Raw genomic sequence first — 113677 nt, forward strand, 5'->3', positions numbered from 1 at the left:
TTTGGTTTTCATAACAAAAAATACAAACAATAACATCTGAAAAAGGCGATAGAAAGAAAATGTTAAAAATTAACATAATGGAAACATTGATATACAAAGCTTTTCGGAATCAAACGAATGCTTTTCAATTTTTTATAAAAACCAAATTTTAAACGGATACGTTTGAAAAATATTTTTTTTTACAAAAACTGGCTTTTTAAGTCGAAAAAATAGTAATTAAATGCTCTGTTCCAGAACCTGCAAGAAGCTACTATTTTTTACTACTATAACATTTTTTCCTTTATGTTATCGGAGAAAATAGTAAAAAATAGTAGATTCTTGCAGTTCGGGAACAGACCAAAACATTTCTAAGCAATACCATTAACATGAATATTACTATGCAGATTTTACACGATAATACCTGAAACAATCTGCACTTCATTCTATGCTATTTCTTTTGATTAATTGATAGGTAACAATAAACAAGCGAATATTAGGTCTGTACGATAACCCAAAAGTTTGTACAATTTTTTACAAACTTTTACAAAACGCTGTTCGATAACAAACTTGTAAAGTAAGAGAGAGCGAATTTGGAGAGCATTTCGGAGAGTTTTGGAGACTTTTGTTACTGAGAACATACAAGTTTTTGTAAAAATTTGCAAGTTTGATCAGCTGATTTAAATTCGAATGCTTTGTGGCGGACTTTGCAATTCTTGGCAAAAACATAAACAATATTTGTTTATTAAAATAATTACAAGATAAAAAAGAGAAAAGATAACTAAATAAATTATGGAAAATGACTTATTTTGTAAAATATAGCATTTCCAAATTAAATGAAACCTTTTCCAAATTGAATGAAACTTTTTCCAAATTGAATGAAACCTTTTCCAAATTAAATGAAACCTTTTCCAAATTAAATGAACCCTTTTCCAAATCAAATGAAACCTTTTCCAAATCAAATGAAACCTTTTCCAAATCAAATGAAACCTTTTCCAAATTGAATGAAACCTTTATTTTTATTAAAGGAAAAAAGTCAGAATATGTTGAAAAGAGAAGGAAATAAAAAATTATATGGGTTTTCAACGATTTTTTACTTAAATTCTAATCTTAAGTAATGACATAAAAGTGTACCTCACTGCATGCTTTGCTTCCTTGAACTTAAACATTTCATAAGTGTTGGGCATCACTTAAGGTTATAGCGAAATAATGCTAAAGAGAGAATTAAGGGTTAAAAAGTTGCTAATAATAACAGGGGCTAATTGTATTACATTATGAAGTGGTTCACGATTTTCTGCTTGTGGAATTTTCAATGGACATACATACTCATTACATAATTGGAGCAGTCCTGTTTATTGACCTGTTGGTTACTATGCTCAATCACGTCAACGATATTACGATCTATTGTCTGATCGCGTATTTTTGAAAATACCTTTACTTTTGGGTTCAACATTGCTGAATATGGCACTCAAAATTTCAAATTACACCGGTTTAATTCTATCATTATGTGTATTCGTTTACTTATTAAGCTATTGCATACAAATTATCCTAAAAAAACTTTCAAGAATAAAATTGTGTGCCAAAGTGGTACTACGCGATCGGACAATAGATCGTAATACCGTTGACGTGATTGGGCACAGTATCGAACAGCTCAATCAACACGACTGCTCCAATTATGTAAGGACCATGTCCATTGAGAATTCCCCAAGCAGCAAATCGTGAACCACTTCATTAGGTACTACAATTAGCCCCTGTTATTACAATGTGAACCGAAATCTTGATGCAGAGATAATTCTTATTGGGGATGAAAGCCCTTGGTGAGTATATTAAGAATCCTAAAGGACAGATCCGCCGTGAGTCAAACTTCCGAGTTATGGCGTGATTAATTTTTTGGTGAAAACCCTAAAACATCAATTAACAAAGATATAACGTTAATTTCAGATGCCTTACATGGTCTTCAGCAGAAACTTAATCAGGCCATAACTCGGAACTTCGACTCACGGCTGATCTGTCCTTCGGGATTCTTAATATACTCAAAAAGGCCTTTCATTCCCTAAAGGAATTATCTCTGCCCCAGATTTTCGCCTTCATTTTGTTCACAGTGTTATTAGGAATTTTTTAAAACTAAATTTTCTCTTTAGGATTATTTCGCTATAACTTTAAAAATTATGAAATGTTTAAGTTCAAGGAAGCAAAACATGCAGGGAGGTACACTTTTATGTAATTACTTTTAAGTAAAAAATCGGTGAAAACCCATATAATTTCTTTTCTTTCTCTTTTCAAAATATTCTGGCTTTTTTTCTTTTAATAAAAATAAAGGTTTCATTCAATTTGGAAAAGGTTTCATTTGATTTGGAAAAGGTTTCATTTGATTTGGAAAAGGTTTCATTTGATTTGGAAAAGGTTTCATTTAATTTGGAAAAGGTTTCATTTAATTTGGAAAAGGTTTCTTTCAATTTGGAAAAAGTTTCATTCAATTTGGAAAAGGTTTCATTTAATTTGGAAATGCTATACATAATTTATTTTGTAGTTTGTAATGATTGTTTTATTTCCAAGGTATCAAATCCCAGCAAAAAGCTGTGCATCCATGGAATAGGAGGAACACTATGTAGACGGCCATCCGTTAATTTATGATATGGAAAGGGAATTATTTTTGTAGTAATGGATAATCAAATAATTTTCGTAAACAATCTTCGATTGTTAAATTAAATCATATCCGCCAAACTTCTTGTTTGTCAAATCAGCTGACTTCTTGCAAGTTTTTGCAAATTGTTGTTCGATAACATTTTGCAAATTTTTAGCTTCGAGAGAGTAAAATTAGTGGAGAGAAGTTACTGAGAACTTGCTGAGTACTTGCAAGTACTTTTTACTTGTGAAATTATCGTACAGACCTATTATGTCTCCATTGCTAGATGCAGCCAGTTTACACATGTTTATGAGTATAGCCGCATTTACATTTAACATGTTTCGAAATAATTTCATTTAAGTTGTCAATTTCATTTAATATCTGTCGAATAAATGAGGTATTTCCTCCAAAATACTTGTTTTAGGTGGAAGTGTGAATTAGATTTAAGAAGAGAACTAATCGATGTGAATGTAATTTGTCTCAGTTCTTCTCCATTTACCGTTCTTTATCTTTAGACAAAATATGCGCTGAAGGGCGAATAGGTTTGGCAAGGTTTGATTTATTAGAGTACAGATGGGAATTCTTTGTTACTGTGTTCCATGTAATATATGTGCATCACAGCCGACCAAGAAGAGGGCACACAAAATTCTCAATATTTACAACTTTTGACAGTGTGTTAGTAACGTTGTATGCACGCATGCTGCAAAACAAAAACAAATCAAAACATTTGTGTGCTCTTTCGTTGCGTTCGGGTCGTATGTGTGTGAATTGCCGAAAAACTTCGTAACTTTAACAATATCAAAGCACGACATTGATGTACATATGTACAATATTTTATCTTTGTGTCATGAGTATTGATTGTCAAAAACCCAAAACTTGCCTATGTGACGTAGGCGTCCAGACAACTGCAAAACAGTTGTAAATTTATGAATGAAAATCATTGATTTCTTTTTATTTTTCGTTCATGTGCTTTTGTTTTCAACACATTTCAATTATCTTCTCACTTATTTTTACGAAAATGTCAAAAATTTTTAACCCGACTGTCTGTGAAAAAATGATGGACAGCTGGGAGACAGCCGACAAATGTATGTATGTGTTAGTAAATCCGAGTTGTATTTGAAGACAAATTGTCTGGTGTACAAAATTGTCTGGTGACAAATTGTCCTAGTGAGTCTGGCCAGTTAGGTATACGGACAATTTCAAAAATAATTAAAATATTATGTGTGTCCGTGTATTCAATAATTTGTAATAATTATTATTCCATATTTTTATTAGAAAATTTTACTTGCGGCAATTGTCAGTTTGTCGATGAGAGAGGGTGTTGAGAGGCAAAGAGTTACCATATGCCTCACCTCTCTCTTCTTCAAACTGACAATTGCCGCAAGGAAAATTTCTTAATATAAATATGGACTTATTAAATGTATTACCCTGCGTTTACAAATGCCAGTATTGGCAAGACAATAGCAAATTTGCTATTGTCTTTTCAATACTGTCTGTGTGTAAACGGCTAGTAAATGAAAAGTTGCTAAACATAAGTCCCGATATACATTAGGCAATTTTCCCTGCGGCAACTTTTCTTGTTCTCTTTTAAAATTGCCTCCTGTACCTATACAAGCAATTATGTTCGGACAAGTCTTGTATTGAAAACATTGACAACAATACCAATTGCAAAACATATAAAAGGAAGTGCCTGAAAATTTTCAGTACGACAATTTATTCCACTTCCACTCCCTTTACGTGTCTCTCCACAAGTAAACTTGCCTAATGTAGATTGGGACAAAGTCCATATTTATATTAAGCAATTTTCCATGCGCCAATTGTCGGTTTGTTGAAGAGAGAGGGTGTTGAGATGCAAAGGGTTACCATATGCCTCACCTCCTTCTCCTTCAAACTGACAATTGACGCAAGGAAAATTGCCTAATATAAATATGGACTTACCAAGGAAATTTGTTCAGTAATATTAGGTCTGTCTGGTTACTTTCCCAGCAAGAATTGTCCAGCAAGAACTTTCTCAGAGAGTAAGGAGTTTTTTCTCTTTTGCTAGAAAATTGTGAAAAGTAAACAGACCCCTTCCCAGCAAAAACCAGCAAACAATCAGCTGACTTGCCAAAACAGAATAAAGGAACCAAAGGAAGCAAAAATGTTGTATTTTATTAAAAATAGAAAAGAAAATGGCCAAAAGAAGTATTTTTTCAGTTTGCAAGTGCTTGATAGAAGCAATTTGTCCAGCAAGAATTTGCAAACTCTCAGTAAAAGAACTGTCAAAATGTCTCTCTCTCTTTTGCTGACTGATTGTGTTAAAAGGCGACTTCCAGCAACAATTGGTACAAATTGTTACAAGTTTTAGGGTAACCAGACATACTTATTTATGGCTATATTACACCGTATGTTTTTAACATGTATGACAAAGGTTGCTCTGTATATTAGTATACCCAAAGTGACAACATACATGTGAAAAAGCATATGGTGTAATATAGCCGTTAGGAAGTACGAGGACAAATCTAGTATTTTTTTCATTTCTGTTCATTTTCCAATATTTGAAGTAGTTGGTTTTTATTATTAGTAAATTTTGTGATTGAAAACTTTGTAATTTCCGTCATAGATTCAGTGACATACTTTTCCGAAATATATAGACATATGTATGTGTAATTTTTCCTACATAACACATTTCGTAAAAAACAAAAATAAATGAAACAAATAACTGGAAATTTTGTAAAATAAAAATAATTTTATTTTTAAATAATATAAAGTACGTTTGATTTTTTTTATTACACAATTAAAAATATATAAACATTTTTTTTTATTATTTGTTAAATATAATATAAATGAAAAATAATAATAAAAACAATAAAAAATACATAACCAAAAACATATCAAATCACAAAAAATATAAACAAAAAACGTTTAAATTTTGATAAAAGAAATTACTTTTTATTTTCACTTTTTTGAGATGTAGAAAATAGACACATATAACTTAAAACGAAGAGAAAGAAAAAAATAATCTAAAACAAAACTTCTTAATTCTTAACAGATTGCACTTTACATTGTTTATAGGTTTGTTGTTGTATTGAATCGAGTGTAAACTATAGGCAGTGTAGGGCAGTTGTTTCTTTTTCCCTAGTGGCTCCAAAAAATACGGGTCGCTTTAATGGCAGCCATCAAGGGGCAAATGTACAAAAACATGAAATTATATATTATGTTATATTAAATAAAAAACAATTTACTATTTTATAAATTTACAAAATATTATTGAATAACATACACGCAAAATGAAAATAGGAATTTATGGAAAAATATTCGAAAAATTGGGATCCAAAAAAGACTTTGTGGTTTCAGTTTTCCGTTAAAGATATTCTATGGGCAGTGTTAGAGTAGTTGGTAAGCGAATATTCAAAAGAAAAATTACCAACACAAGTCTATTGATTTTTATTAAAATAGGTTTTAGTATGTAGTCGCTGTCTACAGATAGCAAATTTTAGTTGTTTAACGCATAAAAATTAACTCTTAAAAATCTCAACAATGTCCAAGAAGAAATTGTTGTTGAAATTTTAAGGGTTATATTTTATATTTGGCCGAACACTTTAAAAGCCATACAACTTCAATTTCATATTTGTTAACATCGACTCAATATCGATTTTATTTTCAACACAAAACTGGTGGATATATTTTTTTTGTCTTGAACTGTTGTGATTTCAATGTTTGCAGATGTTTGTATTGCTAAATTGCTGTTTTTAGTTGTTTAGGTAAAAGTTGCATGTTTCCTTACTTGGTTATTTAACAAATTAAGAATTTATTCGGTTTTTACAGCTGTGAGAGGGAGGCGTAAAAGGATAAATATTAGGTTAGATAGAGAGTATTACTCCCAAAGGACTTTAAATTCATCTTTATTTTGACTTCTTTGACCTCGTTATTTACAATTTTGCATGAAAAAAAGACATTAAACCGAACACATTTCTATCGAAAGGAGTTCAATATTTTTTAAAAAGTTAAGTAAATATAAACCTTAATAAAACAGCGATGAATTAATTTTATTCCTGCTGTTGGGACAAACAGGATCTGTGCTGGATAAAAATCAAACCCAGATTTGACAATTAGTTCTATAAATAGCAACGACGGAAATTGTATAAATTTTAATATCAAATGTATGAACATGACCTATAAAACCGCAGGTTTTAATAAAACACGTCAATTAAGTTATGAATTGTCCACTGAATATCAGAGGTTTATACTAGGGTTTATTAGCATGATAATCTGCCATAAATTGATTCAAATTGTCCAAAATTGTAATTGAAATATGATGGTAATAAACGTTAATATAAAGACGCTATTATTTGTAATGTTAAATATAGTAACTCTTATATGTTCTGTTCCTTTATAAATTTGTCAAAAAAATCGAAAATTGTAGAGTCTTGCAGATTCTGGGGCATAGCATAGTTTCCATTACCATGGATTCATGCCATAAAGTCTAGCGAGATTTTATTCAATGTCTTATAGTTCATCTACATTTACAGAATCGAGTGGATTTCAAATATAAATTCCTTTGCAATACGTCAAAAAAATCCATCGGATTTCAGTTGACGTTTAAGCAATGGAATTGACAGTTGAAATCGAGTGGATTTTATAAATGGAAACGTACTATTATCCCTGTACTGGATTTCGGTTCCTACATTATTTACTCAGTATTCACATGCTAAATATTTGATTTCATCTTAAACGAGTAAAATATGTCGAATTTTGTATGCAAATATGTATATAAATAGTAATTTGACATTCACTCCTGGGAAGCGTGTCTAAAAAGGTGTAAATCATTTAATGGTTATTTAAACATATTAATGAACAACCGAAATTCTTATTGTTTCATTGTCAATATAACCATTACTCAATAACGGTAACACTGTTTATGGTTACTGCTTTATCTATAGGTCTGCGTTTACAATAACGTTCATTATGATGATTTCTTTTTCATATACTTTTAAATTAAGTACAACAGTTACTATTCGGGAGTGAAAATTGTCTGCTTCTCCTGTTGTTTATGTATTTTTTTAAACTAAATATTCAAAAAGGGATGAAATAAAAAATATTGAACGTTTTGAAATGAATGGAGAAATGTTGGTTTGTTTAGATATTTATTTCACGTTCCTAAAACACATGATTTAAACGTGATATTATTTTCCCTCCCCAGCTGTATTTTGTTTTAACTTTGACCAGTTTTTGTTTTATTATGTATGTAAATGTTTTCATTAATATTTGGACTTTTTCTATCACATTATTGTGTGTACGCTATATATGTGGAGATCATTAAAGAAAGACTTTAAAAGCCATGCAAATTAAAACCAACGAAACGAAATTTAAAGGAAATTGCTTGTCTATGGAAGTGTAGGTATGTAAGGTTGTTTAAATTGGAAGACATGTTTTTTTTTTTGAAAATTAATAAACTAAATTCTTAATTTGTTAAATAAGACAAATGTAAAAAAATTCTCCCTTCTCAGACTATGGACTAAAAGTGTAAATTAATATTGCAAATTTGAATTGGAGTTTCATTTTTTCTTTTGTTTTTAATAAATGAAATAAATTCAATTATTTAGCGATTTACATACATACAAAAAATGTAACATTTTGACAATTGGTTTTTAAAATAAAAATAAGCAACAAAAACAAAAATTATGATACAATTTGATTTCTTTTCATTTTTAATGATTTGTTTTTATGTTTTTAACGTACATTAAACGTTTCTTTTTTTACACTCAATGAAACAAAAAAATACAATTAAAATTAAAAATAATGCAAAAAGAAAACATAAAATAGAAAATACATATTTTTAAAATTATGCTAAACAACTATAATTAGAATAGAATATTTATGCTATTAATAATAATATTAATAAATCTTAAACATTATTAACAATTATATCAATTAATTCATAGTAATAATAATAATAAAAAACTGTACTGTAATTACAACACTATATCCAACATATCCCTTACATAACTATTTATAGCTTAGCTTAGGTGTATTGTTTGTTTTTTTGTTTGTTTGTTTGTTTGTATATATAAATCATTTAATTTACATTTGTATCATTTCTGATAATTAATATTACAAATGATGTTCCAATAGAAGGACAATAGACTCCTCTTAACATTTTTTGCTTCTTTCATATTGGTTAAGCATAGCACAGTTTAAAACAAAGAAAAAGGTACAAACTTTTAATAATTTACTTTTTAAAAGTTATAACGTGAGTGATATTTGCATTTTGCTACATTGTTTGTTTTTGATTGTTAGCGAGACCAGTAAAGGACATTGAAGATAGTTTCAGTTGTGTAGTATGCAAAATCTTAAGCTAGGCTTCAATTGGATTTTGAAAGCTTTTGAAAACTACTGTCCATTAGAGTGATCTGCAAGATATTACTCCTTTTCTGTTGGTGGATCTGCAAGGTGTGTGCTGCTTGCTTGTTTTTGGTCCATTCAATTTTTGAGTTCTCCGGGTTAGGCCAAAATTCAAAACACTTTTTACTACCTGTTTTGTTGTACTTGTTGTGATCCTTGAACGATCTTTATACGTTTCCATCAGCATCAGTGGGCATGGTGCACAGAGTGGGTGAATCTCTGCATATTGGAAAATAATTTCACTCCATATCCAAATGGCTTATGACAGCGCAAATATTTCCCAAATGAAAATGCATCATCTTCCAGGGCTTGAAAGTGCGAACCCAAATCGAGAAAAATCTAAAAATAAAACGAAAAACAAAACATTGAAATATAAGTAAAAACGTAACAATTGTTATTACTAAAATCAAGAGGAGCCTAACCTCTCTCTCTCCCCAACATACTGAGAATTGAAGCAAGTAAATCTCCTAATGTAATAGTATGTACTTTTACATATGTCCAGATTTAATAAATCCCGTGAATTTAAAATATCAAATCCATGGCGTATACTTCAAATAAATATCCATAAAGGTGATTAACCCGAAAATTGTCGGTAAGTTTGTGATCATAAGGCTAAGGCTATCCGATAGCCACTGTGTTGTCAATTGCTATTTAAATTGTTAAATCATTTCGTAGGAAGGAATGTAGTATTTATAGACAGCCCATAATTTCAAAAGAAAATTTCGACCAAAATGTTGTAGTCACTAAGACTATGTTTACAACAAACGGATTTTATGAAAGCAAGTCTTTAATTGGTTTTTATTCAATGAAATTATAGTACGTTCACCGGATTTAATAAACCCAATGGGTTTCAAATGTCAATTCCATTGTGTATATCTCTAATAAATCCTCATAAAGAAGGCTAATATGCCATTTAAATATGCCATCATTAGCCGGATTTAGCGCATTATCAGGTTTTATTTTCTAATACCCCGGTTACACTTAACCGGATTAACACAGTGGGTTTGGATTTCAAATGTCAATTCCATAGCGCAAACGTCAAATAAATCCTCTCGAAATGGGTTAACCCGGCAAAAAACTCTAGTGTAATCGTACTATAAATCCGGCAAAATCTACCAGTTTCCCTATACAATAATAAATCGTCGTATTGAGTGGATTTGTTTTAAATCCGACATAAATCCTCGTATACAACTCAGTTTTTTGCAGCATGTTGCTAGAAAATACATAAAAGTTGCATGCTGGCACAAGAAACAAGGTAGATGCATCGGTTAATTGCGACAATAAAAAAAAATTAAAAATTTCAAAATTTGTAAACCAGGCGGAAAATTAAATTTGCTTTGATAAACAAAGTTCTTTATTTGCTCTTTAGTTAGCATTAGTAGCATAATGTGTTTTTAATATTAAACAATAAATTTGTAATTTGCCGCATGGTTTTGAGACGAATTCAATTTACAAAAACTAATTGACGTTTCAAATTCGATCAGATGGACAGATGCATCTACCTTGGTAATTGTGCTATTAACAAAAATCAGCTGACTGCCATATAAATCCTCCAAAGGTATATCTAAATGCAATGAGATTTGTACTAGATTTATTAAATCCAGTTGAGGATTTATGGCTAGTCTAAATTAAATATAACCCTGCAAAAAGCTATAATATAAATAAACGGGCTAATAATATAGGAAATGACGAGTTTTCTTAAAACATGTTTAATGTACACATAGACAAAAGCTATCGGTGTAGCAACAGTTTGGATAAAGCAAATTGAAAATTTTAGACTTTTCAAATTAAAAATTCCGACACACTCCTACTCGTAGATATAAGGGAAGTCTCTCTCTTTTTGTACCCTTAATTACATTCTTGAAAATTAAACTTATTTTAGAAATTGTTAATTTTGCGATACTTTCAAAAATAACTCAGGCAATACAAACACAAATTTATATCGTACTGGTAGGTACTCACCAATTTGGGGGATCGTTATGTGAGGCAGCCAATATCCAAATTCTTCTTCATTATTGTTTGTCTCTTCAAAAAATGGTTCATTTGGTGGGGGGAAGAACCAATTTTGTAAAAAAAAAACAATTGAAAATTGTTCTTGCTGGTTTTGTTGTTGTTATTGTTGCTGCTAATTTTTATTTTGGCTTGATTTCTCTCCTTCGGATTAATGTGGGAAAATGGTTTTGCTAGTTCTTCCTCTCTTTTAAACACCATTACAATCAATTTCCACAATATCCTTGGGAACATCCACAAATTGATAGACCAAACGTTGACCATCCACCTTGGCCAATATCCCTCTTTGATAATAGTAACGCAGGGCACGTCCCATTGTCTCATAATTCATATCAGGTTTATTCTTATGCATACCCCACAGACGTGACACGGCCTTGGAGTCGACCAGTTTGAATACACCCTTTTCCCGATTTGTCCACTTGATAAAACGCGGACAATATTCACGATCTTGCAATAGTTTGAGTAAAAATTCCCACAAATATGTGGTGGAACCTTCACGACTACGTCGCTTGACACCCATCTCAATTTTGGGTTTGCGTGGTTTTTTCACTTTGCGTTGTTGGAAACCACCCAGTTCCAGCATATAGGAGAGATCATAATTAACACTCGATGTGGCCGGTTGTATGACGCTTTGTTGGTGCGAGAGAACGCCATTGGAGGTAAGGACGCCATTGCTGGTCGAACCAACTGTGGGATTAGAGACGGAGGAATGCTGTTGATGTGCGTGCAAAGCATGCTGCTGATGTGGATGTAGGGAATGATGTGAAGCCAAACCGACGGCGGCACGAGGCGGAGAGGGAGTTGTAAAATAGGACGGCGCGCCATATGAGCCATTGGGCGCTGTTGAGCTGCAGGTTACGCTGTTATTAACCACTGGACCGTTGTTGGAGACATTGACGCCGCCGACAACTCCACCTCCGCCACCACCACCAGCCCCATTGCCGGCCAATGGTAGGTAGTAGTTTTCAGCCACTAGAAAGAGGGAGAGAGAGATGGAAACAAAATCGTTTGTTTTAATATAAAATTTCGTTGCAAAGGAGATAAGTCTTAAGATAATAAAATATATATTTTAAAGATAAAATATTTTTTTATTCAATTTTCCCTAAAACAAGAAGATTGACTCGCAATTATATAAACCAGGGCAAGCAAAGTAGGCAATTGTATGACCTACTTACAGGAATGTACAAAACAACACATGTAAACAACGCATATTACACCGAACATTACGAACAACCACCATTGGATCAATCGCGAAAGAGTCTGCCAAAGTGGGTCTGGCAGTAAATCCTGATAAATAAGTTCTCAGAAATATAATTTTGATGTAGGTAATGACGTCATATACCCCGTTACTAAAGTAATGAAGCAAATAAAATCAGTTTTGAGATAAGAAAAATAATATTTACAAAATAGAGGCGGCAATATAAGCCACATACTTGACATAACATTTATGGAAAATGCTAAAATTCAGCAAATAGTTTCATCCACAAGTAGATCCACTGACAACTGGTATTTTCACTCAAAGAAATTTCAATCATGCCAAAGATCTTCGAAAAAAATGTGAAAGTGAATTTTCACTTTTATATTATCAATAAGACTTTGGTACAGTTGTGACAATCTAGGCTAGGGATACGTAAAATCGATTTCGATTAATCGATTATTAGGCGTAAAATTTCTAAAGGTCGTAGTCGAATATTACGTGTGTTCGTTTACTCAAAATTTGTACAAATTGTTACTGGATGTTGCTCGTTTACTATACAGTACAATGCAAAAGACCTTAGTCGATTACAAGAAGTTACTGGACATGTACAAATTTGTACAAATTGTTGAGTAAAGGAACACACCTATTGACTGTGCCAAAACCGGATAATCGATTATTCTTAATCGACTTTCGAAAGACGGAGTCAACTATTATTCGTAGTCGAGCATTAGTCATATTCCATTATTATTCGTTGTCAACTATTAGTCGTGGACGACTATTAGTCGTAGTTGACTATTGGGTGTGCTAAAACCGCGTAATGGACCGTACTTTTTATACATATATACATCATGGCCGTTTATATTCGATTATAATCGGTTTTCGGCGGTTAACGAATAATCGAAAGTCTACTTTTAGTACACTCTCAAATAATCGACTAATCGAAGATCGAGTTTTAAGTTTTTCACGAAAACCGTATAATCGAAAAACCGATTATTGCATTTCACTGCGTATTCCTAATCTAGGCAGTTCCAATTGATCGCGTTGTTTGTATGAAAAAATACGTATGAGTGATTTCAAACCTTTGTTTTTATGAAATCACTCATACGCCTAGGAGCTAAGACCGTGAATTAGGGACTAGATTGACTAGATTCCCAACCCTAGACTTTAGGGCACATTCTCGTATCTTTCTCGATGTTTACTCAAAGTTTAATAAGTGTGCGGCTCAATTGCGTATGATTAATAAATAGTTGTGAAATGTTACTTATACGACATATAAATATTTACATATTAACAGGAAAATGGTTTATTGGGTTCACATATAACAGGAACCATTTAAAATAATAAAAACTACTTCAATAATTCGAATAAATTTACTTATATCATTAAAACCCAGTTTTCAAAGACCTGCAAAAATATGCCAAAAATGGCATTTGACACAAACAAGTTGTTCTTTGTTTGTCATATAAAAACATCTCTTTTTGTTTGTCACAAGACAAACATATGCATGTAAAAGCAGTACTTGAGCTACCTCTTCTTTTGTTTCCTTGCAGAAAAAGAATAAGAATATCAATCAACGACTAAAGAAATAAGCATGTCAAACATGGCGAATAATAAGTATAACAATTGGCGCTGACTGTTGCTGTTTCTAGTTACAACAACTAATGTGGCGGCGGCGACATCCAATGCATTAAACGACTGACTGACTGACTTGCTGGATGGCTTAAACATTCAATTGCTGTTTATTTTGCCTCATACACATCTCTATTTGTGTAGGTTCCATGTACACACAAACACACAGATATGCATATGTTTGTGTGTAAGTTGATTTCTTGTTTTGTTGGTTTACATCCGGCGTCAAAATTAACGAGGAATGTTACAAAATATACTGCAATAAAAATAAAAGTGTTTTTGCAATTCTCATGCACAACAACAACAACATCAACAGCGATAATGAGGACGTAAGCACCGCACAAACATGTTTGTGGAATACCCTACTGCTCTTAAACCAGAATGCACAACCATTTCCATTATTGCATGTGTGTTTTGTTGTTGTTGTTGTTGGTGGTGGTGAGATGTGCTATAACTTTTGCAAGTGAAAGGGGAATAGAGGGACTCCAAGGGAATTTATAAGCAGAGAGTAAGACATTATCAGTATTGAGGTTGTGTATATTTCTTTTTTTTAATTAACAAACTCTACAATAATCTGGAATAAAAACTTAAGCTCCCATATACACATGCAAACAGGCAGTCTCCATACTCCATACATTGTGTGGATGAATGTACTATCTTTAGTGATATGGGAGTCACTAACTAGTCACTAACTAACCAGTCCATTGCTAAAACCTTACTCAACATGAATTGTTGAGTGTGAGAGATATGGGAGAATAAGATAAACCCCCATTATTCTCCCCCTTTAAACTATTAACAGTATAACAGCAACAACAAATTGCATGGCAATGCAATCTCACAATTTCTACAATACTCTATAAAAATGTCGTTTATGTACTCTCTATGATGCTCTTTCTCTCTGCTATACTTTTACTCTATCTTTGTGTGGTTATATTCATAACAGTATTGATATGCTGTCGTTGCTGCTTAAGCCAACAGCAGCAGCAACAACAACACTATACTATGTGAATAGTATACACTGAGAGACCATTGTCGTTATTGCGCTCGTTCGTTTGAAATGAAGAGAGTTGCATGTGGTTGTGACCTTCAGAATTTGTGCAAAGGCAATGTGTCGATGACCACAGATTCATACATTTATACATATAAATATCCGACGTACATACAACAACAATTTAATGTACATATGTTTATTTGAGAAAAAAAGAAGAAAAACAAAACAAAAAAAGCGCACACAAACAACAACAGTAGCAGCAAACTTTGAGTGTTGATGCAGCAGCAATAGAGACGTCGTTTAAATTGCACACATTCAACGGCACACCGTCATGCAAACGAACATATGAAATGAATATCTACAGAATTTCTATACAAATGCGCTAAGCAAAAGAAAATCGGGGTGGGGGCCTGAGGGAGGAAATTTTGGAAAAAAAATTTGCTAAATAGATAGATTTTAGTTTGCCTCTAAATCTTGTTTTATGGTTATGTTTATTGGTGATCTTCTTGTTGTCTATGACGTTCAGATATTTCACAAAGCATGCTCCCACTGAAATTTATTGGCAATTATAAATTTCTTAATTTCACATGATAATTATAGTGACAAACTTTTGTTTATTTCTTTACTGTTTGAGCTGAGTCAGAGTTGAAGTTATTTTTATTATTTGAAATTATGTTTAAATTTGTTTCTATGTACCCCCACAGCCATATTTTAGAAATATTTTTAATATTTTCTTTTTTATTATTATGAGACACAATAAAAATTTAAAACATATGGTGCAACGAGTCGAAATGTCTAAGGAAAGTAATTGCTTGATTTAGAAAACATCTGAAAGAAAGACTAAGGGGTAGAGTAGGACATGCCGTTTCTAAAATTCGTCTCTCTTTGGTAAAATTCTTATTAAAATGGTCACAATAGCCGAAGGGCTTCATAATCGGATTATTGCGACCAGACCGCCGTTTTCTGGTCGTTACCGTACGATACATACTAAGATTTTTTACATACACCTAATTGCTTTGTTCCAAAACTGCAAGAATCTAGTATTTTTCAATCTATTACAATTTATTCCGTTTTGAATGTTAGTCCATATTTACATTAGGCATTTTTCCTTGCGTCAATTGTCAGTTAGACGGCGAGAGAGGGTCTTGAGAGGCAAAGGGTTACCATATGCCTCATCTCTCTCTCCATCAAACTAACAAATGCCGCAAGGAAAATTGTCTAATACAAATATGGACTGAAAAGCTTTACATGGTTTTGGGTGCGGAAACACCCATTTTCAATTAGAAAGGATCTTCATTTAATTTCCATTTGAATACAAATTTAGAACAACTTAGAATATTCGCTTAAAAACATGACGCTCTTAAATTGGAATTATAGCTTCATACACTTTCCTTCTAATCAAAATAAATGTAATAAATAATAAATGTAAATTTTCTTTCTTGTACTTACTTCCACGATTCCATATATTTCTGATTTGAGAATTCTGATACAAATTCGGATGCAGAAATGTACCATTAGCCAAATGAGAAGGATGCGTCGCACAGTGGGGTGGTAAACCCAAACGGGCCTTAAGTTCATCACTGCAAGGCTGGCCGCCTGAGCTAGAACTATCCACATCCGATACCCCACTATCAGCCGGACTGGGAGGAAATGAGCCTGAAAATTATTTAAAAGAGAAACGAACAAAAAAACAACACAATTAATTTCCAATATCCAATTGCAACAATAAAGGAAGTCACGGAGTAAATTTTTTAAATCATTTTTTAATTCGCATTACCTGTTGTCCCTGCACCATAACTCCTGTGATGTGAGCTGTGCAGTGAACCGCCACTTAACAAATTGTGCAACAATGGCCGGTGTGGTATATTCAATGACTGTAGACTATTGTTGCTTGAGGGTCCTGTTAGGCTGTTATGTTGTTGTTGCTGTAGATTAATGCCTCCTCCATGTGTCTGTTGCTGTTGTTGTTGTTGCTGCTGATGTTGATTAGGGGAGGTTAAAACATTTTGCTCGGTCTTTATATTGAGTATAGGACCAGATCCTTGAAACGCTGTTGGATTACCATTTGGATGTTGTGGCGTTAATGGCGTCTGCTGTTGTTGTGTTGGATGTTGATGTGGATGCGGGTGTGAGTGTTGTTGTTGTTGCTGCTGTTGCTGATGCGCCGCTTGTTGCGCATGATGTGATGGTGGCAGGTTGTGTAAATGAGGTCCCGGACTTGTTGATTGTTTGATAATAGGAATTTCGGTATCTGCAATTAAAAAACAGAGAGAGAAAGATTTGTTAAAAATGTTTTTTTTTTTAATATATTACGGATTATGAATACGAGTATTAATTTAAATTTTGACATGTATGTATGTTTAAAAATTATTATTTTTTACTTAAATGTTATGAAAAATAATTTGCAGGCCATTCAATATAAATCACCATGGTGCAATAGTTAGCATGTCGGTTATGTTCGAGGAGAGGATAGGAGAGGAGAGAGAGAGAGTTTAAGTCTAAAGATTTTTTAAATGGTGTTTAAACGCTTCATGGCAATATTTCTTACGAATTGCGTCACACTATGCTCATGGATCTGCCCTCTTTGGTATCAAAAGAAGTCTCTTCTTGTATTCTCTGAGTTATTACTGAGAAAATTTTTTCAGAATAAATTATTTTCTTCGAAAATCATCTTTGAAAAATGAAGCCATGTTTATATTAAATGCGGATAACGGTGCTTTATTAAACAGAGGGCTTCAGTAATAAGGTTTATTTTAATTAAACTCTTTATTTGAGTTCTCATTTATATTGAATATATGTCAAATGAAAAATCTTTATTAAAAGCCTTTGGGTGTAAACATAGTCTAATATTCCTGACTATGATTTTTGAAATTTTTTTAATCACATTTATATAAAGAAGCTATATCAAGTGCTGAATTAAAGGATATTTCTATAAAATGAGTAGTTAAACCAACATTGAGGAGCTCCCAATTTGGGATTTTAGAAATTTTTTATACAAATGGAAACTGTAATTGTTTTTTGAAAATTTTTCATTTTTAGGCGAACATCATTTTTAGTGTTAATTTTTAATTAATTTCTCTTTGGAATCAAGCTTAATGATCAATAATGCAAGTGAAACTGTAATTTTTAAATCCGTAAAATCGTAGTAGTTTGGGATGTTTCAATGAAACAATGAGTTGTATTAAAAAGAAATTTGGTGCAAACTTAACCTAAGACAAACCTAACCCTTGGCAAAGTAAAAGAAGTATAAAAACTGTGAAAATTGTTAAATCCTTAAAATTTTAACCCGAATTATTTAGGAGTATACCAACTTTTGGGTGCCACCGTGGTGCAATGGTATGCACACCCGCCTTGCACACTGAAGGTCGTGGGTTCGATTTCCCGGCCAGTCAACACCAACAATTTCAACGGTGGCAAAATACCCCTCAGTAATGTTGGCGACATTTTCTGAGTATTTCAGCCTTGTACAACTTCTCTACAAGTGGTGTCTTAGACACGCCGTTCGGACTCGGCGATAAACAGTAGGTCCCATATCATTGAGCTAATATGAATCGGGGTGCACTGATTGATATGAGAGAAGTCTCCCATGTCCCGCCTGGGATGTTTGTGGAACAATTATATATTATACCAACTTAATTGGGATTTTTATTAAAAACTCCTTGGTGTGAACACATCATAAACTTCTTGATTGGGATTTCTAGCCGTCTTCACGACCAAACTGAGGAAAAGAAACAGTATCAACAGTAAAAGTTGGATTATTTATTTTATATCATCGTTCAATACCCACAGACCAAAAACTTCATTGCCATTCAAAAAAGTCTTCAAAGGAAACTCCAAACAAAACATGACTAATTTCGATTTCATTTCACTTTGAGAATTTCTTTTATGGTTTTATGTTAAAACTTTGTGATTTTGTTGCATTTGCCTGCCATTTGTTGCAAAAAAAAATATTAGAAAAAACAACAACAACATAAAATTTACTTTTGCTTTTCACTGGCGCATGCATGCAACCAGCCAGCTTTGCATGCAGCGTGACAGGCAAGATACAGTGCAAAGGGAAAAATTTTGCAGAGCTTGGGTAAAAGTAAAAGTGCATTTTCACTGATTTCTTTCTGGCCGATGAATAGGCAGCCAAGCTGTTTGGCCCAAGCAAGCAGCTAGCTAACCAACAAACAACCAGCCAAACAACTCATCAACAAACTTTAAGCTGATATTTTTGCCAAACAGTCAACAGAGATTGCACAGAGTTTGTTATCTTTAGGGTAGAAAAGTGTTAAGTCTAAATTTTCAAAAAGTTAAAAAATTAAATATAAAAAATTAAGCTGTACAAAACACTTATAAAAGTTGTATTGTTGTAAGGGTCCGAGTCAGAGGTATTTTATTCAAAAATTTTATGCATAAATTTGCGTTGAGAGTGAACACCGCGTGAGTATGAATCGCGAGTTGTAATATTATGTCTATACTTAAACGTATCGAATTGCAACAATTGCATTGGTTAGGTCATGTCATGGGAATGAACTATGGTGCTCTCCAACTTATATGTCTTAGAAGAAACAAAGAAAAAAATCCCCATGATTTTCATGAATACAATATCCCAAAACATGATATTCAAAATTGCAGAAGAAAAATAACAATAAGTTAAGATCCTCTGAAGTCCCTGAATCTACATCATAAAATATAAATTGTATTTTTGTATATAAATATGTAAAAATATCACCTTATTTCATACTCATATACTTAAGTCATTTTACATGTTAGCCGATAGCTTTTATTGCTAGTGCTTTTGTAATTTTTCTTTATAATAATTTATAATTATAATAAATATCTTTAAATAAATAAATAAAAAATAAGTTAAGATCCTGTTAACAACTTGGTAAAAAACCTAGTTGGAAAAATTCGTCCTGTATCTATTCAAGAAATCAAAAGTGCAGTCAAACGTCTTTATTACGGATCGTTTTATAAAATTAAATATGTATTCCCCCACTAATTATCTCTTTATAACTCATTTTCTCTATAACGTAGTAATTGTTCGTCCCCAGTGGGTATAAGTTCAACTGTATCAACCCAAAAAATTAGTGCAACTATTGTCCCAATAATTTATTTATTCACCAATTTTTACATTTATTTATTTACATTTTTTATAATTACAGCATTATGGACTTAGTATATTTGAACTTTCAACCAGACGATATGCTGCATTTCATTGCTCGCTCCTACTACTTAATACCAAATATACACAACAAAAGCCCCATAGCTTTTTTCAAACTAAAAAAATTACCAATACCAGTTACTCTGCAGCAGGCAATTGACTTACAGGTCTATGTAGTGAACTACAGCAAATTAACATTCACTCTCCTGAAATCCCTTTTTTCTCTTGCTCTCCCCACAATAAGCCCTCACACTTTGTGAACATTAAAGGAAATCTTAAAGGTTGTGTTCTGTTGCATTCGTTGCAGCGGATGACAAGTATGATTGCAGCAAGATAGTGCATATTGAGGTTTCATTAAGTATGTGTGTGTGTGGGGTTGAGTACTCAAATTGGCTGGCTCTATAAAACGAGCCTCCCTGACACGGCGACCACTAACAACAACGATCCCCCTTATGAAGTACAATTGCTTACAAACCTAAACTCCTCCCACCCGCTCCCCTCAACAACTAGTATCCAACTGCACATGAATGTATGTTTGTATGTGCATACATTTAAAACAACAAACAATTGGCCGCGAGAGAGGAAGAGAAATCAGGTCAAGGCTCGTTGTTGTCGTCGACGGCGTGCTACTACTGTGTGTGCACAGTGTAAAAATCGTATACAATTTATGCTTGCATTATTGCATGATGGTGTTGGTGTTGTTGTCGTTGCCTTTGCCTGCTAAAAATGTTACCCATTTGAATTGTTTTGATGTTGTTGTGGATGATGACGATGTTGGGGGTGGTGGGCGACCATGTCTGTGCCACTTAATTCAATGCAGGCATATTTCATGTTGTTGAGCTGGCTGTGGTGGTGCCTGTTGGTTCATTGCATTCATTTGAGTGGCTGGCTGTTTGTTTGTTTGATTCTCTTATTTTGGTCAATTGCAACAAACGGCATATAAACACACTATCTGTGCAAAAATTCAAATGAAGTTTCGCACACACACACACTCACACATTTGCTGTGAGTTACATTTCTTTCCGGTGATTTCCCAAAACATCCAACCATTCGAGAGCCTAAAGAAATAAATATTTGTTGTGTTGTATTGTAATGTGTATTTGTAACCAGTTTCAAATGGAAATTGCCCAATTTCCAAACACCAACACCTTTTACTTTGGCCACTTGACACTTTTTCGTTATGGACAATTGATCGATTTGTCTTGGAGCAAAACAAAATTTGTTAATCATCAACGTGTTTTTTCTGTCACTTCTCTTTTTCACACAATAACTGGCATGGTCTTTTAATATGTATGCCATACACGTTTTAATTTGTTGTTGTAATAACAATGTAGTGTGTAATTTTGTTTTTTTTTGTTAATTGCAATTACATTTCTCAATACAGTATTTATTGACTACAGGCTACAAAATAAATTGTAATATTGTTTTGTGTCACATAAAAAGGCATGTGGTTTATATGAAAAAAAAGAAATTCCCACAAAAGTTGCAGAAGGGACATGGGGAGACTTCTCGACTTCTCTCATAGTGACATGGACATCTTTCTAAACAACAAGACCAAATAGCCTGATGATTGTTTCTTGTTATGGACACTAATATTTCTTGGGGAACTGATAAAAACAGCCCACAGTAATTAAAAATTTTGGGCGTTTGAATCGACAAAAGTTTTGCGGAGGATATACTGAAAGGAATGGATCGACATTGACCATTATGGAAGTGGATCTCCAGCCACTACATATGGTGCATATGGGATTTTTACACCCTTCGGACTACTTTCTCAAGAAGTATGGACTTGCCCCTGAAAAAACTTGTACCATCGTAATTGAGGCAGCGAATACAAGTTGCTTCAACAAAAATCAAAGTGATTCGATTGCAGGTCTTAAAGTAAACTTATCCGAAATTTTGTGTGGGAGGTACCGGATGGGGTAGACAAATATAGTCCATATTTGAACCTGATCTATATCAGGAAGATATATTAGGATGTGTAAAGTATGGACCAATTCGGCCACTCCCTTCAAGAGTTATCGTACGAACAATTTTTCCGAATATTTTTGAACTTTTGTGGGGGAGGTACCTGAAGGAGTGGACCGATATGGCTTATCTTCGAACTTAAACTAAGTTTGGACCAAGTATTACTAAGGCTAAATGTTGGACCGAATCGGCAGATCCGTTCTAGAGTTATCTTGCGCTCCAACCACCTCACACGGTGTCATAGGGTTTTTTTGCAACTTTCATGCTATTTTTCTATATTTTCTCAGGAAGTATGGACTTGCCCCTAATGAAACTTATACCGTAGTATTGAAGTCAGTGAATAAAAGTTGCTAAAACAAAAATCAAATCGATTCGAGATATGGCCCTAAACTGAACTTTTCCGAAATTTTGTGTGGGAGGTACTCGAAGGAGTGGATCGATTGAGTCCATATTGAACCCTTATCTAAGTCTGGTACACATTTCAGGATGTGCAAAGTATGGACCAAATCGGTTACTCCCTATAAGAGTTATCGTGCGCACAATTTCTCCGAACATTTTCGAACTTTTGTGTGGGAGGTACCGGAAGGAGTGGACCCATATAGCCCAACTTCGAACTTGAACTAAGTTTGGGCAAAATATTACGAAAGCCAAAATTTGAACCGAATCGGTTCATCCGTTCGAGAGTTATCGTGCGCTCCAGCCAGCCAGACAGACAGACGGACGGACATTGCTCAATCACATCCAAATTGTCTGAAACACATTTCGTCCAAACATACTTGGGGTCTAAAACCATTATTTCGATGAGGCACATTTTGTCCGTATGAATGTGTGTGTATATACCCTCGTTATCATACATGCTGAGGGTATAAAAATATATATTTTTCTTAAAAAATGCTTAGAAAGTCTCAAAAAATCATTTTCAAATAAAATTTTAAGTTTCCTCGCAAAAAAAAAAGATCTCGGCCTAAGTGGATTAAAAAAAGGTGAGGTACAAACCACTTTGAAATGATTTTTTTTATTTAATGTAATTTTAAGATTAGATAAACCATAAAAAACATCACACACAAACCACTTTGCAATAATTTTTTATTTTTTATCGAATCGCCTTATATATAAGATTTTATCTAATATTAAATATAAACTTGTCAAAACAATATACAGGGAAACCAGCGCGTTCTGGAGTGATGGCTTTTATACAATCTCGTTTCTCTGTAACATATTTTGATGATTTTTTAAGATTAGATAAATTACTACATATAAGGTGATTCGATAAAAAACCCCTCACGAATGATTTAAAAAAATATATTTCAAATTGGTTTAGGCGTGAGATTTTATTTATCAAATCGAATTATAGAGAAGATTTTATCTAATCTTAAATAAATAGTCATCAAAATATTATAAGAAGTCAATACCCTAATGTATTTAAAAGCGCTTAAACGACCCATAATATTTGTAAGCGTGGCAACCGCAACACCTACTCAGAACTGAAAATGTTTCAAATATTTACATTTGCGAAGATATAATTAAGAAGCGAAATAAAGAGGAACAATAGAACCTTTTTTCTTTACGAAGCGTGTCCTAAATTGATGGCTTATTGTGGCAGTTTCCATTGTTTGTAATCTTTTATTTATAAGTCAATTACATTTAACCGTTAACTACTGTTATTATATTGAGTTGTGTTGTAAGTTTTTTTTAATATCAATGAATAACCAAACACATTTTGATTTGGTTTTTTTTGTAAATTTGTTTTTGCACACACATTTGGTATTGCAACAAAATTTGCAAGTACATAATGTCACGTGTTAGTCATAATTACTAAGAAATGATTGTTTAGTTTTATTAGTTTACCAAAAAGTAATAATAACAATAGTTTTTTTATGTAGCCTTGAAATATTTTGTAAACAAATAACCTTAAAAAGACATCGAACACCAAACACAAAACAAACAAACAAAAAATGTGCCACTTTTTTTCTTTGCAAAATTTACAATTATTAATGCGTAATTAATAACAAAATACAATGAGAATAATAAAACTAATTGAAAATAAATAATTTGAAAAGGAAATTGTGTTTGGAAATTGTATATAAGAAATATATTTTTGCAATATAAGGCAATGGCAAGATTTGTTACCACCTACACCTACATTGCAGTATGTATTTGCATTATAAGAGAACTTTCTAATACTTCTGCCTGAGATTGATAGATACAACTGAGGAGATGAACTAAGCTCTTTATTTTATAGTGAAAACAACTAATAAAATATTTTTTGGATCACTTTTTCAGAAAAGTAATGAGGATTTGGCGAAATCAGAAACAATAGCCTCCATTCTCTGCCTTTCCTGGAAGCAAATCAATGTAACTATAACTCACTTTTTTATTTTAATAAAACTTTTTATAAAATATTATAAAAATATTACAAGTTTAAAAATTGCAAAATTTCCCATTGAGTTTTCAAGACCGCGAACCTTATAAAAGCTTGTCATTCAGGTGCAACTTCAAGGTGCAGTTTTTACATTTCATAACATCACGAAAGGAATAATTTTTAATTTCTTATAATTTTACATTATTTTTATTTTATACACTATTTTTATATTGTATTATTTATTATAATATTATATTACACTATGAATATAATAGTACTAAATATTTGGGTCATTTCCTCAAATATATTTGTTTTGTTTGTTCCAAAAATGTCAAAAAGTTTTGATTTATAATTCCTGCACATACCCCCATTTTATTTTGTGCAACACATATAAAATATTTAAAATATATATTTCCCAATCCCTTAAAAAAAAACATTTATAAACTTACAAAACACCAACATTTTCATGACCTTAGAATTTTATGTTGCATTTATGTAAATTTTGTGTGTGTGTTTCAATTGAAACGGAAGTTTTAACATCATCATTAACGGTATTTTAAATTTTGAGTAGGTATGCCATGGTGCAGTAAGCAATACCCTTCAAAATTAAAAAAAACAACGGTTTATTTATTGCATATAACTATCCATACACCTCCGCCACACAACAACAACAGCAACAAAAATTCGCATTCATTCAAAACAAAACAACAACAGTGCAGCAAAAGAAACAAATCAAATAAAAAATAAATAAATAATAAAAACGAACGGAATAAAATGAATTTTTGCTTGGACTTGAAATTTGTTGCTTTTTTCTTCTGTAAAAACCAACAACAACAACAAATCAAGCAACCAACAAAAAACTGTTATGTATACATTTTGCGGTTAAGCCGGTTACATCATATTCACACAAACGCAGCAGCAGACAACAACACAGCACACTTATAGGTAAATATAAAGTTTTTGGATAGTAGGTCAATGAATAAACTGCCGTGTGCCGTGTCTTTTTCCTGTGCTTTTGCTGTTGTTGTTGCTGCAGTGTTTTGTTTTTTGGCTATTTAGGGCCAAACCGACTGAGCATGCGCAAATGTTAACTTCCAGTTTTTTTGGCGGTGGCGCAATGTGAATAAACGGACGGTTGGTGGATGGATGAATGGAGGCAAAAAATCAAATAAACAAACAAAAAAACTATAAGAGAAAGAGCATGAGCATAAACGTCAAGTGGTTGAGTCTTTATGTGGCGCGATGACGTCTGCTTAACAATATTAAAAACAATAAATTAAAAACAAATTTATGAAAGCCGAATAAAAACAAAAAAATCTCATAGCGCCCGAAGCCAAAATAATAACAATTTTACCTGTCAAAAAACACACACACAGACACAAAATGTGCAGCAAAAAATATTGTTCAGAGATAAAAAATTTTATGGATGTTGTAAAAAGGCCTGTCGTTTTATTTATACAGTCAAACGTGAGTATAATGAACTTGTAGGAACCCGGATGTTATGTTAACATGACGCACGGGATATGTATATTGCAATGAAATAACCCAAAACTGAGACGCAATTGAAAATATCCCATGAAAGTGTGCACATATGAGAGAACGTGACAGGTTAATTGGGTTCTTTTTAAATATTGAAGTACATATTATATATATATATATATATATATATATATATATATATATATATATATATGGGTCATTATATGTTACCTTTACTATAGGATAGATTTTGAAATGCAAACTAAATAAATTTGTAGGTTTTAAAATTATAAATTTCACATTAAAAATAATATGAAGACAGTATGCTTTTAAATTTGATGATAATTTGTAACTTTAAAATAACCAGAAGGCTATAATTTACGCAATGATTCGAATTCTGTTTTAAATGAAACTATGTAATTTTGGTCTAATCAAAATTTTTCCATTTTAATTTTTAAAAATATATGTCTGTTCCAAAATCATAACATTGTTTCCTTTATGTTATCGAAAAAATAGTTAAAATTAGTAGATTCTTGCAGTTGTGGAACAGACCATATATTTCTGGTCAATAGAAATTTTCAAAATTTTTCGTGGTGGTTGAAAAATCAGAAATATATACCACTCAAAACTGATAGAGTATACTCATGACGGAATAAAAAGGTGTAATGCCAAAAACAGCTGATCATCATACTTTGTAGTTCTCAAAATGCATTATTGTGAATAAAATCTCATACAAAATGTAAACAAGCAATTCACACCAATGCATTATTGTGACCAAATTTGACGTTTGGTATGATTTGATCGTGGTGGAATAAGAAGGTGTTACATCAAATCATTTCAAACGTCAAATTTGGTCACAATAATGCATTGGTGCGAATTGCTTGTTTACATTTTGTATGTGATTTTATTCACAATAACGCATATTGACAACTGGCATGAAGATCAGCTGTTTTTGGCGTTACACCTTATTATTAACCATGGGTTTGATATAACATTTCTTATTCCACCATGATTATATTCCACATAATCAGCTGATAATATCAGGGCTTTGAAGATGTATTTATCGATAACAATCGATTACACCATATGATGATGAAATAAGGTAATATTCCGATTATTTTTCAAAATATTGGTAAGGGCAAAATCTATTGGATTGAACATTAACTCGACAAAAAAATCAGAAGTGAACTATAGATTAACACGCTGAAATATAGAATATACAAATGGTTTGAATAAGAATTTCCTGATGTTCTTATAGAAGTGGAAATATACACATCAAAACATGGTGCTAAAGGTCAGAGTAGCGGAAAAGACTACACCGTTTTAGAATTCAAAGTAAGTGCATCAATTTATTCTTTAGGGGCTGGATTCTTGTTCTATGAAAATTTGAATTGAAAAATATTTTCTTTGTAATATTTTTCATTTGGCATTTATTTCTTTTATAAAAGGTTTCATTACACATTTTCATAGAGAGAGAATTGAGATCCAGCTCTATTTAGTTAAATCGGCTTAGTTATGGAGGTATATATTATATGTAGATTTTTTTGATGATATAGCGAGAATCATGGGAGAGAGATACAAAGCAACACTTGTAGAGTTTGATAAGCGACTAACAAGTTGCCCCCACTAAAAAAATGCTTGAATATAATCCTTGGCGCTAGAAATTGAAGTGGCTTAGAAAGTAAGTAGAATGCCTAAATGGACTTAATAATTTTTTATTTTTATTTAAAATAAATAAAATTTTGACATATTTAAAAATATACATAAATAATGGGTGATTATTTGGAGGACGTGATGATGATCCATTAGGGCATAAAGATTCAAATTTGTATATATCTTAAATATCAAAGGAGAGACTTTAAAATGTTATTACTGCCGACACTGAAATAACTTATTTGAATTAAAATGTTAACTATGCTTAACCAAAACATAACCTATATTTAAGCTAATCAGAGAAGAGTTAAAAAGTGTTAAGTTAGGCGCAGTTGAACATTCAATACCTCCACAATAAAGATACAATATTTAAAATAAAAATTAACCACTATATGAAGGTCACGGTGCTCTTGAATCAAATTTAAATGGAAGGTGCTTACACCTGGAAAGTTTTCGCGGATTCTGAAACTACAATGTTCATAGATGAGAAAAATCAAAAAAAAAAAAAATCGCAGGAGCGCTTTTTAAAAAAATCCCGATTCAAGTTGACATTTTTAGGGGTTGTTTAGGTTTTCACGATTTTTGTTAGAAACCGCAAGTCCTATCAAATTGAGACTGAACACAATGTTGTAGCTACGAAAATTTTCTACAAGATTGACCTTTACGGTATTTTCGTAGGTTTAACCATTTTTGAGATATTGAAGTTCTAATTGGGACAATGCACTGACTGTATCGCCCCCTTATAAAACAATGTCATGAAGGGTGCGCCTTAACTAACTTTTAGTGAAAACCGCTTACACAGAGGAAGTTTTTGTGAATTCTGAAACAGCAATGTTCATAGATGAAAAAAAATCCAAAACAAGAAAAAATCGCTGTTTAAATAAATCGCGGTAAAAATTCACATTTTTAGTGATTTTTAGGTTTTCACGATTTTGTTTGGAAACCGCAAGTCCAATCGAAACGGAACTATAGAAAATGTTGTAGCTGTGAAAATTCTCTACAGGATTGACGTTTATGATTTGTTCTCAGGCTGTACCATTTTTGAGATAAAGAAGCTCAGTTTACATTTTCGCGATTTTGCTTGAATACGGCAAGTCTTATTGGCATGGTGACTGAGAAAATCTTATAGCTGTGAAAATTCTCTACAAGACTGGCTTATGTAATTTTTCCTAGGTTGTATCATTTTTTAGATATATCAGTTTAAGTTGGGAAATTGTAGTCATGGCATTGTTTTATAAGAGGCGATACAGAATTGAATTGAATTTGAATTGTCCCAATTTCAACTTCTATATACGAAAATATCATTTGGGTCAATCTTATAGAGAATTTTAATAGCTACATTTTTTTTATTCCGATTTTGATAGGACTTGCGGTTTCCAAGCAAAATCGCAAAAACCTAAACAACCCCTAAAATGTCAACTTGAATCGCGATTTATTTAAAAAGCGCTCCGCTTGATTTTTCTCATCTATGAACATTGTAGTTTCAGAATCCGCAAAACTTCCCAGATGTAAGCACCTTCCATTTAAATTTGATTCAAGAGCACCGTGAGGTGTGATGTAATGAGCATTTTCTACCTTTGAGAGTCCAAAATATTTATGTTCCGTTTTTCAAAAAGTGTTTTAGTCAGCGGCAAATTACAGCCGCCAATACGTAATCGAAAGCAAAAGTTGACTTTTAGACTTTTCGATTTTTGGCTTTAACTAAAAATTCGACTTTTTGATATTTTCAGTTCTGACGAATTAGTTAAAATCGACTTGTTTACATACATATTATTAATTTAATCTCGTTCATCTAATCCAAGCTTGTCTGTATCTAGCCAAGCATAGTTTAGCAAGCATATACATATATTCGAGCTTGGAACAATGTGTGTATATGTGAGTATAGTTCAAGATTTGTTTGATTAAATTAATGTTGAGAGAGAGATATGGTATGTGTGAATCAACACCTCTTGCCCATAACGCATGCGACAGTTACTCTGTTTCCCATTGAAGCATAAAAAGGGAGTTGATAATTTGTATGATTTTTGTCAAATTAATGTTGCTGTTAATCTTCGCTGTTTGTTTTCTCAGCTTGGCTCTTCACAAGCACCATGGCTGTGAAGTGAGTGGCTGGGATTTATAATAAATTAGCCACGCTATGGCTAAAATTATGCAATTTTATGGCAACATAAGTTTCGTAGGGTACCTATCATACATAAAAACCTCAACCAAACAATGCTAACCCTAGGCCAATGGCTAACAAATGAAACAAGACATCAATAATAATGATTGGGAGTTTTATGCGAAATTGAACACAATGCGGCCAGCAGCACCTCCATCAACAGTTACCATTTAGCTTTTTCTTTATTTCTTTTTTATGGTTGTTTGGTATATTGACCTGTGTCATTAGTCCTGAAATATTTCACATGAAATACCGTTAACCACTAACGTGTTATTTTTTTGTTTTTGCTTATTGCCTGGAACCTGATATGTTTCACAAAAAAAGATGTTGGAGTTGTAGTTTGTAATCGCTTACTTGTATTGTGAATGTTTCTATTATTTTTCGTGTATGGCAAATATTTAAACAACTTTGATTTTATTTTATTTTTGATTTGTGGGTACTCGTGTCGTTCGTTATAAAGCCACAATCAAATAACAAAGTCATGACTGCTTAACGCCACGCAAAAAGAAAACAAATAAAAGATACAAAAAAAAAAGAAAAGAAAAAGTTCAATGATATTGATCTATATACAGTTTTTTTTGCTTTGTGGTGTGTGATCATAATTCAAGTGTATTATTCGCACATGACTCTTTATTATTTATTGCTATGAAAAAAAGTACTATTACTTTTGCAATTTTGAGGTAAAGTGCCATTCATTTTTTTTGGTGGAGGATTGGTTAATACAAAAAAAAATTTTGGTGTTTCAGTCATCATTAAGTGGCCCAATCCATGCATATGAGATTTTATGCAACACCATTTTTTATTGAAGGAAACAAAGAGCCACAGTATTTACAACAATTATTAGACCTTGAAGTTTCAAATGTGTTACTATTTGCAATTTCCTATTTAAAAGTTGTTATCTTTTTGGTCAAATTCGATCGGTTTTTTAACGATTGAAACACTTAAGAAATAAATTGCACCCACATGAACTACATTATACATTACAACGTAATGACATCGGACTAACTTTTGTATTATCTGTAAGACGAAAAATAACGGGTTACTAGTTTAACAACAACAAGACGAAGCAGCAGTAATGTTTAGATCAGTGTGCTGAAATGGAGAATGGTAATGTTTTTTTTTTTTGAAAAATAATCTATTGATGGGTCCCAAAAAAGTGGAGATCTAAAATAATCTATTAATTGAGTATTTTAGATCTTAGGACACCTCGAAACATAGAAGATAGAGTAGGTGAGTTGGGTTGGGTAGTTGGGTTATAGTGCCCTGATATGGCATTAAACGCAAGTGTTTGAATTTATTCCCAAACTTTATAAGGGGTAAATCGGCGTAGGTATGTATGTGTGTGGTTTTATAATATATTTATATATACGTCACGATTATTACGAAAACATGGCGAGAATAATGGATGAGAGCTGACAAGGCAGTAATTTGGTGCTATAGGAAGTAAAAGGCCTAAATGGCGTTAAAATTTAGGTTTATAAAAATATATATACTTTGTGATTATTTTGAGGCCCTAATGAGGACTCATTACTTTTGCCAGATATGTTGGAGGGCAAAAGCCTTCAGAGTCTGGTAATAATTCGAACGAATTTAAATTCGATCCATCTTAGAGAAACACGCCACAAGAATAGCATCCCAGCAAAAATTCTCATTACAAACCTCCTTTCCCATCCATTATTTTAACAAGGGCATGTCGCGCGAATTTTCTGGTTATTTAGTAACCACTAAAATAAGTAGTCAGAATCTACTCAGTATCTACTTATTTCAGGGGTTACAAAATAACAAGATATTTCGCGCGACATGTCCTTGTTAAAATAATGGGTGGGAAAGGAGGTTTGTAATGAGAATATTTGCTGGGATATTAAAAAATATATACACTTTGTGATTATTTCGAGGACTCTTAAACTAAACAACTAATTTTTCAAAATGTATTCGCCTCTTTAGAAATACGCATTTCATTTAGAATGTACATGTTAGGGGCCAGTGATCTTTTTTGTGAGTAACTGTTTTAAATTTTTTTTTATTAAAAAAAAACATAATATTAAAATAATTTTCTTATAGGCTTGAATTACTAATCACCAATCAGTGGCCCCACCTTAGCTAAGGTTATCAAGTCGTTGATTACCTTTACACAAACATATGCATCTATTAATATTTTCTTTTGATTTATTGTTTTCATTTCAATATTCATTATCAATGTAGAAAAATACTGACCTAAAAATAAAACCAAAAAATTGCATTTGACATTGTCAAAAGAAAAAAGACTTGCCCAACAACTATAACCAGAAATCCAACAAATGTTTATTTGGGACTCTTCCTCCATTAGTTGCTGGCCCAACCACTAGCTGGGCTGCCAGCTTAGCTTGTATGCTAATTGCATCTATTCAAATAATAAAAATATAACTTTTCATGTTATTTTTGGGGAGGAAATAATTCAATTTTGAAATACAACATTTCAATTCAGGTTTAATGAAAACTTGTTTTCATATTCTTCCCCATTTTCCATGTTATCATTTTTTTGTTTGTTTTGGTTTTGACATTATAATTTGAATTTGATTAAGTTTTTTGTTTTAATGGGGGATGCAATCAATGACTGTGATTCATTTTCATTAAAAATAGAATGTTCGAGAAATACATTGCTTGTTTTAGGGGGAATTCAATATATTTTATAAAGCCATATGTAATGAAAAATTAAATTTTGTGACATACAAATGTAATGTTATTTGTTATTTCATTGAAAATACATAGTGCAATATTTTGTAAAATAGATTAAGATTATTTTTATTAATGCGGTCTGAATATAGGGAGATTTTTTGCGGCCATGCAATACCCATCAAGAACAGCTGATCAGTTGACTAATTGGAAAAATTGATTACAATGAAAAGGTAAACCAAATGTAAACAAATTTTGACATTTGTTGTGATTTTTGGGCATCCTGTGATATATCTTCCTATTACATCATGTCCCTTTATATATTTCTTACAAATTCATCTATAAACAAGTATATTTAAATATATTATAATTTTTCTTATAAACAAAAAATAAAATAAATACATTTGCTAATTTTTAAGGAAGTGAAAATAATTTTGCAAAAGAAATATATATTTTATTTGGTTTTCTATTTTTATAATTGTTTATGTTAAAAATATGCATTTAAAATAAACAAATGCAAACATATACACATTCACTACAATCAAATATATGTATATACATATATATTATGTATGTGGACATTCATATTAAGGGAATGAGTAAACAAATAAAAAAATCATAAACAAATATATATTCTATAATATTTAATAAAAATGTATTTGAAGAAACAAACAAAAAAAGATATCATCTGTTGATGTGCCTTTTTTGTTTGGGGTGCACGTAATCAATTAGTCAGCTTATGGATTCTAAAAGCAGACACTGAAAAAAAAATAATATTTTAGAGAATGATAAAAGAAACAAAAATACTTCCACAGCTAATCCCAATTGGACACCCATAATTCCCTAATATCATTGAGTGCAGACTGTTTTTATTCAATTCGTATTGAAACTATAGCGATTTTCACTATCTGACATTCTAAATTTTAAAAGTGGGCGGAAATAACTGTTCTTCAATTATTCCACATATACTTGAGAACATTTGAGTACTTTAGATTTCCCACTTTTACGTAAACACGGTGTACCTTAAACAAATTTAAATGAAAGGTGCTTACACCTGGGAAGTTTTTGCAGATTCTGAAACTACAATGCTCATAGATGAGAAATATTAAGAAACAAAAAAAAAAATCACCGGAGGGATTTTTAAATAAATCGCGATTTAAGTTCACATTTTTAGGGGTTCTTTAGGTTTTCACGTTTTTGCAAGTCCTAAAGGGCCTAAAGAAAATGTTGTAGCTGTGAAAATTCTGCACAAGATTGACCTTCCTGATATTTTCGTAGGTCTTACCGTTTTTGAGATATAGAAGTTCAAATTGAGACAATGCACTGACTGTATCGCCCCTTTATAAAACAATAGCATGAATGGTGCGCCTTAACTAACTTTAAATAAAAAACGCTTACCCAGGGGACGTTTTTGTGAATTCTGAAACAGCAATGTTTATAGATGAGAAAAATCCCAAAACTAGAAAAAATGCTGTAGTGATTTTTAAATAAATCGCGGTAAAAATTCACATTTTTATGTGTTTTTTAGGTTTTCACGATTTTGCTTGGAAACCGCAAGTCCAATCGAAATGGAGCTAAAGAAAATGTTGTAGCTGGGAAAATTCTCTACAGGATTGACGTTTATGATTTGTTCTCAGGCTGTACCATTTTTGAGATAAAAAAGCTTAGTTTGCATTTTTAGTTTTTTTTTGTTAGGGTTTCGCGATTTTGCTTGAATACGGCAAGTCTTATCGGACCTGAGAAAATCTTATAGCTGTGAAAATTCTCTACAAGACTGGCGTATGTAATTTTTCCCAGGTTGTACCATTTTTTAGATATATAAGTTTAAGTTGGGAAATTGCAGTCATGACATTGTTTTATAAGGAGACGATACAGAATTGAATTGTCCCAATTTCAACTTCTATATCTCAAAAGTTGTAAAACCTACGAAAATATCATTAAGGTCTATCTTGTAGAGAATTTTGATAACGACAACATTTTCTAAATTCCCATTTTGATAGGACTTGCGGTTTCCAAGCAAAATTGCAAAAACTTAAACAACCCCTAAAAATATCAACTTGAATCGCGATTTATTTAAAAAGCGCTCCGGCGATTTTTTTTCGTTTTTTGATTTTTCTCATCTATGGACATTGTAGTTGCAGAATCCGCAAAAACTTTCCAGGTGTAAGCACCTTCCATTTAAAATTGATTCAAGAGCACCGTGTCCTCTAAATAATAACGAAGTGCATATAGATTTTTCATAAGCCTAAATTTAGGCTTAATTTTTAAGTTCAGTGAGACATTTAACATACTTTGAAGCCTATTACAGAAATTAGGATAGATTTTAAACCACCTAAATATGTATATCATCTAAGCTATTCGAATTTCAAGCTCCAAGTTTTTAAGTGTCCTTCTATACTTGGGAACCTTAGATCTTTCAGGTTCCCTGGAGCAGCTTATCGGTTGCAATTCAAACTCTACACACACATTGCTTTTACTGCTCTTCCCCATAATAATCGATAAATTGTCGTCGAAAAAAAAATTCTCTACAAGTGGTGTCCTTAGAACAAGCTGTTCGGACTCGACAATAAACAGTAGGTCCCATATCATTGAGCTAATATGAATCGGGGTGCACTCATTGATATGAGAGAAGTCTCCTCTGTCCCATCTGGAATGTTTGTGGAACAATTATTATTATATTATGTCCTCGAAATAACATTTATGTATATGGTGATAATTTCGAGGACTTCCAAATCGAAAAAGTTCACCATCCATTCTATTACAGAAATTACAAAAAAAAAAAATAAAAAATAATCATATAAAGAAGGTATTGGTATGGCTGTTTTAAACTTTATATACCATGCCTTATAAAAATAACGGAATTCGTTGAAAATATTTAGGAGCTGGCAAACAATTGATAGTGCTACTATCGTTTGATTTTTTTCGTAAAACAACGTTTACATGAGCCACCAATAAATGTGTTGTAGGTTATCCCCTTAAAACAATTCCTTTGGAGTCCGATATAAGTAAAGCTTTACGACAGCAACAAAATTATATTCGGATAGTTTGCCAGCTTCTATACTGCTGCAACTACAAAATTGCTGAAAATTAAAAACAAAAACAAAAAAACAAAAAACAAATTTGTGTTTTTTCCTGAGAGTTATAACGCATTTCCTCGAATTATCACAGAATCAAGATTAAGCCAGGTGAAATTTGGTTTGGTTATGAACTTTTATAAAATTCAATCATTATGATACTCAAGCATGTATAGCGCGAATAGTTTGGGGACACCACTAAATCTTTTTAATAATCATCGTAGATGACCCAGGTTGGGTTCATCACAACGATATATATGTTATTAATGGGGCCACCAAGATATGGGTCATCAAAGCTTAGAAAACCGAGTTAAAATGATACCGGAAAAGATTTTCTAAATACAAAACCAAATGTAGAAATTACAATTTGATACGAAGTTTACCCAAATTCAAAACCAAAAATGCATCCCCTTTCCATTTAAAAATACATTTTAATTAATTATTCAATTAAATAAAAAAAGGTGGGAAAATTGTCACAAAAACCGGATTTCAAAATTTATTTTTGCGTCACTTTTCTTCATTTTCCATGTGTCCGTGTGCTTTATAATTTCAGTTGATTGCAATAAATTTCATTGCATATGTCAAGTTCATCATTTTTATTTTTTTGTTCATTATAATTTTTTACAAGTTTTCTTTTGTACTTTAGCAGGCTTTTTACATGCTATTAATGTGGAAACAACAACAAAATACTCTGCTGTTTTTTTGGTTGATTTCATGCGATTCTTCCTTCCTTTCCTCATACGGCATGTTTTACGTGCAGCAGTAGACAGTGTGAGCATTTTTTGCCAATACAGAGAAAACAGGCAGTAAATGCTGACTGTTGAAATGTTGCAGACGACAGACAGACAGGCAGTCAGGCAGTTCGGGTGCCTGTTTGTCAGTTTGTTTTTGTTTTTGTTTTCGTTTATTTTTGTTTTCTTTTTCTGAAATTCTTCAGTATTCAGATTAGTCAATTGTATCGGCATGTATTTATGTATGTACGTGTAGAACTCTCTGACTGACTGACTGTCCGACTTGATGTCAGTCGTTTTGTTGTCAATTCGGTTCTTACGGTGAGTTGATGTGTCAGTATGTTTGTGCCTACAACAACAAATCAGGCATTTAAAATATAACCAGTCAACCAGTAATACAGTTTTTTTTATTGCGAATTTTTATTTTTCCGTATATAAGACAAACAAACGACGACGACAACAACGAACATACACACGAAATGTACCAGATATGTGTGTAAGCATTTTGGAAATTTAGTCTCAAGTTCAAGGCCTTGCGGATAACAAATACATGCACAAACACACAGAAACATGCCGACTGAAAATAAAAGAAATAAAAACAATCTGCCTGATGTGAGTGGGGAGCACGACAATATCAACAGCGATAGCAACAGCAACAACAACAATGCTTCTGCTGTGACAATACAGACGAAAACAACGAGCAACAACGTAGGCCGAATTGTAGCCGTTTAGGGTCCAACAGGGAAGAATGGGGAATATTGGGGATGAAATGAAAAATAAAAAAAAACCGGCAACGATAGCGACAGAGTTACTGTCGACGCCAACGTCAACCATCCCAAGTTGTTTGTTTTTATTTTGATTGCGATAAATTGGGAGTGAATTTCATCAAAAAAGAGGAACTACCAAGAAGAGAATTTCCGGACAGCAATAAGCCCCAAACACAGGGAGAAGGAAATGAGGCGAGAAAGGAGAAAGCGATTCTTAATAAAACTCGCTTTTTTTAAATGGGGGAGAGTAAATATGGATGAGAGAGATGAGTGTGAATATTCCCATTTCCCATTTTAGTGGCAGCACCAATTTGTTATTTGTGTATCTGTGTGTTTAATCTGAGTACTAAGAGCGAGTACCAGAACCGAACCTAGAATATTGAATAAGAATCCCTACTCTTTGCTTCTTCTTTTGGTTTGTTAATTTTGGCTACAAATACAATAAGGAGGCTTCTGCCGCAATTTTGTGTTGTGTGAGTTCTTCCCACATGTATATGTATGTGTGTGTGGGGTATTAACATCTACAAATAAATGCAAGTAGTCTGGGTGTAATTTATAATACTTCCTGATAAACAGTAAAAAATAAAAAAATAAATAAATAAAACACATTCCCATATTGATGAACATACATACACACACACCAACAGCAACTCAGATATTTGCATATTATTAATGCTAATTTTTTGTATAATTTAATTTCATTTTTTCGGGATGCAATTTAAACGTGTTTGTGGATTTTATTTCCATACAAAGAAGAATACATGTCGCTGATGTCACAGTGATGTATAATGAAAAAAAAAACAGAAATAAAAAACAAATTGTTTTATTTATTTTGTCATTGTTTTTATCGCCAAAAATATGCATAAAAAAAAAACAAAATCAAATATGTACTTGATTTTATTAAATGAAATGTAATCTTTTGTTTCCCAGCTTTTTTTGTAAAATGTTCGATATAATTTTGTTGCTGTTGTTCAAGATTTAATCGGTCTTTGTGTTAATCGGTGAAATACAAATTATATTGAGATGACAAAAGGAACAATAATTGGATATAATAAATAACAAATGCTGTAATAAACAATTAACAATAATATATGTACAATACATGCATTTTATACAGGGTGGACTTAATGTATGCAACACAAACATTTGAAAGAGATTTAATTTTTGTTTAAATTGTTATTACAATTAAAAATATGTTGGCCTTGAATTTTTAAGATCAATTTAAAAGAACTTAATGTAAATTTTACTACTACAGTGTCAATTTATTACTGCACTGTTTCGGTTGTTGTATATGGCAAGTTTTTGTTTCCACAAACAAGCTCATACTGTATTGCCGCTTCAAAAGTAAATAAAATTAAAATTTTACAATTGCAACCAGTTTGTTCTTTGTTGATTGTTTAACAACAATACGAAAAAATGCATTAATTAAGAAATCAATTTAAATTTAGTTCTCTTGGAAATTTGTGTCAGATATTATTGGCTGACATTGTTTCACTGCATTTGGTGTCAGTAGGCTATGTTGTTTTATCAAAATTTTCAAGAAATTTCTTATACAACATTCAGAAGAATGTGATAAATAATATCAAAATTCAGGCGGAAATAAAAACATTTTTTTCTGACGTTTGCCAAATTATACAATATAAAACCGGTTTGTTTTGTTTAAATTATATTAATTATTTTTTTTGAAAACAAAATGCAATTTATTTTTAAATAAATATTTTGAAATACTTTCACTGAGATTGTATTTTTTCATGTTACTGGACCATATTGAAATGAATGAAGTGAGTGTAGATGTTAATCCCAAAACAGGTAATCTAAACAGGATATCTTATAGTACGCAAATTCAAATAAATCCTCTTTATAATTCCACTGGATTTTATTTAACGTATTCGCTGTGGAATTGACATATGGAATAGAGTGGTTTTATAAATCTAAACGTACTATAAGTCATAATTTATATTCATCAATTTTTTTATTCCGATAGAAATTCGATTTTAGGGCCTGTTGCACTATGTCGAAAGAAAATTATTGCGAACGAACGAAAAACAAAAGCATAAACATTCCGGCAATTTTTATTTCCGAAATTAAAGCTGGGTACACATTATCAGTTTTTAAAGGCAGCTTTGCGGTTGTGTGGTAGTGTGGACGATTATTTTTGTCATTTATCATGCAACCACAAAATATTTTTGCTGGACGGTTGCAGATATCGATAATTGCGAAAAATCGACAACTGACAATAGGTCTGTACGATAACCCAAAAATTTGTACAAATTCGTACACATTTTTACTGAATGCTGTTCGATAACAAAATTATCCAGCAAAAGAGAGCGAGTTGGAGAGATTTTTGGAGAGTTTTGTGACTGAGAACTTGCAAATTGTTGCTGGGAAAATTTGTCCCGCAAAAATTTGCAAGTCCGAACAGCTGACTTTTAATCACCTGTTCAATGTAAACAACTCGAAATGTTAAAATTTTTGACCAAGAACATTTCTCAATTGCACATTTTTTTAGATTCTAAAGCGTTGTGTGCTTTAGGATTAAAGCATTAAATAAGTAAAATATCAAAAGAAACAAAAACAAATTTCATACATTTTCGGAAACAGCGGACTTTCTTGCAAGTTTTTGCATAATGTTGTGCGATAACTTTCTGCAATTTTTCTTGCTTGAGAGAGTAAAATTCACTGAGAGAGGTTGCTGGAACTGACTGAGTAATGATTGCTGGGAAAGTTATCGTATACACCTAAAGCTGGGTACACATTGTCAGTTTTGAATGACAGCTTTGTTGTTGCTTGCTACTGTGGCCGTTTATTTTTGTCATTCATCATACAACCACAAAATATTTTGTAGTTGCTTGACGGTTGGACAGTTATCGATAATTGCGAAATATCGACATTCAAAACTGACAATAGCGGTATTCACTCATGTTGGTAAAGTGGCATTGTAGATCTTGTACATCTTGTTAATATTGTAGATCTACAAGTGTTTACAATACCACAACAACAAAATACATGAAAGTTTAATTTACCACAGGGTTGTTAATTTACTCGACCTAAAAGTATTGTAAACATTCCATTGTACTTTTACAAGGGTTAGAACAGCTGATTGTTGTGCCGTCACTTTGTTGTGAGTTTTATTTCATGTCGGAGTTTTGTTTTTTGGTGGAAAAATGGGAAAAATAAAAAAAATAAAGGATAATAAAATAATGGAGGCCAAGAAAAAAACAATTTCTTATGAAAAAAGTGTAATAAAATTGAACTAAAAGATAGACTTACGACGACGTTAAGATGCTTTGATTTGTTTACGATATTCACAAAAAAGACATTCACACTTCGTTGTAAAAAACCCTGGTACATATAGTATATTAACAAGAGTTGTAAATCTACCACAATGAGTGAATACCGCTAATGTGTACCCAGCTTAATGTGTACTGCACATAATGATAATATCGATAGGTATCGATTTTTTGACATGAAATATCGAAAATATCTAATGTTGTTAATATCGATATTTTGCAAAATGTTCGACGCCATGTGCACTTATATGTTCAACTGATTTGGAATAACATGTCTTTAGGCAAATAATCCTAGCGTGACACATACTTTATATAATTGTTGGAGTTCATTCCAAAGCTTCAGTGAAAACACCACTTCACATTGAACCGTTCATTGAAAATGCATTTTTTATTTTACAACGAAAGGCTTCTTATTTTTCTCATTACTTTGTAAGATGTACACAGAACGTACTACAAACCGAGAGTTCAACGTTGGCGAACGAGTTTATTGACAACAAAAATATGAAAAGTTGTTTATTTGGATGCATTAGGGCAAGGACTTTTTGACTTTTTTTTAAGGATTTTTTGTAGCACGAATCAATGACAAAAATTACATTTATTCTATTTAAATGCACAAACCACTTTGAAATGATTTTTTATTTTGTAAATCATTTTGTCATATTTTTATCAAATCACCTTATATGTAAAATTTTATCTAATTTTAAATAAAAACTCATCAACTAATATGCATGCTTTTGAAAGGCGCTTAATGTTCATAAGCGTGACACAGTATATGTAGTTCCGTTCCGTCAGAGGGCAAAATAAAAATTTTGACATTGGACAGAAACTCACCTCAACATTTCTATGATGAATAGAATATAATGGGTGTCCCAACTAGAACGTAATTTTTAAATTTTAAATAAAACACAGATATTTACAAAAAATCGTGAAACTTTATTATATCGTAAAGTAGACAGAATGAGGTTATGTATGGAACAATTGTTCAAATGTCAAACAATGGCACTTCGAATGGCGCCAAATTTAAAAATTGCGTTGTAGTTGAGACACCAAAAAAAATGCGTTTTAGTTGGTATTTATTTTTCGCATTTTCCGGACCACTTAATAACCACTTATTGCGGGTATGCATGCCGATAAATAAAATAATGGGTTAGTAAGTTGAGTTGTAAGCAGTTACGGCTACCAAAAATAACTGCTTAAACCTCTTATTTGGTAATGGGAGTTTTTGATAGGTTTTTTTAATTATTAATGAATAATGTTCAAAGTTATATTGACCATATCGAACCGTACTTTGACGTTGCCAAGCCACCATCGACTAGTAGTGGAATTCTGTAACTTATTTTTTGAGTTACCAACAAGCTCCCTACGTACGTCCCTGCAGTCATGTAAGACTTAGCTTCAAGTGGTGGTGTCAGACACACTATTTACTATTTGGGATGGGATGTTTGTGGTAACATATATACGAGTATGTATTAGATTGAGGGTATACAAAATTCGGAAGCAATGTTTTTGAAACTAACCAAAAATATAATCCAATTTCAGAAAACCCTTATTTAGTCATTAAAAGTATTTTAAATTGAAAGCTCATCTTCAATGTTGTTTAGGCTATGCAATCTTTGTTTTATTATTAATTTCCTTCTCAATAAACAACTCAAATCCATAGCTATAAATATTACAAATTAACTCATCAAATGGTTTACTCCCACATTTATTCTAATTTCCCATATGATAATTATAACGAACACTAAATAATTTCGTAATTATTAACCATTTACTCGTAAATAGCAATTAAATTTAAATTAATTATCTAACACTACAGCGAATGAAAGGGAAAGCATTTGGATTTCTATTAAGAAGTCTTTCCACATTCGACCACATACAAATTTCCCCAAAACCTTGGCAAGGAGATAGAGACGGGTAATAAAAAAAAAATCCCTCTGATATTCAAAGAGTGAAAGTGAAAATTGTGGTTACTCTTTTTCTTACATTTAGCGGACTCATTGTCATTTGGCTGCTCTCTTTTGAAAAAAAGGCCTGTTTGTTAGTTTCTGTATTGGTATTTGTTAATTCAAAGTTTCTCTGATGGCGCTGTAAATTTTACATGCCTCTCTTCTCTCACCATCGTGCATATGTAATTTACAAATATAAGTTTATTTGAGTGTGTGTGTGTGTGGTTAGGTTGCTTATTCTATGGCCATTGAAACAACAAAAAACAACAATAAATATGGCAACAGAAATTCATTCCCAACCTACCTCAACTTATTCTGCATTATGTTAAGCGTACAATTTTAGTTTCTTCATTTGGTCTGTTTGCTATTTTTGTTGTTTTGGTTTTTCTGAGAGATCTGTGTGCCTATGACTGACTATGTGTATTTTTACTAGCTGTGTGTGTGTGTGTGTGCTCGTCTGTCTGTCACTCATTCGCCGCAGTTCGTGAATGAGTGGTGTATAGTTTTTTTTTTCGATGACGATTTCCGTAATCTTTATGAGTTTGTGTCTATTTGAGGTCTATGATAGTTTGTTAGTTTTGCAAAATTTTGCACACGTAGTCCCACGTGTTTGTGTGTGCAGTTTTAGTTTGTTATTAAAATACACACGCTTGTGGTTCATTATCTTCGGTTTGACATTATTCCCCATAGTTTATGACAACATTGTTGCTAGTTATCTCTTTCAGAAAATGTTGGCAGATTTTTGTAATGCAACTGATGCTGATTGAGTGTCTCTAACTTTTGAAATTGCAGATGGATTTTGTCATGCAAGTTATGAATCTTTGCGGAATCAATCAGAAAAGAAGAATAGACAATTTGTTTTTAAAAAAAGTCTTATTTGAAGTAAGAAATTCATCGCACAGTTGCAACATATTTAGGCATCGATGAAAGGAAATAATCTGGAAAAGCACCCGTGAGTGGCTCAATTTTAAGACCGTTAAAAGAGGCGCGACGAAAATGGAGGACTTAGTTTTATGTCTGCAATTAACAGAAGAGGCTGCCTTCATTTTTCTGGTCACAGATTCAACCACTGATATCGTGTGTACAAAGCGGGTATAGAGTCACTTGTGAAACAGTTTGAAAAAAATAATATAAATTGAAGACACTGAAATATGTTAGGGGCTCAATTCTTGTTCTATCAAAAAGTGACGCGAAAAATGTTATAATGAAAAAACTGTCAAATGAAAATATTATATTATTGAAATATAATGGCCTGTTTCTCTAATACGATTCGAATTTAAATTCGTTCGAACTACCACCAAACTCCTGTTGTTGTAGAGAAGGTTTTTTTGGTTTGAAAACAGAATGAATCAAATATTTTTTCAAAAAATATACGTTTTGTAGTAGTTCGAACGAATTTGTAATTGAATCGTCATAGTGACGAAGACCCTTAATATTATAGAAACAATAGTTTTTATTTTAAATTTGTTATAGAATAAGAATCCGATCCCAGGTCCGTGGACTCGACATTGCGAACTATTAATTTTCCTACAAATTGGAGGCTGAGGTTGTAAATTTTTAGAAACTTTAGTGTATTCTTCGAATGCCACCTAGTAAGCACAACCGCCTTTTACCATATATACATGGGTTCGATTGCCAGGCCAGACGATATGCCATTTTCATCCCTTAGCATTATGTTGGCAATTTTTCCTGAGTATTTCAGCCATGTAAAACTTCTTTACAAGTTGTGTCGTAAGACAAGCCGTTCGGACTTGACTATAAAAATTAATCGGGGTGCAATCAGTGTCATAAGATACGTTTTCTTGTCCCTTTGTGTATGTTTTATGGAATATACAGTGCTGCTCAAAACATTGTCTATTTCAAATTTAATCTCAGTTGCCTATTTAAAATTAAATCCATTTTTCGGGGCATTTTGAGTTTTGAAATATATTTATGTTGGTAATTTCATTTGATTTTTTTACTGACCCTATTTTCAAGATTTAAAAATTATTATTCAGTTATTAACACCGCCATATAACGCCGTAAAACTACTAAGTTTTTGAAAATATTTTTTTGTGTATTTATCGGGAGTCAGACCCCATCCCATGCCAATTTTTGCAACCAATTTTTAATATGTTCTGTATTCCAATAAAGGTTAGACCTTTCAGTATTCCGGTAGTCCGATTTGAATTATATTTAAATATACAGTAATCTCTTTCTGCCTAAAAGTATGCATAAAAATGTATCTTTATTCACACGACGTCCCATTCATTCAAACACAGAGATAAACTTGAAATACAGATGTCGTTCTTCATAACACGTAGTAGTTGTGTTCCAGAAATAATAATGTACTACCAAAAAAAAGTTTTGCAAAATGTTCGCTTCTCTTTAAACAATAATGACGTTGAATACTCTCTTTATGATTTTTTTATTCTTCCAGTTTTTTGACGTTTTTGCCATTTTTTATTCCCTTACTTTTCGCACAAATTTGGATATGATACAAATTGTTGATACTTCACTCTCTTGCAACTTTTAGCATAAAAAATACGGGAACGGTGCTAGTTAGAGTTGGGCAATCTAGTTCCCGGAGCGGATCGATCTGTCTAGTTCCTTTTCCCAAAAGGAACTCGTTCCTTAATATAGTTCCATAGTTCCAAATAGTTCCGAGACCAATATAGTTCAACGAATCTTTCTCTTTCATCGTTCTTTTCGGTCCAAATAGTTCCGAGACCGATATAGTTTAACGAATCTTTCTCGTTCATAGTTCTTTTCGTTCCGAGACCGAAATAGTTCACCGAATCTCTCTCTTTCATTGTTCTTTTTGTTTCCTTCGTTCCAAGACCGAAATGTTTAATTGTTTTGTGGATGAATTGACATAAAAATAAATAAATTACAGCGAATAAACAGCAAAGAAGAAATATCGATGTATGCCTTAAATTATAAGAACGAGAAGAGCGAAAGGAACTATATGAACTAAAGGAAGAATATAAGAGCAAAAGCTGGATATAGTTCCAGCAGTTCCTTGTCCGGAATAGTTCCTTGGAACCTAGTTCGTTGCGGAACTACATAACTCTAGTGCTAGTGTAATGTCACGATACTTGTTTGCACATTTAGTGCAGGGTTAAGATGTGACTCAGCGTAGTGTTCGCAGCAAAAATACCCCTTACAAAATCCCTTACTATCGCGGGTGATAAGTGGTTATTTTTGGCCTCTAAATTAGTTAGTCAAATTATTCGTTAATAAAAGTCACGGCTTATTTTAGGGATAAAAATTACCATCGACATGTCCTTGTTAAAATAATGGGTTAGTAAGGGATTTTGTAAGAAGTATTCTTGCTGGGTTGCCTTGTATTTTCCCGAGTGTTTTTACTATTGAGTTAAAAATTGAGCCAGGCTGTAGTCCTTGATATAGGAGGAGTCTATCCTAGGAAGAATATTTAAAGGTTTATTAGGCCTACTCCAAAATTATTATTTGATCTTAGAACAGTGCTTTAAATTTGTATCCAAGCGTCTAGGGTTGCTATACCATATCTTTAACTTCAACTAACATGTATTAATCATTGAATATTTTGTTTTTTGTTTTTACTTCTATCAATGACATGATGTAAGATATGGCGTGGCGTTTACAATGTCCTATGATTGAACATGACGTTGGTAAGTGAGTGAGTCACCTGACTCTGGCTTTTGTCTGCGATTTGAGATGGATGAATGTCGCATAAACTTGGTATGCGCCCTGTGGGGTTTATTCTTAAGATGAGTCATGCCAAGATATTGTGATATGCCAGTTGTGTACTGTTTAACATATAAAAAGAAAAACATGTACATATTTATAGGTATAAAAGGGTCTATGGTGTAGTTTAGATGCTCTTTCCTAATATCCACATATATTAATCTGCAAACTAGGAAAACCATTCCCACAATACGAATGACATTTTCTTTTATTACTGTTAATTTAATTAATGTCTTAAATATTATTAACGATTTAGAGAAACCAACAACTAATACTATAACACATAACAGCTTTAATTTTCCTTACTTCTTTTCTTTCAATGGATTGCTACTCTCCATAAAAGAGAGAGGATTCATAGAATTTCCACAGAGAGTTTTCATGGATTTATTTGATTACTTAAAAATATAAATGCAAATGTTAAAGGCCTCATAAATGAGTAAATTATTTCAAGTATTATGAGCCAACGAAGGGAACAACTAAAAATCTTACACAAAAAAAAAAGCTATACAAGCCAAACACTCTCCAACTCAAAAATATAAACTGAACGGAAATGTATTTCAAAGAGTAAATAAATCAAATTTAATGCCGACAGAAATAAAAGCAATAAACCAAGACTCAAAAAAGAGTCAACTTCTTGTAGTTATTGCCAAAATAAAAAAACCAAGACCTGTTTTTACGCGCCCAGACAACGACAATAACAAACAACAAATATCAACAGTCGTCTCTGTTTAGTTAGTTGGGCTTTTTTGTTTTGGTTAAGAAATTTTGTCGTTGTTACAACGGACGGTTATTCCCCCCTTACTTGAAAAGTTGTGAGCCTTCCAAAAAATGGTTGCTACCAGAGAACCGACAAATTTACCGTGGGAGAAGTTGCAGAATATAGCAACTCCTCGGTACTTTTGGCTCTTAAAGTAGATGAATTGTAGTAGGTACACGATTTATTTTGGGGGAAATATTTCATTCGAATGGCATACAATTTACCAACAACAAAATATTCACTTGCTAAGTGAGGTAAGGGAAAGAAGTACTCATACATATTGTGGACAAACAACAGCGCAGTTCTGCTCTGGGTTTGTTTTATTTTTTGGTAGTCTGCGACGATGATGTTTGTTGATGATGACGACGACTACGTCGTTGTGTTATTTTCATTTTTATGGCAAATACCGGGCTACCACCATCAACCACACAACATTGCCTTTACCAAAATCAATAAAATTGTTGAGGTGGGTTAGGAAACTGTTACGCAGCCAAAAAGTGAACATTTCACTATAAAATGCGTACGCACACACATACATATATTGAACAAGAGCATATAGGCATAGATAGGCACGCATAAAAATTATATTTAAACAAAAAAGACAGAGACAAATTATATTTAATGAGAGTTTTCAACCAAAAAAAAAAAAGAGATACATGGAAGTTATGGTAACAGCCAGCCAGTCAGTCGGCCAGTCAAACAAGTGTATGCATGCAAACAAATTTTTAATTTGTCACTGGATAGTTATTTTTATACAAAATAACTTTTGTGAACTTTAAATAGGGCAGTGAATGAGTAAGAGCCTATTGACGAGCTAAAAATTGAAGATGGCTTAATTTTTTATGTAAATTATTTGCAAATATTTTTACATGTCTAGCAGAATTAGGGCGATGTTTAGGGTCGGCCCTCTAGAATGTTCAGTTGGTTGCTACTAAAATTTTCTTTATAGTGCTGCAAAAAAATATGTAAAATTTATTAAAATTCCGCGTAACACTGTTTTGTTTTTTTTTAACAAAAACTGCAGTCATTTTGGCGCCAAAAATTATGCATATTAAAATTGCATCTCTCATTTTAAGAGTTATGCCTATTAGGCCCCTCAGCAAAAACAGCTGGTTATGATTTTTGATATAAATGTCAAAATGGTTGTTTGCTTTTTGTACTGTGATTCAGTGACAGATCAATTCATGATCAGCTGTTTTTTCTGTGGGACTACGGTGCTGCCTGATTATTTCATTTAGCCCAATAACAAGGGGCTTTTTTGACATAAATTTGGTGAAACACTAAGAGAATAGAAAATGAAATCAGAGGACGAGAACGTAGGAAATGTCATAATCAACGTATCAGCCAATTAGAGGGCAGCAAACAGGACTACCTTAACTGAACTTGGCTAGTCGAGTGTTGCCACTGAGCACCACTTTTATTTGTTTTCGCTAAGATTATTATTTGCTAGAATTTTTTAAACTGTATTCTGCATTATGGGTCATGGATAATAGCAAAACAAATGTGCAAGGGCGACCACGCAATCCGTTGAACCATGGTGTCTGTCTCCTACTGCCCAATACTAATGTAAAAATTGAAGTATAGATGGCGTTCGTTACAACAATATTTTTCTCTGTTTGTGCTGATTTTAAAATAAGTTATCTGCAATTTCTCTTAGCTTCCGGGTAATAGTAACAATCATGCAACATTTAGGGATCATAACTTGATGCTATTCCCATAAGCGTTGATGATCCGTGAGTCAATCATCAACTACCTCCTATATACAAAGTCATACGAGATAGGAATGAAACTAAGAATTGCATTCTACATACAAAACTAATATTTTACACGGATTAACTGAGGATGTTAATAACTGCAATTAGCACGATACAACCGTAAAAAACCATCACCAGCCACACCACTTACATAGCGGTTATGTGGGTTTATGTAATCTTAGATGTAGATGGCGCACCTGAGAGTAAAATCTTAAAAGATAGTTTTGCGGGGATATTTGTCTTAAGTTTAGCATATATTAGGAGAAATTGTACAAGTAGGAGTGGTTTGCATTTCCACTTTGCCGCAGAAGGTCAGTGGGTTGATCCCTGACAAGAACATCACATCTTTCAGAGGTCGCAAAACCCCTGGGCTCGTCACATTTTCGTTAGGAAGCTCTACAGTGGTGCATTGGTCAAGACACTTATTAATAGGGTTGTTATCATCTAGTGAACTAGTTCAGTAACTAGTTCGTTTACGTATGAGTGATTTCATAAAAACGTATGACAGCACTCATACGTAGTGTTAGATAGGGAACTAGGTCATTCAAATGAACTAGATTTTAACAACTCTACTCCTCAATCATGCTAACGATAGCGACTTCGAACCTCCTACAAGACAACATCAAATTTTTCAAGGTTAATTAAGTCCCTTAGTTTACTGTTGGTATTGTCATGTGCTAGGACTTTCAGGGATTAAAAATAGCATTCAGCTGTCAGAAGAAGGTTGAAGTATAGATACGATATCTAAATCTATACTTTAACCTTCTTCTTACAGCTAAAAGCTATCGGCGGTTCCATTTTTCTAAAAGTTTTAATTGTCTGAAGTCCTAGGAGCTAACAGTAGAATCCTGCAGCCTTCCATGATTTGTTTCCCTTGCCGCTTGATGAATGTTGATGAGAAATATATGTGAAGTTCAGCTCAATTATTTGAATACAAAATTTAATTTCAAGTTGACATCAATTGATTTAAAGTACATATATAATTTTTTTCTCGAGTGTTCAATTTCACTTTCAACATCAGCAGGCAGCAGCATTTTAACATTACCACCAACACTTTTTCTTTGCAATAACTTTCCTTAGTAAAATTCACTTTTTCGTAATACTAAGTGAATGTTTAGAGTGGGCGTGTGTGTGTGTGCCTATGTGTCACCACAAAACTCAGCAACACCAATACACACACATAAACGTTTTACAAATTATGGTAATTTGTTGTAGTTGTTAAAATTCCTAAGAATTTCCTTTCAAAGGAAATTGTTTATTTTAATGTTTGTTGTCGTTGTAGCTGATTTTCAATATGTGCAGTGCTTACATATGTTTGTGTAAATATGTATGTATGTCTATACGGGCGACTAGATTTCGCAAAATACCCATTCATATGAAAAACCGGAAATTGTAAAAAGCTAAAGTTGATTAAAAGTGCATGTTTAATAACAGGCAACTGCTGCTACTGCTACTGCTGTTGATGGGAATGTTGTTGTCGATGTTGCTGCTGTTGTTGTTGGTTTGTTGTGGTGTTTAGGTCGTTTGTCGTGGTGTGTTGTTGCCGTTGCTACTACACTGATGATGTTGTTGTTGGCTGCTGATGGCCTAAATTATGGCATCACATGACATATAACTTTGCCTTGCATACCTACATACAGACAAATATACATACAAATATACAAACTCATAACCCCTCAAAACATACAGCAGAGTAACAACTACTGCTACAACTCACATACATACATACTCAACATCAGCAAAACACATGCATAGACTCGTGTGCATTATAACCCCCGCCTGCATCACATACACACACTCACACAGTCATATATTTGCCATATAACATGGCACATGTCATGCAATGCCTTCCTTCCGCATTGACCCAGATTTTGTTTTACAAAAAAAAAGCAAAAACAAAAACAACAAGAATAAAAAACATTTTTGCACTTTATGCATGTTGGTTTATAGTTCAGGTCGGTCATTGTAAGTGCATGTTGGAGGTTTTAGTTGTAGTTGCTGTTGTTATTGCTGGATTCTAGTATTATGGGAGATGGGGTTATTTTGTAGGTGAACTTTTACTCAATCATCATCATCATCATCTCCAGCAACAACATCAAAAACAAAACTTTCTGAATCGACTCTAATGCTAATGATTTTATAGGCTATAAGGCCACAATTATTGACTATCATAAAGTTCTTGCTTTTGTACCCTAAATTCCGGTTGGTTTGGAGGGGGAGAATTCGCCTAAACCAAACAATAAAATATTATAGTTTTGAAGATTTGCATCGTTTTTGTAAGGATATTTTTAGTTTCCGTAGGAAAATGGGATTTCATTTCAATGGTTATGTGGAGAGACTAGAATGCTATTGAATATTTTATAATACAAAAAAGTATTAATTTTTATAAAATAAATGGGGTCATGAAACAACAATAAATATACATAAATATTTTGTTTTGATATAGAGAATCAAAGAAAATTATAACTAATGTTACGTATGTAATAAGGAGTGTAAAAAATGCTTGAACATGAAATGGCAAAAACATTTTTTAAGGATTTTTTACCTTTGACCTAAAGAAGTAATGCCAACATTGAAAATAAAATCGTGAATTTCTTAAAGGTAAAGGAATAACAAATTTCAAAAATCACAGCAATAATATGCTACTATTAAACGTATGCTTAAAGAAAATTCAAAATTTTTAAACTTGAAGTTAATTGAAATGAAATTATTTTATGCATGCAACAAAAAAGCATTTGATTTATTTGCATTTCTTTAGAGGATAGTAAATAATTATTAATATTTATTTTAATTCAATTTAATTGAATATGAAGTTATACGTGTGATTTATATTTACAGCTGCAAAGAATAAATCTTAAAACTGTTTTAGACATACACCTAATAAAGTATTTCGTCACCTGAAATGACCAAAGACGTAACCCTCAAAGGGTTACGATGAGGGTTACATCTTTGGACATTTCAGGCGACGATTTGTAGCAAATACGTAATTTACTCGACAGATATTTAATGGAATTCACGGTATGGAATATGTGTTATATGCTATAAATTGATTGAAATCGATTTTAGTCCACACTAAATTGACGGGAACAAATTTTATAAGGTATTCTTAAGCAATTTGTAGTCCTTCTTGACTTAAAAAAACCCCTGTATATTACCTTTGATCTTAAAAACTGGAATATGTCAGATTGAGCGGTACTGCTAAGAGGGTTAACCCGGCAAAAAGCTCTAATGTAAACATGCCATTATGAAGAAAATTTTAATAGCCGTAAGACTCGGACACTGCGACTAACATTTTTGTTTATGCGACTTATTGCGACTGCGGAAAAGTATGATGTTGGGTATCCCTCCGCCAAGCTAGTCACACCTATTTGCAAATTGTGCCTTAATATAAGCCAAACTTAAAATACATATAACTATCAGCATACAAATGCACACAAGTGCACCGAGCATCTTCTAAATCTAAGGTGGCTGGCGGTAGGAGGTTTTTTTAATTAATGGCTGCATCGAGATAATTGCAGTTGGTAAGTTCTGGGACGGGTGTTCTATGGCTGTTTAGTATTAGCCAGACACAAAAGGGTGAATTCCTTAAAATTTTTTCAAAGCCGATAGTCTCATCCGGATTGACTTCTGTAATCAGTCTAGGCAAGTTTTTTGTTTTTTTTGTTTGGTATGGGGTGCCAATTTAAGCTTCATTTCCATCTCGTATGATCTTAAATATAAGTTTCAGTTACGTAAAGTAGCTGACGATTTACTCAGGGGTCATCAATACTCATGGGCTTGTCATTACTGCTCTAAAGGAGCGAGATATGTCAGGGACTTATTTAGGAAATCGGTGCAAATCGGAGCATGACATTGTAATCAACGCTGTTGTTATGACGAGCGCCACCCATACTTCATGTTTAACATTAACAGTGGTTCAATGGTTAAATGGTCGCCTTGCACAATTGTTTTGTTATGACAACAGTGACAACAAAACTCTCTTAAACAAATTGATTGTGGAATTTTTCCGTTTTTGTAAAATCCTTGTTATAACGCAAAATTAAATACTCGGACATCATTCTTGAAACAAGAGATGCTATTTTTATGTGAATACTTTTAGGCGCAATACTATATGTAATTTATTTAAGAAATACCAATGAAACTAGGATTATTCCTTTGAAGAAATGGGAAATTTTATAAGATTATCCTATTAATTGTTAACATCAATGGATATTAATCGGATTAGTCCTATCAAACATTAGCCTCCTCTAACACAACACCAATTTTTAGGTGGTCAGTAGGCTCCCACAACACTGCTCTATTTAATGTTCGAGCTATATACTGAAATACTCAGGAAATATCGCCTATATTACAGTGATGATTTTTGCCACCGCTGAAAATGACAATGTAAGGCGTTTTGGTGTTTCGAAGTAAAAACGTCTAAATCGAATTCACGAAAAGTTCTCCCAGGAGAATAAACTGCAGTAAAAGAATATAAAGAGAGAAAATACTTAAAAGAAAGTGTTTTAGTTGCAATGATAACTATAATATAAGTCCTAAGCCATGGTTGAATGGAATATTTTATTGTTTTATTAAAGATTCTTCCTATTGTTCGTACGAGCTAGCAAAGTTTGGACTTTCAGTGGTACTATCGCACTATAGCAAATCGAAGTTCCGTAATGTCGAAACTTATGTAAGGTTTAAGGCGCTTTCCTAGTTTAGTTTGGCCCAATAGTCTTTACTTAGAATTTATTCCTTTTTTATTACGAATTTGTGTATGCGTTTTTACAATGTGTAATGGATAGAGTTGTGCCAAACTAGTTCTATTAAAAGATCTAGTTCAATGTTCCAATCGATTGTATGTAAAAATTACGTATGAGTGATTTCAAACGTTCGTTTGTATGCCATCACTCATACGTTTAGGAAGTAGGAGTGGGAACTAGGAACCAGATTTATACAACTCTTCCAATGAAAACTCGTAGAATGAATTTTGATAACGTTCAATAGGGCGTATAATTGATATAAATTACTACTTCTCAATTATATTTGTAAGGTGCGTATGATTAATATGATTGTAGGATGTGTGTGATTAATATGCACCTGGGGTGCGTATGATCAATAAAAATTGTGATAATTGTCAGAAGGCACATGATTCATATTTATTAAAATAAAATAAAAATAGATAAATAAAAATACACTGAATGAATAAATAAATATATCAATGCTAAAATGTGTCTCAAATTCTTTATTGATAGAAAGTGGAACTACGAAAGATATTGGAAAAAATAAATAAATTCTAAAAATTCATATTATTCATAAAAAGGAATATGATTAGCAGTCCTGTTAACATTTTATTAATATTTAAGTTCCATGGGAAGAGTACAAACATAAACCAAAAGTATTTCATAAACCCCACTTCTGGTTTTGATCTAAATGTCATTGTTGTATAGAAAACAAGTCAAGACAAGCGTTGTTGTCATGTCTAAGAAATGGCGTTACGATACACCGTAACCAGTAGCTGTCATCTGTTTGTATGACGTACAAAATACTATCACGTTTTCTCCCACAAACATTTAACACATCATTTGGCCAAAACATAATACCGTAGACATGTCATACTTGTTTTTGTATGTCAATTCGGCTTGGAAATGTGTGAAGTCATTGAAAGCGAAATATTCTTTTAAATATCAAATTTTGAAAAAGGTGATATAATTAATAGAATGATTTTATGAAGGCATATTTATATAAGGTAGAAGTGGCAATCAGCTGTAGTATTATTTTTTGGAAAATTTGGTTTTTAAAATGAAATAGGGTCTACTCATGAAACTTAAAACTTCGAAATTTGCTACCATAAAATACTCCTTCTTATTCTAAATGTGCAATAAAAATGACCTACTATAGTTCTGATTGATTTATATTTACAGTTTGGTTCAAAATTGTTCTATTTTAGAGGATTTTAAAAATGTATTTATGTTTTCCCTGAGAAAATTTAAAAACGACCCCATTATTCAGTATTTTCTTTGGCATTTAATTTTCAATAACAACAATGTTGTTTTTGTAAATTTGTTAGTTGTTGGAATTCATGCATCTACCTTATATACATGTGCCTTGAATTTTATTAATAATGAAAATAAATGTTTTAATTTTATAATTATATGTTTTAATTTTAATTATAATTATAATTTAATTATATTATAATTGTATACATAAAATAAATATTAATTTTTATTACAAATATTATTTTAATAGGGTGTATTATTAATCATTTGCATTTTTGTTCTAATTGGGTTAATATTAAAACCAGTTCTTTGCACTTGTATGCAATATGAAAGAGTATTCAAAATAGCGATAGACTTTCTAGCAAAATTTGTCGACTGTAACAGAATAAAGGACAAGTGCAGCCTAGTTCAAATAAGGCTGTGGCCGTTGTTTATTCTTTTATTTGGAAAAAATATATTTTGTCAATTTTTAAAGGATTTAAGAATCGTATTTAAAAAATGTTGAATGTGAAAGAATTATCAAACCCCTCAAAGAGATATGTTGTGTATACAATTCATATAATTAAAAATCCTACAAATGCTATTTATAATTCTTCATGAGTTCTTGGTTTTCAAAATTGAAAAATTGGTTATTCAAAATTTCAAGTTTGTTACCCTTAGATCATCCTTCTTATAACTGGGAAAAATAAATTAAAAATATCTATTTCCGGACGTAATTTTGACAGTAATAAATCCCAAGAACTAATAAACTATCACCTTGCAAGAAGTTCTAATAAAAATTATATATTAGGTGATTTAAAAAATAGTTTTTTTTGTTGGCCAAAACATTAATATTTCAAAAAATGTTTGTGAACTTACAATATCTTTTCATTAGTGACTTTTTGTAGGCCGCCTTACGTTCCTCAGGCTTTAGGCGACGTGACAAACCAGCGCCTCCTCCACCTAACCGTTCGCCATCAATCAAGCCCGAACCTGAATCATCCGAATCGGAACCGGAATAGGTGTGTGCACGATTTCTGGCAAGTTTTGTTGGTAACGATAAATCCAAGGGGGCTTCATCATCAAAATCCTCTTCCTCATCTTCCTCGTCGGTGTGGTAATGATCAGAGGGAGGATGTGACAAAGTGTGATGATGATGCTGCTGCTGATGTGGCGGGTGATTAGGCTCCTGATGATGATGATGTTGATTGTGAGACTCATAATGCCTTTGATCATCTGAATCCTTGCTTATGTGTTCCACAGAGGCTGCCGATGCCGAACGTTCTTCCGACAGAGAATCCTCTTCTTCTCGACTGGTAATCACCGATCGCCTTATGGGCTGTGGAATGGATTCAGTGTCCATTGTATCTGGACGTGTTTGCTGCTGTTGTTGCCTTAAGTGATTGTAGAGAACGGCAAATTTTTGACATGGAGAAATCGAATGCGACTCATGATTATCCTCTTTGTTGAGCTTTGTATCCGAATTCTTTTGCACTTGTGATGATGAGCAGGTGGAGGAGTGATGCGACAATGCCGGTGAAGTTGGGGGAGTATGCTGGGGACTCTGTGAAGAATCTTTGTTGTAGGTCACGTGTTCTTCTTCGGGCTCCTCCTCATCATCTTCACGTTGTTCTGTTGCTGCACATATGGCACTTGGCGTTTTGGGATTTATTTTGCTTGCATCTAAAGGCGACATACGCGTATGAGTTGCTGCTGCTGTGGCTTGGGACCAATTTTCTTTGACCTCATTTGTATTCCTGTGTGGCGGCGATGACATCAGGCAGCTGGTAGATGAGTTGCTGTGACTATGATTGGAATCTATGCTACAGCTTAGTTTTGAGACTGCCGCCACCATATCACCGGCTGCCGGTGAAGATAAAGGTGAGGAGGCTATTGTCTGCTGTGATGTGGATGCTGTTGAAGCTGTGGGCGATGCCAAAGGACTATGCAAATGGTGGCCATTTGTGGCAGGTGGCGAGGGTGACGGCGAGGCTGTGGCGGCATTGGCAAATGTATGGGCATTTGCTGCCACCAAATGTTGCACCATAATCATGTTGTGTTTTGTTTGTACAGTACTTTGATTTACTTTAAAATATATTCTAAAAATTGCACTGTCTCAATAGAAATTATATTTGAATAGAAAACATGTTGTTGTATTTTTTACACAAATTTTCTTTAACTATTTTCCTTGATTGTTAGGCAATGTTTTGTAGATTTTTTTTTTGTACCTGAGACCAGATGTTATACTTTTTTAATTTAAATATTTATATTTTTTTTAATTTTGTTTAGAATTGATGGATTTTGTTGAGGTAATTCTTTTGTACATTGGTTGAATTTAACGGACGATGTTTCCAAGTTTTTTTTTGTTTGTTTTGGAATGCCACTAACACTTATTTTTCAAAACAATTTTTTTGCTTTTAATTTTCAAACCACTTATTTTTTAAATTTTGTGTCCCAAAAAAAGTCCAGTCCATAATTGTTTTCATTACTTGATTTTGAGTTATGTGTCCGCTATTGAGCCTGCTGTGTTCGCACTTTTATTCAGAACCAGAACAATAACGACCGTGACTGACTAAAGAACACTGACTGGCGACAACGACAAACAGCATCATAAAAATCACACATTGAGAATTCACATAAATGTCGCATATTACACGATTTGCAACTATTCCGAACGACGTATTGTATCCGTATCCGCAAATTGCATTTGAATTTTGTTTAGAGAATATTTGTTTTTTTTTTTCTTTGATAATAATTTGCAATTTTCAATTTGTGTTGGCTTAGTTCACAGTTTTCAATAAGAATGTGTGTTTGAAATTGTTTTGAAATGTTTGTTTGGTTGGTTTTCGCTTTCGAACGTTTCGAACACAAACGTCGTTTATCTCTTACGGTATCAGCGAAACTGAAATTTGTAGTTTCAGAAATAAGTTGATTACGGCTGAAGTGGCTGCGACTCGATATAATTTTTTTGTTTTTTTATTTCATTTCAGTTTCGTCGTTGTTGGTGGCTGCTGCTGCTGATGTTATTCGTTGTTGTCATCGTCGTCTTCGTTGTGTACACATATAAGCATGCGCTGCCATAGTTGTTGTTGCTGCTGCTGATGTTGCTGTTGCTGCTGCTGTTGGAGCAGTCCCACAATTGAGTGGCTGGCTGGCTCACCGACTGGATGACTGGTTGGATGGCTGGCTGGTTGACAGACTGGATACTTGTTTGTTGCTGATTGTTAGCTTAGATGGATGGATGGATAGATGATGGTGGCGATGTGATGATGTTGATGATGAGGGCTTTGGTTTGTTTTACTGGATAATGGCTGGTGGCTGTTCGGCAGACTGTTAACCAATAGTCTGGCATTTGCTACAGCTGTGGCTGGAATTTTGGCTGTTGCTCTTTTAACAAGATTTGCTAACAACTACTGTAACAACAGCTTTACAGCGCTTATTTGATTCTATGAATTTGTCTTACAAATCCAAATTGAATAGAAAATATTTTACTAAGAAGAAAGACTTAAGAAATCTCAGTACACCGTTGGATTACCGCCACCGTCGTTTGTACGGACCAATGTGCATGGGGAAGAAAAACGATGACGACTGTTTGGCTGCAAACACAACACACAGCGTTAAACGGTAGAAAAACATTTTGCAATCAAGCAAACCATCCCACCAATCAACCGACCGACCGTCCGATTCCAAAACATTGTTGATTGTTTGCTAAACTCTCCATTGCACACACACTCGCACATAAATACACGCACTCTCATACAATTGCCATGCAACAACAAACAACAATTGCAAGTGGAGCTGCTCCAACGAGAGAGAGTCAAATAATGCTAATTCTCATTTTTATGCAACCCATAAAATGTTGTCTCACACACACACACCATAACATTACTTACAGATACAAATTACTCTCTTGAAATGTTGAGTATTACTACCCATCTCTTGGCTCCCCAATAACAGTTTGTTTTCACTCTCACTTGTTATCTAAAGTGCACAGAGTGCAGTGTGGGGCTTGTCGTTTTTTGTATTTGTTTGTTTGTGTGTGTTTGAGTCTTCGTCGGTTCCGTTTGCTTTGTATCTCATGCCCATTTTGCATTCATGACTTGTGCTAATAGCAAAACAAAACAACAAACAAAAATACAATCAAATCAAATGAGTGTGCTTTTGAAGTGGCAGTCGTGAAAGGAGGAGGGAGGGGGATCTATTTGTCTCCTTATTCTACAAAACAAATACAACGGAAAATCCATCAAGCAGCCATCCGTTTGTCTTGGACTTTTGTGAAAATGGCACACAGACAACACAGAAGAAGACATCAAACCGCCACCACCACCATTGTCGTCATGGACAATGACGACGACCCAGACCCACTGTACCACTGCTGTTGAATTCTGTTGTATTTCCTTTCTTTTCATTCGATGATTATGTTACACTTTTGGGCGCATGTGTGTTGCCTGCGTGCGTAGCGTATTTGGTTTGGTATATTTCTTCTTTGGAAATTATTACCCTAGTTTGGGCATTGGCTGGCTGCCTGTCTGTATGATATATTTTGTTTAAGTCTATGCAACCGGTTTTAGGGATATGACTGAAAGAACTATTTTTAGAATTTGAGGAAAACTTTTCTCGGTATTCTTCTTTTGGATGAGGAATAATTTTTGTTTTATGGGTTATGACTGACGACCGTTTATGGTTAATATGTATTTAGATTTAGAAGGGAAGACAGTTCAGTTTGATAGAATGAAATATGATGGTCTTTCAAGAGAAGACTTCTCTACGAGATCACAATTTTTATGCAAAAAAAAAGATTGGTATTTTAGGAGATTATTTGTAAGTTTTTCATATAAAGACTTTTTGGGAGTCTATGTCCAAATGGAAAAAAGAAAAAACTTTGATCCTCTATGAAAAACTTTAAGAGTAGAAGGCCCCTTTGAGAGATCCCCTATTATTAGAAGATCCATAAAGAAGGCCTCCTACCCGTAGTAATACATACGTCGTACATACTGTCCTGGTTCCAAAACGTATGAGTAACAGTATACAAACTAACGTGTGAAATTACGTGTACGCTGTATTTTTCATAAAAATGATGAAATTACGTATACACAGTATTTTTCATACAAACGATGTGAACGATTGGAACAACGTAGTAAAGTAGATAGTTCCACCTAGTTCAATTGGCACATCTCTAGAACATGCCTATGGAGGATTTCTGACTGTAATTTTGGTCGAAGGCTCGGTTGAGTAAACCATACACAATAAAACGACACTGTGTTTGTCGACGTCGAAAACAACATCTTCTCACTGGTGGAGCAGATCAATAATACATTCTATAAGCGAATAGAAAGATCATGGATTGACCAAAGTTACAAAGGAGAATAACTTTGATCCAAATGTTGGGATATTTAGCCTTCACAGTGAAAGATACGACAACGAATAAGGCAGATGGGCCTTAACGGAAGCAAAAACGTGTAGTTTGAAGCTACATGAATGTCACCAGATAAAGTTGTGAAAGGTTAAAGATGCTTACATCGGAAATTCATATTTTTGTTTTTTTTTTTTTTTTAAGACGACAAGCATGGGCCCGCTACTTCGTTAACGAAAAGTTCAGATTAATAGAAAATAGCTTATAAACAGAAATTTAGTACACTCCGTTCTTATTTACATCCCAGCAAAAATCCTTATTACAAACCTCCTTTCCCACCCATTATTTTAACAAGGGCACGTCGCGTGTTATATTTTGTAACCACTGAAATAAGTAGTCAGAATCTACTTATTTTAGTGGTTACAAAATAACTAGACATTTCGCGCGACATGCCCATGTTAAAATAATGGGTGGGAAAGGAGGTTTGTAATGATTCTGACTACTTATTTCAGTGGTTACAAAATAACCAGAAATATCGCGCGACGTGCCCTTGTTAAAATAATGGGTGGGAAAGAAGGTTTGTAATGAGGATTTTTGCTGGGATATAATAAAATATGAAAAAATATTCAATTACTAGCAAAGTGACCGCTACTTCGTATGCGGAAAGGATATAAACACACGAACACTGAATATTTTGTTATACTAATACCAATTTTAAATAATATTTATTTTTATTTAAATAAATCAGCCGTATCTCACCCTTACACATCAACAGCCAGATTTGTTGAGGCATTTTAATTAGGGGTTTCTGTCCTCATACGGTAAAACATTCTTGTAAAACATTAAAGCCAAGACCAATTTTAGTACAATTTAACACTTTTCGCAGCCTTATATTAGGTATGTCCAATACCATTTCAGCCCTCAGCGACCCTCATACCATATTTCAGAATTTTGTACGCATTTCAAACAAACTTCTTGTATTATCGTTCATGCAATAATAAAATGGTACCAAATTTAGTACTTTTCCTACTCTTGGATATAACCTTAAAAATTACCTTGTTATATCAACTATTTATGCCAACATCGAATTTCATTTAACCCCACATACTAACAGTGACTCTAAGAAGTCCAACTCTGTTCCTATCCCCTATACAACATTTAGACCGAATCTACGGATTGCAGCTGTAGCCATTAGTCCATTACCAAATTCTACCAAACTCAGTACCATTTAGTACTTTTCGTACCCATAAGTACGATTTTTCAAAACTACCTCAAACCTTCATTTTAACAGTAATCTTAACTAAAAATTTCAGAATTCCAGCTCTATCCGTTCAACCAAATTTAAATTGTACCAAATTTAGTACTTTCTTCACCCATAAGTACGAATATCCAAAAGTACCTCAATCCAACACTCCCACAGTAATATTAATTCTAAATTTCAGGATTCCAGTGCTACCTGTTCACCCAAAATCCAAATTGTACAATATTTAGTACCATTTAGAATTTTTCGTGTCAATAAACACGAATTTTCAAAACTTTCTCAATCATACAGTCCAACAGTAATCTTAATTCAAAATTTCAGGATTCCAGCTTTAACCGTTCACCCAAATCGAAATTGTACCAAATTTAGTACTTTCCCTTCCCATAAGCACGAATATGCAAAACTACCTCAATTCTACACTCCCACAGTAGTCTTAATTCCAAATTTCAGGATTCCAGCTCTATCCGTTCACCCAAAACCAAATTGTACCAAATTTTGCACCATTTAGAACTTTCCGTACCTATAAGTACGAAATTTCTGGGTTCCAGCTCTATCTGTTCGCCCAAATCCAAATTGTACCAAATTTAGTACTTTCCGTACCCATAAGTACGAATATCCAAAACTTCCTCAATCCTACACTCCAACAGTAATCTTAATTCAAAATTTCATGATTCCGTTCGCCCAAATCCAAATTGTACCAAATTTAGTACCATTTAGTACTTTTCGTAAACATAGGTACTAAAACTACCCCATATCTCAATCCTATACTTAATTCTAAATTTCAAGTTTCCAGCTCTATCCGCTCACCCAAATCGAAGTTGTATACAATTTAGTACCATTTAGAAATGTTCATACACATAATTACGAATTCCGAAAACTACCCCCATATCTCAATCTTATACCATATATTATTATCTTAACGTATTCAACTAGATATTATGGTCACTGACCTTTATCCAATACCAAACTTTGTGCAATTAAGTACTTTTCGTACCCCCAACTCTACCCATCAAAAGAAAAATTTTAATATATTTAGTACCTATCGTACACATAAGAACATACTTCCAAAACTACCTCCTAATATTATCCCTACTTCTGAAACTTCACATTCCAAATTTCGTTCACACAATATTAAATGTTATCTAATTTAGTACTTTTTATGCAAATATAGTTCGAATTTTCTAAAACCCTTCGATACTCCATCAGAGACCAAACACAAAGGATACAATTTGCAGTACCTTGTGGTACTTTTCGTACACTTCCTGACAAATGTTGAAAAACCCAATCATACCTCACGAAGTTCTACCTTTACCCGTTCGAAAAATTTATGGTGCAACATTTAGTACCTTTTGGTACTTTCCTGCTTTTCCAGTACGAACCCAGGCTCTAGATGTACCTGTTTGCTAAATAGCATGCTACAATATTTAGTACCTTTTGGTACTTTTCATACCTGTGTAGTACAAATTTCCCAAAACCCAGCTTTATATCGCCCTAAACACACCATCAATAACCCACATTACAAATTTCAAGTTTCTAGTCAGTTTCTAGTCTGTCAGTCACACATGCACACTTATCACGCAGCTCTCTTGTACATACGTACAGATTCGTAACAGAGTACTATACGACCATACGTTCCCAGCAAAAAAAATCTCCCAAAATAATGAGTTTTTATAGTACTTTTTGGTAGTCGTAACTACTTAAAAAACCCCTATTAACCCATTATTTTAACAAGGGCATGTCGCTCTGAATAACTAGTTATTCTATGACCAATATAACCACTAGAATAACTAGCCACTGACCACTGGAAGTTGAAAAATAAGCTACAAGTTAAAACATTATATTTTCTATTTTAGAACAGTTGAGGTGGAATTTGTTTTCAATTTCAACACACTTCATATTGTTTATTTTATTTTTGTTTTATTTCGACATCTGCTGGATTTGAACACACGAACTTCTGCTTTGTAGCCTAACACGCTAGACACTTGGCCACGCACACGAACATTTGCTTACCCAGCAAAAATTTGGATCCGTTAGTCATTATGTAACCCATTACAAAGTAATGTATACAAAACAAAGAACAGTTGGTGGTGCACATGTAAGTCATTAAACAACCCTTAATGTTCGTGTGAGTGGCCGAGTGTGTAGTGTATTGGACTACAAAGCAGAAGTTCGTGTGTTCAAATCCGGGAGAGGGCGAAGTAAAATAAAAAATATGAAGTGCGCTGAAATTGAAAACAAATTCCACCTCAACTGTTCTAAAAATAGAAAATATAATTTTTTAACTTATAGCTAATTTTTAAACATCCAGTGGACATGAAATAATTAGTTATTCTAGTGGTTATATTGGTCATAGAATAACTAGTTATTCAGTGCGACATGTCCTTGTTAAAATAATGTTATTAGTTTGTTTTGTAAGTAGTTACGACTACCAAAAAGTACTATAAAAACCCATTATTTTGAGAGGACTTGTTTTGCTGGGTACATGCGCACCAGCAACTGTTCTTTGGTTTTTTTTTTTTAAAAACGTACCCGGCCGACGGTGAGCGTTCAACACACAACCCTTGGATTTGTAGTCGGACACACAAGCTCTGTGCCACCGTACTCATTACTATATAAGGAGTAATACAAGTAGTTATTTTTGTATACATTACTTTGTACCCATTAACATAATGACTAACGGATCCGAATTTTTGCTGGGTTATAACGGACAATACTTTTAGGAAGCTAATGTTTTTTCTACAAAATGCAAAGTATATTATAATTGCGTCAAGACAGCCTATGTTAATTATAATCCATATCAATCAGTGATTGGTTATTCGATCTTAAATAATAAATGTTTTAGGTGCAATATATAATCAACAGAATTATAAATATAAAGGGACCATGAAAATTGGGATAAACTATATAAAAGTGGAACACATCAAAAGTAAAAGCACCTACTCTCTATTCCTCATATTTACATAGGTCAGTCCACCAACCATTGACAAGAAGAACTCGGTAACAGAATCAAATTTACAGAGTCAAAACACCGAGAGCCAACAGCTGGTTGGGTGTATTTTCCGCGAAAATGAAAACAAGAGAATATCTCTCATGCTCATTTGTTTGCAAAAGGTTATGAGAAAAATGTAAATAAAATGTTGTAACTGTGGTTGAGAATGTGTGTGTGTGTTCAACACATATAAACACCATAACATTTTAGCTTCGCTGAAGATGTGTTGCTGTTAAAGAGGGCTAGGTGAGGGTTTGTAGCGGTAACAACATCATCGGTAACAGCATTGAAAAGGGGGGAAAGAAGGCCGACCGACAGTCGTAATTTTTTGTTATTGTGATAGCTGTGTGTGTATTTGTGTGTTTGCTGTTGTTGTTGTTGCGTTCGTATGTAGCCACAAATTTTCACTTTCCGTTTGGATTACACACAACTGACTGACTGACTGTTGGCCCTGTTATCATCTCCACCATATTAATGCAAAGGTAGGGATCCCATGGATCATGAGGATGGTTGAATACATGTATTTGTGTGTGTGTGTGAGTGCTCTTAATAGAGAAGCTTCTCACACACACTGCTGAGTTCTGTGAGGAGACTCTTTTGAATTGGGGGAATTTGATTCTATGGCAAAAGCAGAACAATGTCTGCTGCCACTGCGGAGGCAGGCATCTGTTGTTAAATGTTTTGTGGAAAGGCATGCAGAATCGAAATCAAAGTAAGGAGGGATCTCTAGGAAATCTTTCAAAGTAACACAAGCATCTGTTGTGGGAATATTGGAGGGTTTTGTTTGTATACAACGTAGAAAACAGACTTCCTTTTGGAGCAACACAACGCCATGAGTGTTTTGGGGGTCAGAAATACGAATTACAACAACAACAACATCAGCATTACAAATAGAATTATAACTTTACACACAAAAGGCAAAATTAATCTAAAGAAAATGGTCTGTGCTGCCATTTACGATTCAGACAAATAGACACACAACAGACCCACATAATCGTTACCACAATAGAATGCAGCATTGGCTCCCCGTCAGCCAGCCAACCATCTGCATTTACTATATCATTGGGGTATCCTTTACCTTTTCCGGCCACCTGCAAGATGAAGTTGAAGAAAACGTTAAAATAGGTAGAGGCGAGCCCGCCAGTCCACCTATCAGCCATCTACTTATGTATGTATGTTTTGCAACAAAGGCAAAGAAACCCATTTAAGAACTAGACAAACGAAGCTGAAGATGGTTAGGTAGTCATCAAAATATGTATATGAACACGGTTTCTTTCGTTTTTATACCCAAAAAAATAAACGTAAAATGTAAGACTGATGTTTACAATCATAGTCAGAGGTTGGTTAAAGAAAGTATGTAACAGTCTGTGTGGTTTATATACTACAAGCCAAACAGCCAGCGTCTCCCTTTAGCCTGGGGTGTTTACTGTTGTTGCAGTTTAGTGGTATTGTAGTTCTTTGTTCAAATTCAAACATTGGAAGAATTTGTTGCATTTTTTAGTTTATTTTTTTATTGGTATTAATTTATTTTTTATTTTAGTCTTACTTTATGGACATGTTTTGAAAGGTGATCTGCGATGAGCCCTAAGATGTACATTGTTCGTGAAGGCATAGAAAGGTACAATGGAACATGGAACCATTTTAAGATAGTAACATGTAAATAATCGAAGTTGTAACTATAGTTTTTTGAAAATACAAACATATATATACTCGTATATGTTTCCGAAAAGGAAAAAAAAAACAATAACACGTTTTAAAATGGATGAGTTATGCAATTGTTTGTGTTGTTTTTTGTAATATTTTGAAATTTTTAACGTTTGAGCATATTCATATTATTTTTTATAAAAATTTTAGTGAGAATAATACCTTAAAAAAATACAAAATATTACAAAAACAAAAAAGTTAATTAAAACTAATGCTCTGTTCCAGAACCTGCAAGAATCTACTATTTATTACTACGATAAAAATTTTTCCTTTATGTTATCGGAAAAAATAGTAAAAAATTAATAGATTCTTGCAGTACTGGAGCAGACGATAATTGTTTTTTTATGTTTATGTGCTGGCACGGTTTCTTGGAGCTTTTGGGCCATTATCTAAGGAAGTATGAACTTACTCCCAAAAAATTGTAACGTTGTAATATGGGCTGGGAAAATAACCTTCTGCAAATAGATCCGAGACGAATCCTTAAACTGCACTTTTCCCAAATTTTGTGCGTGGGGTACAGGACCGATATAGACCATATCCAACCTGATACATCAGTGAATGAAATATTACGATGTGCAAAGTTTGGACCGATCAGAAACTTTCTGCTAGAGTTATCTTGCTGATTTGCCATTTTAGTTGGTGCCGTCAGGAAGTGTGAACTTGTCCCCAAAAATTGTACCGTTGTAAAAGAAGTGGACCGATATAACCCATATTCGAACCCGATTTATATCTGAAGGAATAATACGATATGCAAAGTTTTAACAAAATCGGGTCCAATATTAACTGAGCAAACACAAGTACAACTGTATTAATTGGTTGTGTTGACACAAATATACCCTCAATCGTTTATATCGGTTCTCGTTTATCAATTCAGAAGGAAGTACTCGTAAATATCCTTCTTATGACATTTTCCATATTTGAAATCTTGTTAAAATTAGTTTAGAGTTTACATGAGATTTGGGTGCAACCGTGGTGCAATGGTATGCACACCCGCCTTGCACACATAAGGTCGTGGGTTCGATTCCCCGGCCAGGCAACATCAAAACACTTTTCAACGGTGGCAAAATATCCCTCAGTGATGTTGGCGACATTTCCTGAGTATTTCAGTCATGTAAAACTTCTCTTCAAAAGTGGTGTCTTAGACACGCCGTTCGGACTCTGCGGTAAACTGTAGGTCCCCTATCCTTGAGATAATATGAATCGGGGTGTACTCATTGATATGAGAGAAGTCTCCCTTGTCCCTTATGGGATGTTTGTACAAGTAATAAAGTATCAGTCGGCTTGGCCGACAGAGATATACCTCAACCTCGGACCTAAAGAAAATAAATAACACACAATACCTCTGACGCCTATATAATACGGTGTACAACATTTGGCCAAATTGGTTTCGTTGGTGCCAGCAGGCCCCTGAAAAAAAACATGTACCGTCGTAATGGGGAAAGCGAATACAAGTTGTTACAACAAAAACCAAAGGAATTCGAAGTCCAAATTCTGACCGATTCGGTAATGGGAAAACCGAATACAAGTTGTTATAATGAAAACCAAAGGGATTCGAAGTCCAAATTTTGAACCGATTCGGTTGATCCTTTCGAGAGTTATCGTGCGCTCCAGCTGCTGTATATGGTGCCATAGGGGTATTTTAAACCTTTCGGATTATTTTTTTCAGGAATTATGGACTATCCACTGAAAAAAAGCGTGTACTATTGTAATGGTGGCAGCGAAGACAAATTGTTACAAAAAGAAAAAAAAAACAATTTGAGAGCAGGCCTTAAACTGCACTCTTCACAAATTTTGTGTGGGAAGTCCTAAAAGAAGTGTAATTATATAGTCCATATTCAAAATTGATCTATGTCCCATAGAGATCATACGATGCGAAACGTATGGACAAAATCGGTTACTCCCTTCAAGAATTATCGTGCGCACAAATTTTCCGAACATTTTCATTTTTTGTGGAGGAGGTACCTGAAGGAGTGCACCGACATGGTCTATCTTCGAACTTAAACTAACTTTGGACAAAATATTACGAACGCCAAATTTTAGACCGAATCGGCTGATCAATTCGAGAATTATCGTGCGAGAGCAGGTCCTAAACTGAACTTTTCCGAAATTGTGTGTAGGAGTTACCCGAAGGAGTGGACCGATGGAGTCCATATTGGAACCTTATCTAAGTCCGGTAGAAATTTTACGATGTGCAAATTATGGACCAAATCGGTTACTCCCTTCAAGAGTTATCGTTCGCACAATTTATCCGAAAATTTTCGAACTTTTGTGGGGGAGGTACCTGAAAGAGTGGACCGATATGGCCTATCTTCGAACTTAAACTAAGTTTGGAGAAAATATTACGAATGCCAAATTTTGGGCCAAAGCGGTTCATCCGTTCGAGAGTTATCGTGCGCTCCAGCTAGACAGACAGACGGACGGACATTGCTAAATCGACCATTATTTCGATGAGGCACATTTGCCCGTATGAAAGTGTATATACCCTCGTTAGCATAAATGCTAAGGGTAGAAAAATAGGGATTTTTAGAGCTTTCGGGACCTTATCTTGGGTTTTATGGGCTTCGCGAATAAGGAAATAACTCAATATTCACCAATCTGCAGTCTAGCGAACTGTACTGAACTTCCCTAAAAGGGTGTAAGGAAATTGTGGACAGAAATAATCCATTTCTGAATGTGATGATAATTAGCAAAGTTTGAACCAAATCGCTTACTCTCTTCGAGAATAACTGGGAGCATTTATTTGTTAGAAAATGCTAAAAAAAACTAAACAAATAATTTTGTAAAACTAAAATAGTTGAAAGTTAGGATTTTCAATATCCAGAGAATAAAAAAAAATCTCTTGGGAAGCTATTGAAAATATAGGTCAACATTGTGGTATACACACCATTCCACGATACTTCCCACGGGCGAAAAGGTCATTTAAACAATTTCCATAAATTGGTCTTGGTTTTGTGTAGTACCTCCCGATTTTCGGTATTTTGCAAAAAGTCCATTCGTCTATAATTTTCAATTGGGATCGCCAAGCCTAGAAAGCCTTTTTATTAAATTGGATTTTGGTTTGGTATAGCCAAATTTTCCCACACAATTGCCAGTAATTTACCACTTTGGACATCAGTAGTGGGATTCTCTAACGCCTTTTTTTTGGTTATCGACAAAAATCCGTAAAATTAATATGCAAAATTATGAATGAAAAGTATGAATAAAAGTTGGCAACACTGGTGCAACTTTATTTTGGTTGCTAACTTACCGAAAATTTTCTTTAATTACCGAAATTATAACCATTTCAATTTTAACAATTTTTGTCGGTAACCAAAAAAGGCATTAGAGAATCCCACTACAGTAGAAGAATTCTGTAACTCTTTTTTTCGAGTTACCGACAAAATAAAGACCAAAATAAAGTTGTCTCTAAGTCCTAACGATAGCAACAATGTTGTCAACTTTTATTGATAATTTGCATTCTTAATTATGGGCCATTATTACATGTGTTCTTTTACTATCTGATGGATTTGAAAATGCAAAATAAACTAATTTGGAGGCATTAAAAATATAATTTTTACATTGAAAGATAATGACAAGAAGCTCCTCCTTGAAATTCTATCATCACTTTTAACTTTAAGTTAACCGGAACGCTACAAATCTGTTCGGTAAATCGAAACTATAACAAAAGTAGACTTATAATAATGGGGGTATGAGTTTTAATTTAACCGGCTTTTGTCGGTAACTCAAAAAATTAGTTACAGAATTCCACTACACTAGTGGTATTTTCTAACAAATTTTTTTGGTTACCGAAAATAGAAGACAAAAAATAATAATTTACCCAGCACTATTTTATATTAAACTTCCCATTTTAATTATTCTAAATAAATGTCAATAAATTCCTTGCACCCAATGTGCAATGATTTTTTTGTTGTTTTGCTGACTTGGCCAAAGTTGGTGTCGATGAACAGACGACACCTTTACACTCGTTCCAATATTTCCTTCTTTTGTGTTAACACGTCATGGAGGTTTCAGTTTTGTTTTTTGGGGGTATTGCAGCAGTCGACAACCGTTTGAAGGTTGTCGTTTTTGACTGATAGCTGAGAGATAGAAGGGAGAACTATATACAAAAATTGTCTTTACATATTTTTTTATTCGTCCAAATTATATTCTTTACTTCTTCGGTTATATATTTTTGTTTTCGTTCCTTCGACGATGGGTTTGGTGTAGCCGATTTCTAGACTTCATACTCAAATACAAATGTGTATATAACACGGGGTATCATTGTACATATTAACAAATTAAGTGAATCATGAAACGAGACACAACATTCAACACAGTGAATGACCTGAAAACGATCTAACACGCGCCGTCTCCACATCTCACCCGGCTTAAAACCGCACCAACTGTCCCCAAAACAAATATACAGCGTGCACACATACCCACAGCAAGAACAGAGAGCAGCAAGACATCATACAGAATCTACAAAAAAAAAAAAAAAACAACAAAATTTCTATACTTCTTTCTGGAGGATATGGTGTTGTTGGTGGCTCTGTACCATCATTGGTAATGGTTGGTTGAGTGGCTGACTGACGGCTTGGCTGGCTGACTGGCTGGCTGGATGGAAGCTGTTACTATTTCAACTTCTGTTTGTGCTGCTGTTATTGTTTTTTTATTGTTTATACAATGCATTTATATACTTAAATTTAAATTTTGTGTTCCTTTTTTGGAGAATTTATTTTAATTTGAGGAATTGCGTTTTATTTTGTTAAATAAAGAAATCCAGCTTCTTCTAAAAGTTATTCTCACAACAACGCAAATAGATGTCATAATGCTTATAAAGCAATTCCATGTATTAAAATAATGTTACTTAATTAAGATTAAAATTTTTAGAATTTTGGACAAACAAGAGGTTTAAATCAATTTTTCGAATCTTGCTGAAACTTCAACTTAGATGAATTAATAACCGATTTTAGCATCATATTTCGTAATGGCGAAGGTGGATCGCTACATGATCTCCATAAAGTGCTCCACTTAACTGCCATATTTCTTCAGGAAAGCCCTTCTCATTCCGATAAAATATCAACTAATTGACAAAGTATTACTCGAGCCAAGTAAAAATCTCAAAAAAGCGTACTTGGACACCAGAGGCGCCTGTTAAGAAATTCAAATTAACAAAGGGAAAATTGCAATCGCGTCAGTCAGCTATGCCGACAGATATATACACGAACCCACATGATCCGAGAGGTGGCTGGAATAAAGTCCAAAAGTGTTGCTCCATTTTAGAGCTGGATTCAATTTTGGGTTTCATTCCATTCGATAGTTATTGAGCCAACCAGTCATTTTAGTTGGTCACTGTAGGAGTTTTTTCCAGCATGGAAGAATGGATTTTCCCACAAAAATTATATCGTTGTTATCAGAATCACAAAAATATTATCTTCGATGAACTTTAAACCTTTGTGAGGGTGGTACCTGATCGTGTTAACCTATACAAACGTGAATATTTATCATTGAAAATAGTTTTATTGTTTCCCTATGTAGTCTCCAGCATGATTTATATAGTTTTTCATGTGCTCCAAAACATGTTTTTTGGACGCTATTACAGCACCTTCTGGCGACGCAAATCGTTCACCACGCCTGTACGGCGGATGACCTACCAATTTTAAGTTTTGTCCGGTCAAACAAGCGCTGGTTTGTATCGATGGGTGAGAGCTTTCATTGTCATGATGCAGAATGGTTCGTTTTCTCTTGTTCATTTTCTAAGCAGACTTCAGGCAAACAACTTGTAGTGCACCACTAAGAATTAACCGTCCTACATTTTTCAGGCCGTATAGTCGCCACACGATCAGTTTTGCCGAAGACACAGGCGAGCATTTGCTTCGAAGTGCTTCTTACATGAACAACTTTTGTTGTACCCCCCACCACGAGTTGTGTTGAATCAAAACTGAACTATAATTTCCTTTCGTTTATGAACAGGCTACATAAATACCAAATTCCAGCAGTTTCGGTAAAATAATGCGGCTAACTTTCAAAATGCCGAAAATCGGGAGGAACAGATCTATGGGCGCTATATGAAGGCGTGGACCTGTACGGACAAATTTCGGGGGCAACGTTTTCTACCACCAACGAAGACTAAATACCAAATTTAGCAATTTCGGTGGAATATTTAAGCCACAAATTTCAAAATACCGAAAATCGGGTGATACCGTTCAATGGGGGCTATATGAAGACGTGGACCTATACCGACAAATTTCATATGGAAAGTTTTATACCCCAAATGAAGACTAAAAATAACATATTTCAGCTAATTCGGAGGAATATTGAGACCACCTATAGAAAGCTTTGTACCCCCAAATGAAGACTAAATACCAAATTTCAGCCATTTCAGTGGAATATTGAGGCTACAACCTTCAAAATACCCCAAATCGGAAGGTATCGTTCTATGGGCGCTATACCGACAAAATTTTGGGGAAAAGTTGTACACCCTCACGAAGACTAAGTACTATATTTCAGCCATTTCGGTGTGATAATGAAGCTAACAACTTTAAAATACCGAAAATCGAGTGGTACCGTTCTATGGGGGCTATATCCACTAGGAAAACCTTCGGTTAAAAACGCCCAAAGGATCCTCGAACCACACAAAACTGGTGAACGTTTGTGTGGGTGGTGCCACAAGGATTGAACAGATATAGCCCACATTTGAACATAATCTAAGTTTCGACAATATTTAGAGATCCAAAGTTTGGACCAAATCGGTTGCTACGTCTATGAGAAATCGCGCGTACCATTTTATCGAATATTTTCGAACTTTTGTGGGGAAGGTACCGGAAGGAGTGGACCTGCAAGCACCACCTTCGAATTTCATTTAATATTCGAAGAAATATTACAATATCCAAAGTGTAGACGAACGCAGTATTCGGTTCGAGACCTCCAGCCACTACATATGGTGACATAGGGGTTTTTTAGAACTTTCGGGCTGTTTTCACAAGAAGTATGGACTTTCCCTTGAAAAAACTTTTAGTGCCGTAATTGAGGCAGCGAATGCAAGTTACTTCAACAAAAATCAAAGTGATTCGAGAGCAGGAAGTATGCACTTGCCCCTGATGAAACTTATACCGTCGTATGGGGGGCAGTAACAAGTAACAAGTTGCTACAGCAAAAATCAAACCGATTCGAGAGCAGGTCCTAAACTGAACTTTTCCGAAATTTTGTGTGGGAGGTACCCGAAGGAGTGGACCGATTGAGTCCATATTGGAATCTCATCTAAGTCTGGTAGAAATTTCACGATGTGCAAAGTATGGATCAAATCGTTTACTTCCTTCAATAGTTACCGTACGCACAAATTTTGCGAACATTTTTGAACTTTTGCGGAAGAAGTGGACCGATATAACCCATCTTCGAACTTGAACTAAGTTTGGAAAAAATATTACGACAGCCAAATTTTGGCACCGAATCAGTTAATCCGTACGAGAGTTATCGTGCGCTCCAGCCAGCCAGACAGACAGAAGGACATGGCTAACTCAACTCCAAATTGTCTGAAACACATTTCGTCCAAACATTATTTCGATGAGGCACATTTTGCTTGTATGAAAGTGTATATGCCCTCGTTAGCATTAATGATGAGGGTATAATTAAAAAAATTACGTATGAAATACTTAAGCATAACATAAATTAATCGTAGGGTAACTAAGCGCATATTTACTATGGTCGAAGTAAGAGGGTGGAGAGGTCCATACTGGCAATGGCCGCCAGTAAAATAGCATCATATTATTCAGGAGTAATCTTAGTATCACATTCCTAAACAATTTTGAAAAGCTGTCCACCACAAGGAATAAACATAACTTTATTGGTCGACCTCATTAATTGTTGACTTTAATGCCGATTAAAAATAAGGTCATGTTATTACCCTACGTTTGCAATTTATTTACTATTTAAGCTCAATTTTCAATAACGGAAGCATTTTCCTCAAAATTCCTTGACTCGAAAGCCATAACAAACACCACACAAAACGGCCAGCAACAAAAATAAACGCAAAACCTAAATTCTTGACAATATTTTGACGATTTATGCAATTTTCTTGCCTTGTTTGTCATTCTGTTTGTTGTGCATAACACACCAACAACAACAGACAACGTCCGTCCAAGTGGCCCTTGAAAAAGAAATTTTATCCACTTTTACATTATTTTCAACATTGTTTACATTCGACTGCACTTTTCCCATTGTCTGTCTGTCTGTCCATGACTGGTGTGTTTTTCTTTAGTTTTTTTTTGTTTTGTCCAAGACTAGGTAACAACTTGCCGCAAGAGGTTCCAGCGTGATGGTGTGGTGGGGATTGGAGTCAACAAATTTTTGCTAAAGATTGCATTTTTGGTGTATTTTTGTTGTTGTTAAAGTTTTGCTGAGTTCGACGCCGTTGAGGTCTTCACATGGTGGAAGTTAATAATTAGCCATGTATGTATGCAGCGGCGGCAATGCAATGCAATTGCATACAAATGATATCTTTAACACCAGTGGCAGTGACAGTGAGTGGTGGCAAAGTAAGTGTCGCACCAACATATATGCAAACGCACAGACACACACTCATTCATGTATTGCTACTATACAAATGAAGAAGACGAAAATAATAAAGATTTGTTGGTTTTTCTTTGCGAAATTCAGCGAGATTCAATGTCATTGCTACGAAAAATTGCGCGCTTTACCATTGACATTGATTGTTTGGTTAGGTTGGCTGATTTCACAGCTTTGGTAGTAACCGATCAAAACAAACTGAATTTGTGTTTTGTTTTGCTGGTGAAATTTTTGCATAATAAAGTTTTGAATTAAAAAAAAAACAAAGAAGTAACCTTTCGGAAGAACATTGAGTGGTGTTGTTTTTTATTTTGTTTCGTTGTAACAATCCAAATGACTTACAACTTCCCAATGTGAAATTTAAGAATTGTTGGTGAGAGAAGTTTTGTGAATGAAGTGAGTCATCTTTGAATAAAGAAATTTTCTTGCAGAAAAAAAAATGTCTGCGAAGGGGTTTAGAAATGTTAAATAAAATAGAGGATGAGAATATCTGATGTCTATTACACCAATATGGGACAACAATTCTCAAATGAAGGGATAGATTTATTTTAATTTCAGCATCTTAAGCTTCCAGTCAATTCAAATTTCTTAAAAGGCTGTTGAGAAATTTAAGGTCAGAGTCCAACTTATATTTATTTTTTAATTTTTAAGTTAAAAAGTGAAATTTTTTAATTTTCAGTTTATATAAAAAATTGCTGAACATTTTCAAAACAAACTATTTTTAATTTTTTAGTGCTCATTTTAGCAAATGTGGTTGGTAACATTATATGGGGATTATACTAAAACGTAGACTTGTATTCAAAAATGTTTGTAGGGATATTTGTCAGGTATAATGGGTTTTGGTTACTCCGTTTGAAAGTTCCAGCCAGCCAGACAAACGGACTTGGCTAAATCGCTGTAAACACAATAATATCAGTAAACAATGAGGAAAAGATAAAATTAGTGTGGGCCGACTATATGATACCCTACACCACTGATACCCTACAGTAAAATTTGGCGAAATTTTTTCTAGGCCAAATTGAGTGACATTTTCCAAATTTCATCAAAATGTGTGTCCTACACATGAAATCGGGCAAACATATATGAGAGCTGTATTCAAATCTGAACCGTTTTCAAAATAATTTGAAAAATTTATTTCTAGTCCAAATCCCGTTACTCATTAAAAAATTCATTAAAATTGGACATACATAGTTATGTTGGTGCACCAAATACTTAAAATCGAGAGAATATATATATATGGAAGCTATATCCAAATCTGGACCGATTTAAAAATAATTTGGGCAAGTTATTTCTATTCCGAATTCGGTGACATTTTCCACATTACATCAAAATTTTGTTACATCAAAATTTGTTAGTTTGGTGCACAAAATACTTTATGTATTGGCATCGGGCGAAAATGTATATGGGAGCTATATCCAAATCTGGACCGATTTCAACATATTTTGGCAAACCTTGTTTTTGTCCAATTTGCGTGTTTGGTGCACCAAATACCTCAAATCGGTCGAAAATATATGTTTGAGATAATCCAAATCTAACCGATTTTCACGAAAGTAATAGCGTTCTTCCTATGGCTAAAAAAAGATACTCCCCATTTTTCAGCTGAATCGGACAATAAATTCGACTTGTACTTAGATCACAAAAATACATGGACAGCTGGACGGACGGACATGCATAAATTGACTCAGAAAGTGATTCTATGTATACCCCCCAAAAGGAACTATGGGTCTCTCTCGCGTCCTTTTGCATGTTACATACAAATGCACAGTGTGGTGTAGGGTATAAAATTTGCAAATGATCCTCGAAAATTCCTTAAACTGCAATTAAGCTAAATTTTTGATAGTTTGCAGGGAAAAAACGCTGTTGTCCGATATAGTCCTTCTTATAACTTGATGTACGTGTGGAAGAATTTCACTCGCTTTTGGGCCAATACCTCATGACTTTCGCCCGAAAAAAATGTACCGTCGTAATAGGAGCGGCGGAGACAAAAAAGCTAACAAATTGATTAGGATATGTCCTTCATCGCATTTTATTGTAGGTGGAGCCGACAGAGTTATTTTGGTATAATACCTCAGGAAGTATAGACTTGCCTTCGAACAAAATTTACCGTAAACATCCTGCCGATCCGATATGAGTCCTTAGACTGTACTTGGGCCAACAATTTTGGAAATGTGTGTGGAAGATACTCGAAGGAGTGGAGCGATATAGTCCATATTCGAAGCTGATTTATGTCTGGAGGAAATATTAGGACCTGAAAATTATGGACCCAATCGGTTAATACCTTCGAGAGTTATCGTGTGCACCAATATTGAAGCCATATCGAGCTAGGCCAATTATTATTTAACCACAGACTTTATTCGTTGAAAAAGCACGCTGGATTTTTATGCAAAGGATACTCAAGTGTTAATCATCAGGTATGCGTTCGCATTTGCCCGATAGGACTAATTAGTTGAGACGTATACCACTTTCGCTCATGAATCACTCGCCTGGTAAAGCATCAATTCTGGCTATTTTTATTTTTTCAGTCGGTTTTCTGAATTTACCTCAACCAATCTCTGAGATTGGTTCTGTGTCATGTTCATCGCTACTTGATACTAACATCCTGCAACAGTACTCTTTCTTTATCCATTACCTGACTACCTTGCTCATATCTACCTGCCTGTCCTAAAGCCATCAGTCTTTGTTAGTCGGAATTCATTCTGGCTCCTGTACATTGAAAATTTTCTCACTCTCGTTTTCGATTTCTCTCTTTTTCATGGGGAAAAAAGGTTCTATTTTCATTTACTCCACGTTTTACCACTGATTACAGAGAAGCCCCATATAATGCATTCTTCTCTTCGGTAGCACCTCGACACTCCACCTCATATCAAAGTTAAATGGAGTTAGCAATACGTCGTCATTTGCTGGTATATTATCAGGACGAGGAGTGCTTTCATTAAGCAATTGCATAAGCTAATGATCCGAAATTTTTCTTTTTCAAAATTTAGGCGTAAAAATCGTCTAAAACTTTTTTATGTCATGATCACAGCAGCGGTCGTCTGCTTATGTCTGCGGTCGGGACATGGGTTAGGTTAAAAAATTGAGTGAAATCAAAATTGTACTTTGCAAGTTCATACATCCCCTAGTGTTTAAACTGTATTTCCTTTGTAAAGATCACGAATGTTTCATTGGTGGGGACCCGCAACGCATGATCCATTAAACGTTTGCTGAGGTGGTTAACATTAGGGGGGTAAATTTTTCTTTTTCGTCGTTATTTCATAATAAGGTTTAAGATAAGTTTTCGAAAATTAAGGAGGAGTTGAGTAACTGGTTCAAATAATCTAAGACGAACTTAAGTGGTTTCAACAGAATTTTTTTCCTTTAACAAAGCCTGAGGCATGACATGTATTAGGGATATGTAAGACGACTTTCGAGTAGTCCACTTTTTTGTCTGAAAATTCTAAAAATCGAAATAGACTTTCGGTTATAGAGAAATTCGATTTTCCTAACCACGATTTTTATATGGCAAGATTTCATATGACACCCTCAGTTGACAAAAAAAATCCATAATCGATACAAAATCGATTTTAGTCGACTTGGATCATAATCGATAGATAGAAAAGTCGACTTTTTAGTTAATGGTAATAATCGAAAGATCAAAAAGTCGACTTGCAGTTAGAAGTAAAAATCGGAAGATCGTCAAGTCGACTTTTTACTTCGCACGGTGCGGCTGGACTAACTTTAAATGATAAAGTTTTGCGGATTTTGAAACAGCAATGTTCGTAGATGAGGGAAAATCCAAAAACAAGAAAAAAAACAGAAAACAATTAAATAATCGCGGTCAAAATTCAAATTTTTATTTTTTTGTAGTTTTTCAACAATTTATTTAAAAGTAGGATTTTTCTCATCTATGAACATTGCTGTTTCAGAATCCGCAAAAACGTCCCCGGTGTAAGCGGTTTTCATTTAAAGTAACTTAAGGCGCACAGTGCATGACATTGTGTTATAAGGAGGTGATACAGACAGTACATTGTCCCAATTTGAACTGCTATATCTCAGTATTGTAGAGAATTTTCACTGCTACAATTTTTTCCCATTTCGATAGGAAACTTAAAAAACCCTAAAATGTGAACTTTGACCGCGATTTATTTCTCATCTATGAAAATTGTAGCTTCCGAATCCGCAAATATTTTCCAGGTGTAAGCACCTTTCATTTATAGTTAGTTCTGGCACACCGTGTTCGATTACGTATCCCTAATATGTAGGTAGCATTTTCAAAAAGGCGAAATAAGGTGGAATTCAATGAATTTTTACGAAACATTCACTGTAAACGACTGATTTGAAGTATTTGGAAACGGTGTAACAGATTTGTAATTACATGCTACATATCAATCGATATGGAACTTCTACAATTCTATGCCCATGCTTATATTGTGCCCAAGCCCCTTTATTATGATTATACATATTAATTGTTACTCCATTGCAGGAATGGTTTGTTACACATTCAGTAGCTGGCAACAAATGGTCGTCTCAGTGACAACCACTTATTTTTTCTTGAAATCGAAAGTGAAATGAGAAGCAAAAAGTGTCACATTGACCAACATCACTTGTGACAGTGAATGCGGTTTTAACATTACCAAACGCCAACTGATAACTGATGCAATATGGCAACATGTTTAGAATGCCACTTGAATCAACACTGAGGAGAGGTGGTGCTGATGCATCCATCACTAGGATGATAACGATGATGCTACAACTAGCTATTGGAAATTATGTTTCACTTTTATTTTTATGGCCAACATCCATTGGCCATAAAAAATATTGATGATCAACTCCAATCTCCGCCAAACAAACTTCCATCCACAGACATCACCATCATCCGTTTATGGTTTTCACGAACAAAATGTTTTATTTTCACAGATATTTAACCACAAATCCCAACAATGCGTTGCAAACGTCAGCGATTCACTTCACTTTCATTATGAAGTGATGCGTATTAAACTAAACCGACAATAGCAACAAAAACAGCCACCACCAAGACAAACAATGACCATAACAGCCCAAGCCTCTAACATGAATCAAACAACAATCCAAACAAGCTTCTTCCAGACAGACAGACAAACGGACATCAATTGCAGGCAGGGATGTGGAGAGGGGCAGTGGTTTGCTTGTGGCACTGACAACAACAGCTAGACGACACATAATGTATAATTGCCTTTGCAAGCCAACCAAACATGTTATAGCCTGGCCAAAAACAGGTACTGGCGTAAATGTGCAACACCAACCAAGACAATGTTGTTTGTCTAACGAAGTAATTTTCTTTGGCCAAATCAGCCTATGTTGCATGTTTGAAGAAAACTACGTACGTGCAAGTTGGTTTTCGATGCGCAGTAGAAAACTCCAGCAAACATCATGAGTTATCAAATGATGGCTGAACTTGTTTTGTTACATGTTTGGCGGGGAGAGGGAGGAGAGATTTGCAAATTTGGCCAACCATGTGGTGGTTGCCTGCCTGACTGCAACATCAACTGCTGCCGCTGCATTCAATTGCAAAAGAAAAACGAAAGTTTTTCCATAGCCCATAAATGCAAATAGAAAGTGCAAGTGCAGTGTCTCACCAGTTTTTCAGACAGTTAGTCAGTCGGTCATAGAAAAAAAAAAAACAAGCAAAAAATGGCAATGATGACGAAGACCACAATTGCAAGAGAAAAAGATGATGCGGACTGTTTAGTTTTTCGTTGTTTTAATAATAAAAAAAACATGTTAAAGACAACAGCAACAACAACAAAGAATAACCAGTTAAACTCCCATGTTGTTGCAACTAAACTTGGCTGTTGCTGTGCCGCCGCATCATCATCATCGCCGCCAAGTTGTTTGGTTATTGTCGTCATACGGTGGTATAACTAACCTATAAATATAGTTTTGGTTTTTTCTCTTGAAATGAAAATGAAATGAAAATCCATGCAATGCTTTGTTGCTGTTGTTGGCATAACTGCTATTGTTGCTGGTAATGCGAATGCGAATGATGACGATAATGCTCGTTTGCTATTATTAGTTGGCTGCCTCATCACCATTATAATCAGCCGCGAGGTATTATGGTAGGAATAGCGTGTGTCTGTAGCGCCGCTGATGCTGTGCCACCACAGCTCGTGAAACATAATAGAAATATAGCTCAACAGATACACGCAATGATAACAATTGAATTTAGATACTGCAATATTTATATTCACAGACACCACCAACACCAACATCGCCAAGTTTAATAATGAACAACAAATGCATGAACATTGTGGCGCCCAACTTAGATTGGGGCACATTTTTCCATTTTTTCAATGCAATATTGGGGAATAAGCAATTTGAAATAAGTCCGCCATAAAATTCATAGAAAATTTGCAGTGAAATCTTTCTTTAGGTTAATCGCCGGAAAACATAATGTGTGTGTGTGAAAGTCAGCACAGGCAATTCACCAAAGGAAATGCATTTAACTGGACTTTAACAAGTGTTGCGAGCAATAACAACAACACCAAAAACGCTCCCCATTTCCATGATAGGCTGAAAGTAATATTTTTGTAGTTAAGAAAACATAAATTGTTGAAGTTTTTATGCAAAGAATTTGGTTCGAATTAAACAAATTATCGGATGCTGAAATCAAAGGTAAGAGTATCAGAATGTTTATTTTAGCGATTATCATTCTCCTAATGGTTCCGTCTGGCTTTGTTTCCACAAATGCTTTTCAGCCAGGCTGAATAGAGTTTTACTATAAGAAAACTACAATTCATACAGGCTGAATAGAGTTTACTAAAAGACACCTACTATTCAGCCAGGCTGAATAGAGTTTTAATGTAAGAAACCTGCTATACAGTCTGGCTGAATTGAATTTTACTACAAGAAAACGACTATTCACCAGGCTAAATAGAGTTTATTATGAGCAAACTTTTATTCAGCCAGGCTGAATATAGTTTATTATGAGAAAACGTCTATTCAGCCAGGCTGATTAGAGTTTCCTTCGAGCAAACTTCTATTCAGCCAGGCTGAATAGAGTTTACTATAAGCAAACTTCTATTCAGCCAGGCTGAATAGAGTTTACTATGAGCAAACTTCTATTCAGCCAGACTGAATAGAGTTTACTATGAGCAAACTTCTATTCAGCCAGGCTGAAGAGAGTTTACTATAAGAAAATGACCATTCAGCTAGACTGAATAGAATTTACAATAAGAAAAATACTAATCAGCCTGGCTGAATAGAATTTACTATAAAAAAACTACTACTTAGCCAGACTGAATAGAGTTTAATATAAGAAAAGGACTATTCACCTAGGCTGAATAGAGTTTAATACGATCAAACTTCTATTCAGCCGGGCTGAATAGAGCTTATTATGAGCAAACTTCTATGCAGCCAGGCTGAATAGAGTTTAGTATAAAAAATCTACTATTCAGCAGAGCTGAATAGAATTTACTGCCAGAAAATATCTATTCAGCCATTCTAAGTAGAGTTTACTATTAGAAAATCATTATTCAGCTAGGTTGAATAAAACTTACTATTAGAAGACTCCTATTCAGACAGACTATTAAAGTATTAAATTCCTTAACCTATCGTTTTGAAATTTGTACTCGTCTGGATATTTTGTCTTGAGTTTATTAAATTATTTGGCCAACACATTTCCCACAACTACATCTAACAACAAAGGCAAGGTGAAATTTTCTTTGAAAATAAAGAAAATGTATTTTCACGAAAAATCGTCTCACAAAAAGTGAATAAAAATTCACACCCTTACTCCGAAAAATGGTGATAATAAAACAGATCCCGTTGTCACAGTGGGAAACATGGTAATACGGTCAAACACACTGTCACTGCTAATCAATCAGTGACATTGAAAAAAAAACGAAGTCAACGCTAAAACGGAAATTTAACTATTAAAGGATTATTAAAAGTGAAACTTTTCGCAAGTAAAAGTGAAAAAGTCCACCGCATGAAACGAAAGAAAGAAAGAAAAATGGTAATAAAATCATCTCATGCATGGGATGTTATTATGGGGCATGGGATGATGTTGGTGCTGCCGCTGATGATGATGACGATGGCGACGTTTGAAAGCCCATGTTTATGGCTGAGTGTGTGTGTGTATGAGTGTCTGCAATCGGCAATTGTTTGAACGAAAACGAACTTGACATATGTGCTCTGTGGATGTACATATGTATGTGTGTACACATATGGTTGGTAGATTTGTTGTCGTACAAATGCTTGGGCACTGCACATAGTTTTCATTTTCAATGGGAAGCACTTGGCCATGAGCCCAATTAACTCACAGCATAAATGCAGATGCAAGTTGCTGTGTGAGTGGCCGTTTATTTTGATTTTTGTTTCAGCGTGTGTGTGTAGCTTAGTTTTGGTATGACGTTGTATGCTGCAGCAATAACGTTGCAAATATGCTGTAAGCCGGTTGCTATTTGTTTGTTGCACTGACACTCACTCACCAAACACACAAATCATTCATTCATCGCATGCAGCTATTGAAATTATTTCACAAAATCCATACAGAAAAACAGCAGCAGCAACAACAACAACAACGATAGCAACAAAAACTGATGGCAAAATTTCGTTTTCATTTTCTATTACAAAGAAAGAAAGAAAAAATAACAACTTTTCCAAGAAAGTTTCACCGATTAAATGCAAAGGCAGCAAAAAGTTCACACACACACATACACAGACAAAGAGTTTTAACAGCGGCCATTACAACCAGTAACAGTAATTTGTGCTGCTGCAACATGAAAGTCTGCAAAATGCAATCAACAAAGATTTCAAAGCCATAATTACATTAGTTAACAAAAATATTCATTTCTGGGAAGAGCCCTATAGGATTTTGCTCTGGTCCAAAACATCTTGGGTGTGTTAACATAGCGGGGAATATGAATGAACAAGAGCTATGAATGGTTGACAATATTGTATGGAAAGTTGAGGAGTGTATTTTGACGGGAAGGAATGAATGGCGACCATCCCCAGTTCTTCTGTGGACAGAAGATTTTCTACAGGCTAGATGCAAGTCCTCTGGCATTCCTTTCAGGTTTTAGAGTGTGTGTGTTCAAAGATGTTCAATATTTAAAAGAATCTCTATAGAATTTTTCATAGGCAGAAAATACATTTTATTGTCAAAAGTCTTTGCTCTGCGGGTAGGAAACCTTCCACTGATGTTCTTAAGTTTACTACAATCGGAACCCTTCAGACGGCCCTCTACAGTCGAAAGAACTTTTATAGGTTTTCTTTAATTGAATTACCCTTTGTAGGACTTTTACAGTTATAAGAAATCTATTCGGGGTTTCCTAATTAGAACATCTTTTGTCGATATTATTTAGTTAAAAGTCCTTCGACAGAACTTCTTCCTGCAGAGACTGAATTTATATAGCCAGAAGGCCACCTTCCATAGTCAGATTATTTTTTATACTGATCTCAGAAAATCTTCTTAGATCCCTTAACTTTTAAGGGCCTTACAAGCTGGAAGTCATTTAAAAGTTTTCTTTTTTTCTCAACTGAAGACCTTTTACAGGTTAACCTATTCGGATGTCCTTTTAAGGCTACATATATGCTAATCGGAAGACCTTTTATATGTCTTTATTAAATAGAAGACCTTCTACAAGTAGACATACAGAATTCAGCCTATACTTCATTTATAGCCGTAAGAACTTTTACAGGTCTTCCATATTCGGAATTCCTTAAAATGACTTCTAAATTCGGGAGACCTTCAAACGATTTCCCATATTCAGAAGTTATTTCGAAGACATTCTTTGGTCGGAAGATTTTCACGGGTCTTTTATATTCGGAAGGTCTTTAACAGTTCCTACTTCTTTTGAAATCCTAGTCGGAACACCCTTCACAGCTCAGCCCCATTCGGAAATGATTTGTGAGAATATTCTCTAGTTGACAGACTTTTAGCAGCTCTTTACAATTCAAAAGTCTTTTTAAATGTTTTTTTCTAGTCGGAAGTCCTTATCCTACAGATCATCCTCATTCGGAAAGCCATTTAACCTTCTTGTTTAATCGGAAGACCTTTTACAGGTTACGCTGTTCGAATTTCCTTTTACAGGTATATTCTAGTCAGATGACCTTTTAGAAGTCTTCCAAAGGTAGCAGAATTTCTATAGGTCTTTCATGCTCAGAAGCCATTTTTAAAATCTGAGGACCTGTATCAGATCTTCACTATTCCGGAGTTCTTTTGAAGGGGTTTTACACTCAGAAAATGTTTTGAGGAACTTATATAGTTAGTAGTTGTCCATCTACCTATTTAGAAAACCTTTAACATACCCTCATTCGGAAATTGATTTAATCTTCTTGGAACACCTTTTACAGGTCAAACTGTTCGAATGTCCTCCTAAGTTATATTCAAGTGAGATTACCTTTTAGAGGTCTTTCAAAGGTAGCAAAACTTCTTTAGATCTTCCATGATACCATTTTAAAGGTCTGAGGATCTGTATCAAATTTTCGTTATTCCGAAGTACCTTTGAGGGGATTCTACATTCAGGCATAGTTTTTAGCACATTGTATAGATAGAAGTTGTCTATCGGACTTCTTTATTCAGAAGACCTTTTACAGACCCTTTGTATTGACAAGACCATAATAGGTAGGGTTGGCAAATTATCGATAGTCGAACTATCGTTTTGATCTCCGTTGTAAAGCGACAGATTACCCAAACAACTTGTTTTGGTGGCCGACATAACCAAACAAAACGATAGTCGGTCTATCGATAGTTTGCCAGCTCCAAACATAGGGCGTTATACTGACTGAAGAACGTGTACAAACACCAACGTGCACTGAAATGTATTTCGGGGGCAAGTAGATAAAATATGATAGAACCGATTTTCGATAGTCTAAAGTCCTCCACCGTGTCACCGTGGTGCAATGGTATGCACACCCGCCTTGTACACAGAAGGTCGTGGGTTCGATTCTCCGGCCAGGCAACATCAAACACTTTTCAACGGTGGCAAAATACCCCTCAGTAATGTTGCCGACATTTCCTGAGTATTTCAGCCATGAAAAACTTCTCTACAAAAGAGGTGTCTTAGAAACGCCGTTCGGACTCGGCAATAAACTGTAGGTCCCATATCATTGAGCTAATATGAATCGGGGTGCACTCTTTATATGAGAGATGTCTCCCTTGTACATTATGGGATGTTTGTGGAACAATTATAAAGTCCTCCAACAGGTACATAGTAATCGTAAGACTTTTCAGAGGTATCATATAGTCTTTTATTGTCAGAAGACTTATTACATGGATCCTATAGTCAGAACAACTTCTACAGGTATTTTATGCTCAGAAATCTATAAATATCCACAGGTCTATACAAACAGAAGAACTTTTGCAGGACCTCCCTTTCCCAAAGTCTTATTAAAGGTCTTCTCAAGTCGGAAGAATTTTTACAATACCTCCTAAGTCATAAGACCTTTTTGTTCACTGTTAGGCATTCCATTTTAACACTTTCCGATTCAGATGACCTCTAGTCAGAAAATATTTTAAAGGTAGTATGTAGTCAAATGAACTTCTTTATGTGTTACCGATTTGGTAATGCCTAGTCGGAAGACCTTTTATTGGTCTTCCCTACTCTGAAGTCCTATAGCTCTATCCTATTCGGAAGTCATGTGAAAAACTTTCTGTAATCGGAAGACTGTAAACATGTTCCCCATCCGGAAATATTTTGACAAGTCTTCCCCACTCCAAAGCCCTTTTAGAGGTTTCCCCTAGTCCGAAGACCTTTTATTCCCTGATGGAAAATTGTTTATGGTCATCTCTAGACGGAAGATCTTTTACAGGTCTTCGAAGTCAGAAGACTGTCAACAGTTATTCGATAATCAGGAGATAAGATGATCTATTGCCATCATCATCATCAGGACATCTTTTACGGGCTTTCTATAATGGAGATCTGGGGATGAAATGTCTGAGCTACTGTGGTCAGAAGACCATATAGAGGTTTCAAATTATTTTATTTTATATCGCCAAGAGATCTGTAAACTATCTTTCTCTAATAGGAAGAATAGTGTGACATGTCTGTAGTCAGATTTCCTACAGGATTTATATAATCGGAACACATTTTTACGGAACATGTGTGTAGATTTACTATGCAGACCACGTTCTGGGCGCCTACTGCTCTTCAACAAGATATAATAGACGTGGTCCTGAAATCCATTTATTATTTATGTATATACAATTAAATTTCAGATTTGACACCGGACATCCGTACTTATTCAGAATTAAAATTTGTAAGATAGTGTTGTAAGTAATGTTGTTGTTGCGGTTTGTTGTAGCAGCAATAGTAATAGCTCTGTTTTTAGTATTCATCCCAACCATTCGAGACATCAGCAATAAACGTTGCCAATGGAAAAAGTCAAAACAAACAAACCACAATTGAGCAACAACAACAAATCATCGCTCGCCCTGCTGCAACAAAGCCAATGAATGACAACATTTGCTTGTAATGTTGTTGCTGCAATCTAACACTGGCGCTGATGCAGTTGCGGTTGCTGTAACGCTTAACATGAAGTATTCAGTAATAGTGCAAAAATGGAAAGCAACGAGAGGGAAAGTGCTTTTTTTGCATTGCCACTTTTTCCACGTCTTCAATGAATGGCTGTTTAGATGGATGGCTGGATGATGGCTGACTGGTTGGTTGGCTGGCTGGCTGAGTAGTTGTTCGAATAGTTTTACGGGGATGGTTAGATGCTTGCAATTCATATGCAATGATGGCACAACAACTGCTACTCAAGGCAATTGCTGGCTTTTCATGCTGACAATGCTAATACTAGTTTTCTGCATTTTCTTCGTTTTTTTATTATTCATTTGGTTTGAAAACTTTTCATTTCATTTTCCAACACGAAGAAAAAAATGAAGTAAGAGACCAGAAAAAAAACGAAAACTAGACGAGACGACATTGGCATCACAAATCGCATACAAGAAAAAAATCGCTCGAATGGTTGGAATACACAAATGTCGATGCAAGCGAATGAGTCACATGCCACATGATCGCGACCCAAAGATGGACGGATGTTGTCAGTCATTCAGCCAGCCAGTCACATGAATAGAAAACAAAAGTGGAATAAATAGGTAGCCACTTCAATTTAAATCTTTCGTCTATGTTTCGTGTTTTGGTGTTGTTGTTGCTTCAAACTTGATTAGATACTTGTCACAGACAATCTGCCACAAATTTGGCCCAATACCCAAGTAGTGGTTTTGCCCCCTTTTGTTGCTTCTCCATGCTTTGTGTCCCTGAAACGAATTGAATTGAATTGTGGATATGGCTAAAGAAAAAACAAAATACGCTTAGTGTGCCATCCATCCATGTTTGCAACAAACATTCGCAGCAGTATACAATTTATGCAGCGACAATAATGACACCGCACCGCACAAACAACAATAACAACAACCACTAGCCACTAATAGACACACGGTGACACTGAACAAACTGAAAATACCATTGTTAGAGGTTGTTGCTGCCGCAAACTGGTTAAGACCATCATTGAAAAAAATAGCATACAAAAAATAATGAAAAACTGTGTGGAGAAAAAGAGGATGTTGGTGTTAGCTGGCGTACGCTTTGCACGGAAAGCCATGGCTCAAATGACACTTGGACAAAATGTCAGTAGCCAGTTATGGTGGTGGTGTGGTTGTCTTCATCTGAAGATATCAATAAGCACACATTATAAGTTGTCACAATGGATTAAAGCAAACCAAGTGTTAATAGGGCCAAGACTTTGAATATTTCGCAGAACAAGAAACTTGGGTGACAAAACATAGAATGAGTTGTATGCTATCTGGTTGTCTATTGCCTGAAAGTTGTTATAATTTTATGTATGTTGGAAGTAAGAACACGGCTACATGACAGTTTTTTATGTTTAGGTCAACGTCTACTAAGACCCAGGTGTGGTCTAATAATGTTATTTGGTGATCATTCGGCAACTGGAAAGATTGAAAAGAATGAAAAAAATCACACAATTCTCAATTTTTACTCGACCATGGAAGAAATCACTCCTTGGCCCCAAGGTGCTGCTGAACTAAGTTTAAATGAAAGGTGCTTACACCTGAGAAGTTTTTGCAGATTCTGAAACTACAATGTTCATAGATTTTTCTCATATCATATTAGCTCAGTGATATGGGACCTACTGTTTATAGCCTAGTCTGAACGGCATGTCCTAAGACACCATTTGTAGAGAAGTTTTACACAATGAAATACTCAGGAAATGTCGCCAACATTACTGATGGGTATTTTTTGTTCATAGATAGGAAAAAACATCGCCAGAGCGCTTTTGAATAAATCGCGGTCAAAGTTCACACTTTTTGCGGTTTTTATCTCTTCACAATTTTGCTTATAAACTGCAAGTCCTATCGGAATGGAATTAAAGAAAATTTTGTAGCAGTGAAAATTCTCTACAAGATTGACATTTATGATATTTTCGTAGGTTTTACCGTGTTTGAGATATAGAAGTTCAAATTCGGACAATGTACTGACGGAGACAACCTGTTGCAAAAAAATTCAAAACAAACCTGGACATATACTTAAAGTGCACTTTTGCGAAAATTTTTGAAATTATAGTAGTTCATTTTCGAACCTGATAAATGTCTGGTACAAAAAATACGTACCATTTTAGCGAAAATGTTTGAACATCTGTGCGGGAGGTACCCGATGGAGTGGACCGATATACCTGATCTTCGGACGTGATCTAAGTATGGAAAGAATATTACGAGAGTTAATGTTTGGACCAAATCCGTTTAAATTTTCGAGAGTTACCATGCGCATCGGCCCGTCTGACTTCAAAGTGTCTGAAAAGAAGTTCGTTCAAGCATACTTGAGACCTAAAACCTTTTTTTGATGAGGCAAATTTTTGGTTGTTGATGAATTTTTTACAACCTTATATTCCTGTACCATATTTGAATGAGTTTTAGTAGTAGTTCGAACAAATTTGAATTCGAATCGTCTCAGTGAAATAGGCCATACATAGGATTGTCAAACATACAAGGATCTTAAATATACACGTTGTCATTGGGGAGGTTGTACCTCCTGGAGAGGATGTAAGTCCTGCATAATTTAGACTGCACAGCACTGGTTGCTTTGGCCAATGTTGATTGGAGAGACATAAATTTGCCAGAGGGTCTTCAAGCATTTGAGAGCTTTTGAGTAGTCATTCAGAGCTACAGATAGTTCTTTAAAATCTTCAGCGCGAAAAAATGGCTACTGAACCAATTATCAGGCAATGAACAAGAAATGAATGAGCAGATTGTACGCAAACTGTTTTGGGTTTCAGGCGCAAGAATAAATGCAAGAAGAGCTAGAATGGCACGAGAGTTCCAGCGTGCATTGCATGTGTTTGGGATATGCTTACAAAAGGGTGAAGTGAAGGGATACACGAGTGAAGTGGAAAAGAAACTTCATATCGTCTCAGCCGACTGTTTCTTGATTTTAGTTGTATTACTAAACAAATCCGCGATCCAGAACATGGTGCTGGAAACTGCTGAACATGGTTGTGTTGTGAACTTTCTCTTTGCATTACAACGGGCGCGTTTATTTCGGTATCCACTCTTGTTGTATCGGCAATGATCATCACAACTAATCCCCACAGGTTGAACTCACCTAACGCATTCTGGACATTGTTTCACATTTTCCAGCTTTCAATTTGAGCGCAGATTCATTCTTGAGAACCACGTTTTAATATTGCAAACTTTGTGTTTTCCGTCACAGTGCTTGCTCCAAGTACTTCTTCTGCAGCTTCCTTGCAGATACCATTGTGGATTCCTGTCTAACAGGGGGTTGGGGATTTCAATGCTCTCAGCGGAAAATTAGCGGCAATGTTTTCTTTTGACTCGCATCAATACATTTGCACTCCAAGACTCCAAGGTACTTGGTTTTGGCCATTTTAGCCGCTGTCGTGACACTGTGCGATACGCAATTGTTTCTCTGTGGGATGACAGCTTTGAGCTTATAGCAAAGCGTCTTGCAATGCATGTTGGGTTATGCTTCATTTTGCTTATTGACAATGACTCGCTGTACTGTTGTCGCATAAGTTCTGGCTACTTTTGGACAATCAGCTATCGCTGAGCTGCCTTCTTTCGCTTGAATGGGTGGATGATATTGGCACTAGCTATTTTGAAGCTGAAGTAACCAACGCAGCCTTTGCCCTCAATTTGCAGTTTGCAGAGGTTCTTCTCTATGTATTTGCCTTTTATCTTGGCCTTTAAGGGGTTACCCCTACTTGTCACTTTCAAAAAATGGTAAACATTTTTTTATCTTATTTCGAAGTATAGGTAATATAGAGTATACCACATTTCAAGTAGATCGGAGCAAAACTGGCTGAGATATGAACGTTTAAATTGAAGAATCCGTTGAGTTTTGTGTGTAGAGGCTCAACTTAAAACGCGTTTTTCTCGAAACCCTTTATTTGTAAAAGCGTTTTGCGGTGTCAACGATAGCTTGAAAACGAATTGACCGATCTTCATATGGTTTGGTGAGCTTATTGTATACGTAAAAAGCTCGTCCTTAAGCGAGACAGTTTTTTTTTTTTAAATTTTTGCCCGATTTTTGGACAAAAAAGGACCAATTTTTTCGCTAAAATCGAAATTTTGACTTTGACTGCTCACAATTTTGTTTAAAATCTATTTTTTTAAATTCTGTTTCGCTTAAAGACAAGATTATTAGGTTTTTAAAATGCCCACAAAAATATACGAAGATCGGCCTATCGTTGGCACCGCAAAACGCTTTTACAAAAAAGGGGTTTGGCAGGTAGCCATTTACCACAAAACTATGCAATATTTTTCAACAACAAAAATTCCAGAAGTAGTTTAAGATGTGTTCTTTCAGGAAGGAAAAACAGCTACTTAAAAATATTTGTAGTTTCTTTGAAAAAAAAAATTCATGAAAATGTTTTTTTGTCTGCACAACTAGGGGTAACCCCTTAACCTTGGCCTTTAACCTTGGTGATGTCCAACAGTTCCTTCAATGAATCCAAGTTTTGTTTCTTTTTCTCCGTATTGTTTGTTTCTTTTTCTCTTCCAGAAGTTAGTTTTGCACAACGAAAAAACACACATTAATATAAAATGACTTTCCCACCGTAGGTATGAGAGTTTAGTAGTTTCCCACCACGATCATAAAATGGCATATCCTTTCGTTTTTCATTAATTTTTTTTTCAATTGTGAGAATTGTAAAAAATACGTTTTGGATTTACATATATGATTAAACAAGAAAAAAATCTACATATATATAATTTCAAAGTGGTTTGCGAAGACGTTTTTCAATATTTAAATTGAATAATATTTTAGACCTTAATAGGCACAAGTTCATTCATTATTATTATTATTATTATTATTATTATTATTATTATTATTATTATTATTATTATATTAAATGTTCATGTTGTTTTCTCACAAGGGAATCTGCAAATTCCCAAGTACATTCTATTGATTGACACCTTTTTCTTCATTTTAATCCCGATTAAAATCGACTAAGATTTGTGATAAAATATTTGCTTAGCGTATCAGATATTTTATCACCTTTACAAACATTTTTCCTTCTTATCAGTAAACTGTATTTTTTGATATTATGAAATAATCTAGAAGCCCAAACATCGGTATTGCATTATTTAAAAATAATTTTCTTTTGTTATTATCAAATTTCAAATGCAATCATAGGTCAGAAATGGTAATAAACAAATAAAAAAAAAAAACAACAACAAGAAATGCAGAACAGGAAATTTTTCTTCGATTCGATAATTTTTGTGTTTTGTTTTTGGCAATAAGCACAGCTGATAATAACAACTGTATCTATTATATGCACAAAACATTCGTATACATGCATATGTTCCTATGCTTACGTCAATATAGTACATTTCGCATACTAACTTATTTGTTATTTTATTTTGGCTCTAAGGTCAATGGCATCTTATCTTTTGTTTTTTGTTCGACAAGCAAAGAAACCAATTACCATCCATCCAAAATGCAAGTGTTTTTTTTTCGAAAAATAAAAATTCTAGACAAATAAAGCTAAAAATATTTGTGATTTTGCTTTCATTTTGCTCAAATCAATTGCCATAAATAACGGAAATATTTGAAAACAATAATGAAATGCATGTGCGGACACATGCTTTAATGTTTCTATTTTTAAAATCTTTTTGGGGAATTAAAAAATTATGTTAAACCGGATTTTTGTTTTGAAACTAAGTCAAGTATTTCTGGAAGTTATGGGGAATAAAATTAAAGCTGTGATCAATGACAAATTATTAAATCAGGAATTATTTTGAAGAGTTTGAAATGTAATTGCCTTCATTACCAACAATTGCTGAAGCAACAAGAACAATTTAACAAATGGAAAATACCACACACACAACTATTTTCAACCCTTATGGAAATAAGTTATCTTTTCCCAGAGCCTTCATAACTGACATTATTCATAACGTCATTAATTTCCAGTTTCTTAATGACAAATTTTGTTCTTTTCATTTTGCATCAATGGTCTCATCTGATTGTATGTTCTTGTTGTAGAGAATCAAAGCATTGCTGTTGTAAATTTCAGAAGGACCAATGTACATATGTATGTATGTGTGGGTATACATATATTTTCTATGTGGGTATACATATATTTTTTATTAGAATCCCTTAAATGGTTGTATAAAAGTAAATTTTCTACAATCCTTTAATAACAAGTAAAAAAAGTATCAGTCGATTTGCCGACTGAGATACACCCTCAGCCGGTGACATAATGAAAAGAATCAAACATAGTTTTTCAAAACATAACTGTTGCAATGAACTATCCAAAATAAATTAATTTTATTAATCGAGCTATATAACCTAAGGAGATTCTTTTAAAAAATTATATTAAGCAATTCCCGCGCATCAACCGCTATGCCACGATCGTTTCGTTAATTGGAATAAAGTTTAACATTTACACGCGAACAGGTCTCAGGTTCTTAAGTCTCCCCCCGAGGACTCCCTTTAAGTGTCAATTTACTAGGTGCTATGGTATGCACAACCGCCTTGCACGCTGAAGGTCGTGGGTTCAATTCAACGGCCAGACAACATCAAATTTTCAACGGTGGTAAAATACCCCTCAGTTATGTTGGTGACATTTCCTGAGAATTTCACCCATTTCACCCATATGGAGTATATAGGTTCACTGCATCTGGTACCTTCCAACACAAAATCGGGTACCTCCCGCATAAAAAATTCTAGGCTAGTTTTGAAATGTTTATAACAGGTAGTCCTTGTGGCTCATATAATTGCTTGACGACCATCCCAGAATGGACCACTAATAGAGTATTAGTGGTGCCTTAAAGCACGCCGGTCGGACTCGGCTATAAACAGAAGAACCCTTATCATTGAGCTAATATGAATCGGAGTGCACTAAATGTTATAAGAGAAGTCTCTTTTGTCCATTCTGGGATGGTCGTCAAGCAATTATATGAGCCACAAGGACTACCTGTTATAAACATTTCAAAACTAGCCTAGAAATTTTTATGTGGGAGGTACTCGATTTTGTGTGGGAAGTACCCGATTTTGTGTGGGAGGTACCAGATGCAGTGGACCTATATACTCCATATTCGAACATGATTCAAGTCTCAAAAAAGGTTACAATGCACAAAGGTTAGACCAATGTCAGTCACTCCTTTCTATAGTTATGGTGCCTCTAAGCGATTTTGGACCAATATGTCAGTAAGCATGGATGGACTTGCCCATGTAAAGATATTATACCACTGTAAACAGGACCACTAGAAGTACTATCGGGTAAAAAATTGCTAACGATCCTCGAACTGCCCTTAAACTGCACATAAGAAAAAATCGTTAACTTTTTTGGGGGAGGTACCCGAAAATGTTTTCAAATATAGATTTTCTCTGGAGTTTGTACGTACGTACGTACGTTTGGAATAAAGTTTACGATGTCAAAGTTTTAGCAAAATCGGATACTCAATTCGTAAGTTTTCGTGCTCATCTGTCATTTGAATTGATGCAGGTATGGTTATATAGAGCTTTTGGGAAATTATGTCAGGAAGTATAGACTTGCCCACGAAAAAATTGTACCGCCTTAAAAGGGCCGGACCTGATGCAAAAAAGTTCATGACAATCTGAGAAGAGTTCCTAATCTGCACTTGTGGCAAAAATTTTGAAATTTTGCGGTGGACCGATATGGCCCATCTACGAACTTAAACTAAGTTTTGACAAAATATTTATTTCAGGAACCACATTTTGGACCAAATCGGTTGATCCGTTCGGAAGATTTCGGAGCTTTCTAAATCAACACCAAATTGTCTGAAACGGATTTCGCCCAAACATACTTTAGGTCTAAAACAATTATTTTGATGAGGCACATTTTCATCGTATCAATGTATATACCCTCATTGGCCTAAAAGATGAGGGTATAAAAATACCCAAATGTCGATAAATACCCTAGTTCTCTTTGGCGTGTGCAGCTACGATTATTTCCCACGTAAGGACAAGGGAAACGATTATATTTTATACGATATTTTTTATTCATCACCGAGTCCGAACTGTAGCAAAGCCCAACAACATTTATCGACTTGTTGCACTTGGCTGAAATACTCGTGGTAAAATTGATGTCCAAAGATTCAAACCCATGTTTTATCAAAATGCATATAGGTATGCTGAGCATTTTACATTTGACCAATTTTTAAGATATTGAAAACAACTTTGAAGAACCAAAATATTTATTGTCACGCAACTGATAGGCCGATGCTGCTACTTGTTGGTGGATTTGTTGACCATAACACTACCAATGGACATGATTTGCATTCATACTACAATTATTATTAGAAACAATTGCATACAAACATACATACATACGTACATACATAAATATGTCCGATAGACATACTAATACAATAACAACAAATTATAGTGCAACTAAACAAACATTGATTGTCGTTTATAGTTTTGTTGTTGTTGCTGTTGTTTTTCTATTTCTATTATGATGTTGATGATATTTGTTGTTATTGTTGATAGTGGCGTTCGTTCCGTTTCGTTCAACTATTATTACAACTACCACCAACAACAACAGCACCTCTAACACCACCGACACCACCATCTTCACCCTCACATTAAAACTATTGCCACTAAATGCGTTAAATGTGAACAAAAACAAAAAAACGTACAAAATATTCAAACGCGCGCGGTTGGCATTCAAACAAACGGAGTCAAAGTTCTGAGAGAAGGCGACAGATAGCACGTCACTTGACTTAAATGGGGACATGGACATCAAGCTTATACCGCTTACATCCCACTTGCCAGTTCTCATCAACAATTTGCTCACCGTTTGTTTACATCATCGCCTCGGTCGCTATGGCTGCTAAGTCTGTTTGTCTGTCTGGCTGGCTGGCAAATCCTCTACTGCCTGCCCGGCCAATCTCCTCCTGTCCGCCTGCCCATCCAATGGATATGTTGTTGTTTGCTATATTTTTTTCTGTTCTATTGCTGCCATGCCAATGTTTTTTGCTGTTGTTGTTGTTTCTAAAATTCTAATGCCAGTGTAAATGCACTTCTGCCCCTGCCATTGCATTTTTGTTGTTATTGTTTTTGTTTTCATATTGCACTCGACACTGTGGCAATTTGTGTACATTAAGCTGTTAGCTCTGTTCCTTTACGTTCAAGAATCTTCAAGTTTTACCACTTTTTACTCGGAAAGCGTTCCTTTACTACAGACACAATACAATTCATATTGGAGCATTTTACAACTTTTGCTACTTTTGCCGGTTTTACCATTTTCAAAAGTAAAGGAACAAGCCAGTTGTTACTGGTTGTTGTTGCTTTCGCGTTGTCTTTGTACGCAAAGTGTAAGGCAAAATGAAAAGCGAATGTACTGATAAATGTTCAAAGGCTAAACTGCTAAAACATAATAACAGCATGAACGAATCATGGACGGACAAACACCTTACAATAGAGAACTAACTTTTTGATTGGACAAGAAAAAATGATTAAGTCGATTTGTTTGGTTTTACAAAGAGGGAGCACGATTTATGAAGAAAGTATCAGTCCTCCAGAAATTGTTTTTAGACCAATGAAAAAAGGAATTGAGAGTTCTCAATAAATTGATTTAAAAACGTTTTTTTTATTATAATTTCCAAAATATGGTCCACAAATAAAGAAATGCAAAATCTGGAATGATTTTTTGGATCATTACAACACCCAACAAAAAATCCCTTTTCAAAATACTGGGTTAATATGGTATTTCTGATGGTCATAACTACTTATAAACCTGCCTACTAACCCATTATTTTAACAAGGGCATGTAGCGACAAAATATGTACACTTGATATTCTCTATATCAACGTCCTCTTTAACGAGTAGGCCTCTATAATGAAATTTCTTATAGACAAAGAATATGTATTTTCACACAAAATAGTCTCTTTATAACGAAGTTTCTCTCTATCGTAATAATTTTTCACCCCCAACATCTACGTTATAAGGAAGATTGAGGGTCATTTTTAAGCTGTCGCCAATTGTCGATAAATAATTTTAGAAAATAGATATTTTATACAGACGAGATACATTTGTTGTTGTTGGGATTAAACATGTCAGTTTACAATTTATAGTTAGACACACATAGCTTTACCACTGTTCACAACATTGAGGGTCGTTTAAGATATTTTCTTTGCCGTCGCTGAGTTTTAAATTCAGAACCTTAGGTTTGGCAGTCGGACACACACATTCTGTCCATTCGTTACCCATTACTCCGTAATAACAAAATAAGTATTCAGGCATTTTTTTAATTTCCATTACTTTGTAAGATGTTATTCTAATTATGTTTTTGTTGAGACGTCTATCAATAATTAATTTAAATGTTGTTAGTTTGTAAAATTACCTGAAAACTTAAAAATTAGATCCAATTCATTTTTTCGCTTACCTGAAAAGAAAAATATTACATTTTGATTAAAAAATAATTAGCTACAACTAACTAATCATTTATAAAATATAGTAAATAATTCCAAACATTCTAAAGGTATGTGACGAGTTTGAAAATGTATCAATTTTTATGGCTTGTTTCACTAAGTCAATTCGAATTCAAATTCGTTCGAATTACAACCAAATTCCTGTTATTGTAGAGTATTTTTGTTTGATAAAACTCAAGGTGGAATCAAATATTTCTAAAAATATAAACAGAAGTTTGGTAGTATTTCGAACGAACATTTTTAAAATCTTTAAATCGTTTTGGTAGAATATTTAGAATACCCAAAATCGGGAAGTACACTAATACCTCGATTTGCGTTCCCTTGATTTACGTTGTTTCGATTTACGTTAACAAAAATTAAAACATTTTGATTAGATTCGCGTTGCTGATTCGATTTGCGTTAAAAGAGGTAATGTGGCTTTGAATCTCGTAAAGAATTCATTCATATGTTCTTAACGTCTGACGATGAAGCAATTAGAAACAATTATTTATTTTCCATTGCATGGGAACACGCATTATAGGAAGAATCTCCTGCTTCTAATAATATCAGAACCTATGCAACTTACACCCAAAGCAACCGATCTATTTGCAGACAACAATCCAGACGAAAGTCGCAGCGGCAATGCCAAAAAGGCTATGAAAGATGCTATTAATAAAGAAATGTATTTCCCAAATTTTTAATTCCACAAATATAAAACCGTTTTTCTCTGAGAAATAAAATGCTATAAATCATTCGAATAATGTTACGATTTTTTTAAGAAAAAAATTTTCAGGAAAGATTTTATAATATTTTTGTTAAGTTGTTCATAAATGGACTGATTTGAGGTATTAGTGTACAAGTTCTTCTGGTTACTCGATTTGGTTACTGGTTACACGACAAAACCCGACAAAACTTATTTTTTATACCCTCAGCCTTTAGGCTAAAGAGGGTATTTACACTTTGATACGACCAAATGAGCCTCATCGAAATAATGGTTTTAGACCCCAAGTATGTTTGTACGATATCCGTTTCAGACAATTTTGAGTAGATCTAGCAATGTCCGTCCGTCTGTCTGTCCGTCTGTCTGTCCGTCTGTCTGTCTGTCTGGCTGGTGCGCACGATAACTCTCGAACGGATCAATCGATTCGGTTCAAATTTTGGGTATCGAAATACTTTGTCCAGATTCGATTTAAGTTCGAAGATGGGCCATCTAGGTCCACTCCTTCAGGTACCTCCCCCACAAATGTTCAAAAATTGTCGCAAAACTTGTGCGCACGATAACTCTTGTAGGGAATAACCGATTTAGTCCATACTTTGCACATCGTGTAATTTCTACCAAACTTAGATGAGGTTCCAATATGGACTCAATCGGTCCACTCCTTCGGGTACCTCCCACACAAAATTTCGAAAAAATTCAGTTTAGGACCTGGTCTCGAATCGCTTTGATTTTTGTTTACGCAAGTTGTATTCGCTGTCTTCTATACGACGCTGTAAGTTTCATTAGGGGCAAACTTCCATACTTCCTGAGAAAATAGCCTGAAAGTTACAAAAAACCCTAAGACACCGTGTGTAGTGGTTGGAGCGCATGATAACTCTCGAACGGGTCTGTCGATTCGGTCCAAAATTTGGCTTTCGTAATATTTTGTCCAAACTTAGTTCAAGTTCAAAGATAGATTATATCGGTCCACTCCTTCCGGTACCTCCCCCACAAAAGTTTGAAAATGTTCGGAAAATTTGTGCGTACGATAACTCTTGATGGGAGTAACCGATTTGTTCCATACTTTGCACATTATGAAATTTCTACCAGACTTAGATGAGGTTCCAATATGGACTAAATCGGTAAACTCTTTCGAGTACCTCCCACACAAAATTTCGGAAAAGTTCAGTTTAGGACCTGCTCTCGAATCCCCTTGGTTTTTATTGTAACATCTTGTATTCACTGTCCCCTATACGAAGGTACAAGTTTCCTCAGGGGCTAGTCCATACTTCCTGAAAAAATAGTCTGAAAGTTGAAAAACAAACCATAAGCCATATCTGTCCACTCCTTCAGGTACCTACCCCACAGAAGTTCAAAAATGTTCGGAAAAATTGGGCCACGATAACTCTTGATGGGAGTGACCGATTTGGTCCATACTTTACACATTCTCATAATATCTACCAGATATAGATCAGGTTCGAATATGGACTATATTTGTCCACTCCATCCCGTACCTCCAACACAAAATTTTGGATAAGTTCACTTTAAGACCTGCTATTGAATCACTTTGATTTTTGTTGAAGCAACTTACATTCACTGTCTCAATTACGATGGTAAAAGTTGTTTCAGGGGCAAGTCCATACTTCTTGAGAAAACAGCCCGAAGGGTGTAAAAACCCGCTATGGCACCCCCATGGTCTATGTAGGTCCATTCCTTTAAGTACCTTTTCCGCACAATTTTTGAACTTTAATCCTAATCAACATTTTTGTCGGTTCATACGACCAAAATTTTGAAACCCTCTAAATACATAAGTTTTTTTTTTGTGAAAAAAGTGTTTCAATTTGCATAGGCTGAGGGTATATCTCTGTCGGCAGAGCCGACTGATACTTTTTTACTTGTTGTAATTGAAATGAATTCTAGGGAAAGCAAGCAATATATGTAATTTTTGGTGTAATGGTCTAAGTTAATATGTTAAAGGAGGTAAACTCTTCAGGCCTTAGACGTTGAAGTTCCTTCATCATCAAATCATACTTTTTACTTTCATACATGTTGAATAAAAGCTTGCATCCAAGTACATTCCCTTGGGTGCCTCCCAAAAAAAAATCAAAAAAGTTCGCCAAAATGCTGAGCATGATAACTCTCGAAGAGGCTGACCGAGTTGGTCCATACATTGCACATTGTATTATTTATTCCTGACATATGTACATATATCCAATTCTTCAGGTCCCTCCCAAACAAAATTTAAAAATTTGTCGTAAGAGTGCAGTTTAAGGACCTGTATCAGATTGTTTTCTATTTTTTTCGCTGTATGTTGCCCAGCGACCCCTACTACACGGTAGCAAGCCCATACTTCCTAAGATAATGGCCAAAAAGCTCCAGAGAACCTGTCGACACCAATTAAAATGTGCACAATGATGTACGAATTGAGTATCTGATTTAGCCAAAAGGTAGCACATCGTAAAATTTCTTATAAACGTACATCACGTTCCATGAGAGGCTATATCCGACAATATTTTAGATACCTCTCTCGCAAAGGTTCAAAACGTTTGCATAAGTGCAGTTTAAGGTCTGGTCAAGGATCATTATACCTACAGCATTTATGCTAACGAGGGTATGTATATACACTTTCATACGGGCAAAATGTGCCTCACGGAAAAAAGTTTTAGACCCCAAGTTTGGACGAAATACGTTTCAGAAAAATTGAAATCTCGAATGTATTAACCGATTTGGTCCTAAATTCGTAATATTTTGTCTAATCTTAGTTTATGTTCGAAGTTGAGCCATATCGGTCCACTCCTTCAGGTACCTCCCCCACAAAATTTAATAACTTATCGGAAAAATCGTTCACACGATAACTCATGAAGAGAGTAACCGAATTATCGGTCCACACCGTCCAATACCTCCCCCACAAAAGCTCAAATCTTTTTGCCAAAATGGTGCGCACAATAACTCTCGAAGTCAGTAACCAACTAACTTTAAATGAAAGAAGCTTACACCGGCGAAGCTTTTGTGGATCCTGAAACTACAATCTTCATAGATGAGAAAAATCCTATCGAAATGGGACTAAAGAAAATCTTGAGGCAGTGCAAATTCTCTACAACATTTCTTTAGTCCCATTGCGATAGGGCTTACGGTTCCCAAGCACAATCCTGAAAACCTAAAGAAACTTACCAAAGTGACCTTTGACCGCGATTTATTTAAAAAATCCGTCCCTTTTTTGTTTTTTTTTTTTTTTTTAATTTTTTTCGTCTATGAACATTGCAGTTTCAGAATCCGCAAAAACTTCCCAGGTGTAAGCTCCTTTCAGTTAAAGTTAGTTCAGGCGCACCGTGCGTTCATTCTTAAAATATAATGATTTTGTAAAACAAAACACAGTTTCGGAGTTGTACGTATAATCGTAGAAATGTTTTAAATAGTGGTGTTATGGCGTTTTACCTGAAGCTGTCTCAGGAAGGCCAACTTTTTGGAAATTGACATACATATGTCGATTTATGTTTCTTTCTCCGAAAACCATAGATATATTGCAGCACAAGCCGTTAGTCCATATTTATATTAAGCAATTTTCGTTGGGCAATTTTCACTTTATCGGTGGGAGAGAGTGTTGTGAGGCAATTGGTTCCTATAATATAGAACCTCTCTCTCTCTCTCTCTCTATCAAACTGTCGTAAGGAAAATTAATAATGAAGTAATTCTGGACATATTGAGGCTGTGACAACACATTTTTGGTTGGTGTCTGATTTTTGGACACTTTGGCTGAATATGCATGGATGGAATTTCAATAGTATCTGTTTTTAATACATCTGCTTAGCCATATTAACTAAACGATCGATCGAAATACAATCAAAAATATTACTAAAAACTAGTGATTAATGCCACAAAACAAAACCGCATTCAAGCCAAGTGAGGCAGCTAATTTTCCAAACCGAATTTTATAAGCGACATATGCGATAATAATATATAATAATTGTTACACAGACATCCCAGATGGGACAAGGGAGACTTCTTTTATATCAATGGGTGTACCCCGATTCATATTAGCTCAATGATATGGCACCTACTGTTTATTGCCGAGTCCGAACGGCGTGTCCTAATACACCACATATAGAGAAGTTTTACATGGCTGAAATACTCAGGAAATGTCGCGAACATCACTGAGGAGTATTTTGCCACCGTTGAAAATTTGTTGTTGTCTGACCTGGGAATCGAACCCACGACTTTTAGTGTGCAATGCGGGTGTGCATACCATTGCACCACGGTGGCACCCGTATATGCGATAAAATCTTCAAAATTGAGAAGTGAGAGTGTAAGTCTTCTTGCTCTCGATTCGCCATAATGTCGCTACAATACTGGGTAAGAATGATAGAAAAGACAACTATTAAACTACAATTATTGACTCCAAATACCACCGTTAAGCGTTTTTCAACATTGTTGACTTAGTCCATTAAAACAATGTGTAATGCTTCAACACAACATACGAAACGTATAAAACTATGCGCAACTACATACATACACAATCATTTTCTTTTTTTTATTTTTTGCCTCTTTATTAAATTGTTTGTCCGTTGTTTTTCTCGTTTGCCAATTAAAATGGTATTTTTATTCCAAGGACATGAAATGATTTTCTAGAGCAGACAGGAAGAAAGAATTTAATTTAGATGGACATTTATTTTGAAGGAAATGTTGTTGTATATGAAAAGAAAAACATCATATTGTTTTAAAGAGAGAGGGAAAGTGTTTGCAAATGCAAGTTGGATGCGTGTGCGATTTTAATTTAATCCATACCAAACATTTTATCTGAAAAAATTGAAAACGATCATAAATGACAAAAATTGGATTAGGATATTCATATAAGTTATAAGTTATATTTACCATGTAAATTTTTTTGGTTGATTGTAAGCTATATAGAAATTTGATTAAGATTAGGTGATTGATATGCACGCACTGGCCAAAGGGGTTCCAACTATGGACAAAATTCGAAAAAGTAATGACAATAAATTTTATTGTGTGTTTAATAAATGGTTACTAAACACATCGATTGTTCGATTTCCTATTACCTTTTCTTCTTTTCTATAAAAAGTTCTAATTTGTTCTTTAAAATGGTGTGAACTATAATTTTCGAAGGGAGCCTTCGATTTGGTCCAAACTCTGTACATCGTAAAACTCCTACCAGACATATATGAGGTTTCAATCGGTCCTTCGTTACCTCCCACACAAAATTTCAGAAAAGTGCCTTTAAAGACCTCCTCTGGAACCCCTTTGATTTACGTTGTAAGAACTTGTATTCGCTGCCCCCATTACGACGGTACAATTTTTTTAGCGGCAAGTCCATACTTCCTGAAAAAATGGCCCGAAAGCTGTAAGAAACCCCTATGACACCATGTGGAGCTGGAGCGCACAATAACTCTCGAACGCACAATGGTCCCAAATCCAAATTTTCTGGCCAAAAATATTTCAACGTCCATTTTGTATTGAAATTAATTATTATTTATAATAAATGTGCACAAACAGCAATTCTTACGTTTTATCGACCAAAATGACCAAAAACTGCTAAAATTTTTTGAACAGGGTGGTCTCGTTGTGTGAGGTCTAAACCAAAACATTGACCTATGCTATCAATTTTTGGTACGAAGGATTCATATCTTCCAAGAGGTCAAAATACCAAATTTCAGCCGAATCGGTCATAAAGTGTCGCAAAAATCCACAAATATCTAAAATCGGACAATACTTTTATGTGGGGGCTACGACAAAAAAATTGACCTATTTTCAAAAAAAAAAAAAAAAAAAAAAAAAATTATACATACTTGTTTTCTACACTCTGAAACCCTTAAATATGCATTTTAAGGGAACTCGGTTGATAGATGTGCGCATTACCGTTCTATTTCAATTGGATACTACGTACAGTCACGACAGGTATTTACAAAAAATTCTCCCATCTTAAAATAGAAAAACTCACTTTATTTAAATTGTGGCAAATTTGAGCACGATTTGACTTCTGAATTTATTAGTACAGACCCCCTGCTATCTTCCAAAAAAATAATTTTCAATATATATAAAAACATTAATTTTATTACGCTAATTTTACAAATTTCATCGTTCTTTTTGTAAATATTATGAAAGTACTCATTAACAGCTTCCCGATTCATAATAACTTTGGTCTCACTTCTGTATATTTATGCAGTGACGCAATACAACAAAAATTGTATATTTTACAGCACAAAGTCTGTTTTATTTTTACATAAAAAAGTGTCAACTTTGGTATTGCGCCAATCAAGGAATACTAACGTTATTTACAAAAACTAATTATTTTCAGATGACTTGATGTGTTTTTTATTATTCTGTTCAAGAAACAAATTAAAATTTCGAAAATTCAAAAATAGGGTTTTCGCCAAAAATTTCCTGGTTGAAACCTATGTGGAACGGTTCAACCGATTCGGTCCAAAACTTGGCCTACTTAATATTTCGTCCAAATTTAGTTTAACTTCAGAAACGGCCCATATCGGTCTTCCCCTTAGGATACCTCTCCCACAAAAGGTAAACATTTTTGTTAAAGTGCAGTTTAGGATCTGTTCCTTTGGACTCATTGTGGTCCTGTTTTCAGCGGTTTTATATTCTTCGTGCGCTAGTCCATGCATCCTGACGTAGTGGTCCAAAACCTCTAAATTATATCTATCGAAAAGAAATGACTCCCAAAAATGAGATCCACTTCCAAAATGGTACCTCCTCCGCAACACTTTTGCGTTTTAATTTTAAATTCATTTTTTTGTCGGCAAGTTCATACGTCCAAAAACGGCCACAAAATTTAGAAAACCCTCTAAATACACAATTTTAAGGGTTGTATGGCCGCTTTTCGGTCTCTCCATAGATGGAAGTTTCAACTCGCACAGTCTGAGGGTATACATCTGTCGGCGACTGATACTTTTTCACTTGTTTTAAATGACATTTTTTGAAATATGTCAATTTCTTGTAACATCCGTAACAACAGAAACCGCCATTCTTTGTGCAAATTCATTTTTCACAGGAAATATACAAATAATACCTTAAAATTAACTCCAACCAAAAATTATAAACAACAAAATATACATAAGACTCATTTATTCGAAGAGATTCGTAAATAAAAAATCCATTTTAATATATACGATTTTATGTTTTTTGAATTCAGACTTCCTGAATTAAAAGGATAATTACAAAAAATAACAACTGCAAACATAGGGCTAACCCAATATCAGTATTAAATTTATCTACAATTTATCTACTGGTTTAAAGCGTTTTAGTGCTTCATAGATATGGTAAATAGGCCCTAACTCATTGAATTCTCAAGATATAAGAAAGAGATTTTGACATAATTTGAAGTAGGAGTAATGAAAAACATAAGTTTTTTTATTTAGAACATATTTTGAGTGAATTAGCGATAAATATCTATGACCAGCAGACTGATTTTAAATAGCTGTCATAGGCTTGTTATGTTGTATGTTCACAAAAAAGCACTTCCATTTTATCAGTTGTTCTATTCAGGCATTCAACGCTAACAGATATGCAGACGAAGACAGCCATACAGATAGGCGAATAAAAAACATAAAAAAATATACTACAACTGCAACAAAGGCAACAAATTGAATACTATTCTAAACCTACTTACATATGTATGTACATACATTCATATGATGCATGTACATCCCTATTTATGTCTATATAGATTGCTGTAAAAAAATGTTCTGAACAACAACAACACCTATCACTGAGGAAGGAGAACAAATAAATGAAACGACCGATTCGCTAATAATAATAGCAAAACAGACAACAACAATATCAACTACACTACACATAGCACTCGTATTGCTGCTGCTGCTGCATTTGCAACGCCAACAGCTGCCGCTATTAGCAGTGGTGCCGTCAAAACACAGTCTCACACTCACAGCAATAGCAACAATATTAGCACGAAAAATTTCCTTTTCTAGGTCTAGGCCAGGCGCACAATTACATTCTAATAAAGCACAACGACGGACGATATGTCGTAAAGTGAACAGAAAAACAAAAACGAAAACAAAGTAGTAAAGCAAAATAGCAACCCGACACATAGACAGTTGGCTCGTTAAGTTCTAAACATTGGAGCAATTGAATGTGCGTTGCATTCACTGCATGCATGCCAGCCAGAAAAAACGACCACCCCACAAGGCACAGTGTTTGCTGCTGGTGCAACATGGGGAGCATAAATATATGTACGGAATTTTTTGACAATTCTGGATGAATGCGGATAATTTGTGATACATTTTAAAGCATTGTGCAATTGTTAAGGGTTTTTAAATTGTCGGTGATTCTTAAATTATGCATGTTTGTAGATAGATAAATTGTCCAATACTGGATAAGATATGCACTATTCTTGATATATTGACTACTACTCACTCACTACTCACAACTCAGGCTAGCTTACTCACTATTCTGGATAAGTTTTCCACATTACAGGGTATATTGTTTGAGTGTGTCAATTATTCAGTATTATGGATAAATTATTCACTGGATGGATGGATCGATTCTGGATGATTCTTTAAATCGTGCTTATGTCTTATCCACTTGAGAGTTTTAACAACGTATATATATTATCTATACTAGATAAATTCTATTGTGTTGTAGAGACTTCTCTCATATCAATGAGTGCACCCCGATTCATATTAGCTCAATGATATGGGACCTACTGTTTATCGTCGAGTCCGAACGGTGTGTTTTAAGACACCACTTTGTAGAGAAGTTTTACATGGCTGAAATACTCAGGAAATGTCGCCAACATTACTGAGGGCTATTTTGCCACCGCTGAAAAATGTTTGATGTTGCCTGGCCGAGGAATCGAACCCACGACCTTCAGCGTGCAAGGCGGGCGTGCATACCATTGCAGTATTATAAATAAACAATTTAAAAATCTGGATATCTAAAGTTCTCAACTTGTTGCTAGCCACCCTCATTGTTCCCGAAGTCTGGAAAATGGGCAGGGTGGTCCCGCTACGGACGTGAGGCAAGAATGCCAACAAAAGTGGATCGTATAGGCCAATTTCGCTTTTGTCGCCCGTAGCAAAGACCCTTGAGGCCTTAGTCCTCCCCAGTATCAAGAATTGCTATCAAGTTGGCGATCATCAGCATAGATTCCGTAAGCAGCACAGCGCTGCACGCCATCTCCACATATATTTGTGACATTTGGTGGCGCTTGACTTATCAAACGCCTTTGATACAGTCAGGCACTCCACGCTGTTTTAGGATATTGAGCATACAACCCTCCGGCCAATCTTGAAACGTTGGATAGGCAACTATATGTGTGGATGCCAGTCGTACGTTAAATTCAGGAACAAGAAGTCCAAACCCCGTAGAGTGAAACAGGGATTGCCCCAAAGTTGGGTGATATCTCCGGAACTGTTTAACCTCCACCTCTTCTGTATTACGCTCCCTCCAGACGTCATCGAGATCGTAACTTATGCGGATGATTGCACAATCCTGGCGTCATGCACCTTCCCTGATGACATATGTGTAAAGCTGAACTCCTATCTAACCTATCTTACCACCTTTTTTCAAGCGAGGAATATGCAGATTTCCGCCACAAAATCTGCAGCCACTCTGTTCACCACATGGACAGCGCAGTTTGGAAGAGAATTGAATGTCGTAGTCGACGGTAGCAGAATTCCGACCACAAACTGCCACAAAATTTTAGGGGTCACATTCGACACTACTTTCAAGTAGTGCGCGCACGCCACAGCTATCTGTGACAAACTGAAAAGCAGGAGCATGGTCCTGAAGTCTCTAGTCGGCAGCACTTGTGGTGCAGATAAAGGAACCTTTTTGTCCACATATAACGCGATAGGTCGGTCTGCGGCCCCAGTTTGGTCCCCGGGATTATGTGATACGAATTGGAAAAATATTTAAACTTGCCGGAATACAGCCCTAAGAACAGCAACAGGGTGCCTTCTTAAGTCTTCAGTGGACCATCTACATGAGGAGGCAAAGAATCTTTCAGTAAATCAACAAAATGAGATGCTTTCGTTGCTGTACTTGCTTGGGTGTTACCGTGAGAGCCATCCCAATCACCATCTGTTGGCTAGGCCCGACACATTCAGGCATATCTTGACTTATCAAACGCCTTTGATACAGTCAGGCACTCCACGCTGTTTTAGGATATTGAGCATACAACCCTCCGGCCAATCTTGAAACGTTGGATAGGCAACTATATGTGTGGATGCCAGTCGTACGTTAAATTCAGGAACAAGAAGTCCAAACCCCGTAGAGTGAAACAGGGATTGCCCCAAAGTTGGGTGATATCTCCGGAACTGTTTAACCTCCACCTCTTCTGTATTACGCTCCCTCCAGACGTCATCGAGATCGTTACTTATGCGGATGATTGCACAATCCTGGCGTCATGCACCTTCCCTGATGACATATGTGTAAAGCTGAACTCCTATCTAACCTATCTTACCACCTTTTTTCAAGAGAGGAATATGCAGATTTCCGCCACAAAATCTGCAGCCACTCTGTTCACCACATGGACAGCGCAGTTTGGAAGAGAATTGAATGTCGTAGTCGACGGTAGCAGAATTCCGACCACAAACTGCCACAAAATTTTAGGGGTCACATTCGACACTACTTTCAAGTAGTGCGCGCACGCCACAGCTATCTGTGACAAACTGAAAAGCAGGAGCATGGTCCTGAAGTCTCTAGTCGGCAGCACTTGTGGTGCAGATAAAGGAACCTTTTTGTCCACATATAACGCGATAGGTCGGTCTGCGGCCCCAGTTTGGTCCCCGGGATTATGTGATACGAATTGGAAAAATATTAAAACTTGCCGGAATACAGCCCTAAGAACAGCAACAGGGTGCCTTCTTAAGTCTTCAGTGGACCATCTACATGAGGAGGCAAAGAATCTTCCAGTAAATCAACAAAATGAGATGCTTTCGTTGCTGTACTTGCTTGGGTGTTACCGTGAGAGCCATCCCAATCACCATCTGTTGGCTAGGCCCGACACATTCAGGCATATCAGAAAGGATATTCATGCACATTCAGGCATATCAGAAAGGATATTCATGCCCTAGAGAGGGAGGTGCAACAATATAGGAGAGAACCCCTAGATCAAAAGGCATATCAAGCAGGTTTAAATAGTATTCACACGGATGCAGTTGCTAAGGCCATAAGCAAATATAATTTGAATAAAGTCCTCGGAGTACATCCACCATCTATCGCAGCTGAAAAGCGTCTGCTGCCACGACAAACCAGAGTAGTTTTGGCTTAACTACGCTCGGGATATTACAGTCGCCTAAATTCCTATTGGGCGGAAATCGATCGAGCGGTGCAGGACATCTGCCCAGTATGCGGCATGGGCCCGCTCGACACAAAACTCATTTTCAACTGCCCCCCAAACCTACTCATCTAACTCCAGTGGATATGTGGTTACACCCCTTCGAAGCAGCCACTTTCCTTAAACTGGAGATAGACCCAGAACCAGATTAAACAGAAAAACGAACATACAAACATAATATAAACTCCGTTGCAACAACAACAACAAGTAGACCATATGTCTAAGGTGAATATCGAGCTTCCCGATTTTGTCTTGAACAACTGGATCTCTTTTCACGCGGCCAAAATACAATACAATGCAACCTTTATATGTTTTCCAAGTTTACAAAATGAAGATAACAATGGTCTGTGAATGAATGAAAAATTATAAAAGTTGGAAGAAAATCATTGAAAGTGCATCTGAAATAAGATGAATTAATTACAGTTATACCCCCCAAGCGTATAACTAGCATATCTTAAATAAAATAATTTTTATAAATCATACGCCAGTGGGGATAAAATTCCAGAATTTCATAAATATATGACAATAAAAATGTGGGGCTCAAATATTTTGTGTATTAGACCCTCTGAGAGTGTCTTTCCTCTGCTAAACAACGGCAGATGAGAAAGAAGAGAGAGGGAGTATGTTGTACATCCGATATCGTATATGGGCGAGCATAGCTGCAATAAAATAACAAATAAAGAATGAGCAATGTTCAAAAATGTTTTTGCAATGTAGCAGAGAGTTCTTAATTATTGTCTTGGCTACAATTTTTGTGTTAGTATTGGATCCAAAAAAAGTGATAAAAGTCTGATAAGAAAAATTCAAGTCAATATCGGGAGGCTCTATATTCTCCGTAGACGTATGGTCTGGTGAACTTTTTAAATCATTACAATCCCAGGAATCAGAAACGCGAAGCGCCCATTAAGATGTTTAAGTCGCCCCACCCTAATATACATATATTATTCTGTGTGAATTTTCAAATATTTAGGAAAAATTTAGTGCAAATATTTGAATATCTTATCCAAAATTATCAACAATTATTGTTCTAATCGATGAGGAATTTTACCAGTTCGTTTTGGCCTGTAGATCGGTTTAGAGAAAATTCGCCTTTGGCCCCCATACAATAATAATATAATGTCTGTTCCAGAACCAGCAAGAATCTACACAACATTTTTCCTTTATGTTGTAGAAAAAAGTTGTAGATTCTTGGAGTTTTGGAACAGACCAATAGTTGTCCCACAAACATTCCAGAAAGGGCAAGGTAGAATTCTCTCATATCAATGAGTGTATTCCGATTCATATTAGTTAAATGATATGGAATCTACTGTTTATGACCGAGTCTGAAGGGGGAGTCTTAAGACAAGTTATTTATGACTGAACATTTAATTTTGCCTGGCCTGTGAATCGAACCCTGGTGTTCAGCATGCAAGGCGGTTGTGCATGTCATTGCACCACGGAGGTAACACCATTCAAATAAGCCTGCAATCAAAGATCGCTCGTGTAGCACGGGCACATAAAATTTTATACATACGATTTTTTAATCAAATAGGAAAAAATTTAGTGGGTGAGGCTTTCAAAATTTTTTTTTTTTGGGTATACTATTCTGAAAATAATACATGGGTTTATGAATGAAAAATCCACCATGGGATATACATACGAAATAAGTAAAATTATGCCTAGATGAATCCAACATTCATTTCCACTCACTTTTTGCAACACTGTGCCTCACAAAACGCCACGAACACATATTCGCCAAATATTAGTTTGTTGGCAGTAAAAGTCATCTATCTGCATATACAACGTTTGTATGTATGTTTGTTTGCACAGCAATGTCCATGTAGTTGGCTGCGAGTTGAGTGCTCTGTAAACGCCTTCATTTAGCTTCTCGTCTTTCACCTCGACAATTTTACAAAGTTCCCCCCTTCCGCATGCAGTTTATTGCAATGGCGATAGTGCGTGTACATAGAATGCTTGTTATTTACACAAACACACACACACACATACGATTACATATGTATGGACTTATATGCGGATATGTGGTGTGTTTGTGAACATTTGTTGTGTTCTAGAATAGCACATAAAGTCTATGTTGGTTGGCTGGTTGGCTGACGGTCGGACTGACTGTCTGGCTGCCTGGCTGACGTTGCCATTGCAATGAGGTGCGGTGTGATGCAGTTGGTTGTGCTGTTGTTGCAGTTGCATTCAATTAGCGACAACAAGTTTCCTTTTTAAATGTTTTTCGTTTTTTCCTTCAATTTTTATCAAATAGCAACAACAGCAACAAGAACAACGAAGCAACACAAACATATTAAATGTGAATTGTGTTACACAGAATGTAAAACTAGTGTGGTTGTTGCAGTAGTAGTTGTTGTTGTTGGCGTTATTCACTTTGTTCACGGCTCGCGGTTCGGTTCAACAACATTTCAAGTTGAACGGGGCATAAAATATGTTGTACGTTTTCATACTTACGAGCATACACTTTATCCCCCCTCCTAGCCACCCGTTCTATGTTCCCCACCTCGGCTATGGGGATGTAAGTAATTCCCCCTCTCTCTGATACTTTACATTATTACAGTGGTGATTATGGCTCAACACCATATGTAAGTGAGGTGTGTGCGTATGCACTCATATGACTCTATTAAAATGATGTGTTTTCCAACTTCTTCTACCCTCTCCAACTACATACATACATACTGATGTACTCGTATGTATGTTTGTGCAAACATATTTGTGTCGGCTCTTGGCTTGTTGTATTGGATATCAACATCGCACTGCGATTGCATGTTGTTTTGTAAACTATTTGGTTAGGTTCTCGCGCCTTGCCTGCTATCATCTACTGTAGAGGGTCAAGATTAAGATTACTTTCATAAGATTGGTTTTGATATTAAATTTAATTAAGTAATTCTGTTGGTGGTGCTTTGGTGTTAGTTAGTGGCAATCGTCATGTGAATGATTGAAAAGCTGCATAAACGCATTCAAGGTTGTTGCGTTATTGATTATCGTTGTTTTCAAAGTGTTTGTAAGATGGTGTTGGTAGGATTAGAGAAACATGCAACGAAGGAGGCCTGGTTTAAGAGAATTTTATATTAATTTTTTTGGAAATCTATTCTTAGTTCGGCTTATGCAATAAAACGTTCTGTTTAGAATGAAAACCTATTGAAGTAAGAATATAAACCTATTTAAAAGCCATAATAATGGAATTATTAAAAAAAATATCCTATATTAATTGTATTATTAAAAAATTATTTTTCGAAATATGCACGATTATTTTAGAAAGATTTTTCAAAAAATCCACAATTATTTTAGGGATATTTGTGAAAAAATCACGGTTATTTTAGAAATGTTTTTCAAAAAATTCACGATTATTTTAGAGATATTTTTCAAAAATGCACGATTATATAAAATAATTTTTTCAAAAAATCCACAATTGTTTTCGAGATATTTTTCAAAAAATCCTCTATTATTGAAAATAATATTTTTTAAAAAATCCACGATTATTGAGAAGATATTTTTTTAACGACGATTATTGAAAAAATATTGTTCTAACGGCGCTTATTGAAAATAATATTTTTTAAAAAATCCACGATTATTGAAAAAATACTTTCTTTTTAACGACGATTATTGAAAATAATATTTTTTTAAAAAATCCACGATTAAAAAATCCACTTTTAATTGTAATATTAAAAAAATATTTATCAAAAAATTCACGATTATTTTGGAGACATTTTTAAAAAAATGCACGATTATTTTAGAACGATTTTTCAAAAAATCCACGATTATTTTAGGGATATTTTAAAAAAAATCACGATAATTTTAGAAATATTTTTCAAAAATTTCAAGATTATTTCAGAGATATTTTACAAAAAATACACGATTAATAAAAAATATTTTTTTAAAAAATCCTCGATCATTGGAAAAAAGTTTTTTAAAAATCCACGATTTTTGAAAATAATATTTTTTAAAAAACTCCACTATTGTAATATTAAAAAAATTCCCGATTATTTTAGAGACGTTTTTCAAAACTGCACGAATATTTTAGAAAGATATTTCAAAAAATTCACGATTATTTTAGGGATATTTTACAAAAAACGGTAGATTATTGAAAAAAATATTTTTTAAAAAATTCACGATTATTTTAGAAATATTTTTAAAAACTTCACGATTATTTTAGAAATATTTTACAAAAAATCGTTGATTATTGAAAAAATATTTTTTAAAAAATCCACGATTATGAAAAAAAGTTTTTAAAAAAATCAACGATTATTGAAAAATTATTTTTTAAAAAAAATCCATATATTTTAGAGCATTTTTCGAAAATTGATGTATGTATGTATTATTATTTTGTCAGTAGAGGGATACAGATTCCCTCTACTGATATACTGATATATTTCATACCTATTTTCAAAAATTCAAATTAAAAAAAAGGATTTTAAATATTCGATCCGTGGTCTAGGTCCTATAGCAGCCGGTGAATGTTTGGACATGCATGCATGGAAGCAAAGTAGCACTCCGTACACATCGGCCTCTGCAACCTAATTATGTATATTGCTCAATAGTATTGAACTCTTTAATATTGCCAATGATAAAAACATATTGTAGAAAGAAATGTCTTAAATATAAGTCTTACGTAGAGAAAAAAAGGTAGAAAAATATTCCAGAACTGATAAAATTGCAAACATTGAACTAAAAAGATGGTTATTATATCCCCCAAAAAAACTCCCAA

General features: G+C 34.5%; 1 protein-coding gene and 1 long non-coding RNA gene across 2 annotated transcripts; one reads left to right on the forward strand and one right to left on the reverse strand.

Annotated features, from left to right (window-relative positions):
- Positions 1-11115: 11115 nt before the first annotated feature.
- Eip74EF (Ecdysone-induced protein E74) lies at positions 11116-56410 on the reverse strand. The gene is given in 5 exon segments (XM_073985844.1): positions 11116-11249; positions 11252-11968; positions 16264-16470; positions 16592-17065; positions 55102-56410. Coding segments are annotated over 5 exon segments (2619 nt in total). The 5' UTR covers positions 56276-56410; the 3' UTR covers positions 11116-11202.
- A 7470-nt stretch (positions 56411-63880) lies between these two features.
- On the forward strand, positions 63881-68867 carry LOC141403441 (uncharacterized). The gene is made up of 3 exons (XR_012412798.1): positions 63881-65606; positions 66606-67487; positions 67650-68867. It is a non-coding gene; the product is annotated as an uncharacterized lncRNA (long non-coding RNA).
- The last annotated feature ends 44810 nt before the right edge of the window (positions 68868-113677 follow it).

Source organism: Musca autumnalis, unplaced genomic scaffold (assembly GCF_047663935.1).
Source record: "Musca autumnalis isolate F117 unplaced genomic scaffold, ASM4766393v1 scaffold_4, whole genome shotgun sequence".
Lineage (NCBI taxonomy): Eukaryota > Metazoa > Arthropoda > Insecta > Diptera > Muscidae > Musca > Musca autumnalis.